Raw genomic sequence first — 144,179 nt, 5'->3', positions numbered from 1 at the left:
TCCTAACTATCACTTTTATTTTATTTTGGTCATCCAATTATTTTTTAAGATAAATTATAAATTTGGTAACTGAACTTTACTCTCTCCTATTTCATTCACTATATTTTAAATTTTTTCAATTTTCTCACTGAACTTAATAAAAAAGATAATTAAGATACTAAACATACCTATAGTTTACCCTACATTTTATCCTCTTTAATTCATTAGAAGTTAAGTTGGCATTAATTTTAAGCTTTATCAGGATACAGATCTTAAAAAGAAAATTAGTTTAATAACATTTTTATTGTATTGTACTGAAAAGCAATATAAATGCCAAAACTTTTTTTAGTCAAATCTATAAATTCCTGTATGAATTCTAATAGGCTTAAAGCACATGTGTTTATGCTTATATATATCGAAATTTAAAGCACACGTATCATTTGTCAGTAGACGGTCATGCATACAATTGCCACATATGTGATTAAATGACGCATACAATTTAGTAACTGGGAACATTATTATTATTATTATTATTATTATTATTATTATTATTATTATTATTATATTCTCATAATTATCTTATGATTTATATTTAAAATTTATAATTACTTTTTTAATAATATTATCTTTAAAAAATGAATTTGAATTTATCAACAACATAACAATAATTTGAAATTAGATTGTTTTTAGTATTGTTAAAGGTCAAAATTTCTTAATCTATGTACTTGGACGCGATTAGGACTGGAGATTTGTTATCTTATCCAGGAGTCTATAAGTGAGATTGATTTAGATTGATAATTGCTTATATATTATTAATAATTAAGATTTTTTTAAATAAGTATTATGTTATAATCATCTCAAAAAAAATTTTAGTGAAAAACACCGATAACTATCTATGTTCCAAAAATTCATTTTTTTTTTTGCAAAAGTTTTGGTGAAACCTTTTTTGAATTTGTTACGATTTTTTTACATTAAATTTTTTAAATAAATATTATCTTATAATCATCTCGAATAAATTTATTTCGTGAAAAACATCCATATGTGTTTCAAAACTTCATTTGTTACTATTTTTTTTTTCCAAAATTGAAGAGCACTATATATGGATAAGTTTTCAATCATTCTTCTTTTGATTTTGCCATCATTTGTTGGTTTTATGTTACTTTTGTTTGTGATTGCGAGTTTCTTGCTCCACCATTGTAGTCTTACTATCTCACAAATATTCCAATTGGTTGATAAAAAAAGTTAATGTCAAATACAGTGATTGATTCCCTTACAATAGTGTTCATTGTTGTCAAATACACTGACTTTAATGTTCTAGACATTATCATTGCCATTTTTATTATCATTTCTATTGTCATTTCCATTTCTATTGTCATTTCCATTTCTATTGTCATAGTGAGGTTGTCAAATACAATGACTTGAATTTTTGAGTCAATGTTTAAACGTTGACTCGGGTTAATGATGGATGATTTATTTATGGTTTGAGTTTCACTGGACTATGTTTGGGCTCAATTTAATAGGCTTTGAGGCCTTTCTTAAAGTAATTGAAAGTTTTTATAAACTCTTGAGAGTTGAGTAAAAATTAGAGGACCATATGGGTGATTAATCATTTTTCTCCGAAATTCAATACTCATATAGGAGCATGGGGATGTCATGTATAGTTGATGGCTATAGGATTACTTGTATCAAAATATTTCATTTTTTATTTTTTTATTTTTTTAATTACATATTTGACCCACATTTTCAAACCTCCTTTATGACATCTTCATCATTTCTCCTTTATTTTTTCATGTTTGTCATGAGAGAGATAAAGAGTTAAGGGGGTGAGTTTAATCACAATTTCTTCCTCAAAAATTAAAGAGTTAAGGTTAGTTAAGCTTGATTGACATTGTAAGAAAATTGATGAAAGTGGTATATGTGCACCTATACAGTTGCGATTGTGTGTGATAATGATTATTGGATATCTATGTCACTTGGTTTAAATGTTATTGTGACACCGAGCCATTGATATAAGTATTGTGAACGAGAATTATACTAAGACATATGTGAGATCAAGTTCCCTCTATGATCTATATCTGATGGCTATGGTGAGACCAAGATATAATTAGTTATGATTAATGGAAATTATACCAAGGCATGTGTGACATCGGGTTCCCCCATTAATTATTAGTACCTGATTGCTATTGTGAAAGTGATTTCTATAATTGTGTATATGCATGTGATGATGTATGACTTGTATTTGTTGAGACTAGAGATAAAAATATGTTCATGACTAGGACTTTAGTTGTGGACTAAGGAAAAGAGACTAATATTATTGTGAAAGAAATGAATAAACCTTAAGCATGTAGCGCTTGGATTTATGAATCATTCATGTACTTATTTTTTATCGTTATTTCAGCTAGTATGTTTATGTTTATGAGATTTATGATGGATATTGTAGGTTAACGATATACCATGGAGCTTTGTAAGGCTCAGCGTTTGAATGTTTCCGTTTGTGGGTTAATAGCTTGAGCTTATACGAGAAACACTGTCGTAATATGATTTCCAACATCCTCCTCTAAAGTATTGTATTATTACTTTTAGTGGATATTGTATTCATAAGATCCTTATACATGTATTGAGATTGTAAACTAAGAGATTTAGGTTATATTAATTTGTTTTAAACTATATATCATGGAATTTAAAATTTTAGAAATATTTTATAACGATTATGAATGTGGTATTTTGATAAACCATATTATATTTTAAAAATGAAATAGAAAAATATTTTAAATTTATTGATTTCTTCAGTAGCCCAATATAACATCTTAGGCTCATCTGATGGTGATCAAGTTTGAGAAGTTAAATGTTATGTTTGATTAGTCTCTATCCAAATGGATGTGTTTAATGTTTTTCTACAACATGACCTACATGAGGAAGTTTACATGATACTTCGAGAAGGCTTTCACAACCATAGGGAGACATGTGTGTTTCGGTTGCTTAAATCTTTGTACGGATTAAAGCAATCATCGGGTCAATGGAATTAGAAACTGATGAAAGCTTTTGTGTTATGTACAGGGTCTACGTTATTATTCTATGTTGACAAAGTGAAAAAAAGATAAACTAGTATTTGTGTTAGTCTATGTTAATGGTCTTTTGACCATGGGGAATGATGGTGATTTAATAGTTGAGCTAAAAACTATTCTTCATCAGAATTTTAAGATGAAGGATCTTGGTTATCTCAAATAATTTGTTGGTATTGTGGTTGTTAGACCAAAGAAAGGCATTGGGTTGAATCAGTGAAAATATGCCTTGAAGATTGTAGCTGATTTAGGTTTAAAGGGAACACGGTGTACATAAATCCCATTTGAACAAAATCAAAAGCTCATGATCACGGTTGAATACGATGAAGCAACAAAGGCTTTGACACTAGGTGAAGTCCTTGAAGATGTTGGGATGTATCAACGGTTTATTGGTCATTTACTTTGTTTAACACATAGCCAACCAAAAATAACATATATTGTCCAACACTTGATCTCGTTCATACAAAGGCCTAAGAAGTTGCATTATGAGGCAACTCTTTGAGTCATAAGGTATACGAGGAAAAATAATGACCAAGGCATCTTTCTTGCAACAAGACTCAACTAAATGTATTTTGTAATTCTGATTGGACATCATGTCCTATGATAAGAAGATCTGTAACAAATTACTGTACGAAGATGGGAGAATTGTTAGTATATTGAAAGTTAAAGAAATAACATGTTGTGTGAAGATCATCGACAGAAATCGAGTATAAGGGAATGACTTCAACAATAGTCAAGTTCTTGTGGTTGAAAGGTTTGATTAATGAGCTAGGGATGAAACACGATGATATAACAATGGTATTTTTTTGATAATCAAGCAGCATTACAGATTGCAGCTAATCTGATTTATCACGAACACAAAAAATATGTAGAGATACATTATCATATTATACGAGAAAACATTCAAAATAATTTTATAAGAATTCATTATGATCAACAAACCAATATACGAAACCAAAGATCTTAAATTTAGTCGGCATAAATATTTGTTATTCAAGTTGGGGGGTAAAAGATGTATATCACCCACCAATTTAAGGAGAAGTGTTAAGAAATAGTTAATTAGTTATATTTGTTAGGAGCGGTTAGTTAATGGTTTTAAATTAGTTGTAAAGTTATATATATAGCTGCAATTGAGTTTCATTGTGATCTAGTTTTTTTTTCAGTATGATAAATTAGTTAGATAATGTTAACTTTTGTCATGTGATTTTCATTTTGTAGTTATAGGGGATGTTTTGTAGCCCTTTTAGTGGATACTCTTAATAAGTGTTTTTATTAGCGGAGACAAAAACAATTGTTTGTAGGTATCACCGTTCACTTCAGTTATACCAGAGTTAACATTAATACTTGTTTATTTCTTTTGCTTTAGTTGCCGTTGCTAGATACTGTTTCATGACACTGTAAAGTGCTTCTAAACTATTCATATAATCATGTTCCTTGACGAACGTGTTCGTCGCTTTTCATATTTAATCATTTCTTTTAATAATGCTTTCTCTTTACCACAGCCACATTGCATTTCCCTTGTGCAAACTTAGTTCACTGTTCCACTGGCTGCAGCTTTCCATATTTATCTTGTTCGTTTCAGTCAGGCAGTGCCTGCGTGTGGGGCACGAAGAATGTGAACCAAGCCATGTATCGATACAACTAATATGAAATCCGTGGTTGCACTCTGGCAAATTACGGAGACCCTCCCCGGCGGTGAACTCCGACAAGCATATAACAGAAGCGGTGCCGAGGCCCGGCCGTTTCGGTTCGGTTGCGTATTTTACGACCGGGAAGAAATTTAAGGCTTTCTGCTCAACTCCTCTATTGGCTAACTTGGGCTCAGCAGCAGCAGAAACTGAGCCTCTAGTTGCACACTTGACCATACAAAACAACCCTGAAGCGGAAATGATGGTGCAAACGAGGGCTAGGAGGAGAACAATGGCTGCATTTGTATGGATGATGTCATTGATGGAATAGCTGTGCCCTTGAGCTGGGGAAATTGCCGGGTAAAGAGAGGAGTGTAAAATAAATTTTCTTGAATGGAAGCTTTGAAGCAACTCCTGGGAGAAATGGGTGGATGTTACTGAAGTTGCCATATATAGTTTCCAAGTGTTTTTCTGGTTCAGATGGCTCAAGGAGTTGGTTCCAAAAAATGTGTTATTGGTTTTGTTTTTATTTTTTTAACATAACCGATAAAAATTACTTAAAACATTATTATTTTTATTGATTTTATTATTATTGGGCATTAAAAAATATTAATATTTAGGTAGAAATAAAAACACTTTAGGTAATGTTTTATCGATTTTATAATAAAAATAATAATAAAATTGATAACACATATTTTTTTAATTGTATATTAATACTATTGTACTGTATAACTTCCGCCCACTATGCGTTGTGTAGCTCAACGTATAACCTTTTTAATATTGCAGAAAGGTCAATTTATCTTTTCAGCAGCCAGAAAAGTAGCCATTGCTGCTTTCCATGGAAAATCTAATCACTGGCCGGTATTCATGTTATCCGAATTCTCAAATTATATTAAGTGGTGTTTGGTTCACGTCATATTAGATTATTAAAGGAATGAAATGTCATTTTTTTGTTTGGTTGGTTAGTAATCTTATTCTCCGATAATATTTTATTCCTAACAGTGATATTTTGAGGATATATTACCGGGAATGTGAATATCTCATCTCTTAGGTATTGTTGGATTACCGACGTTTTAGACTAAAATGTCCTCAAATTTTTTTTCCAAAAAATTCTTTATTTTATCGTTGAATAAAAAAAATTCTACGAAAGTTAAATTATAAATTTATCCTTAAACTATTTTAGATTTACAAAAAAAATCTACAATTAGAATTTAATATGAAATTCATGGTTAAAACAAAATTTTATCATATCATTAAACCTATTTATCTTTTCAATTTTGTAAAAAAACTATATAAATTTTATGAATTTAAAATTTTTAAAGAAAATATATAAATTAATTATAGTAATATTATAGTAGAATTAATTTTTTTAGAAAACAAATATATAATAAGGACAATTTAATAAAATATACATTCCAATAATCTTTTATTCCTTTAACAAAACAATATAATATTACATTCCTGCTAAACGAACCAAACATAAAATACAACATTCTCAGTAATCTTATTCCTGCCGGTAATCCTATTCTCACTGGTAATCCTATTCCCACTGGTAATTTTATTCCCACCGGTAATCTTACATTCCGTGAACCAAACGCACCCTAAGTATTACCAACACGGATTAATTCAAGTAGTAATCAATTTGATATCACTTAAGTAAGGTCTTAAGTTCAAGCTTTTGTATATACAAAAAATCTCTGCTATAATACTTATTCTCCAAAGTCAGGTATGTAACATTGATTGATCCGAATTAGTCAGGACGAAATATATATATATATATATATAAAATAAGTATTCATTTGATTTAAATGTATTCATTTGAATTGTCCAGTCATGAAACATGCAGCATGTTAGAAATTGTTCCAGAATTGTCCCCTCTTCTTTCTTTTCTTAATTATATTTTTTTAAGTTGTATGTAGAAAATCTTTGTCTGAAAACTCATATATCAAAATTAAGTATACAATAAGGATCGATTCAGATTAATCAAGATAAATTCTTACATAATCGAGAGGACAAAAAAAGCTTATGTAGGATAAAGGGAAAAAAAGAGAGGCAATGAGATTAAGGTTATGAGGGAGACCAACCCTTGCATTATTTTATCTGAAATAACTAACCATATCGGGAAGGAAAAGATCACCATCCAATAGATGAGGAAAATGCAGTTTATAGGTAAAGGAAGATGCACTATAGAGGTATTAGTACAAGAACGAGTTTTAGAATATTGTCATAGTATAAAAAATTATTATTATAAATTTTAATTTGAAATTTAAAAACAACAAAATCCACGTAAAAGTAATTATTATTTAAAATAAATCATATTTATTTATTTTCTTAATCTAAATTTAATCTTTTGAATAGTAAAAAACTACCAAATAAGATTAATTTATTATTAACTAATATAGAGGATAGATAATACCCATATCAAAAGTGATATAAATGTATACCACACATTTCTATTCTTTCGGACACTAAAATGAGCGTTCTTAGCTCTTAATAGACCAAAAATGAGAGAATAAATAGGTGTTCAATTATCATATACATAGATTCGTTTACGAAAATGAAAGAGTACATCCTAATTATCAAAGAAATATGAATTAAAATCATTATCGATCCAATCGCATATGTTCTGAAAATCAATATCAATAGGTTGAAATCTCTTAATCCTCGAAAGGAAATGGAAGAGGCTAGAAGTTTTGGTCAGCAAATTTCTATTCCGGACACTAAAATGGGTGTTTTTATCTCTTAATACACCAAAATGAGAGAATAAATATGTGTTTAATATCAAATGGTTGAAAACTATCTTTGAACATATATTGTCTTATACTTATCCCAGATCAATAAAAAAAACCAAGGGTGGATAAATTAAACGGGTTGGATAAAATGAAACCATCCGGATAAAAATGAAATCATCCGGATAAAAATGAAAATGAAAATGAACATTTCTATTCTTTCGGACACTAAAATGAGCGTTCTTAGCTCTTAATAGACCAAAAATAAGAGAATAAATAGGTGTTCAATTATTATATACATAGATTCGTTTACGAAAATGAAAGAGTACATCCTAATTATCAAATAAATATGAATTAAAACCATTATCGATCCAATCGCATATATTCTGAAAATCAATATCAATAGGTTGAAATCTCTTAATCCTCGAAAGGAAATGGAAAGGGCTAGAAGTTTTGGTCAGCAAATTTCTATTCCGGACACTAAAATGGGTGTTTTTATCTCTTAATACACTAAAATGAGAGAATAAATAGGTGTTCAATATCAAATGGTTGAAAGTTATCTTTAAACATATATTGTCTTATACTTATCTCAGATTAATAAAAAAAAACCAAGGGTAGATAAATTAAACGGGTTGGATAAAATGAAATATCACACTTGTATATATATTATTGAGTAATAATAAATTAACTGAAAGAAGCCAACTCCAATACAATTACCACAGCTACAAACCACGGGCGACGTACACTGCACAAAGAATTTTACAGATTTATTGACAAATAAAAGAAAACACAAACATGATGCAATCCTTACATACATTCAGGGCCTGCAAGAGCAGTTTGAGTGAGATGATTGATGTCTGGGCCATCACATCACATGTAGGAAGCACTTGGACATGGAGGAATAAATATATCAGTAATCCCTTCCAGCATCATAGCTACAGTCTTTATTGAAGGACGAAGAGCTGGTTCATCTTGAATGCACCAGAGTGCCACCATCACCATTCTTTCCAAGTTTTCCTTGTCCATTTGCTCATCACCCACAAGCTTATCCACCTCTCTTTCAACCAAACATCTATACACCAGTCTCGACAGAATGATCTCCTCTGGTTTTGACACATTGGTGTCCAAGTTTCGTCGGCAAAACACCGTTTCCAGTAGCACGATTCCGAAGCTGTAAATGTCGGCCTTCACCGAGATTGGAGTGTTTCCATTCCATTCTGGTGCCATGTACCCTCTAGTTCCCCTCACTACTGTGAATGTCCTTGTATGATCTCCCATCAACAGTTTTGCCAGCCCGAAGTCTGAAATTTTAGCTCTCCATGAATCATCCATCAATATGTTTTGCGGCTTTATATCACAGTGAATGATTGGTGTCTCACATTCTTCATGTAAGTAGAGGAGTCCTCTAGCAACATCTAGGGCTACTCTCCTCCTTTCATTCCAAGATGGGCGCCTTGTTGACTTGAAAATTAGGTCTGCAAGGGATCCATTGCCCATGTACTCATACACCAAAAGCCTTTTGGAATCCTCGACACAGTATCCCAATAGTCGAACTAAATTTCTGTGGTGAGCTCTACCGATTGCTCGTGTTTCTGCTTGGAACTCTTTTTCACCTTCTTCCACTAACTTTTCCAGTCTCTTCACGGCGATCAGCTTTCTTCCTCGGTCTAGAGTTCCTTTGTAGACTGCTCCAAACGATCCCTTACCCAACTCTTGTTTAAATCCATTTGTGGCTCTCTTGAGTTCATTGTATGAAAACGACGTCAACATAAGCTCTCTGGTTAGGCCCAAATCTCCCATTTCCAGCAGCCTTTTGTATCTTAGAACTCGAAATTTATAGATGAATACACCTGAGGTTGTAAGCAAAGCACATGAACATGCAACGAGAATGGAAGATAAAACAAGAATCTGCACGACCGAAATTTCCCGTTTGATTAGGAACTGCGGTGGCTTTAAATCAGGGGAAGTAGTGTCGTTTTGTGCTTCAAGGCTTATGATTCCCACCTTCAATAAAACAGTGGGATTCATTTGAGCATCGATATCTCGTAGCAAATACCTGAGTGGAAGATTTTGTTTCTTGCAAACTCCTTTATCGAACTGCGCTACCTCGCAATTGCAGTCTTCCAGACATGTTCGGATGCAGGCATCCTTGCTCAGTCGCTCTTTACTGTAAAATGTACCCGTAGTCCATTCTATACCTTGCATTGAGGTGATGTTATAAAGGGGTATATTGGCCTTCCCTCCTTTGCAGTGCGCTTCCGAATAATTTCTTTTGCAGCCGATGGTGTTCTGATTAGGATCGATAAAATCAGTCCCGGGAAGGCATGCACAGAAAGGCCGGTTATCATTGAAGGTGCAATAGCTGTTGAAACCGCAAAAGCCTTTAATTTTACAGGAATTTAACAACGCACGCCGCATTGCATAAGTTTGGAATCCACCATTTGGCTCAAACACATGAGCATATAACCGGAAATTCCCATCAACATCAAGGCTTGCACTGTAAACAATACTCTTGTTGTTGTTGCTGCTGCTCTCGGTGAAGTCACTGTAGCTCTCCTCTTGATAATCTAAAGGAATTGTTCCGTAGACGGACGAATCAATGTTGTTGATGAGTTGTAGGACGCCTGTCGAGTGAAGGCGAAGCGACAAATTCGCCACATTCGTCACATAATTTTTTGATCTCCAATAGGCAGTTTTAGGAGAGTTTTCGGATTCTAGAGGGTATAGAACAAGATTCCCATCGTTTTGCATACGGAGACGATACCTTCCAGCTGAGGGGTCATTTTCTGATAAACTGGAGATCAACTGGCTATTATTTAACAGACTCTGACCACCTAAAATGGTATCTGTAGGATGCTGGAAACTCTCCCAAATGATATGATTATCTTTGTTGTAGATAACGAAATTGCCTGAATCTAGCATGGAGGCAGAGTAGGCATCCGATTGGTTTCCATTAGCAATAAACATCTTCTCTCCGCTATCAGCCGTCGAAACAATCACTCCTTTCTCATTTAACTTCAGAGTAGCATCTGAAGTGAAGGGCGGATCATCACGGTTTGCTGTCCATATAACTTTGTTAGCCTTCTTTCCATTGCCGTCTAACCAAACTCCAACATAATGGCCATTGCTTCGATTGTAAAAACCGAACGCAAAGCGACGAGAAGGCGAAGTCCATGAGGTTGTTTGAGTGGCCGAGGAAAGCGAAGCTCCCAACGGAATGGTGCTGCTTGACTGCTGCACACACAGAGAAGAAAGGAGCAAAAGAAGAGCCGACACCAAGGCCATGGGAAATAATTTGTGTGTGTCTCTTCTAATTTGGAACTGGTCCAAATAGATGGCTGAGGTCTCGAATAAGAGTTTTCTATGGAAAAAGATTGGAAACTGCTCTGAGTTTACTGTATACTAAGTCTTTTTTACTCTTTCCGACTAATTCGTAGGACCAACAAACGTGGAAATATTTACCTGCTAGTTCTTGCGCACTGCACACGCAGTTAGTGCTGGTCTACTCACACAATTATGGAACTAATTATTTATAGCCTAAAAATAATTTAATTATTTACATAAATATTATAAAAGTATAACAATTTAAATAGTGTATTTTCTTACTATATATGGTAAACTATATCATTAACTACCTAACTATTGCCCTTTTTTATTTTGACCATCATTTTGAATTTTTTTTAAAATATATTTTATTTTTATCTTAACTTATTAAATATATGTTATTCTTATCTTAACTAAAAAATATTTTTTATTTTTATCTTAACTTTTAAAAATATATTTTATTTTTATCTTAACTTATTACATATATTACATTATTAATTTAAATTATTAAATATATTATATTCTTACCTTAAATTATTAAGTATTATTTATTATTATTTTAACTTAAAATATATATTCTATTTTTATTTAAAAATATATATTTTATTCTTATTTTAATTTAAAAATATATTTTATTTTTATCTTAACTAAAAAAGATATATTTTATTTTTATCTTAATTTTAAAATATTATAAGAATAAAAAAATATTTAAGTAGTATCTTTCCACCTATAAATTTTTTTATAAGCTTGCTTAAGTTTGAAATTTGAGCGTGATATTTGTTTAAATATAGATTTTGTAACACCCTCAATCCAGTTTAAATGAAAATATCACGAAATTCAGTCGAAACCAAATAAGAAATGAAATCATGCATATCAATCAATTTTATCATTCAATTTCTCTTACTAACCAATTATTAAGCATTCTTAGCTTAAAATCATGTATGGGACTAAATTGAATTATTTAAAAAGTTCAAGGATTTATTTGTAATTAACACAACTTGAATATTTCCATTCATCAATATGATATTAGGACTCATTCAAGGAATGATGAAAATTTCACCAAGTAACCAAATAGATGGGTGAGGTCTCCAATGAGTTTTCTATGGAAAAAGATTGGCAACAGCTCTGGGTTGACCGACCGTACATTAAGTCTTTTTTTCCTCTTTCCATTTAATTGATAGGACCAACAAATATGTGGAAGTGTTTAGCACTTCGTTGCGAGAGAACAACTTTGCTATTGCTAGTTCTTGCACCACACCCACATATTGATAGTCTACTCCAAACACAATTATTGATCTAATTATTTATAGCATAAAATAATTTTATGATTAACATAAATATTATAAAAGTATAACATAAATATTATAAAAAAATAGTATAAATTTCCTTTTTTTTTTGGTAAAATAAAAGTTTAGATTAGGGGTGGCTCTCCAGTCCACAGGCAGGACATATATAAAACTCAATTAGGATTTATATAGAAATTTATAGATATTATTATTTATATTTTCATGAAAGACATTATATTATTGTTTTCTCTTTTGTAACTATTAGAAATTTATTTTACTAGAATTTATCTCTTAGTTTACATTACATTCTTCAATTATATTAAATAAAATAACTCATTGAGTTATCTAAGTGGTAGAAGGGAGTGTTATTTTCGCTAAAGGACTAGTGTCCAAGCAGTTGCGTCGATAGGGTGTGTGTAGACGTTATCATTGGCTAACAAAAATTTTGAACAGATATTATCTTATAATCACCACAGACTAATAGAAAAAACAAGCATACATTACGTTATCATTGGCTAACAAAAATTTTGAACAGATATTATCTTATAATCACCCCAAACTATTAGAAAAAAACCATCATACATTACATGAAAATCATAATTATGACGAGTACTAAACCAAAAAACAACATTAGTTAAGTAGTAACATGGGGAAGTGATGGAGATGGAGGGATGAGTACATTCATTGTTCCTTCCAGCATCAAGGTCACATTCTTCATCAGTGGACGCAAAGTTGGATCATCTTGAATGCACCACAGCCCCACCTTCACAAACCTTTCCACCATTCTCATGTCCACCTCTTCTTCACCTTCCACAAGCTTGTTCAACTCTCCCCCAACAAAGCAATTGTATACCCATGTTGATAGCAGTATCTCGTCTGCACTACAAACTTCTACTTCTATGTTGCTTCTGCAACATATGATCTCCAATAGTATCACTCCAAAACTGTATACATCAACTTTTTCCGATACCGATGCACTGCTTTGTCGTTCGGGTGCTGAGTACCATTCTGTCCCTTTGGTCCCAGAGGTACTTCTTGTATGATTAGGCTTCAATAGCTTTGCCAATCCGAAATCCGAGATCTTTGCAGTCAATGAATCATCCAATAGTATGTTGTGGGGCTTGAGGTTGCAATGGATGATGCACGTCTCACACTCTTCATGTAAATAAAGAATACCTTTAGCCACGTCCAATGCAATTCTGGCTCTCTCTTTCCAAACTGGGCGTCCATTCATGTTGAATAGAAAGTCTGCCAGTGAGCCATTGCTCAAGTATTCATAAACAAGAAGCTTCCTTGAACCTTCCATACAAAAACCGAGCAATCGAACCAAGTTCCTGTGGTTAGTTCTTCCGATGACAATCATCTCAGTTCGAATATGATCCGTTTCTCCTTCGTTAACTTTCGGCAATCTCTTGACCACAATACTTTTACCATCCCCTGGCAAAATTCCTTTATAAACTGGTCCGAACGAGCCTCTACCTAACTCATCATCGAAGCCATGTGTTGCTTCATCTAGCTCATTGAAAGTAAATGATCGTAGTGTAAACTGCTCGGTTAAAACTTGACTTGTATTTTCGGAAAGCTTCTCGTAACTTCTGACTCTATGCCTGTATAGCAAGAAGCTGCACAACGCCATCACGAAAGACAAGCTTGCAACGGAACCCAGACTTAATCCCACTGTTAAAATCAGGCTTCGGTTTGATTCGTTTATCAATGTTGGCCTGATTTCAGATGGGGAACGGATAATCACCTTGATGAAGGCTGTAGTGTTTATATTTTCATGTCTTTTACCATATTTGAGCGGTAGTCTAAACATGTTGCAGTTTGGGATAGAATAGAGAACCCCACCACAGGAGCATTCCTCCTCGCAAGCTTTCTTACACTCTTCCTTGTCCAAATTATGCTTCACAGAATAAGGATCACCAGCCCACTCCATATTCTCCAACGTAGTGATGTTGTACTGTATCAATAGATCTTTCCTTGATTCGCACCCATCCACGGTAAAATTCTGAGAGCAGCTCTGGATTTTGGTGTTCTCTAAGGTGAAACCAGGATAGCAATAGCACCCGAAATCGTCACCCTTGCTGGAGCAGTAGCTGTTCAACCCACAGTGACCATTAACATCACATGCATCATCCACATTCTTCCAAATGTTTGAGATGGTATTGTTTTCAAGTTGATGGGAGTACAGTCTGAAAATTCCGCCAGGATCAAGGCTTGCTCTATAGATGATCATCGTTTGGTTCCCAGTTGTAGAGCCATTCGCCACAAGCCTTTCTCCGTAGTGATCTGATTCTGAAGACATTGTTAGAACGCCTCTCGTGTTGAGATTTAACACAGAGAAAGGATAGCCAGTACTACGAGTGGACCAGTATGCGTCACTAGCATCAAGTTCGGCAGAATTATTTACATAGGCTACAAGGTTACCATCAGTCTGCAAGCTCAGCAAAAACTGGCCACTGGCGTGGTTTGATCTTGACACGCTGGAAATCAACTGGTTATGATCTCTTCTTAAATTCTGGCCACGGGCGTAGATTGATCTTGGCTCACCTCCTCTTAAATTCTGGCCACCGGCGTAGTTTGATCTTGACACACCGGAAATCAACTGGTTATGACCTCTTCTTAAATTCTGGTCACCGGCGTAGTTTGATCTTGACACACTGGGAATCAACAGGTTATGATCACTTCTTAAATTCTGGCCTCCTAAGATTGTGTCGGTCGGGAAATCAAAGCTCTCCCAAACAACAGTTCTGCTCTGGTAGAGCACGAAATTCCCCATGTCCAGCATACAAGCTGAATCAGCAGACCCCGAGCTGGAAGTGTTCGCGATTATTTTCTGTGCACCGTTCTCAGTCCTTAAAAGCAACGTGCCTTGTGCTGTGAACTCCAAAGTAGAACTAGCGGAGACCGGCGGATCATCCCGATTTGCAGTCCATACAGTGGTGTTTTCCGGGCGGCCGACAAGCCAAATTCCTGCAGCATATCCACTGCCCTGCCGATAGAAACCAAATTCAAAGTGGCCTGAAGGGGAGGGCCATGATCTCGGGTGTTTCCCGGCATATAGAATAGAACCTGGTAGGATAATATTGGGCTCGTTTTCTTGAGCTATGACATTAAAATGTAAAGAAACCACAACGAAAAGCAAGAGAATGTGTGACAGTAGATGAGCCATATTTCGGATGGAGATGAGAAAGAAGCCCTCTTTGCTTTGCAAAATATTTTCACCTTTATTTTTCGCAACCAAAGTTGAAGAAGTTACGAGTTTCACAAATGAATGATATTTAGACAATCTAGACTTCAAAAATGTTAGGGTAAAGTACACAAAGTTATAAAATGATCGTCTAACTAATCATATGTTCCAAAATAATCTTTTTTGTTACAAAAAATGATATCCACTTACTATTAAAAATTATAAAATAATCATCCGACTATTCATATGTAATTTTTTTTGTACTAAAAAGTTTAGGTCAAGGATATCTCCTCCAGTCCAAGGTCAAGGCATACCTAAGTCCTAATTGGGATTTACATAAAAATTTACAAATTGTTCACTAAGAGTGATGATGGTAGAATTCAAACTTAGCCTTACAAGTTCAAATCAACAAAGAAATGGGGGCAAAGGAGAATTAAACCCAGGACCTCTTGGGTGATGGAGCATTCATATGTAATATTGAATGACATGAAAATTAATTCTTATTTGACATAATATTATTAGTTAAGAATCATTGCTGATGTGGTGGGAAGAGTCCATCTAATAATTTTTCGGGATCAAGAGATTCAACGATTAAGCCTGTAAGGAAAAAATGCAAAAATTTTTAATGAGGGAGATGGAAACTTAGTGGTGATTGATTTATAATTAGAGTAATTAACGCTAATATGATGGTAAACTCGTAATAAAATTTCCATAGTTAATGCTTATTTTGCAGGGGGGGGGGGGAAACGTAGTTACATAGGAGGACTTTGGGAGTCCACTCATTAAATTCTCCACCCTGTGGCCAAATGTGCATGAGGACAGCATTCACCGTAATTATAGGAATGTCACAGCCTCATATTATTTTTTTGGCTTAATATAATAATAAATATTCAAATTATATGATTTTCTTTAAAGTGGTATTTAAATTTTTTTATGTCAATCCATGTGTCTAACATTATAAATGTTACCATTTTAGATGTATCGGTTGTAACAACCGTTAAATACCTTGTTAAGTAACACACGTCATATTTATATAATTATGAAAATTTTATTTTAAAAAAAAACTTAAAGATATTAATATTTTAAAAAAAACCTAATTTTCCTGAAATTATAAAAAAAATCCAAATACATAAAAATCCCTAAAATCAAGCTTAAAACTCTAACCCTAATTTCTTCCTTGCCACTTGCCAGCCACGAATGAAAAATCAGTATTCCGAAAGCAACCTCACAACTTCATATTTTAATGGTTTAATTAGATAGAATATAAGTCCAAACGAATGAGAACAACTTTAATTGAAAGATCAATATCCCGAAAAGAACGTCAAAATTTTGTATTTTAGTTAAAAACGTAGTTACGTAGGAGGAGGACTTGGGAGTCAACTCATTAAATTCTCCACCCTTGTGGCCAAATGTGCATGAGGACAGCATTCACCGTAATTAAAGGAACGTCACAGCCTCATATTATTTTTTTGGCTTAATATAATAATAATTGCTCAAATTATATCGTTTCTTTAAAATGGTATTTAAATTTTTTTCGATTAATTCAGATGTCTAATGTTATAAATATTATTATTTTAGGTGCATCGGCTATAACAACCGTTAAAAAAACTTATTAAATAACACATGCCATATTTATATAATTATGAAAATTTTATTTTTTTTAAAAAAACTTAAAGGTATTAATATTTAAAAAACCTAATTTTCCTGAAATTATAAAAAAATCCAAATACATAAAAATCCCTAAAATCAAGCTTAAAACTCTAACCCTAATTTCTACCTTGCCACTTGCCAGCCACGAATGAAAAATCAGTATTCCGAAAGCAACCTCACAACTTCATATTTTAATGTTTTAATTAGATAGAATATAAGTCCAAACGAATGAGAACAACTTTAATTGAAAGATCAATATCCCGAAAGGAACGTCAAAAAATTTATATTTTAATATTTTAATTAAAATACAAGTCCATATTATGAAAGGAATGTCACACATCTTCATATTTAGCAACAATCAATTGATTTAGTGAGATGAGATATTAAATTCCTTAAACAAGGTCAGGAGATCGAATCTTAACGTTTACAAATGAAGCAAACTGAATTGCGAAAGTCACTCTCACCTCTGCAGTACCCAACCCGAATTAATCGATTAATAAATTAGATACTGGTGGTTTAAAAAATCATATTTTATCGGAATGAAGGTTTATCCAGCCACCACAAATGCCTTTGTTCTTTTTGGGCTAAAATTGTAAAGCGTACACACTAATACGCATGAAGTCACATACATTTTACAGACACAGTTATTCGAATTTAAGACCTTTAAGAAGAAGAACATTTTTTTAATCACCGAGGTTATTTGATGAATTCAAATAATTTAAAATAATATATGTAATTTATTTCTAATACATTATATAGATGTTATTGCCGATCAATTATTATCCAATCATATTTTTATACAATTAATTTAAAATTATAATTTGAAATATTTAAGTATTCATAATAAAATATATATGTGTGTTGTGCAATCCTTGTTAACTCAAATTTGACAAAATCATCCTGCAATCTTTAGATATGTGCTGAAATCACAAATGCAACACAAAAGAACATAAATGTTAAAGGGTGCATTATAATATATCCCTGAATTACCTATAGGCATCTTTATTCAACACATGTATATGATTAGGGTTACAAATGAGACGAGACATATTACAAGCTACTCAAATAAAAAAAACTCAAGTTTTTAACTAACCAAAACAAACTACTTAATACCCAAATAAACAAACTCGTGAGCAACTTAAAAAAATAATGTTAAAAATTTTAATTTTTAAATTAAATTATTACTTTATTAGCATTTATATATCATTTCAAAAAAATGCAATACAAGATTTTCATATACTTAAGGTTTGAGTTTGAGTTCAAATTTGAACTGAACTCGAATTTGAGCTTTAATTTTTTATTTCAAGTTTGATCAAGATTAACATTTTTAAGCTCGCGAGCTTTCGAGTTGAACCTCAGTTTGTGTTTTCGAGTTCAAATCAAGCTTAACAATATTAAGCTCATGAGCTTTTTACAGCCCTATTAATCTGATGCACATCTAGCTAGGAATTCATAATTATGATATTCCAAATATATCAGACTTATAAGTATGAGACTAGGATCCTATAAAAAGCTTCTATGTGATTAAATACATTCATAGCAGGCACATAACTGTATTAGAATCCGAATTGAATAACATGGATTATAACTGCAACTCATAAGCTAAAGCATCCTACTGAAAATCTAAATGCAGCAGAGGAATCAAAGGAGAAATACAAAGTAATAGAAACCACACCATATCTGCGGGCCTGTATAGCCTGCATCCGCCACACTAGGAGACAAAAAGTACTTTTTTAAGTTTTCCAGCCCAAGGATAACAGCTCTATTGTAAGCATAAATCTTAACCTAAAAATTATATTATATATATATAGGGATATGATCCAATTACACAGTATAAAACTTCTTAGTTTTACACATATTTATGATTGTTGGATGAGTGAAAATAGATGATTGAGATTAAAATAAGAAATGAGAAGATATTCACTAGAAAAAAAAGATAATGAATTAATCTCAACTGTCTATTTTCACTCATCCAACGGTCTTAAATCTATATAAAACTAAAATAAATTCTACATTGTGTAAGTTGATCCTAACTCATACATATATATGTGTGTATACACATACTCATTCGGTCACAAAAAGGGGGAAATGCCTTAACTATATAGCATGTAGTAATCTCTCAAACCATAGTGCTGCACATATGTGTAAATATACCAATATCATAGAAGAAGACAATTCTCATGTACCATTGCCCGAATGCTTAGCTCCAGAGGCAAATGGGGCAGGTGTGTAAGACTTACCACCTTCACTAAGCAACAAGGCTTTTAACTCTTTGTAACCCCGAAGTTCCTCTAATGCATCGGCCGTTGTCATTGATGCTACAAACCTAAAAGATGCAATAATTGATGAGGCAACATGTTCAATGGTCACAGCCTCTGAGTTCTGGTTTTGCTCTTGGATGTTGTTATTACACATTTCTGGCCTCGAGACTTCTGAAAAATTAATTGAACCTGAGATGTCTTGGCGAAGAGGAGGGGCTTTCTTCAGCATATGTACAAGAGCACCAACTGCAGCATCTTGGGATTTTCTATTCATAAACAACCCTTCCTTGTTTGGATCAGACAGATGTTCTCTCCTATAATAACAAAGCGAAGCAAGCCAAGTCATTTAAATGAAGGGGGAAAAAAAAGCAAATTCATATCAGTGGTAAATATTGATCTAGCCATTTCTGCAAAATAGTATGAATAGTTACATATACATTGGAGTGCCATAAGAGGCTTAATATAATGTATGGCTCCTGAAGTTGACAATCGTTCTCAAAGTGGTACCTAAACTTTTTTAGACCACTTTGGCATTAAAATTTAAAATTGTTTACAATTTGTTCTATTTTTTTATAAGTGAAGGCCTCGTTAAAAAACCCCTTCATGATTAATGGAGCTCGTAGAGAAACTTCTTAATCAGCAGAAGAAGGAAAAGAGTGCCTTAGATTTCATTAATAATATAAAAGATACATAAAGTTAAAAAAATCAATAATGTCCCCTTACAAAACAACACGAAAACCAGAAACAAATACCCCTAACAACAACACTCTACTTAGCCTATTCCAGCCTTAGCTAAGCCATCTGCCTCTATATTAGCTGACCTAGCAACCCATCTAATTACACCCTCCAAATGTTTAAGCCTATCAGCAATATCCTTGACAATTATTACATATACATATGGACATTTTTCAACATTCTTAACCCATGTCATTGCCTCCTTACTATCACTTTCAATTATCAACTGACCATTAATACACCCTTGAAAAGAATCAAAGAAAGATAATCCCTTCTGAACAGCCTTTAGCTCCATCAAAGTAGGTGGACCCGGACCAAAAGCCTCCTGGAAAAAACCTAAAATCGAACCTGCATCGTCTCTTAAAATACCATCTATTCCACTTCTCTTCCAGTCACCGCTTATTGCTGCATCCACATTCAATTTAATGAAGTCCTTAGGAGAAGGGGACCAAGGAAGCTTAGTGACAATCGATTTGTTGAAGGACGAACATAAATCCCCTAGGGAAGGATCACTGATTAGAGAGTCCTTAGGAATAGAAATCTCTTTGAACTTAGCTAAGAACCAAGAAGCCTAAATCTTGCTAAGAAAAATAAGTCAGCTTGGCAAGTTAAGGGGGCATTTATTATATTAAGCCTAATCATAGAGATCCCTCAACAGAAGGGCCAAGTCATACACAGAATCGGCCTCCAATCCAACCATGTGACCTAAAGATATGAGTTACGGTCCTAATTTGTTAATATAGCTATGTTAAAAATGAAGATATCGAAACAAATACGATTCACTCACTGATACTGGTTGCACATTACAAAAACAGTGGGATATAGCACTGCTTTCTGCTAAATACAACCGACACAGAAACTTCAGCATGGCAGTGATGTTAAGGCACATGCCTAGGCCTTCAGACGCAGCCAAAATAAGGAAAGCCGCTTCACAACATTCCAGGCAAAGCTATTTTAATGAGGTGATCACTTAAATGTGCTACGCTTTATTCCAGGCGCAATAAAAAGTCAGCTTTCACCATTTCACCTTTCTGCTTCCTTTCTCTTTCTTTCTTTTTACTATTTAGAAAATCACAATGTCATTAATGCTCTTTATTTTATTAATTAGAATATCATAACAATTTTAAAAAGACTATAACGTCTCCTTCATCCCCTCATTAAACCTTTCTCATGTTCTGTCCACCTCCACCCCTTTTGTTAGTTCTAATTTGTCTTCTTTTTATTTTTCCCAATCTTCATTCTCTACCTATTCCACTATATTTTCTACTACTTTAATCTGTCTTCTTTTAATGTTCAATGACAGCTTCGTATTGTAATTCTTTTTCCCCCATTATTTTTCTAATTTGTATTTGGTAACTCCCAATATATGATATATGCCGATTCTTGACCCAGATTCACCACTACTCAGGCTCCTACCAGCAAAGTATGAAGTTTTCCATGTAGTCTCTTTGCTTAGATAATTATTCAGTTTCATAGAAAATTCATCAATTTCTAACATCTCGACTTATTAGATCAGAACTAGTTCAAGACAAAATTCAAACAGAAAGGGGAAGTACTAGTCTTAGCATACACATGAATTTAAATGCTCCTTTAGTAAGTTTATACCACTTTGAGCACGAGGACAGGACACAACAGCATAGAAACATTATTCCGTGGCAAGTTAAAGAAACCAAATCAAATCCTGAGCCAGTAAGAATTTTAAAAACACGATGCAACGTTTTCAAATTTACAACAATTAACAACTGTTAAATCTCCTCAAGAAACCTATATAAAAATAAACATCGTAGACAAAAGTAAATTAACTGTATGCATTGGAACCATCCACAAATGATGAAAAAAGGGTTATTCTAAAAGTATCATTTATACAATGAATTCAGTGCATTACCTGCTACCGGGGTCCATGTCATCATACTCCACATCAAATGGACAAGGAAACTCAGATTCATCGAAATCATCTTGTATAAACCGACTGGAATTTCTAGAAAATGAAATTCCTGGAGAGATGTTGGAAGATACCTTCGCTCCAGAATATTTCAGAACATCTCCTTTCCCAAGAGAGAACAGCTACAAGATGCAAAAGACAACTAAATCCCATGGAGAAAAACAAGATACAATAGAAATCACAAGGCATACCAATGATGCATATAAGAAATACCTTTCCAACAGTTGCGCCAGATTTCATGGGACCCATATTATTATCAGTCCTAGAAATACCAGCTCTTGAAATTTTAAGGGTAGGAGATGGTGGCAAATTTTGCTTGGCCTTGGAGGACAAGCCAGGGGAACTGGTATGCTTAGGAACAGGTAAGTTAACAGGAGCACTTTCAGAACGTAACAGATGACCCTCAGGAACGTGGATTGGGGGTGATGGTGAGGGTGAAGGGGACGGAGAAGGGGAAGGGGAAGCAGAGAAATTTGGGGAAGGACAATACTCATCAAAGTTCGTATTCTTCTTATGAGCTGGTGATGCCCCAGGAGGATGAGGAGGTAAGCTCAGAGGTGGCACACGGCGAGAGCGTGGGTTAGAAACCAAAGCATGCGATTCTGAATGTGCTGGTGATGGTGAGAAAGAAAGTGAAGGCGGTGAAGCCTTGGAATGATCAAAACTCCAACTATGTCTTCTTGAGAATGGCAAAGATGATGGAGAGTAATGCGACACCGGAAGAGAGGGAAACCTCCTCAGTAGGTCTGCCAATGGGCTTCCAACATAATCTGGTATAAATTGAGGGGACATAGGTGTTGATGACTCGGAGGCTTATATCTGAGATAGATGAACGGTACAAAACTGAAAGACAAATCCTTCCACATGATGTGTCCACAGGGGTAAACCAAAATTGCTGCATTTCTGTGTCTTTATTAGTGAAGGGTTCAACAGAGGAAGATACCCTAGGAACAAGCTTAAAAGCATGGATTTGACCAGATGAATTGAGATCACGAAAAATCTTATATGCAGGTAAAAGCCTAATAGTCACATATAAGGACCTCAACAACAATATCAATTTCTTATACAATGTACTCAAATTATTATTACTTGACCTTCTACTCCCTGAATTGCATTCTCTACCCTTTCTACTTTTATGTTGCACAAACCACCTTTCTATAATCTTTTCACCTTTTGCCTCACAGCTTAATTCTTGATCAGAATTCCAGAAAAATGAAGTCTTATCCTTTGATGAAGAATTCTTTTGTGAAAGTCAAATCTTCCTATTACTTTTGTCTCGGTGAATTTACATCCCCAGAATCTTGTTTGCTTATCCCAATTCCTTCATTTCAAATTCTCTAGCCAGTTGTGCCTTCAATTATTCAATATGATCTTTGATGGGTCCTGCAACCAACATGTCATCCACATACAACAGCAATATAACAAAATTGTTATCACCAAACCTCTTGAAATAAGCACAAGGGTCTGCGTTAAGTCTGTTGTATCCAAGGCATATAATGAAGGAATCAAATCTCTTATACCAACACCTCGGAGCCTGCTTTAGACCGTACAGAGATTTGTTCAACTTGCAAACCAAGTTCTTCTTTTCTTTTTCTTCAAAACCTTCAGGCTGGAGCATGTAAATCTCTTCTTCAAGATTTCCATAAAGAAAAGCTATTTTAACATCTAGCTGCTCTAGATGCAAGTTCAATGTAACACACATTGCCAAGACTACTCAAACTGTTGTTAGTCGAACCACAGGAGAAAAGATTTCATTGAAATCAATACCTTCTTTTTGAGCATATCCTTTGACCACCAGTCTTGCACGATACCTCTCCACTTGATCGTTACCATTTCGCTTGATTTTGAAGACCCATTTGTTACCAATTGGGTTCATTCCTTGTGGTGGTGACACAAGGTTCCATATATTGTTTTTATGAATGGCTTCAATTTCTTCTTGCATCGTCATCATCCATAGTGAAGCATCTGAGTTGTTTATTGCCTCCTGGTATATTGATGGCTCATTGTCCTCTGTTAAAAGGCAGTATGCAATATTTCTTTCTATAACATAATCTGAGTGCCAATGGGGACGTGTTCTCACACGATCTGATTGACGAGTTGTTGGAGCTTCAAAACTCTCTGGTTCTTGTTCATCATGTGTTGGTGCTTTAGAAGAATCTTCTTGTTCAACCTCATTTTCCACATGTATTTGTGTAGTCTCTGACTTTTCAGTGCTACTATCTTCTTCTTTTCTTTGTAGTTTATCTTCTAAAAAGATAACATCTCTGTTGATGTTCACTTTGTGGGAAGTGGGATCCCACAAGCGATACCCTTTACACCATCAACATACCCCAAGAATTTACATTTCCTAGATTTTGGATCCAACTTTGAAATTTCTTGGGAGTTATACATCACGTACACAATATTTCCTAGATTTTGGATCCAATTTCTTGGGAGTTATACATCACGTACCCCAATAAATGATGCAATAATCATTTTTATTAATATTATAATATATAATAATTTAGATGCTTACCCAACATCTTTTACCTACAAGGACGGATGTATGATTTTATGTTATGAGATGAACTTCTAAAATTTTAGGAGGGATGCATTTATGGAAGAGAAAATAAGTTCAGTGACCGAAAATGCCTTATAATATACGATTTTAACCAACTTTTTTTGGATTTGCGAAAATGACCAACAAATTCGTGACGCGAACTCCAATTTCGCAATACAGTTTCCAAATTCGCAACGTGAATTTCCCATATTCGCAACTCGAATTTCTTTTCCACAACGCGAATTTGTAATTCGCAACACAGAATTCAAATTCGCAAAGCGTGTTTATTTTCGCAACGCAAATTTTATTTTCGAATTCGAAACACAATATTAATTTTTGCAACACAAATGTAAACAGTATAATCGCAACTTATAACCTAAAACCCTAAATCACAACTCAATCCCATCTCCATCTCTCACTCTCTACGGTGACATCCGTCCCCATCTCTGGCGACATCCATCCCCATCTCTGGCGACATTCGTCCCCATATCCGGCGACCCCCCTCTATCTCCATCTCTCAGAGCCACCCTCTCACAACCATTCACGGCCACAAATAGAAAATCAACCACCGAGAGTTAGTTTTTTTAATTTTTTTAATTTTGAAATTTTTGTATTATTATTAGATTTTTCATATTTAAATTGATGATAAATGTACTGGTAATTTCAATATATAGATTAACTATTTCACTTAGATTGCTTAGTAAATTCATTCGGTTGCTGCCAATACTGCTAAACTGTTTAGTCTTTAACCCTGTGAAGTTAGTATTTTGGTTGAAGTAATGCAATTCATTCAAGTTTCAATTTGCAGAAGAATAGTTTTTGAAACTTAAATTCGTAACACGAAAATGAAATTCGCAACGCGATTTTAGTTTCGCGTTGCGATTTTAGTTTCGCGTTACGAATTTTATTTTCGCGTTGCGAATTTCATTTTCGTGTTGTGAATTTAAGTTTCAAAAACTACCCTTCTTCTGCAAATTGAAACTTGAATGAATTGCATTACTTCAGCAAAAAAACAAAGACAAATACTAAATTCACAGTGTTGCGAATTTAAGTTTCAAGAATAAACTACTACTCTTTATGTTGTCCTTGAACCTGGACTAAACCTATATGTTGTCCTTTTAAAATGTTTATATAAGTTCTTACTTCTGGAATGTTATCTGATGCCTTTTGTGAACTATGATAGAATAATGACTTGGGTGAATATTGTGCTAGTTTGAAACATATTTGGCTATATTTTCCCTATTTAATATCATGTCTGTTTATAGTGTATAACTTGTTGTTTTTGGTATATCTAACTTGGTATGTTTATTATTTTTGTTAGGAATTTTTTTCTGCTTCATTAACTTTAAGGAATAAATTAAGCCTAGCCACTACAATTGCGTCGATACTTACACCTGTACAAAGAAATTTGTTTGAGAATACTTGTTTCGAGCCATGGCTAAAAGTACAACATCCAGGTGGAGATGCTATGTTGACCCATTTGTTTCTTCACACCATGACTAACGATCTACCCGAGAGAATACAACATGGTGATGAAGAGATATGGTTTCATTTTCCACCGGCGTATACTTGTTTTAGGCGGGAGGAGTTTTGCTTAATCACTGGTCTACGTTTCGGATGACATGATGAAGTAGGTCGGTACACTAGTCATATTGCCCGCCCATCTTGGTTATTTCGGGTTTTTCCTGAGCTGGAAAAGGCGAAGCCCAGTTTACATGTCGGCGATTTGAAAAGATTACTTCTTAAAGATGGTTTTACTCGGATGGATAACCTTGATGTTGTCCGAGTATGCCTTTTATTACTTTTGAATGCCGACTTTTTAGGCAAAAAGGGCAGACAACCTATTTCTGAGGATTTAATATTATTGGTAGAGGACCTAAATGTATGGAACGTGTTTCCGTGGGGTTCATATCTATGGAAAGCTACCTGGAAAAAGTTGTCGTCTGCCTTTGAGGACTCTCGTAGTTTGCGTGGCCTTTGTTCCAAATACACTTTGGTAGGCTTTATTTGGACCTTTAAGATAAGAATTTCTATATAATGTTTCCAAAATTATAATTAATTATTTAATAATTACTAAAATTAATGTTTGTGTATTATATTGTTTGTAGATTTGGATATTTGAGGCTTTTCCCAGCATGTAGAAATATGCCATCAAAAATTCAAATGATATTCATAGGACTATTACCTGGAGGAGGATCTGACTGTTGAATTGGGAAGATTTACTATCATATACGACGATGAATGATGTAAGTTAACACAAATACTACCATATATAAACAAGTTATTACTAGTAGACGTTTAACTTTGTTTTAGCTTTTATATTGTTAGGAGGCAAACTATCAATTACAAAGGCTACACCCACAGAGGCTGAGCTTGCCACTGATTGGTGGCAAGCTAGTAGGCGTTTTTTTTATGGGACAGATGATGAGCACCCCCACTTCGAGAGCCATGACCTGATCGAGCCGATTCTACAGCTCGACACCGAGATCCATCACCTGATCAAGCCGATTATACACCTCCACACCGAGAGCCATCACCTATTCCATCACATCATCGAGCCTCTTCTCCACCATCACCTCATGATAGGCGACTGGAAAAGATGCCACGACATTTATCTCCCCGTTCTCCACCTCCACAGGATGAGTTAAGGGAGTTACGTTAAAAGTTCAGTGCTTTGTGTGATGAGGTCGGTACTTTACGTGACGAAAATGGTGCGTGGCATGATGAGATACAATCTTTACGTGGTGAGGTAGCTGTTTCACGCGATGACAATGGTGCTTTACGTGGTGAGGTATCTACTTTACGTAATGAGGTAGCCGCTCTATGTGAGATTATTTCATCGTTGCAGAATAAGGTTCATACTCTACGCAATGAGGTAAGTTTGTTTAATACTATACTAAAAATGTAAATAACCTTTTTTCGGCATTATTTATTTATTTATTTATTTACTTATTTATGTATTAATTTATTTTTAGCGGCCCGATAAGGTAGATGATTTATGTCAGGTTTTTCTTGCACGACAGGGTTCACGCATCAGACGTCGTGGACATGCCATTACGTCTCCTTTCACCCCAATAGTTCCAAGACTGCGTAAGAAGAAGCCCGATTCACCTGTCATCGTTCAAGAGGCCCCTCCTATCATTCAAGAGGCCCCTCTCATCGTTCAAGAGGCCCCTCCCACCATTCAAGAGGCCGATTCACATGGCATACTATGTCGACATATTGATAAACCCCTTCTCGTGCTCGGTATGATGGATCAGAGTTGGATTTCGTATCAGTTACCGGTCAATACCATTCCTCAGCACGAGAGAAGAACACTACCAGACACAATTATGGATAATACCCTTTGGGCTAAGACCGTAGTTGATTTTTATCTACATGAGCGGAGCCAGGGGTGCTACGCTGACTTATGCAAAATCGACGATAATATGCATTAGTTTCTTGAACGGTCTTGGTGGGGTGTTTTATTAGGGGTTAAAGAGAACGACTATTTCGAATGGGGGTAAGTCTTATATTCTTCTTATATTGCATTTTGATTTTTTTAAAATTATTAAATTCACTAATATATGTATTTTTTTATAAAACAACATATTGATGCATGGGTGTCATGTCTTCTGATTATAAGGAAATTGAAGAAAATAAAAAAGACACGATGGACTATTATGCCTTCGTCTTTTCACGCAGCTCACTTGAAGGATCAGAGAGACGTTTCATATGCGTTGGGTAATAGAAAAGCTATCCTTTATCCTGCGTGGTGGGAGGTCGATAAAGTTCGTATTTAGTTTTGCATATTTAAAGGTGTTCATAAATTTTATTTGATGTGCGCAATTGAATTATTATTTATGATTGCAGGTGTTTATCCCTGTTATGGAACGTCGTCATTGGCTTCTTGTCGAGCTTCAGCTCCCATCCCTGAAGACGATAGTATATGAAAACATGTTGAATTACATACCATTGTCTGATTTGAAAGATATTATTTGTAGGGGATGGAGCGATCATTTGGTTAAATACTCGGATGTGATTGATTATTGGATTAATTCAGGAAACAAGAAGCCAAATAAGTTAAAAGTTACAATTATGAGAGACGAGACATCGCCACAACAAACGGTGGGAGCCAGAGGGGATTGTGGCCCTCTTGTATGTATGTGCTTGGAACATATGGCGATATGAGGTAAACAGTTTCTACCTCCCACAGATAGAGATAGAGGTGCAGTAGGGTTGTTGTTTCGACATTTTATGGTTAGAGAGATATATGCGAGACGTTGCCTACTTGTATCCGCGTGATGAAAGTGTGCATAAACAACCATTTGTTATTGGTAAGTTTGAGCAAGTGTTGTTAACATATATACTCTTTGTTGGTTTGAAAATGTTTGGTTAAGTACCTAGAATTCAATAATTTCAGCTCATATTTGTTGGTTTTAGATGTGTAGAAAATCTCATGGCCATAATGTTTCTGCAGGTTAATCCTTCAAGTAAGCTGTGTGAAATTGATGTATTTGGATGTAAGCTCTCTATTGTTGGAGCATTTGGATGTACTGTCTGGGCTAATTGATGTATCAATGTGTTGTCAAGTGTAAATAAGAATTGTTTTTTTTTGTTTAATTGATATGTTGTTTAATTTCAATCTGCATTATGTTGAAGGCAAAAAAGACCTGTTGAATGTACACTTTCGCAACGCGAAAGTCAAATTCACGTTGCGATTTTCGCTTTGTGATTGTTGCGAAAGTCAAATTCGCAACGCGAACGTTAAATTCGCGTTGTGATTATTGCGAAAGTCAAATTCACAACGCGAAAGTCAAATTCGCGTTGTCATTTTTGCATTTCGAATTTGACTTTCGCGTTTCGAATTTGACTTTCGCAACAATCGCAATACAAAATTAGCAATGCGAATTTGACTTTCGCAACTCGAAAATCGTAACGTGAATTTGATTTTCGCGTTGTGAATTCAAGGAAACACCTTCAAAAAGATAACAGACAACAATCTGATAAGTGATAACAACTGAACAGATCATAGCAATGTTCAAACTCAAGTTACTAATGCATGTCTAACTAAAAATGTATGCATTCACACATAAAATACACATGATACAACGTTTGCATTTAAAAATCACCTAAGTTAATAAGTCCCAAAAGGTGAAGCCGGTTGTGATTGGAATTTTGATTTTGATTACAATTTTGATTTCCTTTTGCTTGGCACCATATGAGCTTTGGATTTTGATGAGGATCCATATTTTGGTAGAGGAAAAGATGATTGTGATGGCACTGGTGATCCACATGTCAACCTTGTATGACCACTTTTCTTGCACCGACTACATGTCGATATCCTCTTCTCTTCACCCTTAGACGGTATACGATCATGATTTTTCGGTCGGCCAGGTAGCATGCTGTCCATGACTGGTGGCAAAACTGTTTGTAAGTCATCTGGTATGTCCCACTCAGAAGGATGTAGTATAGGGTAGACAATCTCGGTATAAGTCTGTCGATATACTTCTGTAGTGTAGCAATCCATAGCGTATGCGCTTGAATCATCTTGGTTTAGATGAAGAGCAACTTTTATAACATGGCCATACAGATAACCAGATGTTTGCCATTTCATACAACTACACGTCTTTGCATTTCATTTAGATCGACAAGCCCATTTAAGTTATTATCCAATACTTCAAACAAAATGTTTGAACATGGTTCAACTCTCCAAGACGTTGACTTCACAACACATTTCGTTATCTTTTTTCAGTCCATGGTGTAACACGACGTTCCAATGTTCCTGTAAATTTAAATAAATAATACTTAGTAAAATATATTAAATATGATAATTTACAAATTTAAAGAATTAATACATGCATGGTTTATTTTCTTATAGTACCACTGTTGAATAGAAGCTCGAAAAAACTCCATTAACATAGTAATGTATAATTTTCAGGAATGACGACTTAGAGCATTGATTGATTCTGCACTATTAGACGTCATGAAACCATATCTTGCTCCAAGTTGATGTACTCTTGACCATCTTTCAAACCCGACATCTTCTAGTGTTTGAACACATTAAGGCAAAACACGTCTTAAACAATTTATATGCTTATTAAAATCCACTTCCCGATAAGCTTTTACAGCCTTCCAGTATTTTCATTTGTGATTTTTTATACCAGGAGACCTTGATTTTAGATTTTTGTACAAATGAACACCACAAAGTCCATGAAAAGCATATGGGAAACACCTTCTAACATCATTTTCAATTGAGTTTGCCCTATCAGATATGATTGTCAGATTGCTAATAGGACCTATGCAATCCCTAAGATGCCCCATAAACCATGTCCATGAATCAGAGGTTTCAGATTTGCCAACCCCGTAAGCTATTGGTAGTATCCCATTATTAGCATCCATGGCTACTGCTAATAAGTTTACTCCAATGTATCGACCTTTCAAATGTGATCCATCAACTATAATAACTGGGCGAATGCAAGTAATAAATGAACGAATCTACAAAATAATATACACAAGAAATATAATCATTTAAATATGAAATGCATGTAACTAACAAAAATGAGTCAACAAAATTATATTGATTTACTAACCGCAGCACCAATGGCGATAACAGCACTCAAAGTCCATCTCTATCTGTTTTGATAGAGTTACCGACCCATGATTTTCAGCTTTAAATTGTGACAATAAGCTGGCAGTTGGGCAAACGATGCTTCTGGCGACCCCCTCAATAATTCGAAGGCATAACATTTGGCTCTCCAAGCTTGAGAATATCAGATACTAATCTTGAACTGAGCATTCATGTCAGTCATAATTTCATGTCCCTGATATACCCTGCCATTGAAAAACATTAACTCAGCCAGAAAACCACCCAACACCTTTTTGTTTGCCTGTCTATGGCGACGAAAACCTTGGGTTCTTGATCATGTATGTTTATCAATAAAAGTCCTAACTTGAAACATTTTGCAATCTTTTATCCTCTTTGCAATCATACGCCACGTACAATTTTGTCAATCATACACTTTGTTTTGAAACGATCTTTGCTTGATTTGTTAACTTTTAGTTGATAGTCATCTTCCACACATTTCGTATACAAAGCTATCTTTAAGTCTTCCTTTGTATCAAACAATCATCTTTCTTGATACGAATAACTTTTGTGTAACAATCAACTACTATATTTACCAACTCTTCTTCCGGTATCTGAAGTAATTCTGGCATATTCCAGTTATACTCCCGTGGCATTTTCTTCTTTATCTTTTCTTCGGGGACTTCTTCTTCTTCTTTTGCTTCTTCAGGGTTATATGAATTACAGAATGGATGTTCAACATGTTCATTCACAGTCGTAACTTCCTACTCATTATCATCAACAACATCTTCCTCGGCAGCGACTGTTTCATCATCAAAATTCGGGTATTGACCAATATCAAAATCATTACACGCAGGGTCTGTTTTTTCTTCTGAAACATCATCAAAATTCGAGTTTGACCAAGATCAAAGTTCGGGTATTGACCAAGATCAAATTTCGAATATTGACTAGTACTCACAAAGTTTTTTGTTGGCTCATCATCGTCTAACTGGTCAATACGAAAACTGGAATTTGGTGCTGAAAGTTTATTGGGATTTGGATTAGGGAAAGGTTGTGGGTTTTGAGATTGTGTTTGGTATTGGAAATGTGGTGATGAAATTGTGGTGGAACCATTAAATTTTGAGGTTGATAACAACGTTGTACATTATGAGCACCATAAACTGGGGTTGAAGAACTTAGTTGATTACTACCCGTTACTGACCCAACTTCACTACTTCTAGGTTCAACAACATACAATGTAACATCATCTTGCGAAACACTAATGTAAGCAATGAATCGTTCAACATCTTCATTGTCGGTTAACAAATAAACTTTACCTTTTCTCTGATAAGATAGCCTAAATCCACTTAGAGTCTCTAAATTCAATTTCTTTACAACACGTAACATTAGAGTTTCATAAGTTAACTTTTTTAATGACAGTTTTAGTTGAAGATTCATGGGTAAAGGCATATATTGTAAAACACCATGAACATTCTCCCATGACCCTCCAAAACACAAATCTATCCAAACATGATCAACATTAGATGATTTCATTCTACAAATTGTAAATTAATTTACTAAACAAACGAGCTATAAACTAGCATCACTACTTAGAAAAAACATACCTTTATTAAGTTGATAGTTGATATTTGGGAGAGAATCATTGAAAAATTATATAGAAATAAAATTATGTAAAAAAATTAGAGATGGGGAAGGATGTCGTTGGATATAGGAACGGATGTCGCTGGATATAGGAACGGATGTTGCCGGAGAGAGTGATAGATGGAGATGGAATGAGTTGTGATTTAGGGATTTAGGTTATGAGTTGTTGCTGCTGCGTAGTTTATATACCCAAAACATTTGTGTTGCAAAAATAAAAGCTGTTGCAAAATTAAAATTCGTGTTGCGAATTCGACAATCGAGTTGTGAAAACAAAATTCGTGTTGCGATTTAGAAAATCTTGTTGCGAAAAGGAAACTTGTGTTGCGAAAAAGAAATTCGCGTTGCGAATTCAGAAATCGAGTTGCGAATTTGAAATTCCGTGTTGTGAATTTGGAAATCACGTTGTGAATTTGGAAATCGCGTTGCGATTGCAGAAACTAAGTTGCGAATTTGGAAACTGTGTTGCGAAATTGAAGTTCGCGTTGCAAATTTGTTGGTCATTTTCGCAAATCCAAAAAAAGTTGGTTAAAATCGTGTATTATAAGACATTTTCGGCCAGTGAATTTATTTTCTCTTTATGGAATTCTAGGGGTGTAAATAGATTACCAATACAAAATATAAAGAAAATATCTAAAGCATACGATGATTTGAATTTTAGGGAGATGAATGTACCCTGTTGTCCTTAAGGATGTGCATGGGTCGGGTTTTCAGCTAACCCGACCTGAAAAATATGCTCTCTTCACCCGACCTGAGCCAGTTTTATGGTGAGGTCAGTTGACTCGAAGCCAACCAGCCTTTTTAAGATTAAACTCGAAACGACTCGAAATGAATATATTTATAATATTTAATAAAAATTAGGGTTCTAATTAAAAAATTATAAAGAGAGGTATTATTGTAATTTTTCCTAAATAAATAAGATATAATTATATTATTTTTGGATCGGGTCAGGTCGGATGTTTTTTACCTTAAAGTCGAACCTAACCCGAACATATACTCTAAAAAATCAATTCAACCCGAATCAATTTTTTTTTTCAAAAAAAATCTTATCCAATGAAATTATGTCGAGTTGGAACTCCTCAGGTCTAGATCTCGTGATCATCCCTAGTTGTCTCTCCTTAGTCTACCAATGCCTACAGTGATGATAGCTGGTGTTTTTAATCTATATTAATAGGATATGGCTGTAAAGTATTTTTTTTATTTAATTACATTTATGTAATTTATTGAACGATTAATCTAGATTGAATACTATAAAAGTTTATTATAAGGGTGACCCTCCAACTCAATTTGTTACGTTCACAACTTCAATATTTGAATTTCTAAATTTAAGTGATATAATATCTCATGTCACTAAACCAATTGATTAATGATACTTATCCACAAGCATTTTAGTAACAATGAAATAAATCTCAATGATGACAAGGATTGTTATTGAAAATAAGCAATTGCAATTACATAATATATACTAATTATTAATTAATTAAAATATTCTGAAATATATACTATCTTAAAATCACCTAAACTAATTTACTAAGTTATTGAAATTACATATATCATGTCGGAGGTATTGCTAATATTATTATATTTTAATTAGTGTTTGATTGTCGCAATACGCCTACACATGACAAGTAAAGTGAAGAAAATGAATAACAAAAGTCATTAGCATTTATTTCATGTGAATAAGTATGCATTCACACTACGCAGACTAATATTTGTTTTCTAATTAATTTTTTGTATCGCTCATACTTGATAAATGATGAAAACATAGTTTTGTTGTTAACTTTTTAAATTTTAGAATGATATTTTCTAAAACTTAAATTTAAAAATTCATTTCAAGAAATAAATGTGATAATTTTTTTATATTAAAAATTTATGAGATACACTGTACAATACTAGAGGAAATATTTTAATAAGTTTTTAAAAACATTTTTACCAGAGCAGCCAACTGCGAGGTTCTTAGTTTGTATTACATACAAAAATCACATTTATACTGAGTTTGGTGTTGAAAAAATCAAAGCAATAAAATGGGGTGGCTTTCAACATTAATCGGCGGTTAAATTAGTCAAATTTGGCCACCAAATTTGTTGATTTTTTGTATGGAAAAATTATAAAATTTAGTCACTAAACTTTAGGATATTTATAAGATTAGTCCTTAAGTTTCATCTATAAATACCCTAACCCATTTAGCTTCAAAACCATCCCAAAACATTCTAGTTTTCTCCCAATACTAGAGAATTTAGAGTTTTCTTGAGAGTTGTTTTCTCCTTTTTATCAAGAGAGAATTATCATTGTTTTCTCCTTGGTAGATCGAGAGAGGTTGTAATTACTATTTTCTCATAGTGAAATTCTTCTATCGTTGCCCGTGGTTTTTACCCTATATTATTTAGGGGTTTCCACGTAAATTTTGTGTCTCTTTTATCTTCATTTTTATTTTCTCAAATTATCAGTTGCGATTTTGCTCTATCCGATAGCCGTCTTCCACAACAATTGGTATCCGAGCCAGATTTGAGTGTGTAATATTTGCTTATTGTCTTTGTGGTTGCCACTAAAAGGTGGATCCTCCAACATAAGAAAGTAAGAAGGTATTACCATTCTTTGAAGGTTCCAGAGAACTATTCACGATAGTGAAATAGTGGGAGATATCCGTAATAGAAGCTATGGCAACGAAATTTGATATTGAAAAGTTCAATGGGAGAAATTTCTCATTGTGGAAATTGAAGATGAAGGCCATCCTAAGGAAAGACGGTTGTCTAGTAGCTATCAGTGAAAGGCCAGTGGATTTCATATATGACAGTAAATGGAACGAGATGGACGGGAATACTATAGAAAACTTTCATCTAGCATTAACAGATGAAGTATTGTCAAGCATCGAGGAGAAGAAGACAAATAAGGAGATATGTGATCATCTTACTAAATTGTACGAGGCCACATCGTTCCACAATAAAATTTTCCTTAAAAGGAAATTGTACACTCTCCGGATGCCAGAATCTACTTTAGTGACGGAGCATGTAAACACGCTGAACACTTTATTTTCTCAGCTTACATCCCTAAGATGTACAATATGAGAACAAGAATGTGTTGAAATTCTACTTCAAAGTCTACCAGATTCGTATGATCAACTCATCATCAACTTAACAAACAGTAATGTCACCAGTCTAGTCTTCGATGACGTTGCAGCTGCTGTTCTACAAGAAGAAAATCGACACAAGAACAAGGAAGACAGACAAGTAAATCTGCAACGAGCAAAAGCATTGACAACGATGAGAGAGAGATCAACAGAACGTGACCAAAGCAGCTGTCACAAATATGGTAGATCGAAGTCGAGAAACAAGAAGAATTTAAAGTGCTACAACTGTGGAAAGAAGGGTCACTTGAAGAAGGATTGTTGGAGTCTAAATAAAAACTCCAATCCACAAGGCAATATCGCAAACACTTCAAATGATGGAGATGCTCTATGATGTAAAGCGTCAACCACAGTGGAATGTAGAAAGAAATATGTAGATATATGGCTCATTGATTCAGGAGTAATATATCACATGACCTCAAGAAGAGAATGGTTTCATCATTATGAACATGTCTCATGAGGATCTGTGTATAGTTGCAATGATCATGCCTTAGAGATCATTGGCATGAGAACCATCAAATTGAAGATGTATGATGGAACAATTAAAGTTTTTTGAGATGTGCGGCATGTGAAAGGTCTGAAGAAAAATTTATTATCCTTCGGATTGTTGGATAATAATGGAAGCAAGATTGAAACACAAAAATGAATCATGAAGGTGTTCCATGGAGCACTTGTGGTGCTGAAAGGTGAAAAGATAGTTGCAAACTTGTACATGCTGAAGGGAGAGACTTTGCTAGAAGCAGAAGCCACAATTGCCTCATGTAGTTCAGATTCTGCAATGCTATGGCATCAGAAACTTGGACACATGTCAGAACAAGGAATGAAAGTCCTTGTGGAGAAAAAGTTACTTCCAGTCTTAACAAATATATCACTTACTTTGTGTGAGATAACAGGTAAGCAGCACCGATTGAAATTCAACATGTCAAATTCTAGAGGCAAAAGTGTTTTAGAATTGGTTCATTCTAACGATGGCAAACACCAGTTACATCCCTAGGCGAAGCAAAATATTTTGTCTCATTTATTGATGACTACTCCATGAGATGTTGGGTGTACCCTATTAAGAAGAAGTCAAATGTGTTTTCAACTTTCAAAAACTTCAAAGCGCGGGTGGAACTTGATTCTGTAAATAAGATCAAGTGTTTCAGAACAGATAATGGAGGAGAATACACAAGTGAAGAATTTGATGACTTTTGTAAGAAAGAAGTTATCAAAAGACAGTTCACAGTGGTGAACACTCCTCAACAAAATGGAGTAGCAGAGCGGATGAACAGAACCATGTTAGAAAGAACAAGAGCAATGTTGAGGGATGCAGGCCTAGAAAAATTATTCTGGGCAGAAGTAGTCAATATCGCCTGTTATTTGGTGAATCGAGCTCGATCAACTGCAATAGAACTAAAGACATCAATGGAGATGTGGACTGGTAAACCATCTGATTATTCAAACCTTCATGTATTTGGAAGTATTGTGTATGTGATGTACAACTGCAAAGAAATTTCAAAGTTTGATCCAAAATCCAGGAAATACAAATTCTTGGGGTATGCTGATGGTGTAAAGGGGGTATCGCTTATGGGATCCCACTGCCCACAAAGTGATCATTAGCAGGGATGTTATCTTTGTAGAAGATAAGCTACAAAGAAAAGAAGAAGATGGTAGCGCTGAAAAGTCAGAGACTACACAGATACATGTAGAAAAGGAGTTTGAACAAAGAAATTCTTCTGAAGCAGAACCAGCACATGATGAATAAGAACCAGAGAGTTATGAAGCTCCAACAACTCGTAAATCAGATCATGTGAAAAGACGTCCCAATTGGTACTCAGATTATGTTATAGAAGGTAATATTGCATACTACCTTTTAATAGAGGACGGTGAGCCATCAACATACCAGGAGGCAATAAACAACTCAGATGCTTCACTGTGGATGATGGCGATGCAAGAAGAAATCGAAGCCCTTCATAAAAATAATACATGTGACCTTATGCCACTACCACAAGGAAGGAAGCCAATTGGTAACAAATGGGTCCTCAAAATCAAGCGAAATGGTGACGATCAAGTAGAGAGGTATCGTGCAAGACTGGTGGTCAAAGGATATGATCAAAAAGAAGGTATTGATTTCAATGAAATATTTTCTCCTGTGGTTCAACTAACAACAGTTCGAGTAGTTTTGACAATATGTGCTACATTGAACTTACATCTAGAGCAGCTAGATGTTAAAACAACTTTTCTTCATAGAAATCTTGAAGAATAGATTTACTTGCTCCAGCCTGAAGGTTTTGAAGAAAAAGAAAAGAAGAACTTGGTTTGCAGGTTGAACAAATCTCTGTACGGTCTAAAACATGCACCGAGGTGTTGGTATAAGAGATTTGATTCCTTCATTATGTGCCTTGGATACAACAGACATAATGCAGACCCTTGTTCTTATTTCAAGAGGTCTGGTGATAACGATTTTGTTATATTGATGTTGTATATGGACGACATGTTGGTTGCAGGACCCAACAAAGATCATATTGAAGAATTGAAGGCACAACTGGCTAGAGAATTTGAAATAAAGGACTTGGGATTAGCAAACAAGATTCTAGGGATGTAAATTCACTGAGACAGAAGTAATAGGAAGATTTGGCTTTCACAAAAAATTACTTGAAGAAGATCTTGTCACGATTCAACATGCAAGATTGTAAGCCAATTTCTACCCTTATTTCTATTAAATTCAAATTATCCACCAATATGAGTCCTACCAGTTAACAAGAGAGGATGGAGATGTCTCGAGTACCGTATGCATCGGCACTGGGAAGTTTAATGTTCGCTATGATATGCACAAGACCAGACATTGCACAAGTAGTGGGAGTGGTTAGTAGGTACATGGTGAATCTAGGCAAAGAGCATTGGAATACAGTAAAGAGGATCCTGAGATACATCAAAGGGACCTCAAATGTTGCATTATGTTACGGAGGATCAAACTTACTAATCAATGGGTATGTAGATTCTGGCTATGCAGGGGATTTGGATAAAAACAAATCTACTACAAGATATGTGTTCAAAGTTGCTGGTGGAGCTGTAAGCTGGGTTTCAAAATTGCAGTCAGTTGTGGCTACATCCACAACAGAATCAGAATATGAAGCAGCTACACAAGCCAGTAAAGAAGTAATTTGGTTGAAGATGCTATTGGAGGAGCTTGGGCACAATCAAGAGCATGTCTCTCTGTTTTGTGATAATCAAAGCGCCTTGAATCTAGCAAGGAATCCAGCATTTCATTCAAGGACAAAACACATACGAGTTCAGTACCACTTCATTCGTGAAAAAGTGGAAGAATGGACGGTAGATATGCAGAAGATCCATACCAAAGACAATATAACAGATTTCATGATGAAGGCGATCAACGCTGATAAATTTACTTGGTGTCGATCCTCTTGTGGCCTGTCAGAGACGTAAGCAACATGAAGGTACAAGGTAGAAAGAATGGTGTGAATATGTGATTGTTCCAATCAAATCTTCAAGTGGGAGATTGTTGAAAAATCAAAGCAATAAAATAGGGCGGCTTTCAACATTAATGGGCGGCTAAATTAGTCAAATTTGGCCACCAAATTTGTTGATTTTTTGTATGGAAAAATTACAAACTTTAGTCACTAAACTTTAGGGTATTTCAAGATTAGTCCTTAAGCTTCAACTATAACCCTAACCCATTTAGCTTCAATACCATCCCAAAACATTCTAGCTTTCTCCCAATACTAGAGAATTTAGAGAGTTTTGGCAGGTCTGGGTTTTTTAGGTTTAGATTGTTAAATTCATTTGCACAAGTGAATTTATATATATGAGAAAAGGTAGAATTTTTTATATATATAAAATAAGAGAAGTTAGACTTTTGAGTTTTGAGAATTATAATCTTTTTACTTTCAAAATGACTTGTATTTGGGAGTAATCAGGGTTAACTTGGGGCATATAGTGTTGGTAAAATATACTGCTACAAAACGAGGCATTAGCACTGACTGAAAAATATTAAATAAAATAATCAATCAGAATGATAATCGTGTCGTGGTAAAAACCATTGCCTTAGAAACTAATTCGCCCCGATGTGTGTAATCGCTGCAGTAGGCGAACTGTTCCCCGAGGTTAACACGGCTCTCTAAGAATTCGTACACCCGAAAACTGGAGTGAACTTGGTGGTATTGCTCTTCTCTCAACTCAAACAACACTCAAAAGATAGGAATATTTCAAAGCAAATGTTTGCTTGGGATGATTCAAAATGAATGAAATTGCTCTCTATTTATAGGCTAAATAGTGAGGGCAAAATAGTCATTTCCAATGCTAGTGGAAATACCTAATTTTTAAATATTAAATGAGCATTACCTATTTTCCAATATTCAATGAGCATTACCTAATTTTCCAATATTCAATGAGCATTTACCTAATTTTCCAATATCAATATTCAATGAGCATTACCAACATTCCCCCACTAATGCGAAATAATTCTTTCGTAAAGATGAGAGAAATGAAGTTTAAAACACGAGAAGAGCAATAACGAGATTAGTTGCTTAAGCACTAGTGAACGTATATGAAACTAGTACATAGTGATGATGAGCAATCCTTCTCTTAGATAAGTGAAACTAGTCTGGAACTTTCTAAGATGGGGGTAAACTCATAACACACAACTAACCCCTTCATCCACCAAAGTCCTCGATATGTCTACAAAGAGTATATACAAAAGTGTATATATGTTTAGCCCTCTTTCCTCAGGATTCTAATAATTGTAATAGAAAAACGACCCAACGTTTTTCATAGAAGGTGGCTAATCCCTCTCACTTACATAGGTTATTTCATCAAGTTTATCTCAACATAAACCACTCAAACTGAGCTATGAAATAATTAAGAGCTTTTATAATAGCTCAACCTCACAAAGGGTATGGTGACTTTCTTCAAGTTCATTAAAAATGAACCACCCAAACTATGGGATAAGAAGTCATTAAGAATAAATATTCAACCTATTAATTCAGTGAATTCAATATGTCAATCTCACTAGGAACTCCCATTCAATATGGTAAGTTCTTAATAAAACTCATCCTCTCAAGTGGTAAGTTCATCTAGTCCTTCGCGATTAGAACTACCCACTTAACTCTGGGTTATGAACTTATTAAGAATATATATTCAGCCAAAATCGGTAAATTCATCAAGTCTTTCTCACTAAGACCACCCAAAGCCTGGGCTATGAATTTATTAAGAGCAATTAAGCTCATCCTGGGTATGCACATTATTCATCATAGGGATAGGCAGTAGGAATGTGCACTATGAGTCTTTCCATGGTTTCGTTTGACCACATGGAACTTAGATAACTAAGTTGGGTATCCACCATGAATTTCTCAACCAATGGGCTTTAGACCCATCCCCCTCGACGAATCTAGGACCAAGGATCTACTAGGCTCCTTTCTGACTTCACATACTCTAAAGAGAGTACTCCGTTCTTTATTAAGCGTCTAACTGATTCATGCCTTATGCTAGTGTGTATTTTCTTACCATTATAAGCTTGGTTTTTAGCCACACATATTGCAGATTGTGAATCAAATAAATCGGAGGAGTCGGTCTTCCCCACAACAAAATATTTGCTAACAAGCTTCTGAGCCACTCGGCTTCTTGCCCAGCTACGTTAAGAGCTATGAACTCTGATTCAATGGTAGAATGAGCAATACAAGTCTGCTTTGATGATCTCCATGAGATTTTTTTCTCAACCTAAAGTAAAAACATACCCACTCGTAGAGCTTACCTCCTCATTATCAGAAACCCAATTGGCATCACAATATCCTTCCAGTACCGTAGGATATCCTAACAAACTCAAGTTTCCAATCAAAAGTACCCTTAAGATACTTCAGTAAGCTTCTAAGAGCAATCTAGTGTTCACCACTTGGATTATGAGTATACCTACTTAGTCAACTCACAACATAAGCAATATCAGGCTGAGTATAGTTCATTAAGAACATTAAGCTTCCGATTAATTTAGCATATTTTGTTTGGGAAACACTACTTCCTTTATTCTTAAAGAGATATATGCTAGTGTCATAAGGGTTCGAACAGGGACGACATCAAAACTGTCATATTTCTTTAACACTTTCTAAAGATAGTGTGTTTGACCTAAAGAAAATCCCTTTCCAATAATTTTGACTCCTAAGATTACATCAACTTCTCCCAAATCCATCATCTCAAATTTAGTGAACAAGAAATTGTTTGTTTTGTTAATGGACTCAATCTTAGAACTGAAAATCAACATGTCGTCAACATACAAAACTTATGATGAAGCAATCAGTACCAAACATCCTCGAATACACATAAGCATTCAAACATTCACAACAAAACCAAAACTAAGTATAGTTTTATGAAATTTCTTGTACCATTGTTCCCATATATATCTCCTCATCTAGATCTCCATTTTATGTACTCGCAACTTATGAATAGAGGCTATTGCAAATAATGCACGGATCGTTGAGATATTCATAACGGGAGAGTAAGAATCAAAGTAATCTAAAACAAACTTTTGAGTGAACCCTTTGACAACTAGCCTTGCCTTATACCACTGGATCAAACCATCTGGTCTCATTTTCTTTCGGAAGATTCATTTGCTACAAATTGGTTTAAATCCTCTAGGTAAGTCAACTAATCCCAAGTATGATTAGACATTATCGATTCTAGTTCACCATTAATAGCGCTTTTCTAGAACTAGTATCAATAGATCTTATAGCCTTTTTAGGATCCTCATATAATATTTAAGCTACATGATCAGAAAGAGAGTCTAAATCATTTATCTCAGAAATAAAGGAAGTGATAAAATTTGGTCCAAATAGCCTTTTACTTCTTCTAGTCTCGAAATCAATTTCTTGAGAAGACCTAGCAGGGATACTAGAAGAAGTTGATAGAATATTTTTCTATTTAAGTTTATGCATTTAATCTACATTTTAAGACACCCCCACATTTCTAACATTTTAGGATATCCATAAGTGTCTTGTAAAACGTGTAAACAAATACTCAATCATACTAGAGTAAAGTTTGTTATGAGTTTTAACCATAAAACTATATTTTAACAAACTCAAGTTTTGTTTTCACATAATTATATTCTCAAAGTTTTGAGAAGTTACAAATCATTAAGATTAAAATGCATAAACCATTATGAAATAGATAATCTCTTTTCTTTTCTCTACTTAGGAAAATCACTTAGAGATTTAATAGCTACAACACACTCTTAGTAGCAATAGTGTCTATCATATTCTCATTCATGATATTCAACATATTAGAGAGATCATCATATATTTTATTTACTATGACTAAATGGTATTCCACTCAACCAAATTAATCTCTACTCTTTTAACTTCTGCATTAAGTTTTAAGAGTTTTAATTTTGTCATAGTATTTTATAAATTGGAATAGTTAGCATAGTAATGAACAATGCACCATGTAGGTTTCTATGAAAGAGACGTGGTGCACTAGGCACGCTTAAGTACCAAGTCTTTATAGAACCAATCCTAGACATGCACTTTCATACTCATCACACTACTTTTCAATAAATCATTTGTGAATTTTTCTTTCTTTAAATAAGATCTCTTTAAAGAATTATGCTTGATACTTTTACTCACAATAGTATCTTATTAAGCATATATATATTTTTGGGCTCACACTACTGTCTTAGCCTTAGTAGTACTACATTAGTCTTTACTAGTGGTTCTATCTCATTTCATAGTATCCACTGAGTTTTAAAGACTACCTTAAGGCTCATGCAATCTAATTCATTTATTTAAAAAAAACATGAATTAACAGATAACAAGTCTAAATAATCTGACCTCGCATGTAAAGTCATAATTTCCAAATAGACTTATTCATCCACACCATGCATGCTACTTCAGCCTTTGCATCATCATTTTTAATCAGCATGATCCCAAAATCCATCATGACAATCTCTTCATTTGAACCATCATCTCTTTTAAATCTTCTGAAGTCAAATGAAGAATATACATGGTTAGTCACGAAATTAATTTACTAACAATAATTTGATTGTGACAAGATCCTTAATACATTTGATATCCTACATATAGTAGGAAAAGAGTACCGATACATTTTAGAATAAACTACACGTTTAATATCCTAACTATCACTTTTATTCTATTTTGGTCATCCAATTATTTTTTAGAATAAATTATAAATTTGATAATTGATCTTTCTTACTTTACTCTCCCTCCTATTTCATTAAATGTACTTAAAAAAAATTCAATTTCCTCACTGAACTTAATACATTGGGTGTTTTGGTCACTTAGTTGTTTTCTTATTACGACGTTACAAATGAATTGTTATATAGATGCAAAACGTCGCCATTTTGGTATTTTTTTTAAAACGACGCCATTTTAATATCGTTAATTATTTAACGACGGAGTGACAAAAAAAACCAATGTATTAACTTCAATGAGAAAATTGAAATTTTTTAAAGTTCCATGAGCAAAATAGGAGAGAGAGTAAAGTTCAATGATGAAATTTGTAATTTACCTTATTTTTTAAAACATACTTAACATTACGTTTTGGTTTTATTTTGATCACCCAACGTTAAAAAATTAACGAAACTGCTAACTTGGGTTTCTTTCTATATTTTTCAATGATAATATGAAATTACCTTACACTGTCACTTTAGTATCACCATTAATTTTTTAGTAATAGGTGACTACAATAAAATCAAAACTATAGGTCAGATATAATTTTAAAAAATATAACTAAATGATTAAAATAAAATAAAAATGATAATTAAGATATTAAACATATACGTAGTTTACCCTACATTTTATCCTCTTTAATTCATTAGAAGTTAAGTGGGCATTAATTTTAAGCTTTATAAATGCCAAAACTTTTTTTAGTCAAATCTATAAATTCCTGTATGAATTCTAATAGGCTTAAAGCACACGTGTTTATGTTTATATATATTGAAATTTAAAGCACATTTTACCAAAAATTAAAATTTAAAGCACATGTATCATTTGTCAGAAGACGGTAATGTGACTAAATGACACATACAATTTAGTAACTAGGAACATTATTATTATTATATTCTCAATATTTATTTTATGATTTATAATTACTTTTTAATAATATTATCTTTAAAGATTGAATTTAAATTTATCAACAACATAACAATAATTTGAAATTAGATTGTTTTTAGTATTGTTAAAGGTCAAAATTTCTTAATCTATGTATTTGCATGCGATTAGGACTGTGGAGATTTGTTATCTTATCCAGGAGTCTATAAGTGAGATTGATTTAGATTGATAATTGTCCATATATATTATTAATAATTAAGAAAAAAAATTAAATAAGTATTATGTTATAAATCTAAGAAAAATTTATTTAGTGAAAAACACCGATATCTATCTATGTTCCAAAAATTAATTTTTTTGTAAAAATTTTGGTGGAATTTTTTTGAATTTTTACGTTTACATTAAATTTTTCTAAAAAAAATATTATCTTATAATCATCTCGAATAAATTTATTTCGTAAAAAACACCCATCTATGTTTCAAAACTTCATTTGTTACTATTTTTTTTTCAAATTTGAAGAGCACTATTTATGAATAAGTTTTCAATCATTCTTCTTTTGATTTTGTCATCATTTGTTGGTTTTATGTTACTTTTGTTTGTGATTGGGAGTTTCTTGCTCCACCATTGTTGTCTTACTCACAAATATTCCAATTGGTTGATAGAAAAAGTTAATGTTAAATACAATGATTGATTCCCTTACAATAGTGTTCATTGTTGTCAAATACAAGGACTTTAATGTTCTAGACATTATCATTGCCCTTTTTATTATCATTGGTATTGTCATTTCTATTTCTATTGACATAGTAAAAGTTACCTCATTAACCCATGTAAGTTACATTGTATGTTTAATTGTTTTTAAGACATCGATCTTAATAGTCTAGTTTAGGATTGTATGTAACAACTTGAATTTTCAAGTCAATGTTTAAAGTTGACACGGGTTAATGACGGATGATTTATTTATGGCTTGAGTTTCACTGGACTAAGTTTGGGCTCAATTTAATAGGCTTTGAGGTCTTTCTTTAAGTAATTGAAAGTTTTTATGAAACTCTTAATGAGTAAAAATTAGAGGACCATTTGGGTGATTACTCATTTTTTCCCGAAATTCAATACTCATATTGGATAGGAGCATGGGGATGTCATGTATAGTTGATGGCTATAGGGTTACTTGTATCAAAATATTCCATTTTTATTATTTTATTTTTTAATTACATATTTGACCCACATTTTTAAACCTACTTTATGCCATCATCATTTCCCTTTCATTTTTTTCTTGTTTGTCATGAGAGAGATAAAGAGTTAAGGGGCGAGTTTTTATCACAATTCCTTCCTCTAAAATTAAAGAGTTAAGGTTAGTTAAGCTTGATTGACATTGTAAGAAAATGATTGATGAAAGTGGTATATGTGCACCTATACATGTTGTGATTGTGTGCGATAATGATTATTGTATATCTATGCCACTTGGTTTAAATGTTATTGTGACATCAAGCCATTGCTATAAGTATTGTGAATGAGAATTATACTAAGACATATGTGAGATCAAGTTCCCTCTATGATCTATATTCGATGGCTATGATGAGATCAATATATAATTAATTATGACTGGTGGAAATTATACCAAGGCATGTGGCTTCACCCATTAATTATTAGTACATGATTGCTATTGTGAAAGTGATTTCTACAATTGTGTATATGCATGTTATGATGTATGACTTGTATTTGTTGAGACTAAAGATCAAAATATGTTCATGACTAGGACTTTAGTTGTGGACTAAGGAAAGCATGAGACTAATATTATTGTGAAAGAAATAAATAAACTTTAAGCATGTAGCTCTTGGATTTATGAATCATTCATGTATTTATTTTTTATCGTTATTTCTGCTAGCATGTTTATTTTTATGAGATTTATGATGTATATTGTAGGTTAACGATATACCACAAAACTTTGTAAGGCTCAGTGTTTGAATGTTTTCGTTTGTGGGTTAGTAGCTTGAGCTTATATGAGAAGCACTGTCGTAATATGATTTCCAGTATCTTCCTCTAAAGTATTGTATTATTACTTTTAGTGGATATTATATTCATAAGATCCTTATACATGTATTGATATTGTAAACTAAGAGATTTATGTTATATTAATTTGTTTTAAACTATGTATCATGGAATTTCAATTTTTATAAATATTTTATTACGATTATGAATGTGGTATTTTGATAAACCATATTATATTATAAAAATGAAATAGAAAAATATTTTAAATTTAGTGATTTCTTCAGTAGCCTAATATAACATGTTAAGTTCATCTGATGGTGATCAAGTTTGGGAAGTTACATGTTATGTTTGATTAGTCTCTATTCCAAATGGATGTGTTTAGTGCTTTTCTACAACATGACCTACATGAGAAAGTTTACATGGTACTTCGAGAAGGCTTTCACAACCATAGGGAGACATGTGTGTTTCGGTTGCTTAAATCTTTGTATGGATTAAGCAAATCGTCGGGTCAATGGAATTTGAAAATGATGAAAGCTTTTATGTTATGTACAGAGTCTACGTGATTATTCTATGTTCACAAAGTGAAAAAGAAGAAGATAAACTAGTCTTTGTGTTAGTCTATGTTAATGGTCTTTTGACTATGGGGAATGATGGTGACTTAATAGGCGAGCTAAAAACTATTATTCATCATAATTTTAAGATGAAGGATCTTGGTTATCTCAAGTAATTTGTCGGTATTGTGATTATTAGATCAAAGGAAGGCATTTGGTTGAATCAGTGAAAATATGCCTGGAAGATTGTAGTTGATTTAGGTTTAAAGGGAACATGATATACATAAACCCCACTTGAACAAAATTAGAAGCTCATGATCACGGTTGAATATGATGAAGCAACAAAGGCTTTCACACAACGTGAAGTCCTTGAAGATGTTGGGATGTATCAACGGTTTATCGGTCGTTTACTTTGTTTAACAGATAATCAACCAAAAATAACCTATATTGTCCAACACTTGATCTCGTTTATACAAAGGCCCAAGAAGTTGCATTGTGAGGCAACTCTTTGAGTCACAAGGTATAGGGGTGTTCAGATCCAATCCAATCCAAAAAAAATAACCGAAAACCGATCTAAAAATCGATAACCGAAAAAAAACCGAAATCAATTTAGTGTGTGTGTTTTTTAAAAGTGATCGGTCGGTTTGGTTTCGATTTAAAAATCTGAAACCGATCCAAACCGAACCGAACCGATATCTCTTATAATGAACGGCACCGTTTAAGTTCCTAGCCAAATTAATCTTAAACCCTAGTCCACTTTCACTCCGCCTCTTCTCATCCTCCTCGTCCCACGAGCAGAGCACAACCCCTCAGGCCTCACTCACAACCCAAATGAGATTAGTCGAGCAGAGAATAACCCCTCTTCTGATCCTTCATCCCAAGTAAGTTTGTCTTGTAATTACAACCTTTTCCAATGAAAAAAATACCTTTTTTTCATGCATTGTAACTGCTGATGTATATATGGTTTTAAGATCTTTGAATTACCAGTACAAATGATCGGTAAAATCAAAAAGAAAAGATTCTGAAATTTATTGGTTTTCTGTTTTTTTTTTCATTTGAGCTTATTTCTGTTTTGTCTAATCAAAATATGATCTTGATCCTATTCTCTCTTGGCTCTCCGAGGGAAGATAAATTCTGGTTTCTGGTTTGTTTTTGGGTTTCTGATTCCAAGTTTCGGAGGAAAACCTGCTTATTTTTAATGCAGATTTTAAGGTTTGCTTAGAGGGAAAACTGAATTGTTGGTGCTAAACATTACGAGGAATTGAACTTTTGACGATATAAATTTTTAGGGTTTTGAGTTGTGTTGGTGGCGGGGGTTCTATTTATTGATGAAATGAGATGCAACCCTTTTTGTGACGATGATACTGACGATACAAGGACAAATGGGTATCATTAGAACAAAATGTTTGGGGTTTTTAGTAGTTCTGCTTTTTGTATCATATGCTGTCAGCTTAGATGACCCTAAGGATGATGAAGAAGAATGTCTTAACGAATTATTAGATCCAGCAACCGGGCAGATTGATGATAATCTGGTAAAGGAGATTGCTCCACTTGTTTGTTCATATCTTCAATCAACTTGTCTCCTATAAACTTATTGCGCATAAACAGTTTGGTTACGTGATTGGTTCTGTTTACTTTGATGTCCATTGAATGCAATTTTTTTTTTCACAAATAATGTTTTGTTTATGGATAAGAATCAATTATGGATTTCTTTATTTAAAAGCATTTCATGTTCACTGAAACCTTTTATTGTTGGTGTTGAAATGGTTGACATCATATTCATTCAAACATGTTCCATAATGTTTTTAAGGCTTGCTAGTACCATTTGCAATCTAGCTAATTAATATTTAGCATGCTTGGCTCTAACTGATTTTTGTCACAGTTGAATTATTTGTTCGAGATTGTCACTAAACATATGTTCAATCCAGGCATGAACTTTTTTATCTCATCTTTTTCCTTCTATTTTTTGTTTGCCAGTAGTTTAGTGGATTTCATTTTGGATTTTTTGTAGACTTTTACAATTGGAATAGAGTTAAGGTCAGATATTGTGATGGATCATCGTTCACCGGCGACGTCGCAGCAGTCAATCCAATTACTAATCTTCACTTCAGATGTTCAAGGATCTGGCTTGCTGTCATGGAGGATCTATTGAGTAAAGGAATGTGAAATGCTGAAAATGTAGTAGTTAACATTGTTTTTGCCTTTTCCTTTATTTATTTGTTTCTGAGCTAATGGGTTTTCAATGAAATTAACTTTGTATAGGTTGTTATGTCGGGATGTTCGGCGGGCGATTTGGCGTCGATTTTACATTGCGATAGCTTCCGGGCCCTCCTACCTATGGGTACTAATGTAAAATGTATTTCAGATGCTGGTTATTTTATCAATCGTAAGCTAATTAATAGAACCTTCTACCCAGATCTTTATGTTGAAGCATATACATGGTAGTTTACATCTTTCGTTTACACAATATTTACTAATTGGATTAACCAACGTTTTGCTGATCCATGTAGATTAGTTGAGAATTGAATTGAAATTTGATGGATTTAGCAATTTTGATGAGTTGCCTGAGATTATGGTTGGGAGCTGATAGTGTTCCTTTTATGTTTGTCAACTGTGTTTATTTGATCGATATTAGCTTAGGATGTGAAATGGTGAAACTGTTTGACCCCCTTAGGCAGTGTTTTTGCTTTGAATTATTTTGAAAAATTAGAATCCAAAAACCGCACAAATCCAAACCGCACATAATTGGATCGGTCGGATTGGATCGGATTTTTTAAAAACATTCAAACCGATCCAAACCGCAAACATTTATACTTTCGGATCGGATGAATTTTTAGCCAAAAACGGATCCAAACACCCCTAATAAGATATACAAGGAAAAATAATGACCAAGGCATCTTTCTTGCAACAAGACTCAACTAAATGTATTTTGTAATTCTGATTGGACATCATGTCCTATGATAAGAAGAATTGTAACAAATTACCGTGCCAAGATGGGAGAATTATTAGTATGTTGAAAGTTAAAGAAATAGCATGTTGTGTGAAGATCATCGACATAAATCGAGTATAAGGGAATGACTTCAACAATAGTCAAGCTCGTGTTTGAAAGTATTGATTAATGAGCTAGGGATAAAACACGATGATCTAGCAATGGTATTTTGTGATAATCAAGCAGCATTACAGGTTGCAGCTAATCTGATTTATCACGAACACAAAAAAATATGTAGAGATATATTATCATATTATACGAGAAAATATTCAAAAGGATTTTGTAAGGATTCATTATGATCAACAAATCGATATACTAAACCAAAGATCTTAAAGTTAATCAGCATAAATATTTATTATTCAAGTTGGGGGTAACAGATGTATATCACCCACCAATTTAAAGAGAAGTGTTGAGAAATAGTTAGTTATATTTGTTAGGAGCGGTTACAAAATGGTTAAATTAGTTGTAAAGTTATATATAAAGGTGCAATTGAGTTTTATTGTGATCTAGTTTTTTTCAGTATGATAAATTAGTTAGATAATGTTAACTTTTGTCATGTGATTTTCATATTTAATCATTTCTTTTAATAATGCTTTCTCTTTACCACTGCCACATTGCATTTCCCTTGTGCAAACTTAGGTCACTGTTCCACTGGCTGCAGGCTTTCCATATTAAACTTAGTTCTTTTACTAGTAGATTGTTTCTTGGTTCAAACTTCATATACTATGCGTTCATGAAAGTGTTATTATGCTCTTTGCTCCTTAGGAAGTCATGTGTACTGGTTCTCATGCAATAGATTGAGGACACTCGAACTAGTTTACAAAAAGAAAGAGTAAGAGAAATTATCATCGGAATGTCCACGTGGCGTATTTGTTCTGATGACAGATCAAATTATCGTTGGGAGGATTTTGGTCCGTTGAAACTCGATGATGACCTGAAAGGAACTCCTATTGCTCCATACCCTTCCATGGCCGATCTCCTACTTCAAGGTAATAATCTCTGAATCTTTCCGCCGCTATATTTTTATTTTATACTCTCAAATTTCAAAGATCGTACGCATGCAGGATGTTCGAAGCTTATTGAGAACGATGATAGAGGAGTGGATAAATACTCGATGTTTAGAATCGAATTGGGAAATCTATGGCGTTGAAAGAATCTTCAATTGCAAAAGCATTATCTATCCTCGATGAAGACGATGCTACCTGTACTGTTACTACAAGTAAATGCTACTCTCTTTTATTTTAATTTTTTTAATGTTTGATTCAGTTCTCAAGCCCGCTCCAAAAAGTTTCATACTGTAGGTGGAAGGTCGTTATCTGTTTCAAGTGAAGCACTGAAGCGCACAAGGAGTCTTCTTGGTGAACCAGAGGTAGGGGATTTATTTGGTGAAATGGATGAAGAGATTCTGAATATACAATTTACACGAAGGAAAAACTTAACAATGCTTCATCAAACAAGGAAAACTGGTTTTTTTATTTCATTTCCCCACGAAGGAGCAATGAAGACTAAATTCTAGTGAACAATATTTTTTTTAATTGAAAGTGAAAGAACCTAGACTAAATTCTAGATAACAATGTCAAACTACATTACATTTAATTTTAATGTTTATAAATTTTAATTTATTTTGTTGTTAAGTATTTTTCTGCATAACTTGTGTCTTAATTAAAATGTATGTTTATTGTTAATTAGATAAAGCTACAAGATATTAAATTTAGGTGATGTAGAGCATAAATGAAATATGCAAAATCAATTAATCTTAGCTAAATAAAGGTAATTAGCGGCGTTTGTATAAAAAAACGCTGATATATATATCTAACTTTTGCGGTGTTTGTTATAAAAACGTCGTTATAGATATCGACCTTTTGCGGCGTATGTTTCAAAAACGCCGTATATATATCGACCTTTTGCGGTGTTTGTTCAAAAAATGCCCCTATAGATATCAACCTTTTGCGGTGTTTTTCTTCTCAAACGCCGCTAACTTTAGCGGCGCTGGTATGGTCAGTGCTTCTTGCGGCGTTTTTCCAATCGCCGTAAATACTTTTAGCGGCGCTTAAAAACGTCGCTATAGGACTAAAAAAACACCACTAAAACTCTGTTTTACTGTAGTGCTTGAAGATTGTAGCTGATTTAGGTTTAAAGGGAACACGATGTACATAAATCCCACTTAAACAAAATTATAAGCTCATGATCACGGTTGAATACGATGAAGCAACAAAGGCTTTGACACAAGGTGAAGTCCTTGAAGATGTAGGGATGTATCAATTGTTTATTGGTCGTTTAATTTGTTTAACACATAGTCAATAAAAAAAACATATATTGTCCAACACTTGATCTCGTTCATACAAAGGCCTAAGAAGTTGGATTATGAGGCAACTCTTTGAGTCATAAGGTATATGAGGAAAAATAATGACCAAGGCATTTTTTTTGCAACAAGACTCAAATAAATGTATTTTGTAATTCTGATTGGACATCATGTCCTATGATAAGAATATTTGTAACAAATTACTATACCAAGAGGGGAGAATTGTTAGTATGTTGAAAGTTAAAGAAATAGCATGTTGTGTGAAGATCATCAACAGAAATCGAGTATAAGGGAATGACTTCAACAATAGCCAAGTTGTTATGGTTGAAAGAATTGATTAATGAGCTAGGGATTAAACACGATGATCTAGTAATGGTATTTTGTGATAATCAAGCAGCATTATAGATTACAGCTAATCTGATTTATCACGAACACAAAAAATATCTAGAGACACATTATCATATTAGACGAGAAAATATTCAAAAGGATTTTGTAAGGATTCATTATGATCAGCAAAACGATATACTAAACCAAAGATATTAAAGTTGGTCGGCATAAATATTTGTTATTCAAGTTGGGGGTAAAAGATGTATATCACCCACCAAATTAAGGAGAAGTGTTAAGAAATAGTTAGTTAGTTATATTTGTTATGAGTGGTTATGTTGAAAACATTTTGATATTTCGATATAACAAATAAAGTGTTAATTAATTTTACGATTTTATATTCAATTCAATTATTCGAATATTAAAAATTTTACTCCATGTCTTAAAATATCAATTTTTACTCCTTACTAAATGAAAATTTGATATTTATACTTAAAATATTTTTGAAATAATTTTTACAAAGTATTTCGAACCATGATCGAGTCAAAATTGAGATTTCAAAAAGGTAGTACCGATACTGCCTTAACAGTATCGATACCCCCAAACATCGAATGCAAAATGAGTATCGATACCCTACACAATATCGATACAATTACATATAGTAGTACCGATACTATAGTCATGGTATCGATACTACCCCTTTGGTTTTAACTCCGAATTTTAACAGAATGCAAAACGGGTACCAATACCATAAATGGTATCGATACTACTTTACATATTAGTATCGATACTCCTTGGACGGTATCTGTAAAACTCCAAATTTTGACCAGTGACTAAAATGTAAGTTTTGAAAGTTTAATGGCTTAAGTATAAACTTTGAAAAAGTGTAGGGACCGAAATTTGTAATTTTTAAAAGTTATATATTTTAGCCTATAACTGAACAGTTTGGATAAAAAATAGATTTTAGTGGGAATCAGATTTTTTGTGTGGGATTTGTGTTAAAAGCTATAAAGTAGTTAAGTTCGGTATTGAAATCGAATATTCGGATCGAATCGAATCGAATAAAAATTTTACGAGAATTTGAAGGTTATTAGGAAATGGATATTTTGGATCAGAGAGGTTTGGCTCAAAAATGTACAATTTTTCATATTTAACCGAAACAGTGGAATTTTAGTAACTAAAATGCAATTTTTGAAAATTTCATGGCCAATTTCGAAAGTCAAAGTCAAGTTGTATCATCTTTGACCAAGGAATATTTTAATGGAAGATAATACAATGGCATTTGGTAATTTTCAAGATTTATTAAGGGTAATTTTGGTATTTGGCCCAAAAGGAATAAAAAATCATTTAATTGGTTTTAAAGGTTAATAATTGGAGATTTGTTTTTTTATAATCATCGTGAACTCTTCTCTTCTCCAGAAAGCTGTTGAAGCCCATAGCCAAGGTAATTGGAGATTTGTTTTTTTTAGAATCATCGTGAACTCTTCTCTTCTCCAGAAAGCTGCTGAAGCCCATAGCCAAGGTGAGAAGTTTTGTTTTTAATTTTTGGTCCATTTTTACTAGAATTTTAAGTTAGGTTATTAAGGATAAAATAACCTACATGAAATTCTCTTTCATTTAGTATAAAAATCTTCATGTTTCATGCTCAAGTTGGTAAGATATTGATGAAGGGGAAGTGTGATTTTTATGATTAAAGATTGATTATTGATATTAAAAGTGTTGTAAGAATTGATGAAGAACCTAAGGATGCAAATTAATGAAAACAATTTGATTTTAGAATCTGGCAGTGAATTTGAAAATTCACCATAAATTCTATAAAAATTATTTGGAGGCTATTTTTATATATTGTGTTCGTATATCAATCAAGTTTTGTTTAAAAAAACGGAGAAGTAATGAAAGTGTCATTATGCTCTTTGCTCCTTAGGAAGTCATATGTACTGGTTCTCATGCAATAGATTGAGGACACTCGAACTAGTTTACAAAAAGATAGAGTACGAGAAATTATCGTTTGAATGTCCACGTGGTGTATTTGTTCTGATGACAGATTAAATTATCGTTGGGAGGATTTCTGTCCGTTGAAACTCGATGATGACCTGAAAGTAACTTCTATTGCTCCATAGCCTTCCATGGCTGATCTCCTACTTCAAGGTAATAATCTCTGAATCTTTTCGCCGCTATATTTTTATTTTATACTCTCAAATTTCATAGATCGTACGTATGCAGGATGTTCGAAGCTTATTGAGAACGATGATAGATGAGTGGATAAATACTCGATGTTTAGAATTGAATTGGGAAATCTGTGGCGTTGAAAGAATCTTCAATTGTAAAAGCATTATCTATCCTCGATGAAGACGGCGCTGCCTGTACTGTTACTACAAGTAAATGCTACTCTCTTTTATTTTAATTTTTTTTAATGTTTGATTCAGTTCTCAAGCCCGCTCCAACAAGTTTCATACTGTAGGTGGAAGGTCATTATCTGTTTCAAGTGAAGCACTGAAGCGCACAAGGAGTCTTCTTGGTGAACCAGAGGTAGAGGATTTATTTGGTGAAATGGATGAAGAGATTCTGAATATACAATTTACACGGAGGAAAAACTTAATGATGCTTCATCAAACAAGGAAAACTGTTTTTTACTTCCTTTCCCCACAAAGGAGCAATGGAGACTAAATTCTAGTAAACAATATTTTTTTAATTAAAAGTGAAAGAACCTAGACTAAATTCTAGATAACAATGTCAAACTACATTATATTTAATTTTAATGTTTATAAATTTTAATTTATTTTGTTGTTAAGTATTTTTCTGCATAACTTGTGTCTTAATTAAAATGTATGTTTGTTGTTAATTAGATAAAGCTACAAGATATTAAATTTAGGTGATGTAGAGCAGAAATGAAATATGCAAAATCAATTAATCTTAGCTAAATAAAGGTAATTAGCGGCGTTTGTATCAAAAAACGCCGCTATAGATCTAACCTTTTGCAGCATTTGTTCCAAAAATGCCGCTATATATATATCAACCTTTTGCGGCGTTTGTTCTAAAAATGTCGTTATAGATATCGACCTTTTGCGGCGTCTGTTTCAAAAACGCCACTATATATATCGACCTTTTGTGGTGTTTGTTCTAAAAATGCCGCTATAAATATCAACCTTTTACGGTGTTTTTCTTCTCAAACGCCGCTAACTTTAGCGGCGTTGGTATGGTCGACGCTTCTTGCGGCTTTTTTCCAATCGCCGTAAATACTTTTAGCGGCGCTTAAAAACACCGCTATAGGACTAAAAAAATGCCGCTAAAACTCTGTTTTACTGTAGTGCTTGAAGATTGTAGCTGATTTAGGTTTAAAGGGAACACGGTGTACATAAACCCCACTTAAACAAAATTAGAAGCTCATGATCACGGTTGAATACGATGAAGCAACAAAGGCTTTGACACAAGGTGAAGTCCTTGAAGATGTTGGGATATATCAACTGTTTATTGGTTTACTTTGTTTAACACATAGTCAATCAAAAATAACATATATTGTCCAACACTTGATCTCGTGCATACAAAGGCCTAAGAAGTTGGATTATGAGGCAACTCTTTGAGTCATAAGGTATATGAGGAAAAATAATGACCAAGGCATTTTTTTGCAACAAGACTCAAATAAATGTATTTTGTAATTCTGATTGGACATCATGTCCTATGATAAGAATATATGTAACAAATTAGTATACCAAGATGGGAGAATTGTTAGTATGTTGAAAGTTAAAGAAATAACATGTTGTGTGAAGATCATCAACAGAAATCGAGTATAAGGGAATAACTTCAACAATAGCCAAGTTCTTATGGTTGAAAGAATTGATTAATGAGCTAGGGATTAAACACGATGATCTAGTAATGGTATTTTGTGATAATCAAGCAGCATTATAGATTACAGCTAATCTGATTTATCACGAACACAAAAAATATCTAGAGATACATTATCATATTAGACGAGAAAATATTCAAAAGGATTTTGTAAGGATTCATTATGATCAACAAACCGATATACTAAACCAAAGATATTAAAGTTAGTCGGTATAAATATTTGTTATTCAAGTTGGGGGTAAAAGATATATATCACCCACCAATTTAAGGAGAAGTGTTAAGAAATAGTTAGTTATATTTGTTAGGAGTGGTTATGTTGAAAACATTTTGATATTTCGATATAACAAATAAAGTGTTAATTAATTTTAAGATTTTATATTCGATTCAATTATTCGAATATTACAAATTTTACTCCAAGTCTTAAAATATCAATTTTTACTCCTTACTAAATGAAAATTTGAGATTTATACTTAAAATAATTTTGAAATAATTTTTACAAAGTATTTCGAACCATGATCGAGTCAAAATTGAGATTTCAATAGGGTAGTACCGATACTGCCTTAACAGTATCGATACCCCTAAACATCGAATGCAAAATGAGTATCGATACCCTACACGATATCGATACAATTACACATAGTAGTACTGATACCATAGTCATGGTACCGATACTACCCCTTTGGTTTTGACTCCTAATTTTAACAGAATGCAAAACATGTACCGATACCATGACCGATATCGATACTACTTTACGTAGTAGTATCGATACTCCTTGGACAGTATCTGTAATACCCCAAATTTTGACCTGTGACTAAAATATATGTTTTGAAAGTTTAATGGCTTAAGTATAAACTTTGAAAAGTGTAGGGACTAAAATTTATAATTTTTAAAAGTTATATATTTTAGCCTGTAACTGAACAGTTTGGATAAAAACATAGATTTTAGTGGGAATCAGATTTTTTTGTACGTGATTTGTGTTTAAAGTTATAAAGTAGTAAAGTTCGACATTGAAATTGAATATTCAGATCGAATCGAAATTTTACGAGAATTTGAAGGATGTTAGGAAATGGTGGTAAATATTATTTTTAATATTTTGGATCAGAGATGTTTGGCTCAAAAATGTGCAATTTTTCATATTTGACCGAAACAGTGGAATTTTAGTGACTAAAATGCAATTTTTGAAAATTACATGGCCAATTTCGAAATTCATAAGTCAAGTTGTATCATCTTTGACCAAGGAATATTTTAATGGAAGATAATACAATGGCATTTGGTAATTTTCAAGATTTATTAAGGGTAATTTTGGTATTTGGCCCAAAAGGAATAAAAAATCATTTAATTTGTTTTAAAGGTTAATAATTGGAGATTTGTTTTTTTTAGAATCATCTTGAACTCTTCTCTTCTCTAGAAACCTGTTGAAATCCATAGCCAAGGTGAGAAGTTTTGTTTTTAATTTTTGGTCCATTTTTACTAGAATTTTATGTTAGGTTATTAAGGATAAAATAACCTACATGAAATTCTCTTTCATTTAGTATAAAAAATCTTCATGTTTCATGCTCAAGTTGGTAAGATATTGATGAAGGGGAAGTGTGATTTTTATGATTAAAGATTGATTCTTGATATTAGAAGTGTTGTAAGAATTGATGAAGAACCTAAGGATGCAAATTAATGAAAACAATTTAGATTTTAGAATCTGGCAGTGAATTTGAAAATTCACCAGAAATTCTATAAAAGTTATTTGGAGGCTATTTTTATATATTGTGTTTGTATATCAATTAAGTTTTGTTTAAAACAAATGGGGATCAATTTCAAGGTGTACATAAAAAGATAAATTTTTAACCGAGGAAAGGTCAGAAAAACGGGAAGCAGATTCTGTACAAAACAGATTCTGTCAGTCAACTTTGAAAATTCACCATAAATTGTACATAATGAATTAGGAGTTATTTATATGGATAGATTCATATTCAAGTATAGTTTTCAACGGAAGAAACGGAATTAAATTCCAGTGTGTATATCAATACAGAATACTGATTCTTTAAAGGTAGTGTAAGTTGTATGAATATGGAAATTTTAGAATTTAAGTTGAAATGGATTAGAAGATGAATAGTAATGTTTAAATGTTGAGTATATTTTTGGATACTTGGAATTAAAGTTAAATAGCAAGAGACCATTTTTAATAAATTGGAAATGTTGAGAAGAATTCTAAAAGAATTCATTTTAATGGTAGATGGTGGAATTCGAAAGGTTCCAAAACTTTGGGGACTTGTTTGCAAGTTCTTGAATGAAGAAGTATTATTTGAGTAAATTATCAATTACTGGAAAATTTATTAGTATGCTGAATTTTGAATTAAATATTGAGTTTAGGTTGAATTACAAATTTATAAAGTTAAGTGTTGAAAATCAAAAGTTTAGGAAAGTTTGAGTTGAAATTTATAATGTTTTGAATATTGAAGAATTGATTTGAGTATTTTATTCAAGTGCTGGAATTTTAGTAATTAATGTACAATTATCATAATGGTGAAGGACCATTATGAATTAAAGGAAAAGTTTAGTTGAATTCTATAAAGAATTTAAAAATGTGGGTTGATTTTATAATTGGTAAAAGTTGAAGAATCATGTTGGGAATAGTTATTTATGGAATTGAATAAGTGTTTCGATAAGTTTGAAGTTATAATGGAGTTATGAGTTTGGTTGATATCGATTTAGTTATCGATTTTATTTTATAGATTTTCAAATGTTAAAATGAGCTTATATTAGTACGATACTATTATGTAGTTCGAATAATTTTTGTGTTATAATTTTGTATTGTCAGATTGCGTTAAATCTAGCAATCTGAACGATTCGAAAGGAAATGACAAAGCTCGTGACTATGATTATTATATACAAGTTCTGTAGTGAAGCAAAGGTGAGTGCAATTTATTTATTTATTTATTTGGATCGAGGACGACTTGAGATAAGTCAACCTCACCTTGTTTATTTCAAAGATATGAATTATGTTTTGATTATGGAATTATATCCATAATATTTTTAATAAGTTTTTTGAATTATTTTGGTTATGAACTGCCTATGTCACATTTTACGAATGTGATTAAATATATTTATGATTCTGATATGATGTTTATCAAATGATTACGAAATGAACTGAAAGCCCACTGTATATTATATTGAGATTCAAAGGTACAATTGACATTCCATGAGGTGGAGTGATTATATATTATGATTATGATATATTGCGGTGTACCGGAGTGTACACTAATATATATATTCTGATCTGAATGCACTTTGTGTGCATATTGTTATTTCCGATGTGACAGCATTGTGTGTGCTTATCTGTTTCGACTCTGATGATCTGAGATCTGTATTGCGCACACTCGTCTGACTCACGTACCTTATATTTGCTTAAAATATACTATGGGCTATAAAAATGAAATAAAGTTCTGAAAAGTGTCTGATTACAAAATAATATGGATTGATTATTCTGTCTGATCTGATTTATTATGACTTTGTGAAAATCATCAGATGATTCTTTTCAGGTTTCTGATAAAGTTCAGCATGAGATATCCGGTTTGAAATTATGAAAGTTTTTTTATTTTATTTTTTATAAATTTATATATATGTTGATACTTTATTTATTTGTTCTCACCTTTAGTATTACTGCCTCACTAAGTTATTCTTAGCGCGTAATGATTTTCATGCGTAGGGTCTGATTGAGATACAGATGTTTTATGAGGAGCCTTCTAAGCATCATGTGCAGATCATCTATAATACCAATATCAATAAGACATCATTGAAGTTTCTTTTGACTAGTAGTGGCATGTATTATTATGTTAGTAGTTTTATTTATCGTATTTATTTTAAATAATCTGTAATAGTAAACTACAACTATTTTAAATTATTTTACTTAGCTTAGTTTTATCAGTATCTATGCATGAAAAGAATATATTACGTTATTATGTTTTTAAAAGATTTCACAAAAAGACTTGTTTTAGTAAAATTTCTGATAAACAAATGAATTTTTTTCTTGTAACAAAGAAATAAATTACAGGTTGAGGTATACTTTATAAATAGATTTTTAAAGTTAGAATATGAGTGTTTTTTAAAGATACAAATTTTTATGTTATTCCAGTTTAGTAAATGTTTTTAAGTTGATGTGATATCTTTGACTTGTATATCAAGACGTATATGAGTTAAGGGTGCTACAATATCGATACTACTACACATAGTAGCATCGATACTCCTTGATAGGTATCGATACTTTTGGGTTGCAACGGTCGAAATATTTGAATTTATAACAGGTAGTATCGATACTCATAAGTGGAGTATCGATACCCATATGCTCCCAGTAGCTTTTTGAAGTGGAAAACATACAACAACAGCTCTATTGACTCCATGAACGTCCCCAATGTTTAGAATTGATTTGAAGAGTATTTAAACAAGTCTTGAAGTCATTGGTGACAAGAAGAGAAGCTAGAGAAACAATTGAGAAAGCCTTAAACATCAAGTTTGAGCAAATCAAGCCAACATCCTTTCAATATTCATTTTGCTTTCCAAGAACACCATTTGTGCTCAATTGTATTTATTTTTTTAGTGTTCTTTCTTTGTTCTAGAATTGTGCAAACAATCTTACCTTGTGAGGTTCTTCTTCTAAGTTTGTGAAATTTGTAATTTTCTCTTTGGGAGAGAGTGTCTCAAGAATTTGGGGTATAATTCTTGAAGGAGTTATAAGGTTACTCTTTATCCTCAAAAGAAAGAAAAATTAGAGAATTTGTGGAAAATCCTTAGTGTGGATAGCTAAGGTAGTTGACGTAGACTTTGGTTGAGAAAGTCGAACAACTCTAAATCGCTGTGCAAATATTTTTATTTTCTGTCAAGCTTCCACCAAAATTTTAATTTATAATTCACCCCATCTTGGCTATTTCATCCGATCGATTGGCTCAACAATTAGTATTAGAGCTAGAATCATTTGAAGGTTTTACCACCTCTTTAGAAGATCCGGGAAGAGATCAATCATTATATAAGTCATCTATGGCCTCTACATCAAACCTCGACTTCGTTCTTGATTCTCATCTCGTCAACAATCATCCTTTCTTTAATGGAGCTAACTACGCCTATTGGAAGATTAAGATGAAGTTTTTTTCATTCAAGCAGGTGACATGGGAGCATGGAACGTCATGATGAAAGGTTACTCTGCACCATTCAAAGATATGGATTTGTGGAGTGAAGAAGAGACGAGACAATTCTAGTTCAATTCAAAAAGCAATCCATATTCTATTTTTTTGCACTTGGACCAGATGAATACGAGAGAATATCATCTTGTTCAACCGCCAATGAGATATGGGACAAGCTTCAAGTTACACATGAAGGAACTGACGAGGTAAAAGAAACCAAAATAAGTCTTCTTAATCATAGCTATGAAAATTTCAGGATGAAACCTGATGAAGTTATCAAAACTATGACGAATAGATTTTCAGTAATTATCAATGGTCTCAAGGGATTCGAAGAAATAATCTATAATGAGAAACTTGTGAGGAAGATAATTTATTCTCTTCCAAAAGCTTGGCAATCAAAGAATACTGCAATTATCGAAGCTAAAGACATAAAGTCTTTAACTCTCGATGAGCTCATTGGTTCTCTCCTCACTCACGAAATGATGATTCAAGATGAGGTAGATCACGAGAAGAATAACGATGCAAAGAAGGAAATGGAGAAAAAGAAGAAAGTTGGTGTTGCTCTCAAATCCACCAAAGATGAGAGTGACTATGATGATGACGAGGATGAAGAAATGACATTGCTTACCAAAATACTCAGAAAATTAATGAAGCCAAATAGAGGAAGAAAATTCCAACGTAATGAAGGCTTCAAAAATAAGTCCAAGGAGAAAGACCCAATCATATGCTATGAGTGTAAAAAGCCTGGGCATGTTAAATACGATTGCCCACAATTGAAGAAGAATGGTCTTTCAAAGAAAAAACATAAAGCACACGTTGCTACTTGGAGCGATGATGAATCATCTGATGAAGCGAAACAAGAAGTAGCAAACTTGTGCTTAATGACCACTAAGGATGATTCTCAGGTAACCTCTAACTCATCCAATTTAGAAGATTATTCTTTTGACGAGTTGTTAGAGGAATATAATGAGTTGGCTTCAGATTATGAGAAGTTGTTTTCAAAATACAAGAAAAGTACTTCAAAATTGAAAGATGAAAAAGATCTCATATCCAAGACCAACAGTGAGCTCGAAAGTAAGATTAAAGAACTGCAAGTCAAATAGAAGATTTTGAAAAGAAAATTGATGATTTTAAAGCTTCTTTCGATGGAGTTGGAACAAAACGTTTTGAAAAAGGAGAAAGTTCAAAATCCAACTATATTAGAAAGAATTTTAAAACTTACAATCATAGAGGTCCCCAAAGAACCTCGAATGGTAAGATCATTAGGAGTATATGGGTTCCTAAAGGACTCAATGCTACTAAATATAAGGATATCCTAAGCAAATGGATACCCAAGGGGACTAGGCTTTTGGGGACTAATGAATATGGACCCAAAAGAATTTGGGTACCAAAAATAAAAAATTAATCTATGTTTGTAGGAAAAAGAGCATTGCTTCAGGCAAGAAATACAAGCTCAAATTCATAGTACCTTGATAGTGGATACTCAAGACATATGATCGGAGACAAGAGCCAGTTTAAAGAGCTTAACGACAAAAATAGAGGAGTAATAACCTTTGGTGACAACTCAAAGGGTTACATTGAAGGTATAGGTACTATAGGTAATACATTTTCCATACAAATACAAAATGTGTTATATGTGAAAGGGTTAAAGCATAATCTATTAAGTATTAGTCAATTGTGTGATAAAGGATACAATGTCTTGTTTGAATAAAACAGTGGTAAAGTTGTTGACATTGCATCTAATAGGATTATGATTATTGGTCATAGAATAGGAAACATATACATGGTGCATTTAGATTCTATCAACATGACTAATTTATGCCTAGTTGTTAAAGATGAGCATGATAGTTGGTTATGACATAGGAGACTAGGACATACAAGCATGAGTGTTTTGCAAAGACATTATCAAGTCAATTTAGTAAGAGATTTGCCAAAACTTTAAATTTGATAATAATAAAATCTGTGATGCATGTACAAAAGGAAAACATAAGAGAGCTTCCTTTAAACCTATTAATGATGTATCAACTAGTAGAGTTTTACAATTGATCCAGACAAATCTTTTTGGGCCAATTAGAACTACTAGCTTGGGAGGAAAACAATATGCTTTTGTATTGGTGGATGACTATTCTAGATTTACTTGGGTTCTATTTTTAAGTACTAAAGATGAAGCATTAGAAAATTTTATCACTTTTTCAAAAGTAATCCAAAATGAAAAAGGTTACTCCATTTCAAGTGTTAGGAGTGATGATTGTACTGAATTTGAAAATTTTGGATTTACTGATTTTTATAATTCAAATGGGATTAGCCATAATTTTTTAGCACCTAGAACCCCTCAACAAAATGGATTTGTTGAGAGGAAAAATAGAACTTTAGAGGAAATGGCTAGAATCGTGCTTTGTGAAAACAATTTGCCAAAAAGTTTGGGCAGAAGCCACAAATACCTCTTGTTATGTAATTAACCGAGTAATGATTAGGCCTATTTTAAAGAAAACTCCATATGCAATTTTCAAAAATAAAAAGCCTAATATTAGTTATTTTCATCCTTTTGGATGCAAATGTTTTGTTTAAACAACGGTAAAGATAATCTTGGAAAATTCGATGCTAAAAGTGATGAAGGAATTTTTCTAGGTTATTCCTTAAATTCTAAAGTTTATCGTGTATTTAATAAAAGAACTTTAGTGGTAGAAGAGTTTATCCATGTTATTTTTTATGATAATCCCCTTCCGAGGAAGGATTCTTATGTTGATGATGGCGTAGGTATATTAAATGCAAATGAAATGGGGGAATCATCATCAAAGGAAGAAGTGAAAGATGAGGAAACTCAAGATGCCTTCAAGAATCTAACCATTGAAGAAAGGGAAGTCGCATACCCATGAGAATACAACTTTGTCAAGGATGGTGAAATATTAGGTGATCCATTCAAAGAGGTGTTTACTCGATCTTCTCTTAGGAATATTTGTAATTATGTTGCATTTATCTCATGCATAGAGTCTAAAAATGTTAAAGAAGCATTATATGGTGAAAATTGCATTATGGCTATGCAAGAAGAGTTAAATCAATTTCAGAGAAATAAAGTATTGACATTAGTTGAAAGGTCAAGTAATAAATCTACTATAGGTACTAAATGGGTGTTTAGGAATAAGCTAGATGAAAGTGGTAATATAGTGAGGAACAAGGCTAGACTTGTTGGTCAACGGTATACTCAAGAAGAATGAATAGATTTTGATGAAACATATGCTCCCCTAGCTATAATGGAAGCAATTAGAATGTTATTGGCATTTGCAGGTTTGAATGAATTTAAATTATACCAAATGGATGTTAAAAGTGCATTTTTAAACGGTTTTATAAAAGAAAAAGTGTATGTAGATTGGTATGAAAGATTGTCAAATTTTTTTTATTGAAAAAGGTTTTTCAAAAGGGAAGATTGACACTACATTTATTTTTAAAATGAAAAGATAAATATTTATTAGTGGTTCAAATTTATGTTGATGATATAATATTTGGTTCTATTAATGATGCACTGTTCCAAGAATTTTCAAAGCTAATGCAAGGTGAAATTGAGATGAGTATGATGGGGGAGTTTTCATTTTTCTTGGGGCTCCAAATTAAGCAAAGGAAAGATGACATCTTCATCAATCAAGCAAAGTACGTCAAGGATATGCTCAAGAAGTTTGGATTGGAAAATGTCAAACCCCAAGCCACTCCTATGAGCCCATCTACAAAGCTTGACAAAGATGAAGAAGGTAAATTTGTAGATGTTAAACTCTATAGGTCTATGATTGGATCTTTGCTTTATCTAACCGCAAGTAGACTCAACATTATGTTTAGTGTTTGCTTATGTGATAGATTTCAATCATGTCCTAAGGAATCTCATCTACAAGCCATTAAGACAATCTTTAGATACCTTAAGGATACTCCTAGTATAGGACTTTGGTATTCTAGAGACTCTAGCTTTAGTTTGCATGCTTTCTCGGATGAGGATTATGGAGGATGTAAAATAGATAGGAAAAACACCTCCGGTACTTGTCAATTCCTAGTAAACATGTTAATTTCTTGGTTTTCAAAGAAACAAAATAGTGTTGCATTATCTACCACTGAAGCAGAATACATTTCAACAGGTAGTTGTTGCGCACAAGTTTTAAGGATGAAATAACAACTTTTGGACTATGGAATTGAAATAGGTATCATTCCTATCAAGTGTGACAATACTAGTGCTATTTGTCTCACTAAAAAGTCCATCCAACACTCTAGAACTAAACACATTGAGATTAGACATCATTTTATTAGAGATCATGTCACAAAGGAAGATATAGTTCTATAATATGTAGATACTTTGCATCAATTAGCGGATATTTTCACACAAAACCTTTGGATAAAGAAAGATTTTGGACACTTAGGAAAGAATTACGTTTAACCAACCTACCTTCATTTAGTGTTTAAAATAATTTCAGCACTTTTAATGATTAAGGAAAAATGCATGTAAAAATGACATTTTTAAATGCCTTCTATGCTAATAGTTAGGGGGAGTTTATGAACTTTAGTGAAAATTAAAAATATGTTCAAATTAGGCTTAAGTGTGATTTGATTGATTGAACATAATTAATTTTCGTAATATGAGTTGTCAATACCACTAGAGCTATTAAATTTTGCATGCAAAGTGTTTAATTACAGATTTTTGACCATTTTGTGCACTTGGTATCGATACTGGTCACCCAGTACCGATATTACTTTTGCTAGGTATCGATACTACTAGCATAGTATCGATACTACATGAATGAGTATCGATATTGTTCTTACAGTACCGATACTACTTAAATGGGTATCGATACTACGTGAAAAATCCTTAAAGTATCGATACTCCTCGAGGAGTACCGATACTCCTCGAGGAGTACCGATACTACCTGTCGGGTTTAGGCTATAAATCCCTAAATCTTCATAATTTGCAAAAACCCCTAAACAAAGCACTCGATCATTCCTTCCTCTAAACCTCAAAATTTCCATATTACTTCATTCCAACATCTACAAGTCAGAATTCAATTATTTCTTAACTCTAAATCCTACCAATATCATTAATTTCATGCAATCAACAACACATCCCTCTCAATCCCAAACATTCAAGGTAAATTTTTCTAAAACACTATTTTATTGATTTTTGAATCTAAATCTAGCTTTAGTTAGTTTTACATCTAATTTTATCAAAAACACAAATTTTTCAGAAATTTCAAAATTAAAAAATATTTGTTTTTGATTTAATTGTTGTTTTTTATTTAATTATATTGTTTTTATGAAAACTATACATATTATAATTTTTCAAACATAGCTTTCAAAATAGTTTTTTTTTTCAATTTTGCCCATTAGACACTAGTTTTTAGAGAACCTTGAATTGAGGACTCATATTGAGTTTTGGAAATAATTGTTGTATACATATGTTGTTTAAATTGCAGGTATCCCATCCTATTTCGATTTAAACCATGTCTCATAAACGTCCTAGGTCTAGTCGATCAAACCAACCACAAAACTCACATCATATTCCACCTCCAAATCCAATTCCTAATGAACTCGAAATGACTATTCTCAATTCATGCTTTAACGATCCTAACCATAAGGGTCTCTACAATAGGTACATTAACCATTTTGAGTCATACAATATTAGGGAAGAGCATATCCCGTCTTTACAAGCTATGGAAGAGATTAACTTTAAATACCTCCCTACCCTCAAAGCATGGAAGTTAGATAAACTTTTAAAAGTAAAGCCAGTTATCTTTCAACAACTAGTACGCATTTTCTACTCCAATGTCATTTGCCTACAAAACGAGTCCCAAACTACCACCGAAAGTATTCAGTCATATCTCTTGGGCCAATACATTACCATAGACTCGGATTACATAGTTGCAACCTTTGGATTAAATAATCAAGGGGTAGATAATGAGAGAGATTTAGTGTCATCCCCATATGAAGTCAAGAAAAGTGCGAGTGTTTTAGACTATCAATAGTGTTTCCTTCACCTTATGATCTATTGGTGGTTTAGACCATCCAGATGAAAATACTCTATTTTTAGAGCTATTGACATATGGTGAATCCATTGCATCCAACATAATAAGAAAATAAATCTCCCTCAAATTATCTTTGGGGAACTAGTAGAAACCGTAAACAACATACATTCCAAATGAGTTAAAACCTTAGTTTATGGTTGTCTACTTAGTAATATGTTCATCAAAGATGGTATTAAGGTAGACTTTGATATAGTCATCCCTTTAGGCACTGAAATCAATCTAAAATCTCTACGAAAATCGAGATGGATAGGAGACAAAGATCATTGGGTTCGATCAACAAAGAAAACTCCTGATGCTAGTTCATCACGAGCAGCTCCGACCCCTACTCTGGCTCAAGAACTTGAAGATCGTTTATGGGATGTCGACGATCCTGTAAATCAACCCGAAGATGAGCCAACTAGGCAAGAAAGTACAATGCCTCTATACTTTCAGTTTTTTATGGAGACCTTGGACTTAAGGTTTGTATCCTTGGAGTCACACATCACTGCTCAATTTTCAAAGCATCAACGGGAATCTTGAGCACGATATGACTCGATAGATGCTAGGCTTGATGCATTAACTCAAGATGTTGCTTCTCTTAGAGCACATTGATCAGATCTCGACCCTCCTATGGATAATTGACCTATATTGCTAGTTTTCTTAGAATGATCTATGTTTTTAAACCTATAAATTGTTTAAACATTTTTTTATGAATGATTTGGATGTTTGAATATTTTGTTGTTTTTGGATATTTGTGTGTTTTAATGATTGGTATTTTGGACTTAATTTATTGATATGTTTAATTTAGTATTGCACTTATGCATATTTCATCTCAGAAATCTTATGACCAATACCAATTGCATATTGAATATGAATATTGAAAATGTTAACTAACATTTCTCTTGGCTTGATCTTAGTAGATAAATATATATTTCATTTTAGCAGATAAATATATAATTTATAGAGTCTTTTTTATTTAACAAAAAGGGGGAGAAATCTTAAAGTAAGGGGGAGTAAATTTTTCAAAGTGATTTTTTTAAAGAAATCTTAAAATTTCTAAAATGTTTTGTTATATCAAAAAGGGGGAGATTGTTGAAAACATTTTGATATTTCTATATAACAAATAGAGTGTTAGTTAATTTTAAGATTTTATATTTGATTCAATTATTCGAATATTACAAATATTACTCCAAGTCTTCAAATATCAATTTTTACTCCTTACTAAATGAAAATTTGAGATTTATACTTAAAATATTTTTGAAATAATTTTTACAAAGTATTTCAAACCATGATCGAGTCAAAATTGAGATTTCAACAGGGTAATACCGATACTGCCTTAACAATATCGATACCCCCAAACATTGAATGCAAAATGAGTATCGATACCCTACACGGTATCGATACCATTACATATAGTAGTATCGATACCATAGTCATGGTACCGATACTACCCTTTTGGTTTTGACTCCAAATTTTAACAGAATGCAAAACGAGTACCGATATCATGACCGGTATCGATACTACTTTACATAGTAGTATCAATACTCCTTGGATGGTATCGATACTACTACACATAGTAGTATCGATACTCCTTGATAGGTGTCGATACTGTTGGGTTGCAACGGTCGAAATATTTGAATTTATAACAGGTAATATCGATACTCATAAGTGGAGTACCAATACCTATACGCTCCCAGCAGCTTTTTGAAATGGAAAACATACAACAATGGCTCTATTGACTCCATGAACGTCCCCAACATTTAGAATTGATCTGAGGAGTATTTAAACAAGTCTTGAAGCTATTGGTGACAAGAAGAGAAGCTAGAAAAACAATTGAGAAAGCCTTAAACATAAAGTTTTAGCAAATCAAGCCAACATCCTTTCAATATTTATTTTGCTTTCCAAGAACACAATTTGTGCTCAATTGTATTTATTTTTGAGTGTTCTTTATTTGTTATAGAATTGTGCAAACAATCTTACCTTGTGAGGTTTTTCTTCTAAGTTTGTGAAATTTGTAATTTTCTCTTTGGGAGAGAGTGTCTCAAGAATTTGGGGTATAATTCTTGAGGGAGTTGTAAGGTTACTCTTTGTTCTCAAAAGAAAGACAAATTAGTGAATTTGTGGAAAATCCTTAGTGTGGATAGCTAAGGTAGTAGACGTAGACTTTGGTTGATAAAGTCGAACTACTCTAAATCGGATTGCAAATATTTTTATTTTCTATCAAGCTTCCACCAAAATTTTAATTGTCAATTCACCCCCTCTTGGCTATTTCATCCAATCGATTGACTCAACAGGTTAGATAGTCATTAAATTAGTTGTAAAGTTATATATAAAGGTGCAATTGAGTTTCATTGATGATCTAGTTTTTTTTTCAGTATGATAATTTAGTTAGATAATGTCAACTTTTGACATGTGATTTTCATTTTGTAGTTATAGGGGATGTTTTGTAGCCCTTTTGGTGATACTCTTAATAAGTTATTTTTATTAGAGGAGACAAAAACAATTGTTTCTAGGTATCACCATTCAATTCAGTTATACCAGAGTTAACATTAATACTTATTTATTTCTTTTGCTTTAGTTGCTGTTGCTAGATACTGTTTCATGACACTGTAAAGTGCTTCTAAACTATTCATGTAATCACGTTACTTGACGAACGTGTTCATCGCTTTTCATATTTAATCATTTCTTTTAATAATGCTTTCTATTTACCACTGCCACATTGCATTTCCCTTGTGCAAACTTAGTTCATTGTTCCACTGCTGCATGCTTTCCATATTAATCTTGTTCGTTTCAGTCAGGCAGTGCCTGCATGTAGGTCACAAAGAATGTGAACCAAGCCATGTATCGATGCAACTACTATGAAATCCGTGGTTGCACTCTGGCAAAATACGGAGACCCTCCCCGGCGGAGAACTCCGACAAGCATATAACACATGCGGTGTCGAGGCCCGGCCGTTTCGGTTTGGTTGCGTATTTTACGACCGGGAAGGAATTTAAGGCTTTCTGCTCAACTCCTCTATTGGCTAACTTGGGCTCAGCAGCAGTAGAAACTGAGCCTCTAGTTGCACACTTGACCATACAAAACAACCCTGAAGCGGAAATGATGGTGCAAACGAGGGCTAGGAGGAGAACAATGGCTGCATTTGTATGGATGATGTCATTGATGGAATAACCGTCACTACAAGAAATTTCTAATATTGTGACAAATTAAATTTTATTAAAATTAATTTTGTCACTATTAGTAGTTTTTTGGTGACAAAATAAATAATCATCGTATTAGATTATAAAAAGATATACAATTATGATAAAAACTAAAATCGTCATAATAATTTGTCACAATTAAAAAATATATGTAACATACGGTGACAAAATAAAATTGATTACTAATTTTTATCACAAATTTTTTCCTCCAATTTTTTTGCGCCAAATTGAAGGCATATAGTGACAACTTTAGTAACTAAAAGTTTGAGTAACTATGACAAAAAAATTTATCACAAGAAATAATGAGATTTAGATTTGTTGTGACAAATTTTGTTTATAATTATATATTTTAATTATAGTGACAAAATGTATAGTCACAAGTGATTATCTCCAATTTTTGGTACCAAAATAAAATCATATTGTGACATGTTTTGTAACTATAAGCTATAATTATTGTTACAAAAAATTGTCACAACAAATAATGAGAATCAAGTTTTTAGTAAAAAACAATGTTTATCGTTATATGTTTTAGTTATAGTGACAAAATATATTGTCACAAAAATTTCCCTCCATATTTTTTTTGCGCAAAAAAAGTAATATAGTAATAAATTTTATAACTATAAGTATTAATAATTATTACAAAAAACATTCTCACAAAAAATAATTATATTCACGTTTTTGTGACAAATTATATTTGTAGTTATAAATTTTAATTATAGTGATAGCATATATTAATTGTCATAACTATTTTTCTCCACTTTTTTGTTTCAAAAGTTATATTGACAATTTTTATAGTTATTGTTATAAAAAAAAGTATCACATCAAATAATAAAATTCAAGTTTTTTGTAATAAATTTTTTTTGTCCTTATATAATATAATCATTATGAAAAATTATACTAGCATAAACATTTCTCCTTATTTTTTTTACTGTAAAAAATGTTATATAGTAACAAAATATATTGTCATAAAGATTTTCCACCATATTTTTTTGCACCAAAAAATCATATAGTAAATTTTTGTAACTATAAGTGTATATAATTATTACAAAAAACATTGTCACAAAAAATAATGGTATTCACATTTTTGTGAGAAATTATACTTGTAGTTATAAATTTTAATTATGGTAATAACATATATTTTGATAAATATTTTTCTTCATTTTTTTGTTTCAAAAAGCTATATTGATAAGTTTTGTAATTATAATTTATAGTTATTGTTATAGAAAAAATTATCACATTAGATAATAAAATTCAAGTTTTTTGTAAGCAATTATTTTTTAGTTATATATTTCAATCATTATGAAAAATTATACTATAAAAAAATTATCCCTATTTTTTGTGCCAAAAATGTTATATAATAAAAGTTTATTTTAGTTATTGTTATAGAAAAATTATAACAACAAAAAAATTATTTTTTAAGTAATAAATCATTTTAGTTTTTTATGAAAAAATATGTTTGTAGTTATACATTTTGATTATGATGAGAAAATATAATAATTATTATTATTATTATAAAAACAAAATGTTCAAAAAAATCAAATTTTTGTGATATATATAATTAAATGGCATTTTCAAATAAAATATAATAACAAAATATATTATCAAAATGTTTTCATTTATCTTTATGAAGCTAGTTTGATTTTTTTTTCTTAATTATAATTATGTAAATAATTTAATCAAGCAAAGAATTTGAATAAATCAATATGCATAATTGAACAAATCAAAAGTAATTTCATTTAGAAACATACAAACAATCGTAATTAATTAAAAATAATAATATATTTTAATAAAATATAGTTGATTGTTCGATTCAAGTGAACCATCCAAATGCAACTTAATAACCTGTGAAATAAATTTAAAAGTGTAATTAATAAATATATTTTTTTATTAATCGATATGATGTAATACCCCAAAAATTTAGACAATGACCAAAATGAAAATTTGGAAAGTTTGATGGTCAAAGTAAAACATTTGGGAAAAAGTTTAGGGAATTAAGTGATAATTTCCTAAAAAGAATTTTATTTCATAAATATATGGTTTACTCTTGAGATTGGAGTTTTATGGAAATCATATTGTTGGATTTTGAATTTAGTAAAGAAAGAGTTAAAGCCGGTAAGGAATCGGTAAATTCCGATCGAATTGAAATTTTACAAAAATTTGAATGATGTTATAAAATGGTTTGAAATATTATTTTAATAATTTGGATCAGAGAAATTTGGTCTGAAAATGTGCAATTTTTCAGATTTTAGTGACTAAAATGCAAGTTTTGAAAAATCATGGGCAGAACGGTAAAGTGAAAGACTAATTGTTCATCTTTGACTATTATAAGATGATAAAGCTGATATTTTTCTGATTTTGAAGGAGATAAGGATAAGTATCTAGGTTCTTTGGTAATTATAAAGTTTCATTAAGGTTAAATGGGTATTTAACCAATTTAATGAATTTAATATTTATTAAATAATTAATAAAATCATATAAGCATGATATCAATCAAAACATATCATGCCAAAGTGTTCATCTTCTCCAGCACAAGAACGTGAGAAAGCTTGATGGTAAGAAAATATATCATTTTCAATTTTGAACTAATTCCTTTGGAATTGGAGTTATGTTGTGAGATAGAAAATTGTTATATGGGAAAAAAGCTGTCATTTGGTACCAATATTGCATGATAATCTTGCTTGATTCAAATATCCCCAAATCTAGAAATTTAGGTTTATACAATGGTTTTTTAAATTGATGATGATTATTGATAATTTTGAGGTTGTATGAATTGATGAAGAATATAAGGATGGGGTTAAAGAAAAACAGTTTAGATTTTGGGAATTACAGTGGGTTCGAAAATTCACCAGAAAATATATAAAAATAATTTGGGGATTATTTTTATATATTGTGTTCATATATGGATCTAGTTTGGTTTAAAACAAACGGGGATCAATTTCAAGTTGTATACAAAAAAGATATGAATTTTTAACCAATGAAAGGTCAGAAAAATCGGACAGCAGAATTCTGTACAAAACAGATTCTGTTGGTGAACTTTGAAAATTCACCATAAATTGTACAGAATGAATTAGAAGGAGTTATTTATATGGATAGATTTTTATTCGAGTCTAGTTTTTAACGGAAGAAACGGAATTGAATTCCAGTATTTGTATCAATACAGAATAATGATTCTTTAAGGGTAGTACGAATTGTCTGAATTCTGGAAAATTGATGGGTTATTGTATGTGTTGTATAATTGATGTACTATGCTGGAAGTTATTGTTTGAGAATTGAAATGAGTGTTAGATGTGAAATTTATTATTTTGGGAAGATTGAAATGATTGGTGATTTAAGTACAACAATTGCATAGTTGGGGTACTTAAATGTATTTATGCTTTTGTAAAAGCATTTGAATGGAAATAATTTCAATGTTGGAATTATTGGTATTAAGAGTTTAAGTGGTTAAATGGTGAAGACCATTTTGAGTAAATTGGAAAAGTTGGTTCCAATGTTAAAAGGAAATTTTTGAGTGTTAAGTATTTTGAAAGGAAATGAGTTTCAATTATATTATAGAGTTATTTCGGGATATGTTTATGTTAGTAAAATACTAACATATGTATTGTTATGAAATTGTGATTTATACAGATCATGGTTGATTTGCAATTGAAGCAAGTCAAGTATAAAAAGGGTATATTGTGGACAATAGTGAGGCTCAAATATTTTGAAAGATATAAAGTGTCAAGGTGAGTGCAATACATGCATGAAATTATACATGGATGTTTTATACATCATAAGGAAGACTTGCGATAAGTCGACCTTGTTTATATCAGCATGATTTTATATCATTTTTATAAATTGACATTGAGATGTCAGAGTATGAAATTAAAATGCATTGATCATGAAAAAAAATGTGATATTTTACCATGAATGTTTTCGGGTATGAACTGCCCAATGTTAAATTTGATAATATACTTTGCCATGGATAGATCGAATAAAGTAGACTATATGCCCAAATAAGTCATTGAGGGACAAGGTATAGTTGGCATGCCATAGAGTATAGCAGCTGCAGGTTTATAATACACTTCGATGTATATGGTGGGCACGACCTTATGTGTAATACACTTCGGTGTATATGGTGGGTACGACCTTATGTGTAATACACTTCGGTGTATATGGTGGGCACGACCTTATGTGTAATACACTTCGGTGTATATGGTGGGCACGACCTTATGTGTAGCACTACGGTGCAAATATTACTCGAATACCCAGGGTCCTCAGGGTTGAATATTGGGCTATAGGCTATGGTTTATGGTTTATTGCTTAATAAATGGTAAGCATACAAATAAGCTTATGAGCTTTTGGAATAATGGCAAGTATATGGGTAAAATAAGCATACGAGCTTAAGGAATTTAAATGGTAAGTATATTGGAAAACAATATAAGCTTACGAGCTTATGGAATTTTAAACGGTAAGTATTTTGGTAAAATAAGCTTAGGAGCTTATGGGATAAATGGTAAAAGATTTTATATTATTTTGATCATGGTAAAATATTGGATATGTTAGTAAAATGATTTTATGGAAACTCAATTTTTGACATTGAAAATCATGCATGAATTGTATTGCACTGTTAAATGTTTTAATTGCCTCACTAAGTTTATACTTAGCGTGTGATGATTTTCACGCGTAGGTAAAAAGCAAAGAATAAGAATAAAGAGTTCAGAACGACATCAAGCATCGAGAGGTATATTTCAATATCAGTAAGACATCCTACGATGGAATTTGATTTTAGATAGTGGCATGTAATTTGGAAGTGTTTAATTTAAATGTTGTATAAATTTTTGGGAATTTTTATAGTGATGACAGTAACCACGAATTATAATTTTTTTTCCAGATTATTAAAGGGGTATCGATTCCCCTGCTACAGAGAATCGATTCCCCCACTGTTCATCGACATTGTTCACTGTTCATTTAAAAAAATCTTTTGAATTAAATTGGTTACAACGAAACATGATTTATATGATATGAAACATTTATGATATCATTTACCATTTTAAGGAAATAAATTTTAAATCGCTTTTGAATTTGAAATGGTTTTAGAAAATATGGGTGACATCTATAATCTGTATAGGTATAATTATACGGGTTATGAGTGTTATATTTATTGGTATCAGAGCTACAGGTTTAGTCGATTCTAGGACTAAACCGAGGTTGTTTTGAGTTAAAAAGTGTATACATGCCACTAGGATGTCAAAAGTTACTGATAATTGTATATATACTAAGATGATGCTTATTAAGAGTAAAGTTACTCTTTAATAATGTATGATGATTCTGACTATGTTCAGATGTTGGAATTAAAGACAAAGGTTAGAAAGTCGAAATTGTTGACAAGAAGGTTGAGAATGAAATAAATAAAAAAACCGACTTGACTTATGTAAAACACCTTAGAAGGGTGGATGTTATAAAGGTTTTTTTTCTCCATTTTGTGGAAGAAATGCTTCAGTTTCCAATGAATTTTATAAATTGGAAGAATTGATTAAAAAGTTCGAATGGCTTACAAGAAATGTCGAATCAGATGAGGATCCAAAGGAGATTTTTGAATCTGTTATGATTCTGAGGTTTATCCAAGTAAGCTTAAATAAGTGAGAAATATTTAAGCTAAACATTAAATTATTTAAATCATTGATGATTTGAGTAAGAGAAATTAAGTAAGCGGTAAATATGATTTCCGCTAAAAGTTTAAAGAAAGTTGAATTATTAGGGAATCAAATGGTTATGAATTGGATTGAGAATAAATATCAAGTCCATAAAATTTGATAGAGTTACCTGGTGAAGGTAAAAATGAGGAAATGGATTGTTTAACCTTCCATGCTGAAATGAATTATTGTATAGATTGAGATGAAAAATGTTTCAACTGTTTGAAAATATTATCTATGGATTTGGATAAGTTATACAGATTTCCTTAAGATGAATTAAGGAATTATAAAGTAGAAATATTCAATTCTACTTGATACCGAGTGATATTATTATGGAAGACCTATAGGTCACGGTCATGATACAAGTGTTAGTCGGACAAATAGTAAAGGTTCGATAAAGATTTAAGAGCTTATGTTCTGATGAATCTTATGGGATCATCATTAATGAGTTGTAGATCATTTTGATAATGAGTTGGTTGACTCTGCAATAAGGTTGGGTTAATGGTCACAAGAAGTGATTAATTTAGAAAAATGTGGAGAAATCAAAAGTCTTAATGATTGATGAAAAAGTGAAATTGTCACTAATGTGATATCAACAATGGTTATGATTAAGATGATGTAAAAAGGATGAATAGCTTTTCTAGCTAAGTTGATAGATACTTAAGTATCTGAAATAAGGTCATATGATATTTCCATAACTTGGGAATTTCCATAAGTCTTTTTAGATTTATTATTATGGGTTACCTCCAGATTGAGAGGTGGAATTCAATATTAATGATTATCAATGTATTGATCTTGTATTTATGGGTTCATATCGAATGATTTCGATTGAGCTAAGAGAATAAAGAACCAATTACAAGAATTGATAGATGAAGGATGCATTAGACCGAATATTATACCTTGGGGTAAATCGGTATTGTTTATAAAAATGGATATATGCGATTATGTATAGATTATCGATAGTTAAACAGAGTAACTATCAAGAACAAATATCTTATTTTGGGGATTGATAACTTGTTTGATCAACTTATGGGAGCATCTGTTTTCTCTATGATTGATCTTAGATCGGGATATCACCAGTTAAAGATTAAAGAGGAAGATGTTCCAAAGATAGTTTTCAGGAAACGGTATTGACACTACGAGTGTGTAGTAATGTTGTTTGGTTTGAAAAAAATGCTTTAACAACATCTATGGATTTCATGAATCAAGTATCTCAATTTTACTTGGATTAATTTGAGGTGGTTTATATTGATGACATTCGGGTATACTCGAATACAAAGATAAAGCATGAAGTTCATATTCGTATTGTGCTCGACATAATTAAGGATAAAAAAAATTATATGCCAAAGTGTCAAAGTGTGAGTTTTGGCTAGTAGAAGTTGCTTTTCTTGGTAATGTTGTCTCGGCAGAAGGCATAAGAGTTTATCCAAATAAAGTTCAAGTAATATTGGAGTGGAAACCTCCAAAGAATGTTCAAAGGGTCCAAAGTTTTTGGAACTTGTTGGTTATTATCGAAGGATTGCGAAAAACTTTTCGATGGTTGCTTCTCCTTTGACCAAGCTCTTGAGAAAGGATGTTTCATTTGCTTGGAAACAAAAATGTCAAGAGAGTTTTAAAAAGCTTTAAAGAATATTTTAACAGAAGCACTAGTGTTGGTACAACCGAAATTAAACAACAAGTATGTGGTGTATAGTGATACATCTCATAATGAGGAATTAAAGAAAGATAATTCTTTCTGAAGCAAATTATAGTCTATTGACTATGCATTCAGCTGGGGGGAAAATGTATCAGGATGTACAGAGTCATTTTGGTGGCCACGTGTGAAAAGAAATATTACTGAGTTTGTTGCTTCATGTTTGACATGTCAACAAGTAAAAGCTGAGCATAAAGTGCTTTCATAATTGTTGCAACTGATTTCTATTCCAGAGTGGAAATAGTAAATAGTCACTATGGATTTTGTTACTGGACTACCTTTGACATCAAATAAAAAGGATTACATTTGGGTGATAGTGACTGGTTAATTAAATAGGCATATTTCATTTCGATGCAAATGGACTATGCATTGGATAAATTTACAGAGTTATCTATCAAAGAGATAGTTTAGCTACATGGAATATTAATGTCAATTATATCAAACAGGAATCCAAGATTCACTGTAAGATTTTGGAAATATTTGCATAAAGTTTTGGGGTACTTGATTGAATTTCAGTACGAATTTCATCCAGAGACAGATGGTAAGTCAGGAAGTACTATTTATATATTAGAAGATATGCTGAGTGCATGTGTGATTGATTCCAAGGAATCATGGGAAAGGAAAAGTATTTGATTTTAGTAGAATTTTTCTACAATGACATTATTAAATTAAGCATCAAGATAACTCCGTGTAAAGTTTTATATGGGAGAAAATGTCGAACATCATTAATTGGTTCTAGTTAAAAGATCAAAATTTTGTTGACCTAGATTTTTATTGAAAGAGGTTGAGGATGAAGTAAAGATAATCTCAAGATGATATTGGATTGGCAAAAGTCTTATGTAGACTTGAAATGAAAAAGGGATTGAATTGCCATGAAGGTGATAAAGTTGTTTTTTAAGGTATCGCCTTAGAAAAATATTTTGCACCCAAAACGCAAAGGAAAATTAAGTCTAAGATTTATTGGATCTTATGAGGTATTAAAAAGAGTTGGATTGATGGCTAATCAGTTAGCATTAACTATGGAGGTAATTGAGATCCAGAGTTGGACAAAGTACACAATATTTTTCATGTGTCGATGCTAGGAAAGTATCGACCAGAGCTTCTCTATGTCATTTCAATAGAGGAAATTGGGATGCGAATAGATTTGATTTATGAAAAATAATCAAATTAGATCTTAGCTCGAGAAATCAAAGAACTGTATAACAAAACGATTTCTCTAGTCAAAGTGATTTAGCAAAATCATAATATTGAGGATGTTACTTGGGGAAAAAGAGAATGATATGTAAATGTGTAGATATTTTAATATCAAGTTGAAGATTTGGATTAAACAGTTTCCAAATCTAATGATTAGCATGATCTTCACAAAATTCTTAAATTGAAAAAAAAAATCGGATTTCAAGAAGTTGGCAAGACCGAAGAGGTTTTCACATAAGGCAAGGGAATGTCTTACCAGTCAGTACAACCTTAAATTAAGGTTATGAATTTTCAAGGGAAAAAGGAAGTTACGATTTTCATATAAAGTCTTAAAATTCGAGGACGAATTTTCTTAAGAAGGGGAGAAATGTAATACCCCAAAAATTTAGACAATGACCAAAATGAAAATTTGGAAAGTTTGATAGTCAAAGTAAAACATTTGGGAAAAAGTTTAGGGAATTAAGTGATAATTTCCTTAAAAAAATTTATTCCATAAATATATGGTTTACTCTTGAGATTGGAGTTTTATGGAAATCATATTGTTGGATTTTGAATTTAGTAAAGAAAGAGTTAAAGCCGGTAAGGAATCGGTAAATTCCGATCGAATTGGAATTTTACAAAAATTTGAATGATGTTGTAAAATGGTTTGAAATATTATTTTAATAATTTGGATCAGAGAAATGTGGTCTGTAAATGTGTAATTTTTCAGATTTAACCGAAACTGTGGAATTTAGTGACTAAAACGCAAATTTGAAAAATCATGGGCAGAACGGTAAAGTGAAAGACTAATTGTTCATCTTTGACTATTATAAGATGATAAAGCTGATATTTTTCTGATTTTGAAGGAGATAAGGATAAGTATCTAGGTTCTTTGGTAATTATAAAGTTTCATTAAAGTTAAATGGGTATTTAACCAATTTAATGAATTTAATATTCATTAAATAATTAATAAAAGCATATAAGCATGATATCAATCAAAACATATCATGCCAAAGTGTTCATCTTCTCCATCACAAGAACGTGAGAAAGCTTGAAGGTAAGAAAATATTTCATTTTCAATTTTGAGCTAATTCCTTTGGAATTGGAGTTATGTTGTGAGATAGAAAATTGTTATATGGGAAAAAGGCTATCATTTGGTACCAATATTGCATGATAATCTTGCTTGATTCAAATATCCCCAAATCTAGAAATTTGGGTTTATACAATGGTTTTTTAAATTGATGATGATTATTGAAAATTTTGAGGTTGTATGAATTGATGAAGAATATAAGGATGGGGTTAAAGAAAAACAGTTTAGATTTTGGGAATACAGTGGGTTCGAAATTCACCAGAAAAATATAAAAATAATTTGGAGGTTATTTTTATATATTGTGTTCATATATGGATCTAGTTTGGTTTAAAACAAACGGTGATCAATTTCAAGTTGTATACAAAAAGATATGAATTTTTAACCAAGGAAAGGTCAGAAAAATTGGACAGCAGAATTCTGTACAAAACAGATTCTGTTGGTGAACTTTGAAAATTCACCATAAATTGCACAGAATGAATTAGAAGGAGTTATGTATATGGATAGATTTTTATTCGAGTCTAGTTTTTAACGGAAGAAACGGAATTGAATTCCAGTGTTTATATCAATACAGAATATGATTCTTTAAGGTAGTACGAATTGTCTGAATTCTGGAAAATTGATGGGTTATTGTATGTGTTGTATAATTGATGTACTATGATGGAAGTTGTTGTTTGAGAATTGAAATGAATGTTAGATGTGAAATTTATTATTTTGGAAAGATTGAAATGATTGGTGATTTAAGTACAACAATTGCATAGTTGGGGTACTTAAATGTATTTATGCTTTTGTAAAAGCATTTGAATGGAAATAATTTCAATGTTGGAATTATTGGTATTAAGAGTTTCAGTGGTTAAATGGTGAAGACCATTTTGAGTAAATTGGAAAAGTTGGTTCCAATGTTAAAAGGAAATTTTTGAGTGTTAAGTATTTTGAAAGGAAATGAGTTTCAATTATATTATAGAGTTATTTCGGGATATGTTTATGTTAGTAAATACTAACATATGTATTGTTATGAAATGTGATTTATACAGATCATGGTTGATTTGCATTGAAGCAAGTCAAGTATAAAAAGTGTATATTATGGACAATAGTGAGGCTCAAATATTTTGAAAGATATAAAGTGTCAAGGTGAGTGCAATACATGCATGAAATTATACATGGATGTTTTATACATCATAAGGAAGACTTGCGAAATCGACCTTGTTTATATCAGCATGATTTATATCTTTTTATAAATTGACATTGAGATGTCAGAGTATGAAATTAAAATGCATTGATCGTGAAACAAAAAGTGATATTTTACCATGAATGTTTTCGGGTATGAACTGCCCAATGTTAAATTTGATAATATACTTTGCCATGGATGAATCGAATAAAGTAGACTATATGCCCAAATAAGGCATTGAGGGACAGGGTATAGTTGGCATGCCATAGAGTATAGCAGCTGCAGGTTTATAATACACTTCGATGTATATGGTGGGCACGACCTTATGTGTAATACACTTCGGTATATATGGTGGGCACGACCTTATGTGTAATACACTTCGGTGTATATGGTGGGCACGACCTTATGTGTAGCACTACGGTGCAAATATTACTCGAATACCCAGGGTCCTCAGGGTTGAATATTGGGCTATAGGCTATGGTTTATGGTTTATTGCTTAATAAATGGTAAGCATACAAATAAGCTTACGAGCTTTTGGAATAATGGCAAGTATATGGGTAAAATAAGCTTACGAGCTTATGGAATTTAAATGGTAAGTATATTGGAAAAAAATATAAGCTTACGAGCTTATGGAATTTTAAACAGTAAGTATTTTGGTAAAATAAGCTTACGAGCTTATGGGATAAATGGTAAAAGATTTTATATTATTTTGATCATGGTAAAATATTGGATATGTTAGTAAAATGATTTTATGGAAACTCAATTTTGGACATTGAAAATCATGCATGAATTGTATTGCACTGTTAAATGTTTTAATTGCCTCACTAAGTTTATACTTAGCGTGTGATGATTTTCACGCGTAGGTAAAAAGCAAAGAATAAAGAGTTCAGAACGACATCAAGCATCGAGAGGTATATTTCAATATCAGTAAGACATCCTACGATGGAATTTGATATTAGATAGTGGCATGTAATTTAGAAGTGTTTAATTTAAATGTTGTATAAATTTTTGGGAATTTTTATAGTGATGACATGTTAATTTTTATGAGTTTTATATGTAAATCTTCGAAAGTTACTATAGCATGAACAGTAACCACGAATTATAATTTTTTTTCCAGATTATTAAAGGGGTACCGATTCCCCTGCTACAGAGAATCGATTCTCCCACTGTTCATCGACACTGTTCACTATTCATTTAAAAAAATCTTTTGAATTAAATTGGTTACAACGAAACATGATTTATATGATATGAAACTTTTATAATATCATTTACCATTTTAAGGAGATAAATTTTAAATCGCTTTTGAATTTTAAATGGCTTTAGAAAATACGGATGACATCTATAATCTGTATATGTATAATTATACGGGTTATGGGTGTTACATATGATATGAATTGAGAAACATTTACATATCGTTTTAACCAAGAGGGAAATTCAACCTGATGTCTTTGTTGCAAGCCAACGTTCCCTTGTTCATGAATTTTCACCATATGCATTCTATATATTCAAAAGAATATATATATATATAATTAGGAAATCATAAAGTTTAATAATATTTAAAGTTTACATGTACTTTAATGACAAAAATTAATTTACTTTTAAGTACTTTTCTATCTCTTCACAATTGATAAGTATATACCATTGAATCATTCTGAAATCATAATCGAACAATGTATCATATATTGTAACTTCCAAAGTTCTTGCTTTTTGTGAAAATATAGAATACTCATAAATATTACAAAAATAAATATATAATTATTAATCTATATTACTGTATCGTTTTACTACACTGGATTAAATAAGTGATACGCAACGTTTGAATTTAAACCATTTACTGCTAAACTCACCGTTTTGTAATAAACCAAAAAATGGTTTTATATTCCCCCTATTATATCCTCCCCGCGAAAAAAATCACCCTCATTGAATCAATATTTGAAATTTGCAGTCAAGGTTTTCAGAGAATCTCCGATTCCGATGCAACCTTACAGGACTAAAACTGTTGATTTGATTCGCATTTGGGGCTTTTGCGTCGACTTCTGATTCTGTTTGTCAAAAGGTAAATTTATATTTCTTTCTGTATCTACTGAAACATGGGATTTCTATTTTCAATTTCCGCCTTTCAATATACGCAGTTAGTTTCCAGAACAACAAATAGATGGTGATATTTACATCGAATTCTTGCTCAAGTGGAAAGCGTAGCGGTTTTCCTGGTAGGTTCAAATGTGTTGTTGTACTACTGTTATGTACCACTGTACGATCTTATTACACTTCATGAGTTAAATTGCTGTTCATTGTTAACATGTTCCAAGAGTTGGAAAAACCTAAGGAATTTCTATTATCTTAATGTTCAATTATACGTGAAATCCCCCTTGTTCTTCCATCAACTATTAGTACCCATGTTATCTTATGTACGGGGTTATATCATGTTTTTAGACAAATGCCCCTAATTGAATATATTGACAATTAGGCAGTTTGTCAAGTAAAAATTATGCAAATTCTGGCTTCTGTTAGTGTTAATTATTATTATCATTGTCTTTTTTTTTTCCCTTTGGGAGGTGGGGTTGGGGGGACTGCAATTTTAAGCTAAAGGCAGCATTAGGTGCACCGTTTCTTGTAGACAACTAACACTTTTCAACAGCCTTTCCCTAGTATTTTAACATATTCTCTTACTTAAAACCAAATTGTCAGGAACGTATGGGTATTTCTGATATTTCTGTCATTGCTGGTAAGTATCTACCCTACACCTTGTCTATTTTTTTATGCTTTGTTCATTGAGAATCATATTCTTTGCAGCAAACCACATGGGTATTTCGGCCTAAAGTAATGTCATGTTAGGGTAAAGAAAACCTTATGTAGCAGGAGCTGCCGATTGTTGTACACAATTGTACCTATGATTTTTATGATTGCCGCTATTTTAGGTTCTCTTTAATTCATCTATAGATTCATGAAATCTAGTGTTCATACATAACTTGTGGGTTAGGGTTTGCAAATATTTAGTATCTTACTATGCAATTAGACGTCAAATGCTCATTGTTTCCTTAACTGCTAGAGGGACAATTCTCTGATGTATGAGGTTATCTCATGTTTTTTTTATATAAATGCTGCTAATTGAGGATGTCCACAAGTAGTAGGTTTGACTTCAATCAGAGTGCACTAGAAGCACCAATCCATATGTTCTCAAAAACAATTGAACCTTATTGCATTAATCAATCCAAAATATGTTCTCCAAATGCTAAGTATGAAGTGTGCAAATTAGGGGGTTCGAATCGCATACCTAGTCTAGCTTGAAGTAAGCTAGATTGTTCCACTTGCAGTGAATAATCCTCCGACTTTTCATTTGTTCTATCTTAAGTAAATCATGCATTTAGTCACAATAACATATTAAATTTAGCTAAAATAAAAATTTATGTTAAATTTATTTCGTCACAATATTTTCTCATAATAACAACTTTTGACAAATTTATTTAGTCATAATAACAATTTATAACAAATATTAATTCCTCGAAATAAAAAATTATGACAAATAATATTCTTTCACAATAACAGAGTGTAACAAATTTATTTAGTTACAATAACATAGTAAATTTAGTCAAAATAAAATTTTATGTCAAATTTATTTTGTCACAATATTTTATCGAAATAAAAAATTATAAAAAATTTATTTAATCAAAATAATAATATATAACAAATATTAATTTCTCATTATAAAAAATTATGACAAGTAATATTCTTTCACAATAACAAATTGTAACAAAATGATTTAATCACAATAACACGCTAAGTTTTATCATAGTAAAAAATTATGTCAAATTTATTTTGTCCCAATATTTTATCAAAATGAAAAATTGGGACAAATTTATTTAATCAAAATAACAAATTATAACAAATATAAATTTCTTATTATAAATAATTGTGACAAATAATATTATTTCACAATAACAAATTGTAACAAAATTATTTAGTTCCAGTAAAAAGTTATAAAAAAATATTTAGTGATGAAATAAATGTAGTGAGAAAATAAATTTTTTGTATGTCTTTTTGTCACGAAAACATTTTTTGTTTGATGTTATAATTTAACTTAATTGTGACAAAATTTACTTTTTGTGATAAAACAATTATTTTATTTTAACAAATATTTTGTATTTGTAAATTACATTTACTGACAAAATAGCAATTGCGATAAAATAATTTTTGTTGTCTTATGTATTTTTGTCACAAAAATCCTTTATATTTGATGTTTAAATATAAGTTAGTTATGATAAAATGTACTTCTCGTGACGAAATGGTTAATTGATTGTGATAAATATTTTATTGTGATAAGCTAATTATAGTAACGAATTTCATTATTACAATAAATACTATAATATGATAACGAACACAATTTTGTCACAATATACTTTACATGATAAGGTTGTTCTAATAAATATGGTAACAAATAAAATTGGTCAGAATAAATATATCGTGACAAATTTAGTACTTTTAGTGATAAATAATTTTGTTGAAACAATCTAAATTTCTTGTAGTGTGTGCCCTTGAGCTGGGGAAATTGTCGGGTAAAGAGAGGAGTGTAAAATAAATTTTCTTGAATGGAAGCTTTGAAGCAACTCCTGGGAGAAATGGGTGGATGTTACTGAAGTTGCCATATATAGTTTCCAAGTGTTTTTCTGGTTCAAATGGCTCAAGGAGTTGGTTCCATTGAAGGATTTTATACATAAAAAAAAGTAAACTCCAAGGTTTTATTCAACAAGTTTCATCCCCCACTATGCCTTGTGTAGCTCAACGTATAATCTTTTTTAATACCGCTGAAAGGTCAATTTATCTTTTCAGCAGCTAGAAAAGTAGCCATTGCTGCTTTCCATGGAAAATCTAGTTACTGGCCGGTATTCATGTTATCCCAATTTTCAAAGTAGAGTAAGTGTTAACAACAGATATTGATTAAGTGGTAAGTAGTTTAATATCACTTAAGTAAAATCTTAAATTCGAGTCTTTATGTGTGTATAAAATATTTGATGTGAGACTTACCCACCAAAATTAAATATGTAACATTGGTCGATCCGAATTGTCCAATCATGAAACATGCAGCATGTTAGACCCTCTCTTCTTTCTTTTCTTAATTATATTGTTTTGTTCGAACATATCATCCCTTGATAAGCTGAAAGTGGAAGGCAATCAGGAAAAGGTAACAAAAAGCAATACTAACAAAATGCTAAACTTTATGATGAGGTGGTTCAAGTGGTAAATGATTTATTATTTTTTAAGTTGTATGTAAAAAATCTCTATCCCAAAACTCACCTATTAAAATTAAGTGTACAATACGAATCAAATCAGATTAATAAAGATAAATTCTTACAAAATCAGGAGGGAAAAAATGCTAATGTCGGATAAAGGGGAAAAAGAGAGGCAACGAGATTAAGGTTATGACGAGACTAACCCTTGCATTATTTTATCTTAAATAACTAACCATAAGGAAAAGATCAGCATCCAATAGATAAGGAAAATGCAGTTTATAGGTAAAGGAAGATGCACTATAGAGGTATTAGTACAAGAACGAGTTTTAGAATACTGTCATAGTATAAAAAATTATTATTATAAATTTTAATTTGAAATTAAAAAACAACAAAATCCACGTAAAATTAATTATTATTTAAAATAAATAATATTTATTTATTTTCTTTATCTAAATTTAATCTTTTGAATAGTAAAAACTACCAAATAAGATTAATTTATTATTAACTAATATAGAGGATAGATAATACCCATATCAAAAGTGATATAAATGTATACCACACATTTCTATTATTTCGGACACTAAAATGAGCATTCTTAGCTCTTAAAACACCAAAAATGAGAGAATAAATAGGTGTTCAATTATTATATACATAGATTCGTTTACGAAAATGAAAGAGTACATCCTAATTATCAAATAAATATGAATTAAAATCATTATCGATCCAATCGCATATATTCTGAAAAATCAATATCAATAGGTTGAAATCTCTTAATCCTCGAAAGGAAATGGAAAGGGCTAGAAGTTTTGGTCAGCAAATTTCTATTCCGGACACTAAAATGGGTGTTTTTATCTCTTAATACACTAAAATGAGAGAATAAATAGGTGTTCAATATCAAATGGTTGAAAGTTATCTTTAAACATATATTGTCTTATACTTATCTCAGATTAATAAAAAAAAACCAAGGGTAGATAAATTAAACGGGTTGGATAAAATGAAATATCACACTTGTATATATATTATTGAGTAATAATAAATTAACTGAAAGAAGATAACTCCTACACAATTACCACAGCTACAAACCACGGGCGACGTACAATGCACAAAGAATTTTACAGATTTATTGACTAATAAAAGAAAACACAAACATGATGCAATCCTTACATACATTCAGTGTCTGCAAGAGCAGTTTGAGTGAGATGATTGATGTCTGGGCCATCACATCACATGTAGGAAGCATTTGGACATGGAGGAATACATATATCAGTAATCCCTTCCAGCATCAGAACTACAGTCTTTATTGAAGGACGAAGAGCTGGTTCATCTTGAATGCACCAGAGTGCCACCATCACCATTCTTTCGAAGCTTTCCTTGTCCACTTGTTCATCACCCACAAGCTTATCCACCTCTCTTTCAACCAAACATCTAAACACCAGTCTCGACAGAATTATCTCCTCTGGTTTTGACACATTGGTGTCCAAGTTTCGTCGGCAAAACACCGTTTCCAGTAGCACAATTCCGAAACTGTAAATGTCGGCCTTCACCGAGATCGGAGTGTTTCCATTCCATTCTGGTGCAATGTACCCTCTAGTTCCCCTCACTACTGTGAATGTCCTTGTATGATCTCCCATCAACAGTTTTGCCAGCCCGAAGTCTGAAATTTTAGCTCTCCATGAATCATCCATCAATATGTTTTGCGGCTTTATATCACAGTGAATGATTGGTGTCTCACATTCTTCATGTAAGTAGAGGAGTCCTCTAGCAACATCTAGGGCTACTCTCCTTCTTTCATTCCAAGATGGGCGCCTTGTTGACTTGAAAAGTAGGTCTGCAAGGGATCCATTGCCCATGTACTCATACACCAAAAGCCTTTTGGAATCCTCGACACAGTATCCCAATAGTCGAACTAAATTTCTGTGGTGAGCTCTACCGATTGCTCGTGTTTCTGCTTGGAACTCTTTTTCACCTTCTTCCACTAACTTTTCCAGTCTCTTCACGGCGATCGGCTTTCTTCCTCGGTCTAGAGTTCCTTTGTAGACTGCTCCAAACGATCCCTTACCCAACTCTTGTTTAAATCCATTTGTGGCTCTCTTGAGTTCCTTGTATGAAAACGACGTCAACATAAGCTCTCTGGTTAGGCCCAAATCTCCCAGTTCCAGCAGCCTTTTGTATCTTAGAACTCGAAATTTATAGATGAATACACTAGAGGTTGTAAGCAAAGCACATGAACATGCAACGAGAATGGAAGATAAAACAAGAATCTGCACGACCGAAATTTCCCGTTTGATTAGGAACTGCGGTGGCTTTAAATCAGGGGAAGTAGTGTCGTTTTGTGCTTCAAGGCTTATGATTCCCACCTTCAATAAAACAGTGGGATTCATTTGAGCATCGATATCTCGTAGCAAATACCTGAGTGGAAGCTTTTGTTTCTTGCAAACTCCTTTATCGAACTGCGCTACCTCGCAATTGCAGTCTTCCAGACATGTTCGGATGCAGGCATTCTTGCTCAGTCGCTCTTTACTGTAAAATGTACCCAGTAGTCCATTCTATACCTTGCATTGAGGTGATGTTATAAAGGGGTATATTGGCCTTCCCTCCTTTGCAGTGCGCTTCCGAATAATTTCTTTTGCAGCCGATGGTGTTCTGATTAGGATCGATAAAATCAGTCCCGGGAAGGCATGCACAGAAAGGCCGGTTATCATTGAAGGTGCAATAGCTGTTGAAACCGCAAAAGCCTTTAATTTTACAGGAATTTACCAACGCACTCCGCATTGCGTAAGTTTGGAATCCACCATTTGGCTCAAACACATGAGCATATAACCGGAAATTCCCATCAACATCAAGGCTTGCACTGTAAACAATACTCTTGCTGTTGTTGCTTCTGCTCTCGTTGAAGTCGCTATAGCTCTCCTCTTGATTAGATAAATGAATTGTTCTGTAGACGGACGAATCAATGTTGTTGATGAGTTGTAGGACGCCTGTCGAGTTAAGGCGAAGCGACAAATTCGCCACATTTGTCACATAAGTTTCTGCTTTCCAATAGGCAGTTGTAGGAGAGTCTTCGGATTCTAGAGGGTATAGAACAAGATTCCCATCGTTTTGCCTTCTGAGATGATACATTCCAGCTGAGGGATCATTTTCTGATAAACTGGAGATCAACTGGCTATTGGCTAACAGACTCTGACCACCTAAAATGGTATCTGTAGGATGCTGGAAACTCTCCCAAATGATATGATTATCTTTGTTGTAGATAACGAAATTGCCTGAATCTAGCATGGAGGCAGAGTAGGCATCCGAGTGGTTTTCATTAGCAATAAATATCATCTCTCTGCACTCAGCCGTCGAAACAATCACTCCTATCTCATTTAACTTCAGTGTAGCATCTGAAGTGAAGGGCCGATCATCACGCTTTGCTGTCCATATAACTTTGTTAGCCTTCTTTCCATTGCCGTCCAACCAAACTCCAACATAAAGGCCATTGCCTCGATTGTAAAAACCGAACGCAAAGCGACGAGAAGGCGAAGTCCATGAGGTTGTTTGAGTGGCCGAGGAAAGAGAAGCTCCCAACGGAATGATGCAGCTTGACTGCTGCACACACAGAGAAGAAAAGAGCAAAAGAAGAGCCGACAACAAGGCCATGGGAAATAATCTGTGTGTGTCTCTTCTAATTTGGAACTGGTACAAATAGATGGCTGAGGTCTCGAATAAGAGTTTTCTATGGAAAAAAATTGGAAACAGCTGAGTTTACTGTATATTGTCTTTTTTTTCTCTTTCCAATTAATTCGTAGGACCAACAAACGTGGAAATATTTGCCTGCTAAGTTCTTGCGCACTGCACACTCAGTTATTGCTGGTCTACTCACACAATTATTGAACCAATTATTTATAGCCTAAAAATAATTTAATTATTTACATAAATATTATAAAAGTATAACAATTTAAATGGCAAAAATGCCAAATAATGCAATATGGAAAAATTATTTCCCACAGTAACGTGGTTCAAAAATTATTTCTCCATTTAGGGTATTTTCTAAAGTACACGTTTAAAGACCTCAGAATATCTTGACGTTTTTAGGCTAAAATTTTATATACATAATCCATGGGATTACTCGACGTCTTTAGTTAAAGTATGTAGAGAAAAGTCTCTTATTTCTCAACGTCTTCAGCTCTGCATTCTTTCTATGCATGTGGGGGGAGATTCCTCTGCTGCGTTAAATTAGAAAACAAATAAAATAGGAAGGATGGGAGACGCAACTAACAATAATTGAAGATAATTAAAATAAAGCAGAGGCCTTTGATTATATGTTAAACAACTTTCTTATTCTTCCAAATTTGACATGACTTTCCCCTACTATGTTAAACAACTTCCTTATTCTTCCAAATTTGACCTTACTTTCCCCTACCTATGTTAAAAAACTTCCTTGTTCTTCCAAATTTGACCTGACTTTCCCTACCTATGTTAAACAACTTCCTTGTTCTTCCAAATTTGACCTGACTTTCCCCTACCTATGTTAAACAACTTCCTTGTTCTTCCAAATTTGACCTGACTTTCCCCTACCTATGTTAAACAATTTCCTTGTTCTTCTAAATTTGACCTGACTTTCCCCTACCTTTTGGGTTTTTATTATCTTCAATTATTGTTAGTTGCAGCCCCACCTTTCCTATTTTATTTGTTTTCCAATTTAAGGTAGCAGAGGAATTCCCCCACATGCACAGAGAAAGAATGTAGAGATGAAGACGTCGAGAAATCAGAGGTCATTCTCTACCTATTTTAACTAAAGACATCGAGTAATTTCCATGGATTATGCATATAAAATTTTAGCCTAAAAACGCCGAGATATCTTGAGGTCTTTAGGCGTATACTATAGAAAATACCCTAGATGGGGAAATAATATGGAATCATGTTACTGTGGGAAATAATTTTCCCATACTGTATTATTCTAGTGTAATTTTAATAAAAGTTAGAAAAAACAGTGCAATTTTATTCTTATTATATATGATAAATTATACTATTGACCACCTAATTATTGCTCTTTTCATTTTGACCGCCATTTTTTTATTTTATTTAAAAAAACTTTTTATTTTTATATTTAACTTATTAAATATATTTTATTCTTATCTTCACTAAAAAATATATTTTATTTTATCTTAACTAAAAAATATATTTTAATCTTATCTTAACTTAAAAATATATATTTAATTTTTATCTTAACTTTTAAAAATGTATTTTATTTTTATCTTAAATTGTCACATATATTATATTATTAATTTTAATAATTTAAGTATTATTTATTATTATTTTAACTTAAAATATATATTCTATTTTTATTTAAATATATATATATATATATTTTTCTTATTTTAATTTTAAAATATTTTATTTTTATCTTAATTAAAAAAGATATATTTTATTTTTATCTTAATTTTAAAATATTATAAGAATAAAAAAATAAATATTTAAGTAGTATCTTTCCACCTATAATTTTTTATAAGCTTGCTTAAGTTTGTAGTTTGAGCATGATATTTGTTTAAATATACATTTTGTAACACCCTCAATCCAGTTTAAATAAAAATGTCACGAAATTCATTCGAAACCAAACAAGAAATGAAATCATGCATATCAATCAATTTTATCATTCAATTTCTCTTACTAACCAATTATTAAGCATTCTTAGCTTAAAATCATGTATGGGGACTAAATTGAATTATTTAAAAAGTTCAAGGACTTATTTGTAATTAACACAACTTGAATATTTCCATTCATCATATGATATTAGGACTCATTCAAGGAATGATGAAAATTTCTGCAAGAAACCAAATAGATGGCCGACGTCTCCAATGAGTTTTCTATGGAAAAAGATTGGCAACAGCTCTGGGTTGACCGACCGGATATTAAGTCTTTTTTCCTCTTTCCATTTAATTGGTAGGACCAACAAATATGTGGAAGTATTTGACCTGACTTTCCCCTACCTTTTGGGTTTTTATCATCTTCAATTATTTTTAGTTGCGGCCCATCTTTCCTATTTTATTTGTTTTCTAATTTAACGCAGCAGAGGAATCTCCCGCACATGCAGAGAAAGAAGTAGAGCCGAAGATGTCGAGAAATCAGAGACCCTTCTCTACCTATTTTAACTAAAGACGTCGAGTAATCCCCGTGGATTATGCATATAAAATTTTAGCCTAAACACGCCGATATATCATGAGATCTTTAGGCGTGCACTGTAGAAAATATCCTAGATGAAGAAATAATATTGGAATCACCTTCAATCCAATTTAAATGAAAATGTCACTAAATTCAGTCGAAACCAAACAAGAAGTGGAATCATGTATATCAATCAATTTTATGCTTAATTCTCATTCAATTTCTCTTACTAACCAATTATTAAGCATACTTAACTTAAAATCATGTATGGGGACTAAATTGAATTATTTAAAAAGTTCAAGGACTTATTTGTAATTAACACAACTTGAAAATTTCCATTCATCATATGATATTTGGACTCATTCAAGGAATGATGAAAATTTTTGCAAGTAACCAAATAGATGGCTGAGGTCTCCAATGAGTTTTCTATAGAAAAAGATTGGCAACAGCTCTGGGTTGACCGACCGTATATTAAGTCTGTTCTCCTCTTTCCATTTAATTGGCAGGACCAACAAATATGTGGAAGTATTTAGCACGTCGTTGCCAAAGAACCGTTTTGCTATTGCTAGTTCTTGCACCACACCCACCTATTGCTAGTCTACTCCTTACACAATTATTGATCTAATTATTTATAGCATAAAATAATTTTATCATTAACATAAATATTATAAAAGTATAACAATTTAAATAGTGTAATCTTAATAAAACATAGAAAAAAATAGTGTAATTTCCTTTTTTTTGGTTTTTTGGTAAAATAAAAATTTAGATTATGGGTGGCTCTCCCAGTCCACAGACAGGACATATATAAAACTCAATTGTGATTTATATAGAAATTTACAGATTATCCACCAAGAGTGACGACGGTAAGATTCAAACTTGGTCTCACAAGCTCATATTCATGAATCTCAACCACTTGTACCAACACTCATTGGCAGTGTATTTTCTATATTATTATATATTTTTCCATGAAAGACATTATATTATTGTTTTCTCTTTTGTAACTATTAGAAATTTATTTTACTAGAATTTATCTCTTAGTTTACATTACATTCTTCAACTATATTAAATAAAATAACTCATTGAGTGATCTAAGTGGTAGAAGGGAGTGTTATTTTCGCTAAAGGACTCGTGTTCAAGCAGTTGCGTCGATAGGGTATGTGTAGACGTTATCATTGGCTAACAAAAATTTTGAACAGATATTATCTTATAATCACCCCAGACTATTAGAAAAAACCATCATACATTACATGAAAATCATAATTAAGACAAGTACTAAACCAAAAAACAACATTAGTTAAGTAGTAACATGGGAAGTGATGGAGATGGAGGGATGGGTACATTCATTGTTCCTTCCAGCATCAAGGTCACATTCTTCATCAGTGGACGCAAAGTTGGATCATCTTGAATGCACCACAGCCCCACCTTCACAAACCTTTCCACCATTCTCATGTCCACCTCTTCTTCACCTTCCACAAGCTTGTTCAACTCTCCCCCAACAAAGCAATTGTATACCCATGTTGATAGCAGTATCTCGTCTGCACTACAAACTTGTACTTCTATGTTGCTTCTGCAGCATATGATCTCCAATAGTATCACTCCAAAACTGTATACATCAACTTTTTCCGATACCGATGCACTGCTTTGTCGTTCGGGTGCTGAGTACCATTCTGTCCCTTTGGTCCCGGTGGTACTTCTTGTATTATTAGGCCTCAATAGCTTTGCCAATCCGAAATCCGAGATCTTTGCAGTCAATGAATCATCCAATAGTATGTTATGGGGTTTGAGGTTCCAATGGATGATGCACGCCTCACACTCTTCGTGTAAATAAAGAATACCTTTAGCCACCCACTACAAGAAATTTCGATTGTTTCAATAAAATTATTTATCACTAAAAGTACTAAATTTGTCACGATATATTTATTATGACCAATTTTATTTGTTACCATGTTTGTTAGAACAACATTGTCATGTAAAGTATATTGTGACAAAATTGTGTTCGTTACCATTGTATAGTATTTATTGTAACAATGAAATTTCATTACTATAATTAACTTATCACAATAAAATATGTGTCACAATCAATTAACCATTTCGTCACGAGAAGTACATTTTGTCATAACTAACTTATATTTAAACATCAAATATAAAGGGTTTTTGTGACAAAAATACATAAGGCAACGAAAATTATTTTATCGCAGTTGCTATTTCTTCACTAAATGTAACTTACATAGACGAAATATTTGTTAAAATAAAATAATTATTTTATCACAAAAAGTAAATTTCGTCACATATAAATTAAATTATGACATCAAACAAAAAATGTTTTCGTAACAAAAATACATATTAAAATAAAATTTATTTTCTCACTACTTTTATTTCGTCACTAAATATTTTTTATAATTTTTTATTGTGACTAAATAATTTTGTTATAATTTTTTATTGTGAAAAAATATTATTTGTCACAATTTTTTATAATGAGAAATTAATATTTATTATAAATTGTTATTTTGATTAAATAAATTTGTCAAAAGTTGTTATTTTTAGAAAATATTGTGACGAAATAAATTTAACATAAATTTTTATTTTGACTAAATTTAATATGTTATTGTGACTAAATAAATTTGTTATAATTGATTATTGTGAAAAAATATTATTTGTCATAACATTTTATATTGAGAAATTAATATTAATTATAATTTGTTACTATAACTATTTAAATTTGTCATAATTTATCATAATAATATATGCTATCACTATAGTTAAAATTTATAACAACAAATATAATTTGTCACAAAAACGTGAATATCATTATTTTTGTGACAATGTTTTTTGTAATAATTATAAACACTTTTAGTTACAAAATTCGTCACCATATAACTTTTTTTACGCAAAAAAATATGAAGGAAAATCTTTGTGACAATATATTTTTTCATTATAATTAAAATATATAACGGCAATAACTATTTTTTACTCAAAACTTGAATTTCATTATTTATAGTGACAATTTTTTTTATAATAATAATTATAGCTTATAGTTACAAAACATGTCAATATATGATTTTGTTTTTGTACAAAAAAATAGAGATAATCATTTGTGACTATACATTTTGTCACTATAATTAAAATATATAATTACAAACAAAATTTGTCACAACAAATCTAAATCTCATTATTTATTGTGACAATATTTTCTGTCATGGTTACTAAAACTTTTAGTTACAAAAGTTGTCACTATATGCAATTAATTTGGCGTCAAAAAATTGGAGGGAAACATTTCTGACACAAATTCGTAATAAAATTTATTTTATCACCATATGTTACACATATTCGTTAATTGTGACAAATTATTATGACGATTTTAACTTTTGTCATAATTGTATATCTTTATTAAATCTAATGTAACGATTATTTATTTTATCACCAAAAAATTACTAATAGTGATAAATTTAATTTTGACAAAATAAAATTTATCACAATAGTAAAAATTTCTTGTAGTGACGGCCAATGCAATTCCGGCTCTCTTTCCAAACTGGGCGTCCATTCATGTTGAATAGAAAGTCTGCCAGTGAGCCATTGCTCAAGTATTCATAAACAAGGAGCTTCCTTGAACCTTCCACACAAAAACCTAGCAATCGAACCAAGTTCCTGTGGTTAGTTCTTCCGATAACTATCATCTCGGTTCGAATACGATCCGTTACTCCTTCGTTAACTTTCGGCAATCTCTTGACCACAATACTTTTACCATCCCCTGGCAAAATTCCTTTATAAACTGCTCCGAACGAGCCTCTACATAACTCATCATCGAAGCCATGTGTTGCTTCATCTAAGCTCATTGAAAGTGAATGATCGTAGTGTAAACTGCTCGGTTAAAACTTGACTTGTATTTTCTGAAAGCTTCTCGTAACTTTTGACTCTAAGCCTGTATAGCAAGAAGCTGCACAACGCCATCACGAAAGACAAGCTTGCAACGGAACCCAGACTTAATCCCACAGTTAAAATCAGGCTTCGGTTTGATTGTTTATCAATGTTGGCCTGATTTCAGATGAGGAACCAACAATCACCTTGATGAAGGCTGTAGTGTTTATATTTTCATGTCTTTTACCAAATTTGAGCGGTAGTCTAATCATGTTGCAGTTTGGGATAGAATAGAGAACCCCACCACAGGAGCATTCTTCCTCGCAAGCTTTCTTACACTCTTCCTTGTCCAAATTATGCTTCACATAATTAGGATCACCAGCCCACTCCATATTCTCCAACGTAGTGATGTTGTACTGTATCAATAGATCTTTCCTTGACTCGCACCCATCCACGGTAAAATTCTGAGAGCAGCTCGGGATTTTGGTGTTCTCTAAGGTGAAACCAGGATAGCAATAGCACCCGAAATCGTCACCCTTGCTGGAGCAGTAGCTGTTCAACCCACAGTGACCATTAACATCACATACATCATCCACATCCTGCCAAATGTTTGAGATGGTATTGTTTTCAAGTTGATGGGAGTACAGTCTGAAAATTCCGTTAGGATCAAGGCTTGCTCTATAGATGATCATCGTTTGGTTCCCAGTTGTAGAGCCATTCGCCACAATCCTTTCTCCGTAGAGATCTGATTCTGAAGACATTGTTAGAATGCCTCTCTGTTGAGATTTAACACAGAGAAAGGATAGCCATAGGTACGAGTGGACCAGTATGAGTCAATAATATCAAGTTCGGCAGAATTATTTACATAAGCTACAAGGTTACCATCAGTCTGCATGCTCAGCAAAAACTGACCACCGGCGTGGTTTGATCTTGACACACTGGAAATCAACTGGTTATGATCTCTTGTTAAATTCTGGCCTCCTAAGATTGTGTCGGTCGGGAAATCAAAGCTCTCCCAAACAACAGACCTGTTCTGGTAGAGCACGAAATTCCCCAAGTCCAGCATACAAGCCGAATAAACAGACCCCGAGCTGGAAGTGTTAGCAATTATTTTCTGTGCACCGTTCTCAGTCCTTAAAGGCAACTTGCCTTGTGCTGTGAACTCCAAAGTAGAACTAGCGGAGACCGGCGGATCATCCCGATTTGCAGTCCAGACAGTGGTGTTTTCCGGGCGGTCGACAAGCCAAACTCCTACAGCATATCCACTGCCTTGCCGATAGAAACCAAACTCAAAGTGGCCTGAAGGTGAAGGCCATGATCTCTGGTGTTTTCCGGCATATAGAATAGAACCTGGTAGGATAATATTGGACTCGTTTTCTTGAGCTATGACATTAACATGTAAAGAAACCACAACGAAAAGCAAGAGAATGTGTGACAGTAGATGAGCCATATTTCGGATGGAGATGAGAAAGAAGCCCTCTTTGCTTTGCAAAATATTTTCACCTTGATTTTTCGCAACCAAAGTTGAATGGAAATTTAGGCGATGTTCATAAAATCTAGACTTAAAAAATGTTGGGGGTAAAGTTTCACAAATGATCCATGACTATAGGATATTATTTTGTTGAGTCACCTGTGTAGACACCCGTTTTTGTCCGGGTCTTTTATATTTATTTTATTATTATTATTTATTATTATTATTATTTATTATTATTATTATTATTATTATTATTATTATTTACAATATACATATTTTTGTAGGCCAATCCCGAGGCCCATTCTCGAAGCCCACCAAGAACCCAATAAGCTCACCCATCAGCCAAACCCTGAACCTAATTCACCATAAAGCTATCATCTAACAACCAACTGCCACAGTCGTTGGCCTTCCATCTCCCAGCCGTGCTTGAGGCGTCGATGGTGAATCCCGAGCCGGTCGTCATCAGCAATCTGGTCACACAGTGAAGCAAATGTCATCAACAGTGTATCAAACTTACCCCAAATCTAAAAACCCATTAAAATAACACCCAAAAATCCCGAAAAATCTGGACTTTATTCACCCAAATCAGAGAAATCAAATCCTATCCATAGACCTCATCATCTCACCCAAAAAGAAGGATTTAAAAATCAACATGCATCAAAGAGAGGGGATTCGGGTTTTGAGAAAAAAAATAAAAATAAAGAGAACTAAAAAAAATCCTTACCAAAAAAAAGGAGTGTTGATCATCGCTTCACCGGACCAAGAGCCTTTCATCTCTGAAGGTAAGGGTCTTGTGTTGGTTGGGGTTTGGTTTTGGGGTTCTATTCTTTTTGTTTTGTTGGAGAACAGAGGCAAAATGAGAGAGGAAGAGTAGAGAACGGATGGGAGGGGGGAAGAATTGAAAATAGGGTTCCCAATATTTTAAGGTGGTATATAGCAACTTAATGGAACGACACAGTATTGGATGCTAGGATTCCATGTGTTGGGTGTATGGTTTAATCGCGTCAAAAGGGTCCTCATCTTGTAACATTTTAATTTTAGTCATTAATGAACTTTTACTTTCTTATATTTTGAGCTTCCATTTTGTTTTATGTTATAATTCCATCCTCATCTGCGTTTGTATTTTTATGTTCATATTTGAATTTCAGCCATCCTACTTTAATTTGTTTTTATCTAGGTAGTGTATGTTTTCATTAATGCATTTCAATCACTTTTTTTTTACATTGTTTTGCTTTTGGTCAAGTTTATGATGATGGCATGTTATTTTATTTTATTTTATTCTAATCCTGGATATTGTTTTGTGGTTTATTCTCATTTTTGGTCATCTATTGTTCGATATATTTGATTATTGTCCCGGTTTATTATTGATTTTGCAGTTTAGAATTACAAGTTATTATTAATATCTTTTAGCCCTCTTAATTACTATATATGTGTAATTACCTTTATTTGTGGTCTCGTTTAAGGATTTTATATTCTCATATTAGTTTTTTACATATGTACATATATTTGAATATATCCATGACTTGTATATATATATATTAATGTTATGTAGTCTGTATATAGTGTTGTACTATACATTTTATTACATGCATGCATGCGTGTATTATATATACTTACCAAACATTTAGATTTTTTTTTATATATCGAATAGTTATATGCATAATAATATATTTTAATTTTTTAGGATCATGTATATATTTATTTAACATATTCCGATCTTCATATATTTATGTATGTACTTAGAGCTGATATTTTGAACAATCTCAAATGTTTGTTTAATGATTAATATGTTTAATGTCATTTATTCGAATACTTTCAAGAACGTCTTTTATAGAACGGACGTGGAAAGTATCACTTGGTCGAAGTGATGCAATCCTATACGACGTTCAAACAGAATGAAAAAACGCAAATTCTTCCTTTTACGAGCTTATAGAAATTATTTTTATTGTTATTCTATTTTTTGTTATTTTATTTGATGTTCATATTGTTTAATATTTAAATTTTAATCTTTATTATTATTTCTTCATTGAATCTTAATAGTGATGTATGTTTTGGAAAAATAAAATATGATGTATTTTATGTCAATTTTCGATATTTTTTTAAAAGAGAAAATATTCTTTACAAGTAAGAAATAGACGAGGTAGCTTTCCCGACGGAGGATTGCAAATCTCGGGATTTCTTGTCGAGAAAAGGGTTTTTTTTCTTTTATTTTAACTAATATTCAATAAATAAATTATAATTGATTTATCATTCTTTTTTTATAATTTTTATTGTATTAATGGTTGTTATATTAATATTAACGATACAGGTTTTAGATAAATTAAGCATATTTTATTTTCTACTCATGTCAATATTATTTAGTGGTAATTCAAAGATGGAATATACTTTATAGATAAGAAATGATGAGATAGCTTTCCCGTTGGAGGATTGCAAATCTTAAGATTTCTTACCAATTGAAGTATTTCTATTATTTTAACAAATATTCAATAAATAGATCATATTTTTACTTCTGCTTCAAATTTTAAGTTCCACCATTTACGACTATATATAAGTGACTAAGTACCGATTTTGGGCGTTGTGAGGGGTGTTTACCCTTCCCTATACGTAACCGACTCCCGAATCTGTTTTAAATGAATCTTTGGTAACGTAGACCGAATTTTTGTCTTATAAAATTATTTTTCTTAAAATTGTTTTTAAAAGACGTTTTTAGGTATTCGACCTACCTAACCCAAAGGTCGATGGCGACTCTTTTCAATTTTATTCAAATCCGTTCAAAATCACCAAATCTTTTAAATTAAAGTCATAATTGTGTTTTTAAAAATAATAAATAATTGTTTTAAAAAAATGGTTATGACAGCTTGGCGACTCTGCTGGGGAGATCTAGAGAGTCAGGCTGTCGGTCGCTTATATATGGTCGTTATGGTGGAAATTATAAGTTCGAATCTTTAGTAAAACTATGATCTATTTATTGAATTTTTATGTATTATTTTTATCTCTTTATTTTTTTATATACTAACATTTTAATTGTTTTCATTTTTTTTCCAGATATTTCTTAGTTCTCGTTGGGTGTTATTTTTTATTTTTATTTTCCCTGTTTTTGAGTCAAAGGTTTGTTTGTTTCTCCTCACACACATCACTTTCATTAGCATAACATGAGCTCTAGACATGAGTTTTGATCCAAATTAGTTAGGGTGATTGCTTTACTCTCGTAAGAATTTATTCTTCGTATGAGTTTTAGCAAATAACCCATGGGATACATACCTTATACCTTCGTAGGAATTTATTCCTCGTATGGGTATAAGGCAGTGACTCCCCTCGAATTGAACTCGGTCCGTTTGAAACCTGTAATGGGTGAGGATTGAGGGTTTGGTAGCCCAAGGGGGCACTGACATCAAGGACGATTCGAGTTCCTTTTTTCCTGTTAGAGCTGAAACCATGCATATAGTGAACCATAGAACGGTCACACTAGGTAGAGTCATACTGAACCTCTGTCCGTCAATAGGTACCCAAAATAGGCGTACACAATGGAGAAACCCTCTAACCTTTTTATTTTATTTTATTTATTTATTTTTGAGTGTGTAGAATAGATTTATTCTTTTAAAGCATGTGAAATAGAATTTAGGTGCAGTTAGAATTTAATTAATTTAGGAGGGTAGAGAGCATGTTTGGGTAGGACCCTTTTTGAGGAATATTATTCGGGTAGATAATACATAAATAGAATAGATTTATTTCCCGTTTTACTTATCTTTTTATGTTAAATTTATGCAATTGTTTTGACTAACTGTTTTGTTTTGTTTTGTTTATTTTTTTCATACTGCATAGACATATCATTAGAAAAGGCGATTGATCTGTGAGTATCGATAAAGTGGAAAGACTTTCACGATGGAAAGGAGTTTTCTAAACAAAGAAGTGAATCCAGCAGATGTAAGGAACTGGTCCGAAGCCAAGCAGAAAGAGCAGGGAGATAGTCTATCAGGGAACTACGTGTCGGATCTGTCTGATTATACACCAGCTTCTTTAAAATAGAATGAGCTTCAGGGATTGAAAACAATTTGGGAAAGTTGGAATCTTATTGAGAGGCAAGCTTTTCAGCAGACTTATGGGGATATATTTCATATGATATACGTGAAGGTAGACCCGGTTCTCATACGATGCATAATACAGTTTTGGAATCCGGCCTATAGTTGTTTCACATTCAACCGAGAGGACATGACTCCAACCCTCGAGGAATACCAATTTCTGTTGAATTTTCCAAGCGTTAAAGTAGACAAAGTTTACTCCCGATCGATAAAAGGGCCTTCTTTTAAGTCAAAGCTTGCAAAGATCTCGGGCACAAGCGACAAATGGGTAAATGATCGCTTGCAACGCAAGGGAGAAAGTGAGGGAGTGCCGTGGTTTCACTTACAAAAGATAGCTGAAGCACATGTAGATGAAAACGTGCGTAGAGATGTATTTGCTTTGGGTATATATGGTTTGGTAATCTTTCCAAAATGTTTGGGGCTGATCGAGCTAGCAGTAGTCGATTTGGTTGAGAAGTTAGGAAGAGAGGTGAATCCAGTCCATGCAATTCTTGCTGAAACTTTCCGATCTTTGAATATATGTAGAAGGTTGGGGGGAGGTCGTTTTATGGGTTGTGCTCAATTGCTTACTGTGTGGATCAGAAGCCATTTCTGGAAGGAAGAAAAAGTCAACTATAACCGTTTTTTGAAAGATTATTCTCCTGTTGCTGAGTACCTTACGAAGGAGTGGCCTGAAGTATCTCAGAAAGATCAATGGATTGATTTCTTCCGGAATCTACAAAGTCAAAACATAGCATGGCGAACACCGTGGCTGATGCATACACAAATCTTGTTCAAGTGCGGAGATTTGGACTGGATCATATTACTGGGACTGTGGGGAGGAGTGGGATACGCTCCTTTGTTGATATTGAGACAGTACGGTGCCCGACAGTTTGTTCCCGTGACTCATGGGTTGACTGGTGCTGAATTTGATTATAAAGAAGGCAATTATAGAAAGAAAATCAAAGATGTGGCTGATTCCTGGAGGATGACTTTTAGGACTAAAGTAATTGGAGCGGATGTTATTTTAACGCCTGATTATGAAGCCTGGAGAATCAGGAGGGTAAATGATAAAATACCTTTAACATCTGGAGAGGGATCAAGGTCGATAGAAGAACAAATCAGAAATATCCCTTCGAATCTGGAAATCCAAAGAATTGAATTTGAAATGGAAAAGGCTAAAGATTCCAAGAAAATAGAAGAGATGGAGAGAGAAAACTTCATGTTGACTATCGAGGCTGAATTTCATGCCAGACAGTTTATAATGATGAGAGAACGGAAAGAGGAGGTGGAAGCCGATTTAGAAGACTTAAAAAAAGATTATCAAAGGGTGCAGCAAGTGAGAAAGAGACTTGGATCCAGAGAATTAGCGGCTGCAAGACGGCGAATCAAAAGTATGGAAATTGAGAACAGGTGTCAGATCAAGAAGATAGAAGCTGGAAAAGCAAAGGTATGCGAGCTAGAGGCCGATAAAAAAGGAATTGATCAAGCAGTATAAAGCTGAGGCTCGTAGAGCTCAAAAACTCCATGAAGAAAAAGAAGTCAGCCTGAAAGAATTAGAAGAAGAAAAGAATCAAGTCCAGGGGTTAAAAACTGAGATGAACAGTATAATTGAGGACTTTGAGGACAAAGATCGAAGAATTTTAGAGCTCGAAGAAGAAAGAAAGCGAAAGAAAGAAGAGATGTGGTCTGAGAGACAGGGATGGAATCGATTCCTCGATAGAAAGCAGGCAGAGATTGGATCGTGGATGCAGAGATTCTCGACAAAAAGTCAGCAAGTAGATGAGCTCACGGGAGAAATGGGAGAATTACAGATGAGATTCGAACATGAGATGAGCCAATCTCAAGCTATGAATGATGAGCTCAAAAGTCATGTATCGAACCTTGAGCAATCCCTTCTGCAAGTGCAAGTTCCTCCCGTTTCAGTGGACCTAAGAGTTGCTCTCGAAGAAAACAAATCTTTCCAGAAGGAAATCAGAGAATTAAAGGGTGAACTCCAGAAATGTCGAATTCATATTACCAATCTAGAAAAAGAGATCAAACGCATCAATAAGGGATGGGAAAATACATACGAGCATTATCGATCCTTAGTAGAAGAGCGCGAGCGCATGATGGGGGAAACTATTGCTCAAATGGGTGAAGTGGCTCGGTACATGAATGAATTAGCCAATAGAGCGGAGATCATCCAACTGCGCACAAATCCGGTTTCTGAATATACAAGGGAGATCATCGCCATTATGAATGAAATTGTAGAGCTGAGTCTGAGGGCTAGGCCTTATATGTAATAGAACTCCTTTGTAATGAGTGAAACTTTTTATCCAATGAAAGTATTTCCGAATGGTTACTGCTTGGGTCAACGCCTTTTATTTGCATTTCATACTTGCATCATTCATTATGCATAAGTAAATTCATTATTTATAATGCATCACCAATAAAATGTATCATTTATAGCACATTACCAATAATATGCATTCGAATTTAAAAGAACAATAAAATTAATTTCCGAAGGGTTATGTGACAGACGATTCTGGCAAGTAAGAACTCCAATCCTTATCACACGCGAAGTAGAGCCATGGAGGCCAAGCTTGATCAATTAAAGAAAGAAATGCAAGAAGATTTACTAAGAATACAACAAGAATGGCAGGCAAAGATGGATCAGTCACAAAAGTCAATTATAGATCAAATCCTGCAAAGCCAGGCTAATATGATGAATGAGATGATAACCAAGATGTCTGGGATACGTACTGAAACAGTTAAAGAACCAAGCGCTGCCCCTGTTGAAGTTTCTAGGCAGGAGTCTACCCCGAGACTAGTTATCTCACCTGAAAAGCTAGTTGAACATCCTGCAGGGTCTTCAGCTGTAAAGGTTCAAATGGCCACGACTAACCCTCAAAACAGTCCTTATGAGTATATTGATGTAGATCCTGAGGAAATGGAGAAACCTAAAACGGAAGTACCAGAGCATTTAAAGGACTGGTGCAAAGGGTTTTTTAAAGAAATGGGAAAGCAGGGTTCTCAAGACGGAATGAATGCAGAGGAATTGAGTCTTGTGCCAGACCTAGTATTACCACCAAAGTTCAAAATGCCGGAATTTGAAAAGTATGATGGAAAAACTTGTCCTGTTGCTCACTTGACCATGTTTTGTCGAAGAATGACAGGATTCGTGAAGGATGATGGGCTATTAATTCACTGTTTCCAGGCCAGCTTGACGGGGTCAGCTGTCAGATGGTATAACCAATTAACCCGAGCTAAAATAGGGTCTTGGAAGGATTTGGCCAATGCATTTAAAGAACAATATCAACACGTTACCGACATGATGCCTGATCGTGTTACTCTCCAAAATATGGAGATGAAGCATAATGAGACCTTCCGACAATACGCTCAGCGCTGGAGGGATATTGCCGCTCAGGTGCATCCACCGCTTATTGAGAGGGAGTTTATAACCATGTTTATAGATACGTTAAAATCTCCTTATATTGATCATATGTTAGGAGTGGCCACTAAGAGCTTCTCTGATATCGTGATGTGTGGAGAGATGATCGAGAGAGCATTAAAGAAGGGGCAGATTGTCGGTAGCCAAACTCCTGCAAAGAAACCCTATGTGAAAAGGAAAGAATGAGAGGTGAATAATGTAAATTTCTCTGTGAGTAAGCCGAAGATGGGAAATTCTTCTTCATCTCAAGGAGAGACTAAGCGCAAGCATAACAATGAAAGGATGACGTTCACTCCTATACCAATGACTTACAGTGAGCTCTTCCATGGATTAGTCCAAGCTCACGTAGTATCACCAAAATTCATTGATCCAATTAAACCACCTTATCCAAAATGCTTCAACGAAAATGAGACATGCGAATATCATGCAAATCTCAGAGGACATAACATTGAAAAGTGTCTCGCTTTTAAAAGAGTGGTTGAAGATCTGATCAAGAGAAAGGTGGTGTCCTTTAATGATTCTGAAGCACCCTGTGTTGCTGCAAACCCGCTTCCAAATCATCAGAATCAGGGAGTGAACGCTATTGAGAAAAATCAGAAAATTAAAAGGAGAATTGAAGAAATAAGAACACCACTGAAGTGGGTATATGCTCAAATAAAGGAGAGAGGGTTGCTGAGCCCTAGAAATGAATGCTCAACGGAAAAGACAGAGAACTTTTGTGAATACCATGGTGAAAATGGTCATCAGATTCAGGACTGTCAAGAATTCAGGCAAATAGTCCAAGAATTAATGAACAAGCAGGAGTTGCAGTTCTATGAAGAAAGAATGAGTGAGAATGAAAGATATATTTGCGCTTCTGAAGAAAATTCAAGGGAAGCTGAAAAGAATTTAAAAAAGCCTGTCCTGGTCATATCGAAACCAAATTACGAGGCCAGCAGTGAAAGTATAACATCTAGAGTAGTGATCAAAACCCCTGCGCCTTTTGCCTACAAGAGTAACAAGAGTGTTCCCTGGGACTATACATGCCAAATTAATACTCCTGAGAGTAAGGAGGAAGAGGTTGCTGAAGTTGGATTTTCACCAGGAGTGGAAGATGCTATGCTCCTGGAAAGGCTGATAAAGCAAGAGATGTGGTTATTAAAGATCCTGATGATAAATTGAATGAGCCTGTTAAGATTGAGGAGGCTCAGGAATTTTTAAAGTTTCTGAAACACAGCGAGTATAATATTGTGGAACAGCTTCATAAGACCCCAGCGCGGATTTCAATGTTATCTCTACTGTTGCATTCGGAAGTACATCGAAATACTCTGATCAAAGTGCTGAATGAAACTTTTGTAGGGAAGGATATACCGGTGGAACGGGTGGACAGGATGGTAAATCATATTAATGCAGATAATTTTATTTATTTTTATGATGACGAAATACCTGAGGATGGAAAAGGCAGGGGCAAGGCTTTACACATTACGGCTCATTGCAAAGGAGTTATCGTCTCAGGTGTGTTAATTGACAACGGATCAGCCTTGAATGTTATGCCATTCGCCACTCTAAATAGACTTCCTGTGGATGTATCACAAATGAGGGTTTGTGGCAATGCTGTAAGGGCATTTGATGGGACAGAACGCAAGATAATGGGGAAGATGATTATCCCTCTCAGAATTGGCCCTACAACATTTGAAGTAGATTTTGTTGTCATGGATATTCATCCGAGTTATAGTTGCTTGCTAGGGAGACCCTGGATTCACATGGCTGGGGCAGTCCCTTCATCCCTTCACCAAAAGCTCCGATTCATTGTTGATGGGACTCTGGTGACCATCAAAGCGGAAGAAGACATCATTGCCTCTATCACTACAGATGCACCATATGTAGGGGTAGATGAAAATGCACTAGAGTCCTCCTTCTAGTCCTTGGAATTTGTTAATGCTACTTTTATTTCTGAAGGCAAAAGAATTCCCATTCCTCATCTTTCAAAAAATACAAAGATGCAATTAAAGGAGACCTTAGCTAGAGGAGCAAAGGTAGGGAAAGGCTTGGGAAAGAAACTGCAAGGAATCACTGAAGGGTCGGCTCCAGTTCCTAAAAGAAATTATTTTGGTCTCGGATACAAACCAACGTACCATGATAAAGTCAAGGATGCACAAAAGCTTAAGGAAAGGAGGAAGGCAAGAGTAAAGGGAGAAGATCTTGTTTGGGGACCCATGGTCATTCCACCACTCTCCAAATCTTTTGTGTCTGTAGGATTTGTGATTGACACGCTGAAACAGTCAGGATATTGAAGATACAGAATTTGTTGAAGATTTATTGGGAAGCCTGAGCATCAACGTTATCACAGAAGAGTCTACTGGAGAGTGTTCATTGGCATCAATCCGTCCGTGTCCTCCTGGCTATGTTTTGAACAATTACACTGTTGAAGAACTCCCTGTATTCTATAAGCACTTTTCAAAGTCTTCAGATATCAATTGTTCGAGTAATGATACTTTTGAACCACAAATTGATTTTGAAAATGACATGTGTCTCGAAGAATCTGAAGGTTATAAAGATGAAGAGGAATGTGAGTTAAACTCTGAGCTTGTTAGAATGATGGAGCAAGAAGATAGAAAAATATTGCCCCACAAAGAGACAACTGAAACAATAAATTTGGGAACAGAAGAGGATATAAAGGAAGTTAAAATTGGCACTTCACTCTCACCAAAAATAAGAGATGGTCTTATAAGCCTTCTTCGGGAATATAGGGATGTGTTTGCTTGGTCTTATCAAGATATGCCGGGGTTGGAGACTGACATTGTGATGCACAAGCTACCAATAAAACCGGAATGCAAGCCTGTTCAGCAAAAACTTCGAAGAATGAGACCAGATATGCTATTAAAAATCAAGGAAGAAGTGAAGAAACAATTCGATGCTGGATTCTTACAAGTGGCCAAATACCCTGAATGGGTAGCAAACATAGTGCCAGTTCCAAAGAAAGATGGCAAAGTTCGGATGTGTGTTGATTACCGGGATCTCAATCGAGCGAGCCCCAAAGATAATTTTCCACTCCCACATATCGATACTTTGGTTGACAATACGGCTGGTCATGCTCTTTTCTCTTTCATGGATGGTTTCTCAGGTTACAATCAAATTAAGATGGACCCAGAAGACATGGAAAAGACAACTTTTGTGACAATGTGGGGAACATTTTGTTACAAGGTGATGCCCTTCGGACTTAAGAACGACGGGGCAACATATCAAAGAGCAATGGTTACGTTGTTCCACGATATGATGCACAGGGATATAGAAGTGTACGTGGATGATATGATTGCTAAATCACAAACCGAAGAAGAACATGTAAAAGTCTTAAGGAAGCTGTTTTCAAGATTAAGAAAATACCAGCTCAAGCTTAACCCAACCAAGTGCACATTCGGAGCTACTTCAGGGAAGTTATTGGGATTTGTAGTCAGTGAGAATGGGATAGAAATAGATCCTGGTAAAGTCAAAGCAATTTTGGAATTACCTCCCCCTAGAACGCAAAAGGAAGTACGAGGTTTTCTGGGAAGGTTAAATTATATTGCCAGATTCATCTCTCAGTTGACCGAGAAATGTGATCCAATATTCCGATTACTGAGAAAGCAAAACCCAGGAGAATGGGATGATAGTTGCCAAGAATGCTTCGATAGAATTAAGAGTTACTTAATTAATGCTCCTGTCTTGATGCCACCAATCCCAAACAAACCATTGATTTTATATTTGACTGTCTTTGAGAAGTCAATGGGATGTGTGTTGGCCCAACATGACGAAACTGGAAGAAGAGAACGAGCTATTTACTATCTTAGTAAGAAATTCACTGACTGTGAGACTCGATACTCCTCTATCGAAAAGCTGTGTTGTGCTTTAGTATGGACTACTAAGAGGCTGAGACAGTATTTGTTGTATCATACTACCTGGTTGATATCAAGACTGGATCCGTTAAAGTACCTGATGGAATCAACGGCTCTAACTGGAAGGATGGCGAGATGGCAAATGTTGTTGTCCGAATTTGATATAGTCTACATGAACCAGAAATCAGTTAAAGGAAGTGCTCTTGCAGATTTCCTGGCAAGCAGAGCATTAGAAGACTATGAGCCAGTAAAATTTGATTTTCCGAATGAGGACTTAATGAGTATATTTGTTACTGAAGAAGATACTCCGAAAAATGAAGCATGGAAAATGAACTTCGATGGCGCTTCTAATGCTGTGGGACATGGAATTGGGGCAATACTAGTTTCACCTGAGGGAGATCATTATCCTTGTACTAGTAGGCTCGCCTTTGAATGCACTAACAATATGGCGGAATATGAAGCATGTATCTTAGGTATTCAAGCTGCAATTGAGCGCAAAGTTAAAAGTCTGGAAGTATTCGGCGATTCTGCTCTGGTTATTTATCAGCTTCGCGGGGAATGGATGACTCGAGACTCCAAGTTGATAGAATACAAGAACTTAGTGATGGAGTTGATCAAAGAGTTTGAAGAAATTTCTTTTGCTTATCTTCCTCGTGAAGAAAATCAAATGGCAGATGCCTTGGCTACGTTGGCAGCTATGTTTAAGGCCGATGATCAGTCTCGAATGATGCCTATTCGGATGAGTATAAGAGAAATGCCAGCTCATTGTTGCAACATAGAGGAAGAAGAGGATGATAGTCTCCCATGGTATTATGATATTCTCCAATATGTGAAGTATCGGGCTTACCCGGCGGAGGCAGCTGAGAATGATAAACGGACCTTAAGAAGATTAGCAATGGGGTATGTCCTTGATGGAGATATATTGTATAAAAAGGGCAAGGATCAGGTGCTTTTGAGATGTGTGGATAGAATCGAGGCCAAGAAAATACTTGAGGAAGTCCATGAAGGAGTTTGTGGAACACATGCTAATGGATTCACAATGGTTAGAAAAATCATGAGGTTTGGGTACTATTGGTCCACTATGGAAGGAGATTGTATCAGATTTGCTCGAAGATGTCATAAATGCCAGATTCATGATAACCAAATACATGTTCCTCCTTCACCACTCCATGTGATGAACGCACCTTGGCCATTTTCAATGTGGGGCATCGATGTCATTGGGGCAATTTCACCGAAGGCCTCAAATGGACATCGTTTTATCTTAGTGGCTATAGACTACTTCACCAAATGGGTTGAAGCTGCCTCTTATGCCAATGTCACAAAAGGAGAAGTGTGCAGATTTCTAAAAAGAGAAATCATTTGTAGATATGGAACACCTGAAAGGATCATCACAGATAATGCATTGAATTTGAACAACGATTTAATGAAGGAAGTTTGCACAAAGTTAAAGATCAAACATCACAATTCGGCTCCTTATCGCCCAAAAATGAATGGGGCAGTAGAGGCAGCGAATAAAAACACCAAGAAGATCATCACAAAAGCAACTGAAACATATAGGGACTGGCATGAAAAATTACCTTTTGCGTTGCTGGCTTATCGCACGTCCGTTCGTACATCTACTGGGGCAACACCATTCTCTTTGGTATATGGGATGGAAGCAGTTTTACCTGTTGAGGTGGAAATACCTTCTTTGAGAGTATTGATGGAGTTGAAACTGGACGAGGCTAATTGGGTACAAAGTAGGTTTGATCAATTAAATTTGATTGAGGAGAAAAGGCTGAGAGCTATCTGCCATGGCCAAATGTACCAGAAAAGGATGATACGAGCATATGACAAGAAAATCAGACTTCGAGAATTTCGTGAAGGCGATTTGGTACTAAAAAAGATCCTACCTATGCAAAAAGACTTTCGAGGGAAGTGGATGCCGAACTGGGAAGGTCCCTATGTTGTAAAAAAGGCATTCTCATGAGGAGCTTTGGTGTTAACAGAAATGGATGGAGAAGATTTGCCTAATCCCGTGAATTCAGATTCGGTCAAGCGATATTACACTTAAAAAAAAAAAAAGAGGAAATGAAATAAAGGGAAATGAAAAAAATGAAAAATGAAAAAGAAGAAAAATAAATAAAGGAGGGTTCAAGATGAAAACCCAAAATGGGCATCTTGAAACCAAAGGAGGATTCGAGTTGAAAATCCGTAATGGACGGCTCGAATAATCAGAAATTGAAATGGTGGATTCCCTCGGAAGCCTAACAGTTTAGGGAAAGACTCTCATGCTCACACATCTTTTGTACGATCTGAATCTTCGAAACACATGTCAACTTTCGAGAAAGATTTGGGGTGAAGAAATAGAAGGACTCAGCATTTGATATTCACTATGTTTGTCCATTGTTTTTCCTTTGTATATAATTGTTTTCTTGTCCCAAAAGATTGTACTTTCTCGTTACCTATCTTCAGTGAAATTTTTGAATTTGATTCAATGTCCTCGCATATATTCACCAAATTACTAATCAATAACATCGGTTATTATGCCTTACTCTGAAAAATGTAAGAGTATGGGGATTTTGAAACAGGTGTTCGCCAGAGAACACATACAAAGACACGCTCCCATAAATCATTGAGCAAACCATTGAAAAAAGGGTTCAGATTAAAGAAATCAGTTTCAACATAATCATACTTTTCCCAAGCAAAGAAGTCCCAATTTAAAGGCATGCAACAAGGAAAGGCCATTCTGAATGAATTTTCTCTGAAAAATCAATCAATGACCAAAGAGTCAAAGAGGCAAGATAAACTCTCTCGGGGTGGATCAGAAGGACCAAGTCAAAGAATATTTAATGAGAGGTCAAGGAAGTAACCAGGCATGGACAAACGCATAAATATCGCATATTCCGGTCAAAGAGTATGAGAGATTCCCAATGCCAGGATCGAATTGAGCATAACCCTTTAAACATGCATTTAGATCATCCTTAGGGCATATTGCTAACATGAAATCATGGCATATGACCATTTTTACAGGATCTTCAAGACTTATTTCATTATTGAAGCAATGAATCAGTCAACATCAACTGACCAGACTTCCTCATCACGTAGGAGCCGTGTCAACCTTAGATAATCAGCCGTCCTCATCACGTAGGAACCGAGTTATCACCCTTCTTAAAGATGACCAGAACTCTTCATCGCGTATGAGACGTGTCATCCCTCGACCAGACCTCCTCATCACGTAGGAGCCGTGTCAACCTTAGATAATCAGCCGTCCTTATTACGTAGGAACCTAGTTATCACCCTTCTTAAAGATGACCAGAACTCTTCATCGCGTATGAGCCGTGTCATCCCTTGACCAGATTTCCTCATCACGTAGGAATCGTGTCTCCCTTAGATGACCAGACCTCTTCATCATGTATGAGCAGTGTCGTCCCCAACAACCAGCATTATCCAATTTTTATGGAAAAGGGGAGAACCAGACAAAAACGTGTTGTCTTGTCGTCTTTGCCCTATTCTTGTTAACACAAGTATGTGCAAAGAGGGGCAGCTGTAGACACCCGTTTTTGTCCGGGTCTTTTATATTTATTTTATTATTATTATTATTATTATTATTATTATTATTATTATTATTATTATTATTATTATTATTATTATTATTATTATTTACAATATACATATTTTTGTAGGCCAATCCCGAGGCCCATTCTCGAAGCCCACCAAGAACCCAATAAGCTCACCCATCAGCCAAACCCTGAACCTAATTCACCATAAAGCTATCATCTAACAACCAACCGCCACAGTCGTTGGCCTTCCATCTCCCAGCCGTGCTTGAGGCGTCGATGGTGAATCCCGAGCCGGTCGTCATCAGCAATCTGGTCACACAGTGAAGCAAATGTCATCAACAGTGTATCAAACTTACCCCAAATCTAAAAACCCATTAAAATAACACCCAAAAATCCCGAAAAATCTGGACTTTATTCACCCAAATCAGAGAAATCAAATCCTATCCATAGACCTCATCATCTCACCCAAAAAAGAAGGATTTAAAAATCAACATGCATCAAAGAGAGGGGATTCGGGTTTTGAGAAAAAAAATAAAAATAAAGAGAACTAAAAAAAATCCTTACCAAAAAAAAAGGAGTGTTGATCATCGCTTCACCGGACCAAGAGCCTTTCATCTCTGAAGGTAAGGGTCTTGTGTTGGTTGGGGTTTGGTTTTGGGGTTCCATTCTTTTTGTTTTGTTGGAGAACAGAGGCAAAATGAGAGAGGAAGAGTAGAGAACGGATGGGAGGGGGGAAGAATTGAAAATAGGGTTCCCAATATTTTAAGGTGGTATATAGCAACTTAATGGAACGACACAGTATTGGATGCTAGGATTCCATGTGTTGGGTGTATGGTTTAATCGCGTCAAAAGGGTCCTCATCTTGTAACATTTTAATTTTAGTCATTAATGAACTTTTACTTTCTTATATTTTGAGCTTCCATTTTGTTTTATGTTACAATTCCATCCTCATCTGCGTTTGTATTTTTATGTTCATATTTGAATTTCAGCCATCCTACTTTAATTTGTTTTTATCTAGGTAGTGTATGTTTTCATTAATGCATTTCAATCACTTTTTTTTTACATTGTTTTGCTTTTGGTCAAGTTTATGATGATGGCATGTTATTTTATTTTATTTTATTCTAATCCTGGATATTGTTTTGTGGTTTATTCTCATTTTTGGTCATCTATTGTTCGATATATTTGATTATTGTCCCGGTTTGTTATTGATTTTGCAGTTTAGAATTACAAGTTATTATTAATATCTTTTAGCCCTCTTAATTACTATATATGTGTAATTACCTTTATTTGTGGTCTCGTTTAAGGATTTTATATTCTCATATTAGTTTTTTACATATGTACATATATTTGAATATATCCATGACTTGTATATATATATATATTAATGTTATGTAGTCTGTATATAGTGTTGTACTATACATTTTATTACATGCATGCATGCGTGTATTATATATACTTACCAAACATTTAGATTTTTTTTTTATATATCGAATAGTTATATGCATAATAATATATTTTAATTTTTTAGGATCATGTATATATTTATTTAACATATTCCGATCTTCATATATTTATGTATGTACTTAGAGCTGATATTTTGAACAATCTCAAATGTTTGTTTAATGATTAATATGTTTAATGTCATTTATTCGAATACTTTCAAGAACGTCTTTTATAGAACGGACGTGGAAAGTATCACTTGGTCGAAGTGATGCAATCCTATACGACGTTCAAACAGAATGAAAAAACGCAAATTCTTCCTTTTACGAGCTTATAGAAATTATTTTTATTGTTATTCTATTTTTTGTTATTTTATTTGATGTTCATATTGTTTAATATTTAAATTTTAATCTTTATTATTATTTCTTCATTGAATCTTAATAGTGATGTATGTTTTGGAAAAATAAAATATGATGTATTTTATGTCAATTTTCGATATTTTTTTAAAAGAGAAAATATTTTTTACAAGTAAGAAATAGACGAGGTAGCTTTCCCGACGGAGGATTGCAAATCTCGGGATTTCTTGTCGAGAAAAGGGTTTTTTTCTTTTATTTTAACTAATATTCAATAAATAAATTATAATTGATTTATCATTCTTTTTTTATAATTTTTATTGTATTAATGGTTGTTATATTAATATTAACGATACAGGTTTTAGATAAATTAAGCATATTTTATTTTCTACTCATGTCAATATTATTTAGTGGTAATTCAAAGATGGAATATACTTTATAGATAAGAAATGATGAGATAGCTTTCCCGTTGGAGGATTGCAAATCTTAAGATTTCTTACCAATTGAAGTATTTCTATTATTTTAACAAATATTCAATAAATAGATCATATTTTTACTTCTGCTTCAAATTTTAAGTTCCACCATTTACGACTATATATAAGTGACTAAGTACTGATTTTGGGCGTTGTGAGGGGTGTTTACCCTTCCCTATACGTAACCGACTCCCGAATCTGTTTTAAATGAATCTTTGGTAACGTAGACCGAATTTTTGTCTTATAAAATTATTTTTCTTAAAATTGTTTTTAAAAGACGTTTTTAGGTATTCGACCTACCTAACCCAAAGGTCGATGGCGACTCTTTTCAATTTTATTCAAATCCGTTCAAAATCACCAAATCTTTTAAATTAAAGTCATAATTGTGTTTTTAAAAATAATAAATAATTGTTTTAAAAAAATGGTTATGACAACCTGATTATTAAAAATTATAAAATAATCCTCCAATTGTAAGACGTTTTGTTGAGTCCCTCCGACTATTAAAAGTTATAAAATGATCATCCGGTTATTTATATGTTCCAAAATAATATTTTTTGTTAAAAAAATGACATCCACCAACTATTAAAAGTTATAAAATGATCGTCTGACTATTCTTATGTAATTGCTTTGGTACAAAAAAGTTTAGGTCAAGGGTGACTCCCCCAGTCCAGGGCCAAGGCATACCTAAGACCCAATTGGAATTTACATAGGAATTTACAGATTATCCACCAAGAATGATGATGATAAAATTTGAATTTTGCCTTACGAGCTCAAATCAACAAAGAAATGGGGCAAAGGAGAATCAATGATGGAGCATTCATATGTAATATTGAATTAAATGTAAATTAATTCTTATTTGGCATAATATTATTCAATGTTATTAAAATCAGATCGGACCAGCCGATTCGACCGGTTGAACCATGAACTGGTGGCCTGTCCGGTCCGATTAACTCCCAAAACCGGATGAGCACAGAACCGATAAAGAACCGGCTGAAAACTGGTAAAACTAGGGTAAACCGGCTAAAAACCGACAAAACCGGTTTGAACCGCCGGTTCACTTTTTTTCTTTAAAAAAATTAAACCAAACGACGTTGTTTGTTCAACGAGCTGAGTCAAATTCAAGTATTGCTGAGCTCGACTCAAACTCGAAAACTTTAAAAGTAAACTCAACTCGACTCAAAAACTCACGAGCTAAAAATTATCAAGTTCAACTCGAACTCAAAATATAATATTAAAACTTGAAATCAAAAAGGCTCGAACTCTAAAAAAAATTAGAAGTTCGATTGAAGCCTAAAATTTGAGCTCAATTGAAGCGAAAGAATAGTTCGCTTTGTGCTCACCAAAAGGCTCCATAATTTTGAACGTCAAATTACCTTTATTATTTATAGAAGTAAGTTGGGATGCTCTTCTATGTTTCTTAGCCATGTGAGATTGTTTTGTTCTCATATTTTTACTCTTTAAACTTTTGGGATGTTCTTCTATGTTTCTTAGCCATGTGGGATTGTTTTTTTAAAACAATTAAACCAAATGACATCATTTGTTATGATTTTTTTAAGCCTCAATTTTATTTTTTTGATTATAGTTATATAATTATATTTATTATTTAATATATTTTACCTTAAATATTATGTTGTAGTTGATTTGAATCATTTTGTTTCACTTGATTTTATGGTTTTTAATTTATATATGTTATGACTTGTGATATTTTTATACCTTGTAATATTGTAAACTTAAAAAAAGTGTTACATATATATTAATATTGCTTTGAATATTATGTAAAATTAAAAAAAAATATTATTTTATATAAATTCCGGTTCAACCGCGGTTGAACCTGGTTGAACCAGTGAATCAGTACCTTCACCGGTTCAATGTCCAATCCGGTTTTAAAAACATTGATATTATTAGTTAAGAATAATTGTTGATGTGGTGGGAAGAGCCCATCTAATAATTTATCGGGATCAAGAGATTCAACGATAAATCCTGTATGGAAAAAATTAAAACTTTTTTAATGGGGGTGATGGAAACTTAGTGGTGTTTGATTTATAATTAGAGTAATTAACGCCAATATGATGGTAAACTCATAATAAAATTTCCATAGTTAATGCTTATTTTGCAGGAAAAGAAAAACATAGTTATGTAGGAAAAAGACTTTCTGAGTCCACTCATTAAATTCTCCACTCTGTGGCCAAATGCGCATGAGGACAGCATTCACCGTAATTAAAGGAACGTCACAGCCTCATATTTTTTTTTTGGCTTGATATAATGATAAATATACAAATTATATCGTTTTCTTTAAAATAGTATCTAAATTTTTTTCGATCAATTCAGGTGTAACATTTTAAATATTACCACTTTAAGTGTCTCGAGTGTAACAGCCGTCGTTAAATATCTTGTTAAATAACACAATCATATTTATATAATTATGAAAAATTATTTTTAAAAAAACATAAAGATATTAATATTTTAATAAAAACCCTAATTTTCCTGAAATTATAAAAAAATTCAAATACATAAAAATCTCTAAAATCAAGCTTAAAACTCTAACACTAGTTTCTACCGTGCCAGCCACGACTGAAAAATCAGTATTCCGAAAGCAACCTCACTTCATATTTAATGTTTTAATTAGATAGAATACAAGTCCAAACGAATGAAAAATCTACATCGACATTAATTGAAAGATCAATATCCCAAAAGGAACGTCAAAAATTTATATTTTAATATTTTAATTAAAATGCAAGTCCATATTACGAAAGGAATGACACATAACTTCATATTTACCAACAACCAGTTGATCTAGTGAGATGAGACATTATATTCCTTAAACAGAATCAAAAGTTCAAATCTTGACGTTCGCGAATGAAGCAAATTGAATTGTGAAGGTTACTCTCATCTCTGCAGTATCCGAACTGAATTAATTGATTAATAAATCATATACCGATGGTTAAAAAAAATTTAAATTTTATCAGAATGAAGGTTTATCCAACCATCACGAATGCATTGGTTCTTTTTGTGCTAAAAATGTAAAGCCTACACAGTTATACGCATGAAATCACATACATCTTACATACACATTTATTTTTAAATTTGAACTTCAATTGAACTTTAATTTTTTATTTCAAGTTTGATCAAGCTTAACATTTTTAAGCTTTCAAGCTTTCGAGTTGAACCTCAGTTTGTGTTTTCGAGTTCGAATAAGCTTAACAATATTAAGCTCATGAGCTTTTTACAGCCCTATTAATCTGATGCATATCTAGCTAGGAACTCAGAATTATGATATTCCAAATATATCAGACTTATATGTATGAGAGTAGGATCCTATAAAAAGCTTCTATATGATTAAATACATTCATATCAGGCACATAACTGTATTAGAATCCGAATTTGAATAACATGGATTATACCTACAACTCATAAGCTAAAGCATCCTACTGAAAATCTAAATGCAGCAGGGGAATCAAAGGAGAAATGCGAAGTAATAGAAACCACACCATATCTGCGGGCATGTATAGCCTGCATCCGCCACACTAAGAGACAAAAAGTGCTTTTTTACAAAGTTTTCCAGCCCAAGGATAACAGCTCTATTGTAAGCATAAATCTTAACCCAAATTTTCTATTATATATATATATATATATATATATATAGGGATAGGATCCAATTACACAGTATAAAACTTCTTAGTTTTACACAGATTTATGATTATTTGATGAGTGAAAATAGATGACAGTGATTAACAATAGAAAATGAGAAGATATTCACTAAAAAAGAAGACAACGAATTAATCTCAACCGTCTATTTTCATTCATCCAACGGTCTTAAATCTGTGTAAAACTAAAAAAAAAAAATTACATTGTGTAAGTTGATCCTAAATCATTCATATATATATATATATATATACTCATACTGTCACAAAACGGGGGAAATGCCTTCAACTATATAGCATGTAGTAATCTCTCAAACCATATCGCTGTACATATGTGCAAATATACCAATATCATAGAAGAAGACAATTCTCATGTACCTTTTCCCGAATGCTTAGCTCCAGAGGCAAATGGGGCAGGTGTGTAAGACTTACCACCTTCACTAAGCAACAAGGCTTTTAACTCTTTGTAACCCCGAAGTTCCTCTAATGCATCGGCCGTTGTCATTGATGCGACAAACCTAGAAGATGCAATAATTGATGAGGCATCATGTTCAATGGTCACAGCCTCTGACTTCTGGTTTTGCTCTTGGATGTTGTTATTGCACAATTCTGGCCTCGAGGCTTCTGAAAAATTAATTGAACCTGCGATGACTTGGCGAAGAGGAGGGGCTTTCTTCAGCATACGTACAAGAGCACCAACTGCAGCATCTTGGGATTTTCTATTCATAAACAACCCTTCCTCGTTTGGATCAGACAGATGTTCTCTCCTATCATAACAAAGTGAAGGAAGCCAAGTCATTTAAATGAAGGCAAAAAAAAAAGCAAATTCATATCAGTGGTAAATATTGATCTAGCCATTTCCGCAAAATAGTATGAATAGTTACATATGCATTGGAGTGTGCCATAAGAGGCTTAATATAATGTATGGCTCCTGAAGTTGGCAATCGTTCTCAAAGTGGTACCTAAACTTTTTTAGACCACTTTGGCACTAAATTTTTTTTTATAGGAATAGTAGGCCTCATTAAAAACCCCTTTCATGATTAACGGAACTTGAAAATAGTTCCTTAATCAACGGAAGGAGAAAAAAAGTGCCCAAGGATTTCATTAACCTCAAATAATAACAAAGTAATACAAGGTCTAATCTCCCTCAAGAGATAGAAAACCAAAAAGAAACAACCCTTAACAGAACATAATTATCAACCAATACCAGCCTTAGCTTGGACATCCGCCTCTATATTGGCTGTCCTACTAACCCATCTAATAAGACCTTCAAAAACACTAAGCTTTTGAATAATGTCTTTTACAATTTGAGCAAAAACGACATGACATGAAACAACATCCTTAACCCAGCCAATTGCCACCTTACTATCACTCTCGATAATCAATCTATCTTTAAACCTATGGCGAATAGATTCATAAAAATCTAAACCCTTTAGGATAACTTTCAATTCCATCAAAGTTGGAGGCCCCGGACCAGCAGGCTCTTTGAAGGAACCAAGAATCGAACCAGACATGTCTTTCAGAATACCACCTAAACCACTCCTCTTCCAATCACTTGAAGTAGCCGCATCCACATTGAGTTTAATAAAACCCTTTGGAGGAGGGGACCAAGGAAACTTAGTTGAAATCCGATTAGAATGGAGCGAGTAGGAATCCACTAAGGAAGGGTCAGCAATAAGAGCATCCTTGGAGATAGAAATCTGAGTTTCCTTAGCTAGAAACCATGAAGCAAGCCTGCACCTTGCTAGAAAGAAAATTTATGCTCGATCTAGCTTCCCTCCTTCGAACACTATAAAATTCCTAGTCTTCCATATTGTCTATAAAACTACTCCAGGGATAAATGACCAAATAAGAGAGTTGGTCTTCAAGTCATTCCATGCTAATAGGAAACTTTTAGCATCTTTATGAAAAACAGACTGAAAATTCCAATAACCCATGAATTTAGTCCATATTGGCCAAACAACAGAACAGGAAAAAAATAGATGAGATGAAGACTCTTCTTCTAGATTACAAAAAGAACACAAAGTATCATTTATGCCCTGAACACCTCTCTTAACCAGAGCTGTCTTCACTTCCAACTTCTTTAAGATAACTTGCCAAAGAAAAGTCTCTACTCTTGGAGGCAGCAGGCCCCTCCAAACAATAGACTTCCAAAATTTAGCTTCCTTCGAATTGGAAGTACCCGAATAAAATAGATTGGCACAAGATTTAACAGTGAACACCCCTTCTCCAGTCCCCTTCCAAAACAGACCATCAAAAGCATAAGAAGAAATAGAAAAAATCAGAGATAACAACCATCAAATTTGACCATTGCTCAAATTCCCAATCATTCAACTCCCTTCTCAACTGAACGTTCCAAAACCAATCCCCTGAACTGTATTCCCCAAACTGAAATAATCTTCCAGTTTTGTTCACTGCAATCGAGAATAATCTAGGGAACATGACCATCAAAGGATGATCCCTTTGGCACTAAAATTTAAAACTGTTTTCAATTTGTTGTATCAATCCTTTCAAAAATAAAGGTTGTTAACCATAGGTACCACTTTGAGAACGCTTGGCAAGTTAAGGACCCATTTGTTATATTAAGCCTAATCATAGAGATACCTCAACAGAAAGGCGAAGTCATACATAGAATCGGCCTCCAATCCTACCATGTGACCTAAAGATATGAGTTACAGTTCTAATTTGTTAATATAGCTATGTTAAATTGTGCTTTTATACCAGGGAGACAGTTCTAAAATAATCTCTAAAGTTTTATCTAAGAGACTTGTTTCAGTCATTAAGGACATTGTCTGCCCTTCTCAGTCTGATTTTATACCGGGGAGACAGTTGTTAGACTGTGCTTTTCTTGCGAATGAAGGCATTCATTTCTGGAGAAAACAAGGGTTGAGAGGGGTCGTTTTCAAAGTTGATTTCCAGAGAGCTTATGATTCTATCGAATGGTCGATTCTTCAGAGATTCTTCAGAGATTATTGAGAGTCATGGGATTTGGTGAGCGATGGGTTTCATGGATAGAGCATTGTCTTTCTTCGGCATCAAACTCAATACTTTTGAATGGCTCTCCAACAGACGAATTTTCTATGGCTAAAGGACTTCGACAAGGATGTAGTTTATCCCCTCTTTTATTCAATATAGTTGGAGAACTTCTAAATCTTATGCTGACTAAAGCTTCTAATTTGGGTCTCTTTGAAGGGTTTTCGATTGGGAGTTCTGATCCTTTTCAATTAACTCACTTACAGTTTGCCGATGACCTTATCCTTTTCTGCCGAGATTCTTCTACTAAAATATTAAATATTAGGAGAGTTTTGAGCTTAATGAGGGGGTTACATCTAAATCTTTCAAAAAGTCAACTTTATGGCATTAACATGGAAAATGGAATCTTAAACGAATGGGTTGCTATGGCTGGTTGTGCAGTAGGTTCTTTTCCTTCGGCTAGGGATGGCAATATGACTCGAACCCGATGGGGAAACCCGAAACCCGGTCAAGTTTGGGTCGGGTCAGGTTGAATGATATCGGGTCGGGTTCGGGTTCGGGGATTTTTTTCTGGGATTTTTTCGGGTCGGGTTCGGGGCAAGGTATCCCTGCCCCGATTATATATATATAATATTTTATATTTTTTATATTAATTATATATATAATATTTTATATTTTTTATATTAATTATATATAAAATATTTTCGGGTTCGGGTTCTGGTATAATATTTCGGATCGGGTTCGGGGACGGGGCAAAAAAAAATCCCCGACAAGGTGCCCCGATAAAAAACCCGTCGGGGTCGGGACGAGAATTCATTTCGGGTTCGGGGACGGGGCGAGCAAAACCCGCCCCGACCCCGACCCCGACCCCGACCCGTTGCCATTCCTACCTTCGGCGTACTTAGGCCTTCCCTTAGGTGCTAAGAATAATTTTGAGGCTATTTGGGATCCGGTCATCCAGAAATTTCATTCGAAATTATCAGGTTGGAAAGCGTCATCACTGTCAATGGCGGGGAAAGTGGTGTTGTTGAAGTCAGTACTATCCTCGCTTCCGATTTTTTTCCTATCTTTGTTCAAAATGTCGTATAAGGTGAACAAGAAGATTCAGACTTTAATGGCCAGATTTCTTTGGGGGGAGAGTAATACACACAACCGTATTCACTGGTTGAGCTGGAAAAAGGTTTGTCAACCACTGGAAGAGGGAGGATTGGGAGTTTTGCATCTGAATTTTTTAAACAGAGCGTTGCTTGGTAAATGGGTCTGAAAGTTTGGGAATGAAAAAGATACTCAATGGAAAAGAATGATCTGTAGCAAGCATAATGTAAGTAATCTGTCCCTTTCAATTGATAGAGTAGTTTCTCCTATGGACTCGTGGATTTGGAAAGGAATCATTAATAATTTTATGAAAGAAGATGAAGTTGGAAATGGGTTGAGAGCTCATGCCAAGATCCAAGTGGGTAATGGTAAGTCTATATATTTCTGGAATGATATTTGGGTAAACGATGACACACTAAAAAATCAATTTCCAAGGATTTATGCACTTTCTACTAATAAGTGGGGAAAGGTGTCGAAGTTTGGTTGTTTTGTGAATAATGGTTGGGTGTGGAACATTCAATCTAGGCGGAACTTATGTGATTGGGAATTAGATCATTGGATTCAACTTATGTCTTTGCTTGATAATATCATTTTGTCCGACTCAGTGGATGACTTCCTTTTGTGGTCGGGGAGAGGAGATGGTTTGTTCTCGGTTAAATCATGCAGGTCGACTCTATCCCTTAAATCTGGTGGTACGTTTAATTGGAGTAAGGAGGTTTGGTCCGGTTTGGCTCCTCCTAGAGTCCAAACATTTCTTTGGCAGGTTTCTCACCAAAAATTGGCAGTCAGATCGGAGTTGAAGAGAAGGGGTGTTGCTTTGGAGGTAGTCCTATGTCCGTTTTGTTTAATTCATGAAGAAACTGTCCAGCATTTATTTATCTCCTGCTCGGTTGCATGGGATTTATGGAATAGTTTTTTCATATTATGGGATATCTCTACAGTTCTGCCTAAAGATCCGCCGTCACTGATGAGTTCTTGGTCTGATTTAAGGACGAATTCTTTAATCTGGAAATTTATTCCAGGGGTTGTTTTCTGGTCAATATGGAAGATTAGGAATTTGGTGGTGTTTGATAAGATGAAGCTGGACAGGTCATCTCTTTTCTTCATTTCAAGATTCAGATTGGCCAAATGGTATCTAGCAAAGTTTCCGAATATCAATATTCAAGTCGACTCTCTTATTGGGGATCCCACTATTGCAGACAAGTTTCCTATTCCTACTGTTAAAAGGAAAACCGTTCAGTGTTGGCTTCCTCCTCCACATTTTTTTAAGTTTAATGTTTATGGGGCGGTAAGTAGTGATGGGCTAGTGGGTGGAATTGGAGGCATTTTGAAGGATCCTTGTTGTAATACCTTAGGGTCTTTCTTGATTGGTGTTGGCCCTTGTCTTCCCCCTTTGGCTGAATTGAAAGCAATAGAGAAAGCCATTGATTTTTTTCTCGCACCAGCTTGGGCTAAGGAGGGAAGACTGATCATTGAGAGTGACTGTAAAGTAGTTGTGGACTGGATTATGTTGCCGACTACTGCTCCTCCTTTCTTTAGTTCTTTGGTTATCTCTAATTTCGACTAGGGAGATTATTGTTAGGCATATTCCTAGGAGTTGTAATTGGGAGGCAGATTCTTTGGCTAAACAGGGGATTGGATGATTTTTGTCTGTGTTTTGTTTATAAGGTGTTTGTGCAGGGAGTCTGTTTCTTATGCTGCTGTTTAAGGTGTATTCTTTTACCATGATGTACTAGTATGCATTATTAATAAATCGAGGCACTCTTTTCTTCCTTCCGCTGATTAAGGAACACCGATTCAGTGGTCCGTTAATCATGAGGGGGGTTTTAATGAGGCATCCCCTTTCTATCAAAAAAAAATATAGCTATGTTAAAATTGAAGATATCGAAACAAATACGATTCGCTCACTGATACTGGTTGCACATTACAAAAACAGTGGGATATAGCACTGCTTTCTGCTAAATACAACCGACACAGAAACTTCAGCATGGCAGTGATGTTAGGGCACATGCCTAGGCCTTCAGGAGCAGCCAAAATAAGGAAAGCCTCTTCACAACATTCCACGCAAAGCTATTTTAATGAGGTGATAGCTTAAATGTGCTGCGCTTTATTCCAGGCGCAATAAAAAAGTCCGCTTTCACCATTTCACCTTTCTGCTTCCTTTCTCTTTCCTTCTTTTTACTATTTGGAAAATCACAATGTCATTAATGCTCTTTATTTTATTAATTAGAATATCATAACAATTTTAAAAAGACTATAACATCACCTTCAACCCCTCATTAAACCTTTCTCATGTTCTGTCCACCCACCCTTTCTTTTGTTAGCTCTAATCTGTCTTCTTTTTATTTTTCCCAATCTTCATTCTCTACCTATTCCACTATATTTTCTACTTCTTTAATCTGTCTTCTTTTAATGTTCAAAGACAGCTTCGTATTGTAATTCTTTTTTTTTCCCCCATTATTTTTCTAATTTGTATTTGGTAACTCCCAATATGTGATATATGCCAATTCTTGACCCAGTTTCACCACTACTCAGGCTCCTACCAGCAAAGTATGGAGTTTTCCATGTAGTCTCTTTGCTTAGATAATTATTCAGTTTCATAGAAAATTCATCAATTTCTAACATCTCGACTTATTAGATCAGAACTAGTTCAAGACAAAATTCAAACAGAAAGAGGAAGTACTAGACTTAGCATACACATGATGGGTAATTTACATGCTCCTTTAGTAAGTTTATACCACTTTGAGCAAGAGGACAGGACACAACAGCATAGAAACATTATTCCGTGGCAAGTTAAAGAAACCAAATCAAATCCTGAGCCAGTAAGAATTTAAAAAATATGATGCAACGTTTTCAAATTTACAACAATTAACAACCGTTAAATCTCCTCAAGAAACCTGTATAAAAATAAACATAGTAGATAAAAGTAAATTAACTGTATGCATTGGAACCATCCACAAATGATGCAAAAAGGGTTATTCTAGAAGTATAATTTATACAATGAATTGAAACTCAGAGTCATCGAAATCATCTTGTACAAACCGACTGGAATTTCTGGAAAATGAAATTCCTGGAGAGATGTTGGAAGATACCTTAGCTTCAGAATATTTCAGAACATCTCCTTTCCCAAGAGAGAACAGCTACAAGATGCAAAAGACAACTAAATTCCATGTGTAGTAACCGGTTTTCGTCCGGGCACGAAATTTTTATATTTGACGGGAAAAGTGATGTGAATAAATGGTTTAAAATAATTTGGGAGTCGCCATCGGCCTTTTGGGTCAGGTAGGTCGAATACCTAAAAAATTATCTTTTAAAAGAGTTTTTAAGAAAACATCAGTTAAAAGATAAACTGATTTGCGTTTTAACCAAAAATTCATTCTTTTTAGAAATAAAAAGGGATTCGTGGTCGGTTACGTTTAGGGAAGGATTAGCACTCCTACAACGCCCAAAATTAGTACTTTTTAATTATAAATTGACTCTATTATTAGAAATTTAAAAATTCAAAGATATATTTAATTCATAATTATATTATTTCAAATAATTTAAAGAAAATATATATTAATATGTATAAATAAAATATTTATTTATTTAGAAATATCAGAAAATGACTTCTAGGTGCTTTAAGACAACCTTTTCTTTTGATATTAAAAAATAAATACATATCAAAATATGTTTATTTTTCTTAAAAGTAATTTATAAAATTAAATTTATAAATAGGATTTTTATTTAATAAATAAATAGAATAAATAAATAAATATTATATAAATATATTTATATAACTTAATAATAATAATAATAAAATAATCATGAAGATAATAATTTAAACATATATCAAACGTAATAATAAAATAAAATAATAATAATTAAAATGAAAGAAATTAAAAGTAATAATATTAAAAACTAATGGATCATATTTATAAATATATGAACTTAAAAATGTAAAAATAATAAAACTTATGGTAAAAATTAAGATTATATAAAATTTAATGATCAAATTATAAAAATATAAATATTTAAGAGACATGGTTAGAATTATCATAAAATATAAATACTAGTAGTGTAATTAACCATTATTTATTTAATCGGTGATTAAAATAGAAATATTAAAATTATTAGGGACTAAATATGATATTTATCCTAAATATATTATTTAATACTGGTAAGGATTAAAACATAATAAAATAAAATTTGAAGACTGAATTAGAACATTCAGAAGTTAGTTTCAGTGACTAAAATGAATAATTACAAAACTCGGATGGCTACAGAAAGGGTTTAGCCATACATGTAAATTACGCATATACCCCTTCCCAAAACGACGTCGTTCGAGAAGGGATATATATACCCCTTCATAGCTGGCCCGAAGAGCCAGCAGCCTCATTCTTCTCTTCTTCTTCTTCTTTCAAAAACGAGAGAAGAAGAAACTCTCTTCCTTCTCTCTTAATTTCCCTCACCGGAGGGAATTCCGACGCCGATAGCCACCGCCAACCTCACCGCCGGCCACCGCCTCCGGTGGCCGAAAAATAAAACTTTATACCACAATGTAGATCGGATCGTCCTAATGACGATTCCGGTATCTGTTTCCCTTAAAAAGCTCCCAATCGGAGCAAATCTATGAAAATACCTTCGGTTTTCGAAGGTTTGTTGTGGAGCGTGGAGGTGCGTGGTTACTCCGGTGGTGGTGTGGCTTTCCTCGGTAAGGTTTCTTTCGATTTTTATCTCGTTATTTTGGTGTTTGATGGTGGCTGGATTGCTTGTTGTTGGTGTTTCTGTCTCCCGTTTGCTGGCTGTCCTCTCTCCTTTTTTTTTTATTTTGCAGGATCCGAGACTTTATAGCCTCGATGAGGCTCTTGTCGGACCAGTCCAGAGGATGAAAGCCTTGGTGAGTCACCAAAGCTATGCTGGTGACTCACCGTAGAGGCGACGTGTGTGGCTATCATCATGGCAGCAGAGCTTCTAGAGGCTTCAACGGCGAGGTGGCGTGACACTGGAGGCAACGGTGGCTGGGATGTGTCCCTAGGGTTATGATATCCTAGGGTTTCCTTGTTGGGACCATCTGGGCCGTTAAATCAAAACTAGATCCAACGGCTGTGATGCTGGCGGCTGGGGCAAGAGATGATACAAACCCTAAATTGGGTTTAGGGTTTCCTGTGGGCTTCTGGATCTGGGCCGGTTACTGTTGGATTTGGGCTTGTAATAATATTTAATAATAATAATAATAATAATAATAATTTTAATAATAATAAACGAAAAATTAGTGTTTACACCATGGAGAAAAACAAGATACAATAGAAATCACAAGGCATACCGATGATGCATATAAGAAATACCTTTCCAACAGTAGCGCCAGATTTCACGGGACCCATATTATTATCAGTCCTAGAAATACCAGATCTTGAAATTTTAAGGGTAGGAGATGGTGGCAAATTTTGCTAGGCCTTGGAGGACAAGCCAGGGGAACTGGTAAGCTTAGGAACAGGTATGTTAACAGGAGCACTTTCAGAACGTAACAGAACTTTTGACAGATGACCCCCAGAAACGTGGATTGGGGGTGATGGTGAGGGTGAAGGGGACGGAGAAGGGGAAGCAGAGAAATTTGGGGAAGGACAAAACTCATCAAAGTTCGTATTCTTCTTACGAGCTGGTGATGCCCCAGGAGGATGAGGAGGTAAGCTCAGAGGTGGCACACGGCGAGAGTTTGGGTTAGAAACAAAAGCATGCGATTCTGAATGTGCTGGAATGTGCTGGTGATGATGAGAAAGAAAGTGAAGGTGGTGAAGCCTTGGAATGATCAAAACTCCAACTATGTCTTCTTGAGAATGGCAAAGATGATGGAGAGTAATGCGACACCGGAAGAGAGGGAAACCTCCTCAGTGGGTCTGCCAATGGGCTTCCAACATAATCTGGTATAAATTGAGGGGACATAGGGGTTGATGACTCGGAGCTTATATCTGAGATAGATGAACGGTACAAAACTGAAACACAAATCCTTTCACAACGCATAAGGAGACCTTGATTCAAGTATTATTAAAAGACTCTTATAGAAGAATTCAGTGATAACTTGTTCCAGTTTTGCTGCTTCATTGTGAGTATTGCCGTGAGATGATGCCATATTTTTAATTAAGCTAAAAATGCAACAATCAAACCCCTTATAGAAACTGAAATTAAGAACTTGAAACCCCTGCACAGATAGTTTCACTGCAAGTAGAGAAGCCATGGGGAACAATCAAAAGCTCATACACGACTAAACAAAAGAAGAAAACAACCCAGTAAGAAATAACTTTAAAAAGGGGGTAAAAAATTAAATTAACCAGTGAAACTAGCAATTCAAGTAGCACAGCAATGCATATTATACAAGAAGCAAAAATGTTACATTAAATATAAACCATCTAAATTACTGGGGAACCCCAGTTCAATAAAATAACAAAAGAAAAAGGTTCAGACTCTTGCTATCTTATGTTCTCCATAATTAACTTGGCCTGGTGGTGTAAGAAGCACTTTTGGGCACATAGGTCTTTTTCGGTTTTTTTTTTTTTTTTTTTGCCTTTTGGGTTTCTCTTCTCTTCATCCATTTTTCTTTTCCTATCCGAAAATTGAATAACTTTCAAAGCAAAGCTCAAGATTGCAGACCCAGAGAAAAATTAAAACTTTAAAGTAATTCTACATCATATATACACACATAACCGAAGCTGAGAGGGAAGCAACTCACCGATTAGTTAGTAGAGTGAAAATTGGATGGTTGTTTTTGTTCTTTGGAATGGGTTATCAACTGGTGTGTTGTGAAAATACTGAAGTGATAATGATTTATGGGTTTTGTTAACGCTTTTTAGGGGAAACACAAAGAAAAAAAGCCGAAAGAGAACTTCTCCGTGAAGTTTGCAGCAAGGACCAAGGGGAGAGTACGGGTCCCAAGGGAGCTGAAACCCCAGCTTCATCATTTATTTACTAACCAAAAATATTCTATATTTTATTATATTTTTATGAAAAACATAAATTTGAGAGGATAAACTAGATTGACGATCCATTAGTTATTGTTTTTTTAATTAATTACTGATATTTAATATATATTTTAAATAAAAATTAATTTGACCCTTAAATATAATTAAAATATGCGTAAAGTATAATAATGGTCAATGAACTTTTTTGATATTTGTATTTAGGTCTCTCAATTTTTAAAACTTGCAATACAGTCTTTTAACATTTAGTTCGTTTGTAATATGGTCCGAACATAACCGACCGTTTGACGCTGTTACATTGTCGTTAGAAGAAGATGACATGGCAGTCCTCCAACATTTTATAAGTTTGCAATATGGTCACGGAACTTTTCAGGCGCTTGCATTTAGGTCCCCCAACTTTTAAAACTTGCAACACAATCTTCAATTTCATTCTAAATCCCAAATTCCTTTTCGATCTCAAATTTCCTTTTTCGCTTCTCTCTTCTCATTTCCAGCGTAACTTTTCAGTCGGGTATGCATGGGAAATTCTAATCTAACTTTAAATTCTGTGGAGGTATTGACTTGAATAAGGGTCCATTGAGAAAAGACCCGACAAAGGGACTATCAGAACCATCAACGATTCAAGGTGCAATGTTAGATACATGTCATCTCAGGTGAAGCATAGATGTTCGATGAAATGTTTGTGAGAAAAAAATGGAGTTAGAAATACAGAGTTGACAAATACTACTAAGATGAACTAAGTATCATTGTTGAAAGTCACCAACAAAGCTGGAATTATTTTGTATAACTGACATATAATAATTTCTTCATTTAATCCTTATGGTTAAAGATTTTCCAATAGATGATCAAATATAATGAAATCCCAAACAGCGCCTTCACCTCTCAGTTTCTTTCACTCACATGCACTCTCGTTTGGTTTTTGTTCTTCAGCTTTCCGCCATGTAAAATTGTAAACCCAATCAATACTCTATTTTTCAGCTTTTTATTTACAAAGAAAAAATAGAGGAAGAATTGCTGAAGCGCAACACCGATTGCGTTTATTTCTTAGCCTCTCCCCTCACTTGCAAGAATGTATTTATTTTCTCTTTTGGTCTATTCGGAAGTAAGTTTTTCTTATTTCGCATTTTCTTATTTTCGGCTCGCATTTTATGTTTTTTGTTAAAAAAATTGTTTTTAGAACTGTATGTCAATGATCTAGATATTCAGTGTTAGTTTTGAACCAAAACCATCTAATTTTCTTTATTTCTTCTTAATCAAAACTTTTAGTACTCCTAATGAAAGATATTCAGTCCATCAGAATAAAAGTGAAAGAAGATATTAGGCTAAATTTTTTTAATCTTCTTGTTTGGTTTTCCTTTAAATCAGAGAATTGGTTGTTAGTATCGACATAGTGAAATCGCCAAGATCAATCTGAGAGATTGTTGGTACTAGTTTACTGGGAATTGTATTAATCCAACCTGTGGTTTTTGATGTCTTATGAGCTCGTATTCTTTTTAATAAGTTCATGTTGATTATGGGACTGATATATTGTGAACGAAATTGATTTTTTTTACATGTTTTCGAAATTTTACAGTTGAATCTGTATTGAATTATATCTTTAGAAGATAATTCTGCATGCATGCAACTCGAAATACATCATGACAGGGTAGTATATTTGGAGCAGCTATTTGATATGTTGCCCGATCATTGCACATTTGCACCTTCATTTCTGGCATATATATGTTTGTTGCAGTGTCCTTTATGTTTTACAATGTCTTTTATTGTTGACATGCCATGAATTTACAAGAATTATGAGGTTATATGATTTTAGTTCCACTATCTACTTTAGATTCTCATCATGTTTGGCTATTGAGGAAATTAAACATGGAGAATTAGAAGCAATTATATGTTAAAAGGGTAGGCCATTAATGCATTTGCAACTGGTAATGTTGTATTTGGAATATAATGTCTATCTTAAACAACCCATTTGATGCCTTAGCTTTTGGAGTGACTATGATCAAAGATCTTTCCCTTTATTTATTAAGTCCTCCTTTTGAATGAGTTATTAATTGATATTCTTGGTTTATTTTAGTTATTGCTTGGTTGTATGTTGTAGTCCTATGAACTAAAACTCTTTACTATTTTCGCAGCCGTTGGATGTGCATGCTCAAGTTCCATCCAAACCTATTGGATTGTCATACCAAAGTGTGACAGCTACGAACAAGAGAAATTGGCCTTGTTACTTTACTTCAACGGTTTATGCAATAAATGTGATAGGTGCACTTTTCATGTTCAAAGTACGGCAACCTTTGGATGTACATGCAACAAACCTCAAATTTATATTAAAGTAAACACTGTCAAATAACAAATTCATGTTCAAAATTCTAAAACACTTCAATTATATTCTAAACCCTAAATTCCAAAATATTTCAATTATATTCTAAACCCTAAATTAAAGTATTCTAGAATTTAGGGTTTAAAATATAATTGAATCATTTTAGAATTTAGGGTTTAGAATGAAATTGAGGATTGTGTTGCAGGTTTTAAAAGTTGGGGGATCTAAATGCAAGCGCCTGAAAAGTTCAGTGACCATATTGTAAATGGACTAAATGTTGGATGACTGTCACGTCATCTTTTTCTAACGGCAGTGTAACAGCGTCAAATGGCTGGTTACGTCAGTGACCATATTACAAACGACTAAATGTTAGAGGATTGTATTGTAAGTTTTAAAAGTTAGGAGACCTAAATGAAAGTCTCAGAAAAGTTCAGTGACCGTCACTATACTTTACCCTTGAAATATTTATTATTAATCATCACTCATCAAATCCATGAATACTAATGACATTAGTCAAACCAAAAGATATTACAAAAAAAAACTCATAGTGATCATAACATGTCTTAAATGTCATTTTCAACACATTCAATTTCTTAACTTTCAATTAATAATATCCAAACTTTGAATCAGTTTTAGAGAAAAACTTAGTGGTCAATTTGTTCAGTTATCAATAGTCGACGCATAGCCTATCTTTCTTCTTAACAAACAAGACTAGAGCATCACATAATAAAATATTTAATCGAATAAAATCTTGATCCAATAACTCTTACATGTGAAACTTTAATTCTTTTAACTCTTTTGATTCTATCTGATAAGGTATAATGGATACCGGATCAGAATCACGATAGATTTCAATATCAAACTCAATTTCTTTATTTGACGAAAAATCTGACAATTTTTCTGGAAACACGTTCAAAAAATCCTTAACATCATGAATATCTTACACCTATAGATCCTTACTCCCGGAGTTTAGGATGTTAGCAAGATAAGTTTTACAACCACGATTCATCAACTTATTCCTTTCGAGTAAAAAATGACATGAGAAAAAAACTCACTCTTTTCACCAATAACTATCAACCCTAAACCATCACATCAAGCAACGAGACAAACTTAGAAACAAAAACAATATACACTAAGATGTTCAATTAATCATTCTATTTCTAGATAACATCGAAATCACGAAACGACAATTTCACCAAATCCACAAGAGACATATATTTTTAACAAACACCTCTGATATATACCTTGTTGATAAAATCTCTATAACTCAAAAACATTGGATACAATCATCTCTAACTCACAAGGCTCAATCGTAATACTCAAATGATCCATCAAATCACACAAGGTGTAGGAATGTGATGAAGTATGATTAATCAATGAATACAATGGGAATGGTTTCAACATGAATGTGTTTGTGCTCAAATCGGATGGAGCACAATCTTGAGGCTCATATAAGTTATACACCCTTAATAGTTCACCAAACTCAACATGAATTGAACGAATAATAGTCCGAGAATTAGAAGTCCTAGTGAAATCACCATTTTTCACCTTAATCCAGTTGGTTCCTTGCTCCAATTAGCACCTGCAGCAGCCCCTCCACCACAACAAATTCCAGCAGCCCCTCCACGTTTCAAGTAACTCAGCAGCCCCTCTACCACAACAAATTCCAACAGCTTCCACCAACAACAGCTGGTCCTCTACAATAACCACACATGCAAGGAGAAAGGAAAAATCATCTTTGATTCTTCATGTAAACTGGGGCTATAAAAACCCCATAACAAAATGTAAAATTTACACACACACAAAATTCAGAGAAAGAGAGGAGAAATCTAGCAAATTACACAAAGAAAGTCAGAAATAAAAAGCTCTACAAAGGTTATTTCTATATTTGGTTTTATTTTTTTCAGCTTTATATTCTATTTTAATTTGTTTTAAAAAAAATAAGTTAAATAGATGAATAAATAAAACAGAAAATAGGATAGTTGGAAGTTTTGGGGTGCTCTGCGTATTAAATAAGGAGGAAGAATATGAGTTTTATGTTTATAAAATTTTTGGGTAAATCATGTGTCAGGTCCCTAAGCTTTGGAGTTCATTACTTATTCACTTAAAATAAGGCAAATCATGAAATAATCCCTCTAATTTATGAGCCTATTTACAATTTAATCACTGATTTCTCTGTTATTTCGAAATTAACTGTTATATTTTTATTTTAATCTCTATGTTTTACTTTATTATATATAATCCATTAATTATTTTTGTTATTCACACATACACACATATATATATATATATAATTCATTATGATATTCCGATTAATTAATTATAGTTAAACCACATTGTTAATATATATATATTTTATAATATTTCGAATAATTTATATTATTTTTATATTTTTATTTTGGTTATTATTTATTTTTCTATTTCGAATTTAATACTTATTTATTATTTTTAACACATATATATCCTAATAATCTATACTAGCTTTAAAATAAAATAAATAAATAAATTATAAAAAATAATAATAACAAATTGAAAAGAAAGAGCATTAATTTTTATTATATTTTAATATTATTCACGTTTTTTTTAAAAATATATTATTTTACTTTAATATTTTGTTTTTTTAAGAGCACTATATTGGATACTACACTTTCAATTATATTAATATAAACAATAACTTTTGTTTTATTATTTTTAAATACTAATCCCATGATTCTTGGTTTTAATATATAATAATGTTATATTTTATTCCTTGAGTAATTATAATATTAATTTTTAAAATATATTATGTTAATTAATATTTTTTTAACAAACGTTTTTTTAAATCATTAATAAATAACGTTTTCATATTATTTTATTCATTTACATATTTTTTAAATAATCATAATATCTTATGTTAATTAATTTAATTAATTTTATAATTTAATTAAAGAATAATATTTTTTATTGTCTTAATAATTAAATATTCTATTTTGATATTTTAAAATAATAAATATAAAAAAAACCTAAAAATATATTTATTTTATTTTTGGTTATTATCAAATTATTTTAATATTATTTCTTGGGAAGAATTATCAGATTTTTATTATTTCGGTCGGAAAGAGAAATATTTGTCCAAAAATATTTTAGGGAATAGTTTCTCTTCGATTGGAAATATTGAAACATTTTCTATTTTTCCTTAAAATTTTCTTTAAATATAATTAGGCAATTGAATATGAAATAAAATAATCGTAAAATAAATTTATATTCGAATTTTTAGATTTCCACTAATAGAGACAATATATAATCAACGGGTACCAATTTTGGGCGTTAACGGGGTGCTAATCCTTCCCAAACGTAACCGACCACGAATCCATTTTATTATTAAAAAGAATGAATTTTTGGTTATAAGCAGACCAATTTATCTTTTAAATGATGTTTTCTTAAAAACTCTTTGAAAATATGATTTTTAGGTATTCGACTTACCTAACCCAAAAAGTCGATGACGACTCTAAAACATTTCAATAAGAACCATTTATTTATTCACCACCATTTTTTTTCGAGCCCGGGCGAAAACCGGTTACGACAGCTTGGCGACTCCGCTGAGGAATAAGCTGGTCAAGCCTTAAATCGATTATATATTGTCTTTATAATTAGAAATTAAGAATTCAGATTTATTTAATTTATGATTTTTTTATTTATTTTAATTCTTTATTCATTATTTTATTTTATATCCTTATATACTAACATTTATATTTGATTGACAAAGATATTAGTATTCATTTTTAATGGTTGTTTGTTAAAAGTTAGAGAATTTCCCTTCACACACTGGACACTGCATTATCATGACATGAGCTAAAACCCCTCTCTATCCTATTTAGTTTGAATGAGAAATTACTCCCTCGTGTGGTTTTCACCTCCATATGGGATAGGGGACCATTCTTTGAGCTCACACCTTATGTTCCTCGTGTGGTTTTCACCTCCGTATGGACATAAGAAAGTGTGTTCCTTCGATTTGGACTCAATCTGAAAGTCTGTAATGGACTAGGATTGAGGGTTTTGTAGCCCAAGGGGTCACTAACAAAGGACAATTCGATGACCCATTTCACCTTAGAGCCAAACCCAACATATAATAAACTTAGAACTTGAGTCTAGTCAGATTCAACCCAGGTAACTCTTATAAGGTTAGCACACAAGGAAAAGCATGTTGAGACATTTAATTTACATAATATTACTTTAAGGAATTAGATTGCATGAAGCTAGGATTTTTATGATTATTGCCTATTTTTTCGATTTATTTTTGTTTTGCATTACATTTTTCATACCATGGTGTTGATTTATGATTGATGTCCATATAGGAAGCTAGAAATATGGAACAAAGAGTTTATGAAGTAGAAGACAATGCAATTATTTTAAGATGGTCTGAGCAATCTCAACTTGTCAAGGGAAATAGTCTATCACATGGATATGTGTCAGATCTGGTTAAATATACATATATCAACGTTCGCCAAAATAATCTGGGTGAGTTGAAAGAAATCTGATAGAAATGGGAAGCCGCGGACAAACAACTATTTTATCAACTATATGGTGACATTGCTTATCTTTTGGACATTCCTATTGACCGTCATTTGTTCAGAGCTCTATCACAGTTTTGGAATCCTGCCTACACTTGCTTCACTTTTGGTAAGGTAGATTTGACACCCACTATAGAAGAATATCGAGCTCTTATTCGTTGTCCAAGAATCTATGAAGATAGGGTATATATCAAGTCACCTAATACTGCTCCATTAAGAAGAAAGTGCTTTTATTGACCGGAATGAGTGAAGAATGGGCTACAAGAAACATCAAGAAAAAGGGTGATAGTGAATGCATTACTTGGTCAGCCTTGAAAGAAGTAATCTATCGCCATCCAGACAAAAGAAAACAGATTGATATGTTGGCATTAGGAATCTATGGATTAATCATTTTCCCGAAGATTTTGGGGCATGTGGATATATCAACTGTAGACCTGTTTGAAAGATTAAACAAAAATGTAGATCCAATTCCTATCATATTAGCTTAAACATTTTGTTCTTTGAATTCCTGCAAACGAGAAGGAGAATGACGTTTTATAGGATATGCACCCCTATTATTGGTATGGATTTTGAATCATTTGAAACATGAAGAAAGAGCTCATGGACGGGTATTTCTAGAAGACATCTCACCTCTACAAGATTTACTTTCTCGTAAATGGCCTGGAGGTTATGACGAAGGAAAATGGATGAAAATCTTTTTAAATCTCGAAGATAATGACGTATTATGGTGAGCCTTATGGAATACTTCTTCAAACATAATGTATAAGTGTGGAGAGTACGATTGGGTTCCATTGCTAGGCATATGGGGTTTCATAGGATATGCACATTTGATGGCCTCTAGACAATATAGATCAAGGCAGTTTATTCCTGTGACATCAGGTTTATCCGAATCAGAATTTGCATTCAGAAGTGATCAGTATAAGGAAAAGATCAGAAAGGTTGTTGAGGCTTGGAAATGGATTCATCGAGTAAATTTATTTACTTTTAGTCAAAAGCTCTCACCTGAATATGAACAATGGAGAATTAATCGAATCAACGACAACATTCCAATGGTTAATTTTGAGAATGTCCAACCCATCAAAGAACATTTGATAATTAAAATATCTCCATTAGAACTGGCAAAGCAAGACTTTGAGATTGAAAGAAAGCAATGGAGAAAAACTCTACAAAAGTTGGAAGAGGAAGTATACTACAAAGAAATTGAGATAGACATCTATAAAGGACGAGCAGATCAAGTTAATAAAGTTGAAAAACAGCTCAGGATAGATTTCAATGGTCTTCAGTCAACCTACCAACGGGTGGTAAGGACTCAGATTGTCGAAGGATCAAGCAAACAAGAATTGACAAGTCTGAAAAGAAAAGCTGAAGAAGGTAAAGATGAGCTCAAACAAAGCAAACACCAGACCAAGATGATTACTAAAGAAAATGAGATTAAAACCATAGATTAAAAAATAAGATTGAAAGGTTAGAAATTGCACTGCGAGGTCAAAAAAATAACTCAGAAGCTAAAAATTTAAGGAAACAAGTGAATGAATTGGAAGCCAAATTCCAAGATCTTCAGAGAAAGGCGAATCAACTCCCTATTGTCCCTTATGAAGGAATTTTGTAATGACGCTATCGCTGGGAACACGCTCAATGGAAAGTCAAACAAAGAGATGACCTCATTGTAAAGTATCTGGAGCAAATTCAGGGAGTGACACAATATTTAGTGGACTTGGCATATGAAGCTACCACTTTGAGTGAAGAATTGGAGCCAGAAACCGAAGAAGCTCATAAGGTCTTTGAGTTACTTGAATATATACAACAATTAGGGGAATTTGCTCAGATGTATCTATAATGTTGTACTTGTAAAAGTTTTATAATAAAACTTTGTTTCTAATATAAAAGTTGTTCTAAGGAATCGGTCCAATATCAACACCATTTTGCATACATTCATTTTTCATACATTACTCATAAGTATTCATTAAGGAAAAAATAATACGAAAAAGATTTTTAATCGCAGTTATCCTAGCCAAACAAGAAACTCAACACCCGTACGGTACTAGGAAAGCAAGTAAGATAATGGAAGATAAGATAAACCGTCTTGAGGAACAGCATATTAAAGAACAAGCAGAAATGAGAATGAAATTGGAGAAAATTGAGGCCAGTATTGCAAACTCACAAGACAGTATGATGCAGAAAATAGAGGATATGCTCAAGAAGCAAGCTACCATTGGAAAAATTCATAAAAATCCTTTATCTTTTGACCAAGAACCTATATATCCTTTAGGACTCATGCCAGAACCGGTTTATCATTCTGGTACCACACCTGTACAAATCCATGCTCGTACATCGGCATTGCAAGAGACCAAACCTAATGAAAATCAACAAGTGGATCCCGCATCTTCAAGCAAAAATCCACTTATGTCAGATATGAAGATAGGTGAATTTAATACTGAGCATCTAATACCCGATCTGAATGAGTTGAATGAGAAAGAAAAAACAATGAAGAATTGACCAGACAGATCAAGAGTTTGGAGGAAAGAATGAAATACGTAGAAATAATTGAATCATTCTATGGGTTTGACGCTAGCGAGTTGAGTTTGGTTCCAGATCTAATCCTCCCCATCAAGTTCAAAGTTCCTGAATTTGAAAGATATGACGGTACTACATGTCCTTCATCACATATTACTATGTTTTGTCACAGAATGGCAGGACATGTGAAAGACGAGAAATTGTTAATTCATTGCTTTCAAGATAGTTTGACAGGACCAGCTTTAAAGTGGTATACTCAACTAACCAAAGCCAACATTAGATCATGGAAGGATCTGGCAAAAGCATTCCTAGAGCAATACTGCCACGTGACAGATATGGTCCTTGATAGATGGACTCTACAAAATCTGAAGAAAAAGAACAATGAAACATTCAGACAATACGCCCAGAGATGGCGTGATACAGTAGCACAAGTTCAACCACCTCTATCAGAGAAAGAAGCCACAGTGATGTTTGTCCATACTCTAAAAGCTCCATATTTAAGCCATTTAATGGGAAATGCAACCAGAAATTTTGCAGATCTGGTCATTTCGGGAGAACTCTTTGAGAATGTCATGAAAAGTGGTAAAATTGAATCAAATGAGGGGTCTAGTTCCAAAAGACCCATGTATCGAAGGAAAGATAATGAAGTTAACAATGTGAACTCTTATAACAAAGATACCTCGAAAAGTGTTACGATAACCCAACCAAGGGTTAAGAAGGAAGAAACAAACACTAATCGAGTAGAGTCTAGAGGATCTCGAAGGGAAAGTGAAAGATTGTCTTTTACACCTTTACCAGTACCCTATACTGAGATCTATGATTCACTGTTAAAAGCAGATATCATACGGCCCTATCCATTGGTTTCCATGCAACCACCATTCCCTCCATGGTATGATGTAAAAGCGCACTATGTTTACCATAAAGGAATTACAGGTCATTCTATTGAAAATTGTTTGGCATTCAAAAGGGTGGTCCAAAATTTGATTAACACTGGAAAGTTGGAATTCAATTCACCGGCTACATCAAATCATCCGTTGCCAAATCATGGAGATAAAAGCGTGAACGCAATCCAGAAAGAAAATAGAAGGAAAACAAAAACTGACATTTCTGAAATTCAATCTCCATTTGGTTGGATATTTCAACAACTCTCCTTATCCGGTATGATTCAACAAGAATTCAAGCCAAAACATTATGAATGTGAGAATTATTGTGAATATCATCAAGAAAATGGACATGGAATTCAACTATGCCCTGAATTTAGAGGATTGATGCAAAAATTGATGAATGACAAGGAGATAGAGTTCTTTGAAGAAGAACAAGGAAAAAGAAAAGATGACGTTTGCACATCAGAAGATTCTAAACCTAAACAGAGAGCGAGTGATCCCGTGATTATTACTATGAAATCATCTTGTTGAAAACATTTTGATATTTCGATATAACAAATTAAGTTAAATGAATTTTAAGATTTTCCAAAATGATTTTCTAAGTATATTCGATATAATTATTCGAATATCAAAACATTACTCCAAATATTTCAAAAATCATTTTTAATCCTTACTTAAGTGTAAAATTAAGTTTTAATCTTAAAACAATTTCAAAATAATCTTTCAAAGTATTTCGAACCATTTCAAAGCCAAAAATTCTAGATTGCTCAGAGGGAACCGATTCCCCCCCCAAGGGGGTACCGATCCCCCCTGAATGGTTTGGCTCCGAGATTTCCAGAATGCTCGGAGGGAACCGATTCCCCCATAGGGGGTACCGATTCCCCCCTGTTCAACAGTCGAAATATTTGAATTTTACACTTAGGGAACCGATCCCCTATGAGGGGGAACCGATTCCCCCCACGCTCCAAGCATTTTTATTAAATGTTTTCACACTTAAACGGCTATATTATCTTCATTAATTATCCCCAACGTTCAGAAGTGATTCAAGGTGTATTTAAACAAGTTCTGAAGCCCTTGATCAACAAGAAATCATAGAGAAACAAGAGAGAAAGCATCAAACACCAAGTTTGTGCAAATCAAGCCAATTTTTCTTTCAATATTCATTTTGCTTTCAAGAACACCATTTGTGCTCATTTGTAATTATCTTTGAGTGTTTTTTTCTTGTTCTAGAATTGTGCAAACATCTTACCTTGTGAGGTTTTCCTTGTAAGTTTGCAAATTTGTAATCTTCTCTTTGAGAAAGAGTGTTCTCAAGAATTGGGGTATATTCTTGAGGGTGTTGTAAGGTTATCTCTTTGGCCTCAAAAGAAAGAACAAATTAGTGAATTTGTTGGGAAATCCTTAGTGTGGATAGCTAAGGTAGTGGACGTAGACTTTGATTGAGAAAGTCGAACCACTCTAAATCGCTGTGCAATTACTTTCAATTTTCTGCAAAAGCTTCCACCAAATTTTTAATTGCCAATTCACCCCCCTCTTGGCCAAATCTGTCAATTGATTAACTCAACAATTGGTATCAGAGCCTAACTCATTTAAAGGTTTAATCGCCTCTTGAGTCGATTCGAGAAGAGTTATATCAATTATCAAAGTCATCAATGGCCTCCGCTTCAAACTTCAACTTCGGTCTCGATTCGATGCCCGTCAACAAGCCTCCTTTCTTCAATGGAGCTAACTATGCTTATTGGAAGAATAGAATGATGTAATTCATTCAAGCAAGTGACATGGGAGCATGGAATGCTGTAGAAGAAGGATACATCAAACCTCTCACTCATCCAAGGTTGTGGAGTGAATGAGAGACAAGAATATTTCAGCTCAACTCCAAAGCCATTCATATCATTTTTTGTGCTCTTGGACCAGATGAATACGGAAGAGTTTCATCGTGTACAATCGCCAAAGAAATATGGGACAAACTTCAAGTCACTCATGAAGGTACCGATGAGGTAAAGAAATCTAAAATTAGTATTCTAACGCATAGCTATGAAAATTTCAGGATGAAACCAAATGAAGATATCAAAGCTATGACGGATAGATTTTCAACGATTGTCAATGGTCTCAAATCATATGGAGAGATCATTTCAAATGAAAAGGTTGTGAGGAAGTTAGTCTACTCCCTCCCAAAATCGTGGCAATCAAAGAAGACGACAATCATCAAGTCTAAGGACTTAACGTCCTTAACTCTTGAAGAGCTAATTGGGTCACTCCTCACTCATGAAATGATGCTCGAAGATGAGGTGGACTTCGACAAAATTGACAAGACACCAAAGGAGAAGGAGAAGAAGAAAAACATTAGAGTTGCTCTCAAATCCACAAAAGATGAGAGTGATTCGAATAACGATGACGATGACGAGGAAATGGCATTGTTTGCCAAACGGTTCAGAAAAATGATGAGACCTTATCGAGGAAGAAAATTCAAACGAAATGAAGGCCTCAAAAATGAACCGAAAGAGAAGGACCCAATCATTTGCTACGAATGCAAAAAGCCAGGGCATGTTAAATATGATTGCCCATAATTGAAGAAAAAGGGTCAATCAAAGAATAAGCACAAGGCTCATGTGGCTACATGGAGCGATGAAGAAAGTTTCGATGAAGAGGAACAAGAAGTAGCTAACTTGTGCTTGATGGCATTTGGGGAAGATTCTAAGGTAACTTCTAACTCATCCGATTTTGATGATTTATCCTATGATGAGTTATTAGAGGAATATAATGGGTTGGCTTCGGATTATGAGAAATTATTTTTAAAATATAAAAACGATGTTTCAAAATTGAAAAATGAAAACAAACTCATATCCAAAACCAACAACGATCTTGAAAGTAAAATCAAAGATTTGCAAATCAAACTAGAAGAGTTTGAAAAGAAAAATTTAGATTTGCAAAATTTACTTTCAAAGATCAATGATGATCATCAAAAGAAAATTGATGATCTTAAAACTTCTTTTGATAAAGTTGGAACAAAACATTTTGAAAAAGGTGGAAATTCAAAATCCAACTTTGTTAGAAAAAGTTTTAGAAACTACAATCATAGAGGTCCCCAAAGAACCTCTAATGGAAAAATCGTTAGAAGTATGTGGGTTCCTAAAGAACTCATTACTACTAAAGATAAAAATATCCTACACAAATGGATACCTAAGGGGACTAGGATTTTGGAAACTAATGAATATGGACCCAAAAGAATTTGGGTACCAAAAATCAAAAATTAATCTATGTTTGTAGGGAAAGGAGCATTGCTACAAGGCACGGGAAACAAATTCAAATTCATGGTACCTTGATAGTGGATGCTCAAGACACATGACCGGAGACAAAAGCCGGTTCATTGAGCTTAACGCCAAAAATGGAGGAGAAGTGACTTTTGGAGACAATTCAAAAGGTCACATTGAAGGTATTGGTACAATAAGTAATACCTCTTCCATACAAATTAAGAATGTTTTATATGTGAATGGATTAAAGCATAATCTATTGAGAATTA

The 144,179-nt window shown here is 33.3% G+C and overlaps 6 protein-coding genes and 3 pseudogenes across 6 annotated transcripts in view; all 9 read right to left on the bottom strand.

The window, feature by feature from the left end:
- The window catches only part of LOC120122357 (RING-H2 finger protein ATL78-like), an 8,038-nt gene extending 2,919 nt beyond the window's left edge, over positions 1 to 5,119 (bottom strand). The window contains exon 1 of the mRNA XM_039141490.1: positions 4,539 to 5,119. Coding sequence (XP_038997421.1) covers positions 4,539 to 5,119 — 581 coding nt within the window. The remainder of the gene's footprint in view (positions 1 to 4,538) is intronic.
- Positions 5,120 to 8,063: 2,944 nt separating this feature from the next.
- Positions 8,064 to 10,716, bottom strand: LOC120122356 (G-type lectin S-receptor-like serine/threonine-protein kinase LECRK1). Its single transcript, XM_039141489.1, has one exon. The coding sequence runs from the start codon at positions 10,681 to 10,683 to the stop codon at positions 8,269 to 8,271; it is 2,415 nt and encodes an 804-aa protein (XP_038997420.1). The 5' UTR covers positions 10,684 to 10,716; the 3' UTR covers positions 8,064 to 8,268.
- An 891-nt stretch (positions 10,717 to 11,607) lies between these two features.
- LOC120122401 (G-type lectin S-receptor-like serine/threonine-protein kinase LECRK1) lies at positions 11,608 to 15,248 on the bottom strand. Its single transcript, XM_039141519.1, has 2 exons — positions 12,622 to 15,248; positions 11,608 to 11,625 (listed from the first exon to the last, which is right to left on the bottom strand). The coding sequence occupies exon 1, from the start codon at positions 15,178 to 15,180 to the stop codon at positions 12,643 to 12,645; it is 2,538 nt and encodes an 845-aa protein (XP_038997450.1). The 5' UTR covers positions 15,181 to 15,248; the 3' UTR covers positions 11,608 to 11,625; positions 12,622 to 12,642.
- A 3,659-nt stretch (positions 15,249 to 18,907) lies between these two features.
- On the bottom strand, positions 18,908 to 24,839 carry LOC120122355 (annotated as a pseudogene).
- A 45,760-nt stretch (positions 24,840 to 70,599) lies between these two features.
- On the bottom strand, positions 70,600 to 86,530 carry LOC120122354 (annotated as a pseudogene).
- Positions 86,531 to 88,190: 1,660 nt separating this feature from the next.
- Positions 88,191 to 90,754, bottom strand: LOC120122353 (G-type lectin S-receptor-like serine/threonine-protein kinase LECRK1). The gene is made up of 2 exons (XM_039141487.1): positions 89,668 to 90,754; positions 88,191 to 89,570 (listed from the first exon to the last, which is right to left on the bottom strand). Exons 1-2 carry the CDS (start codon positions 90,752 to 90,754, stop codon positions 88,339 to 88,341), a joined length of 2,319 nt encoding a protein of 772 aa, XP_038997418.1. The 3' UTR covers positions 88,191 to 88,338.
- Positions 90,755 to 94,546: 3,792 nt separating this feature from the next.
- Positions 94,547 to 97,089, bottom strand: LOC120122351 (G-type lectin S-receptor-like serine/threonine-protein kinase LECRK3). Its single transcript, XM_039141486.1, has 2 exons — positions 96,787 to 97,089; positions 94,547 to 95,104 (listed from the first exon to the last, which is right to left on the bottom strand). Exons 1-2 carry the CDS (start codon positions 97,087 to 97,089, stop codon positions 94,547 to 94,549), a joined length of 861 nt encoding a protein of 286 aa, XP_038997417.1.
- A 165-nt stretch (positions 97,090 to 97,254) lies between these two features.
- On the bottom strand, positions 97,255 to 98,561 carry LOC120122350 (G-type lectin S-receptor-like serine/threonine-protein kinase LECRK1). The gene is made up of 2 exons (XM_039141485.1): positions 97,977 to 98,561; positions 97,255 to 97,887 (listed from the first exon to the last, which is right to left on the bottom strand). Exons 1-2 carry the CDS (start codon positions 98,559 to 98,561, stop codon positions 97,255 to 97,257), a joined length of 1,218 nt encoding a protein of 405 aa, XP_038997416.1.
- Positions 98,562 to 119,620: 21,059 nt separating this feature from the next.
- Positions 119,621 to 130,356, bottom strand: LOC120122349 (annotated as a pseudogene).
- Positions 130,357 to 144,179: the final 13,823 nt, after the last annotated feature.

The sequence above is a fragment of the Hibiscus syriacus genome, unplaced genomic scaffold (assembly GCF_006381635.1).
Source record: "Hibiscus syriacus cultivar Baekdansim isolate YM2019G1 unplaced genomic scaffold, ASM638163v2 tig00110387_pilon, whole genome shotgun sequence".
Lineage (NCBI taxonomy): Eukaryota > Viridiplantae > Streptophyta > Magnoliopsida > Malvales > Malvaceae > Hibiscus > Hibiscus syriacus.
Note: the sequence above shows the minus strand (reverse complement) of the source record. Positions and strands in the feature narration are given on the sequence as shown.

Coding starts and splice junctions, on each gene's coding strand:
- LOC120122356 (XM_039141489.1), bottom strand. CDS start 10,683: ATGGCCTTGGTGTCGGCTCTTCTTTTGCTCCTTTCTTCTCTGTGTGTG.
- LOC120122353 (XM_039141487.1), bottom strand. CDS start 90,754: ATGGCCTTGTTGTCGGCTCTTCTTTTGCTCTTTTCTTCTCTGTGTGTG. Junction 89,571..89,667: donor TAACATCACCTCAATGCAAG/GTATAGAATGGA, acceptor ATTGCGAGGTAG/CGCAGTTCGATAAAGGAGTT.
- LOC120122351 (XM_039141486.1), bottom strand. CDS start 97,089: ATGAGCTTAGATGAAGCAACACATGGCTTCGATGATGAGTTATGTAGA. Junction 95,105..96,786: donor TCAACATGAATGGACGCCCA/GTTTGGAAAGAG, acceptor AATTTCTTGTAG/TGGGTGGCTAAAGGTATTCT.
- LOC120122401 (XM_039141519.1), bottom strand. CDS start 15,180: ATGGCTCATCTACTGTCACACATTCTCTTGCTTTTCGTTGTGGTTTCT.
- LOC120122350 (XM_039141485.1), bottom strand. CDS start 98,561: ATGGCTCATCTACTGTCACACATTCTCTTGCTTTTCGTTGTGGTTTCT. Junction 97,888..97,976: donor ATGGTAACCTTGTAGCTTAT/GTAAATAATTCT, acceptor AAATCTCAACAG/AGAGGCATTCTAACAATGTC.